The 144,179-nt window shown below is 47.2% G+C and overlaps 1 protein-coding gene across 1 annotated transcript; it reads left to right on the forward strand.

The window, feature by feature from the left end:
• Positions 1 to 4,550: 4,550 nt before the first annotated feature.
• Positions 4,551 to 104,474, forward strand: LOC147737845 (uncharacterized). Its single transcript, XM_086947811.1, has 3 exons — positions 4,551 to 4,724; positions 54,664 to 54,829; positions 101,672 to 104,474. The coding sequence occupies exon 3, from the start codon at positions 102,964 to 102,966 to the stop codon at positions 103,921 to 103,923; it is 960 nt and encodes a 319-aa protein (XP_086803937.1). The 5' UTR covers positions 4,551 to 4,724; positions 54,664 to 54,829; positions 101,672 to 102,963; the 3' UTR covers positions 103,924 to 104,474.
• The last annotated feature ends 39,705 nt before the right edge of the window (positions 104,475 to 144,179 follow it).

Here is a 144,179-nt window from a genome sequence, read left to right on the forward strand (position 1 = left end):
GTAACTCTTACTTGGACTAGATGAGTTCAGACTGCTGTCTCTTCCCGGTCCGTGACCGTCCGGTCCGCAGTGCACCAGGGCTAGTTATGCCACATGATGGACATGAAGGACAGGTTGCCGACGATGCCCACGGTGAAGATGATCAATGAGAGCAGCATCACGGCGTAAGCGCTATACCAGTTCTCCTTCATGGGGTAGTGTGGGTTCTGGACTTGCGGGCGCTTCTGCTCGGTCGCCGTTCGGTTCCCCAGTGTTCCCGCTCTCAGCCCTGTCCATTTCTGAGGCCCCGCCATGCCGGACTCTGGACGGGTCTGTGATTGACGTGAGCAGTGGCTTGGTAGGCCTCAGGTGTCTCATACTGTTGCACGGCCTCACATCTGAAGTCCCAGGTCTTTACAGGTATAAATGCTTGCTTGTGTGAAATGTATTCACTGCTGGAGTCGGCGGTTCCGTCAGCGGCCACCAGAGGGCGCACCTAGCCTGCTGATTAAACCCACTGAGCTGCACATTGGATGAAAGGAAGAAGGGTTTCCTCTTCCGGGTCAGCGGCGGCAGAGACAGCATCAGCAGCGGGTGCTGACATCACTTCCGGCCTCTACTGATGTGTCCAGCCTACTGCAGAGGAGGAAGGAGCCCTGTCTGGTGGGCAGTTACCTTCATCTTCAGACCCCTCTCAGACACCAGATCTGCCCCCTCCTTCAGACCCCAGATCTGCCCCCTCGCACCCCAGATCTGCCCCCCAGATCTGCCCCTCCGCCCAAACCCTCGCCTTCGGAGGAGGAGAGAGCCTAGACATGTCTGCACAGGTCTCTGCTCAGGTAGGAGATTGTAAGCACCTTCTGCTGTGTTTGTAGAAATAGACTGAATAATCCTGGAGGGAATCTCTGCAGGTTTTAAATTGCTAAGTGTGACATTTTCATAATTTTAGTGTAATTGTGAGTGACAATTCAAGAACTATGAGTGACACTTACTCGCGAGCAAAAATCAAGAAATTAAACATAGGGAAACATAAATATTTGAAATTACACCCATTTAACCAACAAGAAAACCTTGCAAGGTTTTAAACCTACTGCAAAGCACCAGAAATTGAAAAACGTGTGTGCCCTTGTAACCACCAGATTATTATTATTATTATTATTGCATTTCTTATATAGCGCCAGAATCGACCCCCGAAGGGGTATCTCCGCGCTTGCCTTGGGAACCCGTCCTGGTTTTTCCCTGTGAGATAGCCCCTACAGGGCATCCCCAAGGTGAAAGCCAGGCATCCCGCCGCGGGGGGCCGTTGTGGAGATTAAGCAAGCTTAATGCCCAGAGTTGCATAGTGTGAACCCATGATTAGGTCAGGCACCGAAGCGAGAATTATCGAGTCCGTGGACATTTGAGCTCAACACCCTGCCGCGTCGGGAATCGAACCCTGGTCCCGGGTCTGACCTCTGCTTCAGGGTCTGCCTGCTCTAACCAGTGAGCCACACTTCTCCACCAGATCATAGTGTTAAACGAATGAGTAACCATGATATTAAACACGTTTTTCAGAAGCAGTTATGTATTAAAGTTCTGTGCACAAACGGTAGACATACACCAAGGTTGGGCAGGAGAACAGGCTGAGGCAGGAAAACGTCGAAGCTGGGCTGCTAGAGCCTGGTCGGAATTATTGGAATGATTGATGTGTTGCCAGACAGACCGACAGAAAAGCCAATTACCAACAGATTGCCATAGCCAAGCTTTGCCGACTAGGCCCATGACTCCTCCCTGGCTGTTAATGGTGCGCAGTTGCAGACCATCACAGTGTGGACTCCAGGGCATATGTATACAGCACGGTATAAAGCCCCTGAAAACAAGCACAGATGGTGCCAATATCTGAGCCAGTACTTGGAGGAGAACATTGGGTCCATCTCCGCTGCACAGGTGCTGTGGGAGGGCAGGAAGGCCTTTTAGAGGTAATTTGATGAATTATTTGGCTGCCTATAAGTGCCACTGTGAGGCATAACAGTGTTGGTTGACTGACCTCACGTTTCACCTGGCTCAGACGAATAACGCACTGGTGACACCTGCTCTTCTCAAGGAGCTGCTTGGGGCCAAGTATGATCTGAACTTCGATTACACAGTGGAAGACCAGATGGATACGCTTCTGTTGACGATATAGTAGGGGACGGTGAGTTGGCCCACTTTGCTACACTCATGCGTGATTATGGGCTGCCACAGTCGCATCACTGACAGTACCAACAGCTCATGCAGAGCCTGCGACACATGCTGGGTGCTCCCCCTTACGATCTAGAGACTGACCCAATGTTGCATTACATCCTGATGTGGAAAGGATTCAAGGACACTATGGTGGGATTGTATGTTACCATTATGGACAGCCTTTTTTCGAGCACCACTGCCCACACTTTATGCTGTTTGTGGGAGCAGAGGCTGTGCCTCTCACTGTCTGAGCAGGACGGACACGACCTTTGGAAAGACCATGGCAGTTTCCTCCAGGAGGTCAGGTTGAAATTCAGTTATTTCAAGTTCCCACACCACTGGAACTGGACGCTGGAGTGGATCTATAAAGCACATACGGCAGACGATTCCAAGTGCTGGAGGTGCTGAAGGTGTGGCACACTCGCCTGTGACATTTTACATTTCCTGCGGACTGTACAGTGCTTTGTGCTACTGGGGCTTTGTTTGGGATACCTTGATGACCAACCTAGGGGTGGAACAGCAATTTATGGCCCGTCTGACCTTGCTTCACTAAAATGTCAGTATTTCAGGATTTAACCCACCAATGTAAGAGTTAGCTGGCTATGGCCTTCATAGTGGGAGTTGGCTTTTTGGGGGCGACCATGGGGCCTGGCACAATTACATTTGTTTTTCCTGTTCCCATGTCCCTTCCCCTCGTGTTCTCCCTCATCCTCCTTCCCTGATAATCTGCGGGATCGTCTGAGCCACATCACTTCTATCTAGAGGGTTAATTTAATTTATTGTATATCCTGTTTTCAATGTCTTCTCACAAGTTCTAGTTTACAGAGTATCTTGGACTCTGCTGAATTGATAAACTTCCATCCCTGTAATAAGCTCATTGTATATGAAAAATCAATAGAGAATTGAGGTATTTAAATAAGATAGAGGGAGTGGAGTCACTTAACATTTGACTTTGACAAATCCAAAGGAAGAGACATTACTGAATTTATAGATATGATCAGCACACATGTAAAGTAATAAAATTAACAACCAAGTCTCACTAAAATAGACATTCAATTTAACATTCTACTGAACTGTGTGCAGTACTCATGGTGAAATATGAGAAACGTTTTGCACCAAAATGTGCGACATAGGGTCTGCTCTGTGCCGAATAGTAATGTGTGAAGTTCTAGTTAATCCCCATAGTTTGGAAGAATGGGCCAGGTTTGTGTGAGACCTCAGTACGACCTCCATATGGTTTAGTGTCACTCGTGATGAGTGACGCTTGAAATCTCTGATATATGCACGTCCAAATTAATGTCGCTGTCGAGGCACTCAAGGTTGCTTGTATGACAATGCTACAAAGAGTTGACACACTCTCTAATCAGCGGTGTATTGATGACGAGCGTACTGTGATATAGGGGCCTATGTGAAGGAGTAGAATATTTTAGAGTCGTGAAATGTCCCTGCCCTGTTCTTCAGGCCAGTAATACCCACTCATTTTTATGATACAATGTAAACTGTGTGAGAAACTTCTGGTTCATACTTGGTTGCCCTATCTTAGGGATTAATTGTTTCAAATATATATTGCTTTATTTTTTGTCAGCGAATCTTTGTTTAGAGAGGATGGTGGTTACTGTAAACAAAACACCAAAGCCTGGAAGAGGCCGCTATCTTAATATTTTAGGAGACAGTTGTGCTCTTAAACCAGAAACTCAAAACCTAATTAGAACTTACAATTAAGTCTTGTTGTATGACTATAGCACCAGGACACCGTTTGGTAACAGCGCACTCTACAAATGTTATAAATAAATAAATAAACATGGTATTTGCCTCTGTTTATTTTGCTATCTAGTACGTTGGGGGTTGGAAAAACTGCAAATAAATTATTTTAAAGAATAAAGAATAAATAAGCTGTCCAGTTTAATTGGAAAACTAACTTATATTCTGATATATTAATTGAAATACAGATATATTAATTGAAATACAGATATATTCTTTGAAATACAGACTGTCTCTTCCAGTTGTCGCCTTTCTGTAAATATTCTTTAGTCCTTTACGTCAGTGTTTGGAAGATGCAATCTGAAGAGAAGCTATAAATACTTTTTTACAGCAGCAAAGTGTGAGACCCTGTACTTGAACTGTCTGACCCTTAAAAACATTCACGTCTGTGACTTCTGAAATCCCAGGTCTTTGCTGGTATAAATGCTTGTTTGTGTGAAATGTATTCACTCCTGGAGCCTGGAGGCAGCGTTTCCGTCAGCGGCCACCAGAGGGCGCTCCACGCCTGCTGATGAAATCCACTAAGCTGCACACTGTATGAAAGGGAGAAGGCTTTCCTCTTCCGGGTCAGCAGCGGCAGAGACAGCACCAGCAGTGGTTCTGACATCACTTCCGGCCTCTACTGATGTGTCCAGCCTGCAGCGGAGGAGGAAGGAGCCCTGTTTGGTGGGCAGATACCTCCATCTACAGACCCCCCTCAGACCCCAGATCTGCCCCCCCTTGCCCCCTCCCTCCCCCTCGAACCCAGGAGGAGGAGAGAGCCTGGACAGTTTTCTGCTCAGGTAGGAGCTGCTAACTCACTTGGCTGCAATTTATGAATCCATGGATCAGATCCCCCCCCCCCCCTGGCATTCATGACCAGGTCAGGCGAGCTCAGCTCTAACTGCTGCTGAGCCTGAGTGGGGAGCAGAGGAGGAGAGGAGGAGAGGACTGTCCAGGGGAGGGGCAAAGGACGAGAAGCCTGTCCAAGGGTGCAGAGGAGGAGAGGCCTGTCCAGGTGTGCAGAGGGGGTGAGGCCTGTCCAGGGGTGCAGAGGAGATGAGGCTTGTCCAGGGGTGCAGAGGAGGAGAGGCCTGTCCAGGTGTGCAGAGGGGGTGAGGCCTGTCCAGGTGTGCAGAGGGGATGAGGCCTGTCCAGGGGTGCGGAGGAGGAGAGGCCTGTCCAGGGGTGCAGAGGAGGAGAGGCCTGTCCAGGTGTGCAGAGGGGGTGAGGCCTGTCCAGGTGTGCAGAGGAGGTGAGGCCTGTCCAGGGGTGCGGAGGAGGAGAGGCCTGTCCAGGGGTGCAGAGGAGGAGAGGCCTGTCCAGGGGTCCGAGGAGGTGAGGCCTGTCCATCCTTCTGGCTTTCTATTAATATGTCATAGAGGGTACCTATCCTAGTTGAGGATTTTGCTATACAATCCAGTAAGGGAATGTTAGCGAGGGAAATATTTGGAGTTTTCAAGTTAAGGATCGTATTGACTTGGATACATTTAAAAATATCTGTATTCGGGATTGAGAAATTGTTTTGAAGATACAGAAACCTAGTAGCTGGAACTGGATAAAGGAAGTCCCCTACAGTTAGAACCCTCAGATTTTCCCATCTCCTAGAAATGTCATCATTGACTTGTACTGGCAACAAGGAAGAATGCCATAATGGTGTATATTTATTACATTTTAAAATATTGAGATGTCTCACAGTTTTCTTCCAGATTCTCCACTCACTATTTATAATCTTAAACTTGACCTTCTTAAAGTATGATGGTTCTACCTATTAGCAAGGGGCCTTTTGCCTTATTACCTAACGCTAGTTCATAGGTTGACTGTATGGGATTCACTTCTATGGTTGACTCTGTTGTTTTTATATTAAATAGCGGTGACATTTGCTGGAGTAAAGTAGCCCACAGGTAGAGCGTTATATTAGGGATTGCTAAGCCCCCTCTGTGTCAGGGAAGGGACAGATAGTTCAGAGCTCTCCTTACTTTCCCATAGTTCCAAATAAACTTACTCATTTGGGATTCAAATGTTTTGATGACTTTGTCTTCCACTATTAATGGGATAGCACGAAACAAATACAACACCCTAGGAAGAATGTTCATTTTGAGAAAGTTACCTCTCCCAATTATTGAGAGGTGCAGACTGTCAACCCTCTTTAGGTCTTTCTTAATGGTTTTGAGGAGGGACTCATAGTTTAATTCAATGATCTTCCCTATCTTGGGGGATATACATATTCCTAGATGCACTGCGTTATCTACCTTCTTAGGGTCTTCGAACCGTATATTTTCAGTACAAATAACCGCTGTTTTATCACGGTTGAGAAAGTACCCAGAGATCTGACCAAAAGCTTGAGTGATTAGCTCTATTTCCGGTATTGCCTCGGTGGGGTTAGGTGTTACTACCGCCACGTCATCGGCGTACGCCAGTTTTATCATGGTTGAGAGAGTACCCAGAGATCTGACCAAAAGCTTGAGTGATTAGCTCTATTTCCGGTATTGCCTCGGTCGGGGTAGGTGTTACTACCGCCACGTCATCGGCGTACGCCAGTATCTCAGTATAATGGGAGCCAACCGTGATTGGTTTAATTACATCACTTGCGATTAGCTTCAAGATCAAGGGATTTATATAAATGGCAAATAAAATCGGGGAACAGGGACATCCCTGCCTTGTTTCTCTAAATATATCAAATAGCCTAGATTCCTGGCCCATCACTAGTACCCTGGCCTTTGGATAATGGTACATTGCCCTAATTGACTTCATAGGACATGGCCCAAAGTTATTTTCATCAAGCACTGCCCATAGGAATTCCCAAGAAACTTGGTCGAAAGCATTCTCGGCATTAAGGAGGATCATCGACATCTGGCCCCCAGTCGCATTCATGATATCACATAGCGTTATGGTCCTACGTGTATGATCCGTGGTAGACTTGCCGGGGATAAAGCCATGTTGCCACGGGGAGACCAGATGTTCGACGATCCTCCTGAGCCGATTAGCCAAGATCCTTGAGTATAGCTTCGAGTCTGAGTTTATTAAAGAAATTGGGCGGTATGATGAAGGTAGTTTAGGGGGCTTTCCCTTTTTTGGGAAAATTACTATATTCGTCTCCTTCCATGAATCCGGAGTGATGCTGCTCCCTTGAATCCCTACAAATAGATCTAACGGATAGGGTGTTATAAAATCTCCCAAAATTTTATACAATTCTAGAGGCAGTTTGTCAGAGCCCGCGGCTTTACCCGAGGCCAGTTTTGATAGGGCGAGTTGTACTTCAATAAGCGTAATATTCTTTTCCAGGTCTTCCCTAGTAATATCGTCTATGACCTTATTTGATCCAGACTCGGTTAGCCATCTAGTCAGGGCCTCTTTGATTGCTTCATAATCGAGCGTATCCTCATTTTGATATGGTTTTTGGTAGTATTTTCTAAAAGTTTCTAATATATCTCCCGGCGATGTATATTCCTGACCCTCTACCTCAATGATGGTGATTGTATTAAGAGAATGCTTCCGGCGGGTACGTAAAGCAAGCTGCTTCCCAACCTTCTCTTCATCTTCGTAGATCTTATTACGATTTGACTGGAAGGTCTCAGCCGCCTTCTGGGTGAGCCTACTATTTAGCTCAGTTTTAAGAATAAGCATTTTTCTTAGAGTCGATCCCCCATCCTCGCCTCGCATTATTAGAGTGGTGTGCTTTTCCTCTATTTTAGCTAACTCTTACATCTGTAGCTTATTAGCCTTATCTGCATCTTTCCTGCGCTTAGCTACAAAACTAATTGTCTCCCCCCTAAGTGCGGCCTTGAAGCAATCCCAGACTGTACCCCTGGATGCACTATATCAGTTACAGTCAAAGAAACCCTGAGTCCATATTTTAATGTATTCGATATAGTCTTTATTTACAAGCAATTTTCTATCAAAAGTCCATACTGACCGAGGCCTGTTAAGATTGGTGATATCGAGTGTAAGGGCTGAAAGATTGTGATCCGAGATGATCTTTGGGAATTTACTAATTAGTGCCTTGTCTGAGCAATCCCTGGTTACCCATATGTAGTCGATCCGGACATATTTGTTGTGAGGATATGAGAAATAAGTATATCCGGGGTCAGAGTGTCGTTTTATGTCCCATATGTCTATTAAATCTAAACTCTCTTTAAGCTGGGAAATGGCTCTAAACACTTTTGGTTTATGTCCAGCGTATGTATATTTGTCTTGGTTTTGTCTTGCCCCATTTTGTCTCAGAGAAATATTAAAATCCCCACAAAATATCAATGTTCTGGGCTAAGAGGCTAACTCCAATTCAAGTTCCCTAAATGTAGAGGGATCGTCCTGATTAGAGGCATATATTGAACAAATTGTAATACCAATTTTGAGCTCAACGATAATCCACCTTCCCAGGGGATCAGCTGCCTTACGTATGGCCTGTCCCAAAAAGGGTCTAGTTAATATGGCAACACCTCGGGTTCTAGATGTGTGTGTTGTAGTTACCAACAAGTTAAATCCAGGGACCTTCAATGAATCTCTTTCTTCCCATGGGATATGCTTCTCTTTTAGAGATAGTACATCAAATGGATTTTGACTAAATATCCCACACAGCCGAACCCTTTTGTCCCTATCATTGAGTCCCGCCACATTCCAAGAACATATTTTCAGCTTATCCATAATATTTTATTTTTTGTGGCTTAGATCTAGTAGACTTGTTATAGATTCTGGTTGTACCATGTGAAAAATGTATGCTTAACCTATAAATTTTGTTTGTACAATTTTGGATGCTTTTTTTACTGTTTTCCCCCCCTTGCTCCGCCCCCCAACCCTCTCCCCCCAAACCCCCCTCCCCATCCCTGAAAGTGAGGCGTGCAGACTCCATTAGAGTCTGTTTGATGAAAGTGCGTCTCCTAACCAGTGCTTAAATTAGATAAAGTTTTTATCCTACGGATTATGCAAATTTGAAACCGTACAACCTATATATTTTTGACCACTCTTTTATTTTTTATTTTTTATTTCCTTCCCTCGCACCTATTCCACTCAGTCTGTCTCACCGTGGTCCCTCCCCCCCAACACATCTACTAGGAAAACTCATCTGGCTTAAGAGCTATGATTATAAATATCAATCAATGTTCAATGTTCAAATAACTTTATTAGATTGTTTGTGATACAATCATAAAAGCACAGTTCACAGAAAATATACAATCGGCACATGTGATTCATTACATTAATAATAAAAGAATAAGTGAACAATATAAGACAAAGAGTCACAAGCGAAATATACAATTAAAAATATAAATAATTAATGTTGCTTAAAAATATGCCTGACAACAGCACATTTATCCCTCCATACTTTTCCTAAATCTTATTGCTAATTTCAGGAAGCTACATACAAATAAAGTGCAGTCACAGTTTAGTAGTTGAAGATAATAAAGTGCTGGTCTGATTTGTGCAAATTTCAGTTGTTTGAGGCAAGGTTTTAAGTAAAGCCTCCGGGGTATGATGTAGTAAGAACAAATAAATAAGAAGTGTGTTAGATCTTGCGGAGCCTTTAAGTCGCAGCCGCAAGCAGGCAACACTTGACCTCAATGGGCCCCACTCGGTACAGCCAGTAATAAATGAAATAAATCAAGGCGGAACCTCGTCAGCAGAAAGCGTTCATAACCCGACAGGGGCCATGACAGATATGGTTCCATTTGTAAGCAGGTTTTTAATAATACGTGTTTCCTAACACTGTCTTTCTGTAACTCAACCTCCTCCCGGGCTAAATACCTAGTTGCCATGAAGGTGTTCTTCACAAAAGTGACATCAGGTTTGGTAATAGAATCTGGGGTTAAGAACAAGTCGGGCTGCCCTATTTCTGTAAAACAATCACGGATATACCTTATCCAGGGAACCTTAAACCTACCATCCCATGTTAAAGCTTCTTTTAGTATATGTTGGGTGAGTGGTATGTCTGTGTTCAGCCAACAATTCAACCTGCACAAAAGGGGGTTTGTGGCTATTCTGTCGCATAAGTAAGGCATGCCTAACTCTTCATGGGCAGAGAAGTTTCCAGTTCCCCTTGGCACCCTCAATATCTGCTTTAAAAAGTTGTTTTCTACAACCTCCAACTCTCTAGTGTGGGTGTACCCCCATAGCTCACTTCTGTAACATGCTACGGCGGTGCTTTTAGCCTGATAGAGTTTAAGCAAGGCAGCCACCGGGCTGTTACCCATTTTTCTCGCAAAGTCAAGTATAGCTGCATTGACTCGAGTTACCTCTCCCTTCTTCTTCTGAATCGTGGGTCCCCACGATAGTTGGTGATCGAAGAGGACACCGAGATAAGAGAAGGTTTTGGCTATTTTTTCCCCATTAACATTAAAAAGATTTGGCTTTCTTGATCCCAGACCTGTCTTCATGACGTAGGATTTGGAATTATTAATGCTTAAGCCTCGGGACTCCATAAAATCAAAGAAGGAGTTTAACAGGGTTTGAAGTCCGAGTGCTGTCCTTGAAATCAGGACAGCATCGTCCGCATAGAGCAGGACTGGCACACCTTTCCGTCCAACATAGGGGTAATCTGCTCCAGTTTTTAAAAGGTATTCCTCTAGCTCATTGATGTACAAGTTAAAGAGGAATGGAGCTAAGATACACCCCTGTCGGACGCCCCGATTTATTCTTATGTCACCCGTTACTTTCATGTCTTGGGTGTAACGGACGTTTGCTCTCGTATCAGAGTGCAAATCGGCTAACAGATTGACCAAGTTCTGCACTACTCCCATTTTTAACATGGCATCCCATAGCTTGCTTCTGTCTACGCAATCAAATGCGAACGATAGGTCCATAAAGGCCATATGGATTGTACCCTGCCGTCTCAAGGGGTGGCAGGAGGGGGGGGGGGGCTAGAGGGTGTGGAAGGGAGGGGGGGAAAGTGGGGTGGGTGGCGGATGTGGGGGGAGAAAATAAAAAACTGAAGAGAGTTTGTACTGTTAAAGTGATTTCGAATGAAAGAGTAAATTTAAAACAAAGGATATGTTCTTATTATGTATATTGTGTATGCATCAGTTATCTGGACAGGTTGATGTTATGGAAATATTTAAAAATTAGGTATGCCTAAACTAAGGATTGGATCCCTCAACATAGGAGGATTAAATGATTGGAAAAAGAGGGGGAAGCTTGAACAATATCTAAATATGATAAACTTAGATTTAATATGTTTACAAGAGACCCACTTACCCTGGAGCAAAAAACATTGGTTGAATTTTAAAAGCTATGAATTGCTGTCATGTACATCCCAGACTTCTATGATAAGAGGTGTGGCCATAATTGGTAAAGTGGGGTTAGGGGGGGCCAAAAGGTGTAAGGCGGATTCATTGGGAAGATGGGCAATTTGTGAAATGAACTTAGGTTTCACTATCTGCACAGTATATGGATCCAACACAGACGAGCCAGAAATCTTTAGTCAAATTGAAAATGAATTAATTGATTGGCATACCCCGATAGTATTATGTGGCGATTTTAACATCTCTGCAAATTTTACGGATGGCAGCGCATACATAGGTATGAAGCCAAGGGTGTTTAGAGCAATCACGTCAATGATGCAGTCACATGGCTTAGATGATGTTTGGGGAAATTTACTGACTGGAGACCCCGGGTTTACTTATTTTTCACATCCTTTTAATAAATACTCGAAATTGGATTATTTAATGATCTCGACTACCCTACTTAGGAGTGCACAAATAAATAAGCTTCCCAAAATTATGTCTGATCATAATCCCCTAGTCTTAAATATGGCCATCAATAAACCATACAAGGTTCCTAGACCCTGGTCATTTGATAAAAAATTATTAGCGGATGCCGACTATATCACTCATATGAAAATATGGTCCCAGTCCTTTTTTGACGCTAATAGGTATAGTGCATCAAGGGGAGTGGTGTGGGATAGCTTCAAGGCGGGAATAAGAGGAGAGACTATAAGCTATACCACCAACATATGGAAAAAGGTTAATAGGGAAAGGGAAGCATTGATGGGAAAACTGAGTGAGGCAGAGACACAACATAGACTAGATATAATTACAGGTGCTCAATCTGTCGAGAGCCTACATAGAGTGAACTCCTTAAAAGCTGAGATCCAGAAACAACTAGCAAGAAAGGCGGCAGCAAATTATCAGGCACAGGGATCACGCCTTTACGAAACTGGTGAGCAAGCAGGTAGAGCTCTTGCCCTGCGAATTAGGCAGGTGGCAAGTAAGAACATTGTGACACAAATTGAATATCAGGGCCAAATACACGACAAACCTGGTGAAATTCTGGAGGGGTTTAGGAAGTTTTATCAAGAATTATATCAGGAGGAAGCAGCTGCAGAGGCACCAAATATATGCTGGTTAGACATGGGTAGTAAGTTAAAACCAGGCCAGATCGAACTACTGGAACAAGATATTACAATGTCAGAGGTATTGGAAGCACTGAAAGATCTTGCAAGCGGAAAGGCGGCGGGCCCAGATGCTATACCAGTAGAGCTTTATAAAAGTCTAAGGGAGGAAACAACACCAATGCTCTTAGATCTATTCAATGGTGTTATGAATACCGGAATAATACCTGAGTCCTGGCAAGAAACTAATATAGTAATCTTCCACAAAAAAGGGAAACCTAAGACTAACCCGGGCTCCTACAGACCAATATCATTGATTAACGGTGATAACAAGCTATATGCCAAAATCATGGCCACTCGCATGGGAGGGATCATTGCGTCCTTGGTTTCCCCCTGGCAGCATGGGTTTATCCCAGGAAGAGGAACCACAAACCATATTAGGAGAGCTATTACACTATTTGACATCGGTGATGCTAGGGGGGAGGAGGTTGCAATGATCCTCCTCGATGCGGAGAAGGCATTTGATCGCGTCAGATGGAGTTTCCTATGGAAGGTTATGGAGGCAAGGGGATTTGGCCCTAGATTTTGTCAAGCCATCCAGGCTATGTACTCATCGCCTATGGCAAGAATTCAATTAATGGGGGAAAGATCAGATAGGATCAACATAACAAGGGGTACAAGACAGGGCTGCCCATGCTCTCCAATCTTGTTCGCACTCTACATAGACCCTTTAATTACACAATTAATGAACAGTGCGCTTATTAAACCAATAATATCAAATGGGTTTCACACCAAACTTCTCGCTTATGCGGATGATCTAGCAGTCATTACAAAAGATCCAGAGCTAGCTATGAGGGAGGTAGTTAATATAACTAGTCAGTTTGGAGATGTGTCGGGCTACCGACTAAATGTGGATAAAACACAGGTACTTTGTTCTAAAAAAATAGCCAAGGTGGATGGAAGGTATGTATAATCTGTAGTTTACCTGGGTATAACAATAAATGCAGAACCAGGTAAAATAATTGACGATAATTACACCCCTCTTTTCAAATCTATGGAAACAGATCTAAAAAGAATGGACTCATTAAAGTTGTCACTTATTGGGAGGGCTAACGTCATAAAAATGACAATGTTTCCTAAGGTGCTTTATAAATTAAGGTCAATCCCATTCAAAATTGATGAGAAAATTATTAAGAAGATTGAGTCCATTTTCATGAAATTTTTATGGCAATATGGTAAAATAAGGCGGTCAAATAGATATATGTCATTACCACAAGATAGAGGTGGGTTGGGATTGCCAGATATTAAGAGCTATCATTTTGCATGCCTCCTTGCAGACACGGCTATCCTACTCCATCCGGGGGGCCCAACCCTCAGGCAGGCGGTGATACCATCAATTCATCAGCTATTGGTGGGAAGTGAAGCTGTAGGGCTTTTATTAAGGAGAACCCAGAGGAGTTATTACAAGGAAATTGGATACAAGACGTTGGAAGGTATATGGTCTATATGGAAAACTGTTAAAAAAGTTCTAGATATACCCACTATCCATTATCGCACGCCACTGTGGAACTCAACACTCTTTCCAAATCTTAGTAGGGGTGGAACGTGGCGTCATTGGGAGAGTCATGGTATTGTGGAGTTGGGGCAAAGAATGATGAGAGATCACTGCAGAACGCTTGAAGAACTCACACACCAATATTCACTACAAGGCTATCAAAAGTTCAAATACCTACAGATTGTAAATAGAATTAAAGCAATTAGGCCACGTATCACTCAGCTTGGGAAATTCGAACTAATTGAGTATTTGAAGTCAGGCGGCCATAGAATTAGAGATATATATAAAATATTTAACGACGCATCAATCGACGATATTGGAAAAATTGAAACCACATGGTCCAAAAAATTGGGAGATCCCGAAGTAGACCTTGATAAAGCGTTAGCTATGGATAAGAGGTTTCTGCGTTCCTCGAATCTCAGGGCCCAACATTTCAAAACTCTATTTAATTTATACTATACGCCCGAAAAATTATTCTCTTGGGGGAAAGCGACAGATAGCAACTGCCCCAGATGTGGTAATGGTACAGCAGATCTTATACACATGTTCTATGGCTGTGAAAAATTAAAAACTATTAAAACCGAAATAACACGGTTTTTAGAGGGGCTACTCGACGTCAAAATTAACCTATCCCCAACCTTGATAATAATCGGTTGTGATGTGAAACTAAATATGAGTACTGAGGCCGAAGCTTTAGTTTTCATTTCCGTAGCAGTCCTTAGGATTTTAATTAGCGCAGCCTGGAAGGATTCAGAAGCCCCAACTTTTCAAATGTGGTTGTGCAGAATGCTGGGTATACATAATATTGAGGAAGCATTATATGATTTAAAGGGAGTGAAGCTAAGGGATATGGGTAAGCGACTTTGGGCCCCAGTGGCCACTTGGAGGACAGCAAAATTACAAATGAATGATTTACTGGCTGTGTAGATATTTAACATGTCAACTGACTCTGTACTGTATAGTATTCTTTTTGCTTTTTCGCTTGACGTAATACTGTAATGCTTCTAACTATGTATTTATGTACGCTTCTATGAATATGTATTTACCGGTATGAACTCTCAATAAAAATATTAAAAAAAAAAAAAAAAAAGGATTGTACCCTGCCGGGCCATAGTGTATTTTCCAATAATCAAATATAGGTTCAGACACTGGGTAATTGTTGAGTGTCTAGGCCTGAAACCATATTGAATTGGGGATATTATGTTGTTATCTTTTGCCCATGTGGTTAACCTATTCAGGATTACTCCCCCACCACTTTTGCTACAGAATTGATTAAAGATATAGGCCTGTAGCACAGTGGGCTGTTACGGTCACCCTTTTTAAACACGGGCACTATGGTCGATATCCCCCATGACTTTGGGCAACCAGAGACCACAGCTGCATTAACTACAGCGGTGAGGACGGGAGCCCATAGCGAGATACAAGGTTTAAAAAGGTCCGGTGGTAGTCCATCTGGACCAGGAGCCTTGTTACTGGTTAACCCCTGAATGCCCTTTTCTACCTCATTGACTGAAAAAAACAAAAGATTCTCCATAGGAGTTGTAGAGCTATATTCCACATGTTGCTCATTGCTTTTAAAAATTGTGCTAAAATGAGTGACCCAGTTCTCCTCGGGAATATTAGTGCCAAGTACAGTACTGTTAGGATCATCAAACAGTGGGTTATTGATGATTTCCCAGAATTTGGCACTGTTACCCAGGATTGTTGAATCAAGCAGGGACTCCCAGGTGCTTGCCTTAATTTCTTTTTTCCTTGTGGCGAGAGTTGTCTTGTAAGTTGCTCGCAAAGCTTTAATTTGGGCTGGCTCTCTAGGTCTGATTTTTAGAGCCCTTTTCAGATCTCTGCTTGCCTTGGAGCAAGAGTGGTCAAACCATTTAGGGTTATTTCCAGTATGTCCCTTAACTGGTACGGTTAACATAGACCCTACTGTTGATACCACTATCCCGAAAACAGCTAAAGTCAGTTCCGGGGGTGATGCAGGGGAAACACAAAGTGCAAGTTCATGTCCACATGAGTTATTAATTGAGGTGTACAAGCTGTCACAGTTTACCATTGTCCATTTCAATCGACGTTTGCCATTTGTACATTTTAAGGCCCCACAATCTTCACAATGCTTTTTCTGTTCAAAGATGCCCCCGCCCAGTCTGATAGAGATGGGGTTATGATCACTGAAAATGTTTGTTAAAATAGTGAAACCGGAGGCAGAATTTGCAAGGTCAGCAGATAGTAGAATGTGGTCTATATAGGAACCATGTCCTCAACCTTTATATGTGGGGACATCAAAAACCTTAGAGTCCGGCGCCATAGACATGGCTACAGTTAAATTGTTTTCATTTATCAAATTGTTAAGATGGCTTCCTCGCCGAGAGTGGTCAAAATGGAAACCTTTCATGCTGTTACATCCCAACAGTCCCATGGGTGTCACTCCTGGGTTCCCGCACAGATGTGCGTTAAAGTCACCTGCAATCAATATGTTACGTGGCAAAGTGCCTGCTCCGTCTCTCAGAAGGTCATATAACTGCAGTATACTACATTCTCCTTGGTTGCTTACTGCATTATAGAAATTAATCAAGGTCAGAGCATGTTTACCCCTCTTCAACACCAGAACTTGGATGTTTCTATTTTCAAGGCTACGGTTAATTATTTGACAAGTAAGTGCCAGGTTAATGAAAATTGCCAAGCCCCCCTTTGCTCTCCCACTACTTGATGGGACCGCTGGCGAGAAAAAGCTTTGGTATCCCTCAATATAAACAGTATTCTCTTCCATCCATGTTTCTTGGAGGCATATCACGGCATGCTTCTTTACAAACGCCAACCAAGTGGGATCGTGTGCTTTATCTGCCAGACCCGCTGTGTTCCAGGAGACTAAGCTCAGACTGCTGGCAGTTGAAGTTTCTGTTATGGTGCCAGGGTCTGCAGTTCTAATATCTGGCATATTTCGAGGTGATTGTTCTAACTGCGTATCTCCCTGTGTTTCCATTACAGGGTAGTTATATTCGGTATGAGGTGGAACGAAACTGAGAGCATCAGTCGGGTCATGTAGTGTACACATCTGATCGTGTGATGGAGATCTATCTATTGAGGGACCTGTATCTGGCTCTACCTGGCTTTTTATATCTAATTCATCGTCAAGGGAGGGAACAATTACTACTTTTATGTCCTTAGTGTTGCCTGATACTAGATTATAATGTGTGGGACATGTAGTCAGTCGATCCCATCCAAGCCACTCTGATCGTAAAAGACATCAAACCTATTTGAGATAGGCACACTGTACTGAGTGTTTAGATATGTTGGGTAGGGATAATCATGTTGGCGCATTCGCTGTGAAGCGTCCCTCCTCTCATAATGAGTTACTGGATAGTTAACATATCTATTATCCCAGGGTACTTCTCTCCTTTGCTGTCTTTGATCAGTTACAGTGTGAAGACCATAATTCCTAGGGGTAGCCCTCGTTTGATGTTGGTTATAATTAGCGTGCGTTATTCCCTGCTCTAATGAGGGTTGTGTATACCCTGTATTTGACCCATGGTCACCTGCAGGATAGAAGTAACTAAGGTCCATTGTACGAATCAAGCTATTTATAGGGCCGTCACTCCAGCTGCTAATATGGCTTGCCACACGGTTGTCCTTTAAACTAACAATAATGCAATCTCCCTCAGTGGACTTAAATCTATGTCCCACCCAGTCAACCCTCCTGGCATAAGATATTTATCCGTTAATGTGAGGGGGATCGGTCTGTGAGAGGTTAGCCAATGGCTCACTTTCTTTTTTAGTTCCCCATAAGTCTCTACCTTATCCTCACCTAGTTTCGGTACACCAATCATTACTATGGTGTATGGGTGAGATTCAGGTGGGAGATTTATGTAGATGGGTTTTTTAGGTTGTGCCAAATTTGATATTTGCACTGGTCGTGCATTTGTGGCTATATTTTGGGTTACTAAGGGCCTTAAGGGCTCAACCTGGTCATTAGGTAAATCAGGAGATAGACCCTCAGCAGCCCATTCACTCTCATCAGTTCCAGTTGTAGAGGCATCTGTGATAATGGGCGGGGTTAAAACCGCTACAGGTGGAGTGTTTACACAGGCGATAGGGTTTGGGGTCTTATGCACTGTTACTCCCAAAGAGGGGGTCAGTAACAGTTTAGACTTACCACTGTTGGGAGTTTTCTTAGCTCGTACGTTTTTATTGTTAGTTTGCTTGGAGGTACTGGTGCTTGCCGATGTAAGGGCGGACTTTGGCTGCGGTGCACTAAGAATTTTTAGAATGCTTGTAGTGTCTTCATTTTGGGACCTCTCAAACTTCACTAGGACTTTCTCTATGCTGATGATTCTTTCGCTTATAGGCAGCAAAAGAGACCTTACTAGATGTTCCAGTTCCGTCAGAACTGATTTATCGTGTGTACATGCCATTTCAGTCTCCCTTATCTGATCTGTGGTAACTTTCGTGTGCTCTGGCTGTGATTCATTAGGAAACAATGGTGTGCCCTGACTAGAGAATGATGCTAATGAATTGGATGTTTTGCTAGTTAATTTGGCCAATCTAAAATTGAACCAAATATCCTTTGCCGAGGGCTTATGTTTACCTAATGGACGATAAGTTTTCCTCACTATCGATTTTGTTTTTTTCCCATACCGCCGTTTCGACATTATAGGGGAGGATGTTTTTTCTGTAGTTGTTTTGTTTACAGGAGTTGAGCTCCCTGCAAGTCCCTCACCTATCCTTAGGGGCGTTGTAGACATAACTCCAGCATAGGGAATATACGAATTTTCCCCAGAGGTACAGATCAACGTGGGGCTGCTTTCCCTGCTATTTAAGCATATAGGTGACTCTGATAATGCATTTTTCCTACTACTTTGGCCACTAGGTAGCCCTGTGAAAGATTGCATTAAGAGCGATTCCTGTGAATTTACTGTGGAATCCAGGGTGTTATTAGTGGTGGGAGTATGCTTTGAGAGGTTAGAAAAACACAGATTTGGTGTTAATGAGAGATGCCTCTCTGTGTTCTGTATTGCGTCTGCTACAGCACCTATAGTCTTTTGTAAGAGTTGGAAGTGGTGTGGTAGGGACAGTCTTATTTCGAGTGGAGGATCTTGTAGCCTCCGGGGTCTTTCTGGCTTTAGTCATCGTGTACAACTTCCTGAGTACAGTTAAACTGTTAAGCACTTTACTTGGGCGGTGTATAGTTGATATAAAGTTCCACACTGGCAAGAAATGTAAGAAATATAAAACGGTCACCTTGAGCTGTGTCCCAGTCTGCTGTAGATGAAAGGGGGTGGCCCGTCCCGTCCCCTTTGGTCCTCTGAGGGCCACAGAGGGCCCGCCCTTCGCCTGGGCTTAGCCCCGGGCACTCCCGCGATACGGTAGTGAGGAGTCTCTTTATGCGCCTCCTGGCGCGTTTCTCAATTGCGCGGCTTCCGGCCGCTCTGCCCTCTGGGAGTCGTGGTCCCGGGTCGGCGAGCTCACCCCCACACTGCGGCCGCAAAAAGGTTGTAAATTGCGGCGGCGGGGGCGAGCAGGCAAACCAGCACAGGAAGAAGAATGCGGGCCAAAGGAACGTGCAGGTACGGCAGTTTAGCTATCTTCCAACAAGGTTAATTATCAATCAAGTTACGAGATATCCTTAAAAATCAAGAAAGAGAAGAGAAAAAAAAAAGCAAGCGAAAAATGTACATCATATCTCATTTGAGACCATCTAGATATTCTTTCGCTTTGATCTCGGAGGCGAAAAATTTGTCCCCCATTTATAACTTTCAGCCGAGCCGGGTATTTCAAATATGCCTGCACCTTCTTTTCTTGCAAGGGTTTAATGAGTTGGCGAAGCCGCCACCTCCTCTCCACAGTTGCGTGGCAGAAGTCCGGGCGTAGAAGTAGGTTATTGACCCCCTGGATCTTTTTGCTTCTGGCCTGGCCTTCTCAGCAATTGCCTGTCTTAAGAGGAAGTTGCCGAAATAGACTAAAATAGCCCTTGGATACCCCCCAGGTTTGACCGGGTGTCTGGAGTAAGAGGGACATGGTGGGCTCGTTGAACTTCTAAGTCCCAGTTCTAGCTAGACAATTCAGGGAGAGAGTCAATTTCCTCAGGGATACCTAGCACGCGTAGAGTATTCCTACGTAATCGATTTTCCATGTCCTCTAGCTTCCACCTCACATCTGATAGTTCAGCCTCATGTGCGTCAATCTGTTCGTGATTTTCAGCCGTCTCAGACTCATTAGAGACAATTCTAGACTCTAAATCTGTCATTCGATCACTAAATGTCCCAACTTTTCTTGAGAGTTTGCGCACCACCCCTTGAGCCTTACTGAGAGCAGCTTGGGCCTTGCGCCCATCATGAGATGTCTCCTCTCTGTGCGCCGCTATAGCTTGAAGTACAGTTTCAATTGTAGGTGAGGTTGAGCTTTGGTATGTTGGGGAGTCCGAATGTTGTGTTATATTTATAAAGCTTGGCGGTGTTAATGATGCTGTGAGGTGATTTGATGGCGTGTAGTCCCAAGCTAGCTCTGCTGTATCCTGATGGCTCTTTCTGCGTTTTAGGACAGTTTTTTGGCCTGCTCTATGCTCTTTTGCACTCATTTTGTCATCACTTAAATCACTCAGAGGACATCCTGTGTCATCAGACCACCCAAGTTCGTCCGAGAATGAGAAAAAATTGCTCGGATCTTTATCTCTGTCCGGGTCGAAATCGATACATTTTTTGTTAATTTTAGCTGCCATAGAACTCATTGGCTCCGTCTGGGGCACTTCTATTTGAATTGTGCTGTCAGGCATTTTGCGATCATCTGTATGCACCTGAGTATCTATAGGGATAATGTCATCGATGGCTATGTGGAGGGGAGTAGTAATTTGTTCAGCCAAGTCCGCAGGAGTTCCACCCCCTTGTACCACAACACCCCCTATCCCATTCATGCTTGCTTCAACCCCAGCTGCTGTATCATTATGTGTAGGGCTTACTGTGTTGGCGTCAGTTGTCCCCGTTATCACAGTTATCCCAGGGAGGTCCTCGTCGCTGCTTTGCTGGTTACTCTGCTCATCCACCGCCTTCGCCCCCTTCAGGGCTGCTGGTGTCTGTTGAGTTCCCGGCTGACTCCTCCTGCCTCGACCCGGAAGGATTTTCGCCGGCGTCTTGCGGAGGAGGTCAATGACAGAGGGGGCAGTCAGACTTCCCTTCCGCGTAGAAGTTACACCCTGCTTCGGTGTCTTAGCTGGAATGTTTTCGGTAGCTCCTGGGGCAGGCTCTGGAACACCGCCCGCTTGCCTCACAGGCTCTGCACCGTCCCGGACTGCCAGTCTTGCCGCCCTTGCTTTAGCAGCCACCGCCGTGGCATTCTTTGGTGCCATGACGCTTCCACTGACAGCCACGGCACCCCTCCGCTTTGGAGCTCCGACAAGGTACGTCTGACCAGCGGTTCTCTGAGACTTGTGGCTGCCGCTGCACAGGTATCGGATCACTACGAGACCAATTAGGGATCCCAGCGTTGCAACTTGACTCCTGATCGGCACTTTTGTGTCGTCTATGACCACGTTCTCCAGAATCTCCATTGCTCTGTTATGGGGTTATTGCATTAGTGTATACTCAAAAGTTCGGTATAACTTCAGCGGCGGGTTTGAAATTACTTCTCTATTTCATTTTAACCATTTATGCTGCAGAATCCGTATATTTTCTTAGACCTCAGCACTGGTCTGTGCGCACTGCAGTCTCACAAGACTTCCCAGTTGGGAAACCCAGTGATCACTCTCCTCCAGTTCTTAGGAATTCCCACCACACAATTCTTGGGGAGAAATTAGACCTAGGTCTACCAAATGCTGATGCAACTTTTCATTTGTGCAATTACTCAAAATGTGTTCCTTCATAAACAAATTATAAAGTCCAGTAAAATCATGCACATTGTGTCCAGTTAACCAACCATCCAGTGTCTTTACTGAGTAGTCTACGAAATCTATCCAGGATTGGGTCTGGGTTTTGTGAGCCCCCCTGAACCTAATTCTATAGTCCTCAGTAGTGAGTCCAAAGCCCTCAATCAGAGTTTCTTCATGAGGTCATAGGACCCTGCATCTGGCCCAGAAAGGGCCAGAAGTCTGTCTCTGCAATTACCAGAGAACAGTTCCCAGAGACCTCTCCACTGGTTTTGGCAAACATACCAATCTTGAGAGAGATCGCTATGCAGTGACTATAAGTCAGTTCGAAGGAAAAGAGAGAGGGATATGAGGGTGGAGGCCTGGGAAGGCCCGATCAGGCGGCTAGGACATGCAATAGCAGAGATTTTTAGAAAGTAATAAACACTCCCTATTTCAAAAATACTAAAGATCCGACACTGGACTCATATGTAGGTGAAGAAGCATGGGGTGGCACACTGTGAATTTATATTCACCTCAAACACTGCTCCTGTGGTGCTTCTAGTGACACAGATACTAAATTGCAGGTTTCTTTTTCACTCTCAGAATTCAGAAGAGGGTTGGCGGCCTGTGTTGCTGGAAAAGCCCCAGGACCTGATGTGGTGCCGATAGATCTTTTTCAGGAAAACCAAGATTTGTGGGCTCTGCTGCTAACAAATGTTTTTAACAGCATAGTTATAGATGGGCCTCCACCTTCCTGTAAACATAGTGTAATTATTCTGATATACAAAAAGGGGACTGGGGAAGCCCAAAGAACTATAGGCCTATCTCCTTATTGGACACAACTGCCAAACTTATGGGTTGGTTCCTTTTATTCAGGCTGGAAGAGTGGACCCAAGAAACATCTTAATGCAGGCTGCAGTATGCCTTCCAGAGGGAAAAAGCCACTACAGACCAATGTCTAAACCTGTCACTATGTATAGACAAATATACCAGATCGAAAGACGGGAAAATCTACATGGCTTTTATAGACGTATCAGCTGCATTTGACTGCGTGAGCCATCAGAAACTTTGGTATTTATTGGCAGAGATGGGGATTGATCCACTTATAATTAACTTTATCCGCCAACTATATGTAAATGCCACTGCATGTGTCCCGTATGGCAAAAATGGGAAATGAACCCGGACCTTTAAGATCACTAGAGGAGTTAAGCTGGGATGTGTCCTCGCCCCGTTTCTTTTTTTTCCAGATATACAAACAGGGTTGAGGCAGCCCTCTCGGACTCATCCCCGGACGTGCCCGTGTTTGACACCAACCCACTACCAATGTTAGCTTACGCCGATGATGCAGTGTTCATTGCAAGAATGGGGGAAGCTCTCCAATGGCTCATAACAACATATGCATCATTCATGGCTTCGCTGGACCTTAAAGTAATTGATACAAAATCTTCTGTCATTATAGCAGGGTCTGGCAAAGCTGATAAATCCCCACACTTCCATATGGATTGCCAGAAAACAGAAGTGGTAGAGTCCTTCCCATACCTGGGAGTCTTATTTGATAAAAATCAAACTTGGGAGAACCTGGTATCGGCAAGAGCACTAGGAATGGAAAGAAGTCTGAAAGCTATTAAGGCCTTCTCCAAAAGTTAGACACTAGCCCCCTTGACCCAATTAAAATATTTCTCAGGCCAAAATGAAGGCAATAGATACATAAGGGGCAGGAGTCTGGGGTATGGCGCCTACCGGCTGTCTCCAAAAACTTGAAGATAATTTTTAAGTCCCTAGTGTTTCTACCTTCCACTTATTCAAATGATATCTTACATATAGAATTGGGGTTACCTTACATGTTACATACCATTAGACTAGCACCAATTTAATACAAAACATATTTAAAGATTGTTTAAAATTAGACCATTACAATAAGATCAGATGGCTGAGTTATGTGGAATCGGAATTAATGGCAATTTGGTTGTGAGAATTATTTAAGGATTAAACGGCATGCAGGAAGATTTCAAAACAGAAATTAATTGAGATTTTTATGCGGAGGACTCATTATCTTCGCAGGGAAAGGAATTACAGAAAAAAGACGGTCCTTGCATATCATCTGATTTCCCCCGGGCCAGAGGGAGGATATTCCTATCTAGATCTAGATAGGAACTATTGAGATTTTGTCTGACTCTCCTCCCCTTGATGTTAGGTTATACGGAGAGAAGATTCAAACACTCAGATTAATGCTGTGTCCCTGCGTCAACCATTCCCCCCAATCCGACCTGCACCTAGTCTTGTTTTGTGGGTTTTATAAAACAGTATGAGAAGACATTATCCTTCAGATTTTAAGGCGCCCCAATTTTAAACCATGCCAGGTGGCACGTTACTTCTTTAAATCTCTGCCTGATCCCGTTGTCTGTTTTTCGGTAGCCACCTGTTTGTGGGCCTGTATGAAAAGGAGAAAGGCGCGAGATTGGTTTTAACTAACAATTATATGCAGAAATGAGTAATTTGATGTTAGCTGACTGGATTCGGTCAATGAGGCACATGATGCACTTTATGAGATAAAATGTCCTGTAAAACTATTTGTTGTTCTTTTTAAATAATTCTACTTGCTCTAGGATTTTAACTTGTTATGAACTGGGGCTGGTTGTTGATCACTGATTTAAATTGTGCTTTTATGATCTGTATTTAAGAGATTGAATAAAGATTTTATTGATTGATTTTTTAAATGTGAGTCTCACCCCTCTGTGCTCCCTCTCCCTGCTGCTTGGAGCTGCTTCAGCAGTGTCCCTGTCATGGCATTGAGGCGCTCATGGTAATCCAAGGCCCCGGAGCAGTGTCTGTCCTCAGCGCATACGCAGCTGTTAATGCAAGTCCGTCTTTAACCCGCGCTCCGATGCGGGAAGCAGTGTCTGTCTTCAGCGCATGCACAGCTGTTAATACAAGGCCCTCTTTAACCCGCGCTCCGTGGCGGGAGGAAGTGTCTGTCCCCAGCGCATGCGCAGCTGTTAACCCATCAAGACCTCTTTAACCCGCGCTCTTAGTTCAGTCCTGGTGTTTTCTGTTTATCTGAATGGAAGACAGTGTGGATGGTCCCAGTTGCGTCCCCTCTTGGTTGGACTCTGTAGGCCGCGCTTCCCTCTTACAGTTTTATGTGCTTCGCTATTCTCAGCGCATGTGCGGCTATAACGAGCATACATCCTGCGCATGCACAGCTACAGATCATCAGAGCGGCTCTTGTCCCGCGCGCGGTTTGTTGTCACGGGTGTGTCCCCTCCAACCAGGCCGACACTGTCCCCCCTTCTGCCCGGGCACTCCCCTCTCGAACCCACAAGAGAGGTAAGGGGAGATAAGGCCTAGAGGCAGCAGTGGAAGCGGTGGAAGAGCATTAACGTATGAGACCTACAAGGGTGTGGTGTCTGTGGGGGCGGGGCCTGTGGCAATGGGGCGGGGTCTGTGAGTTGGGGGCAGGGCCTGTGGGAGTGGTCAGAACAATACACCTACACAGCCTGGAGGCATTGACTGTTTTGTGTTCCTCACTGGAGACTAGTTTGTCCTTACGCTTCAACTGTGGAATGTGTTTTTTGGGAACCCTAATCGCTCCAACTTTAGTTTGTATCGTGTAATTTTTGGCGGATTTATACTCTGTAAATATGTTACCATAATATCTAATCCTATATACTTCGCTCTATTGTGAAGCGCTCTGACACCGCTGGGTAAAGTATGCGCTATAAAAAAATGCCTAAATAAATCCAATGCCCTGCGACCAGGCAGTTGGAGGCTCGTCGTGGCCTTGGGGCTCCCAGTCACACGTCCTCAGGTCTGTAGACTAAAGACTATTGCACCTTGCAACTCAGAATTGGCAATTCCTCAAGCTCCAGCGGGCTGCTTTTGGAGGCTTCAGGCATGATTCTGAATGCCGCCATAGTCGCCGAATCTCAAGTTGCACATTCTTACCTTGCTCCTGGGACACTGCAACCACAAACTTTACCCACTTGCTGCCCGCATCTATAAAATATGTTTTTGACACAAGTGTGTCCACATGAGCATCTTTTAATTTGGCTGATCGAGGTTTTGCAGCAAATATTTTTTTAACCCTTTGCGTGCGTGCGTCGGCCAACGGCCGTCGCAAACACTACCTCAGTAGTGCTGCGCACGTCCGTTTGCCGACACAGCCCCGTCTGCGCATTCGAAGACCCACACCGCAGAGGAATTGCCGCTGCAGTAAACGGGTTAAAGCCATGCTCTTGTATTTACAATCAACAGAAGCTTGTGCAGTGAGGGCTGGTGCTGTTCCTGACATCCCGTTCATTTTGTGGTAGTGCCTGGATCAGTCTTCAGCGCATTCCTTGCTCCCAAATGGTGCTTTTCAGGCCCTAGACTCTTGCTGTGGTTCAGTGGGCTCCTAAATCAAGCTTTTGAACTCTTCATGAGTGCAAATAAGCCCATTCGAACCCGAAACCCACTGCTCGCGCAGAACTTCAGCATGAGCCCCTGCCGCCTATCTCCTTGCACGGAAAGCATCAATCGATCTGGAAGACCAACAACGTAAACCTCCAGCCCGACCTTCTGCGACACCTGGCCTGCTCTTTGTGCCATGTCCACCACCGCCATCAACTCTCTCCTTACTCCCTGCGACACTCTCCAATGCGAACGGGGCTCTTGGCTTAAAACTTGAGAAAGTAAACCTTCAGCTGAACTAATCTGGGGCTCTATCTAATTCGCGCTCTATCGTGATCAGCGTGAACATTTGACTTTAACCTGGTCCAGCATGACCAGATTGCCTCGGTTGGCGCTTTATGTTTTTAGGTGCTATATAGAAGTTTATACTTTAAAATTCATATCTCCGGTTATACTGATTGGATTTTTGCCTTTTGGGTTTCGATTTGTTAGTCAAACTAAGCTCTATTGTTCTAACCTGGTGTTGATTTTTTGTGCTGTTTACGCTGTTTTACTGTTTGAAGTGTTGCACAAATATTTACACATTGCCTGTAAATTAAGCCTGACTGCTCTGTACCAAGCTACCAGGGGGTTGACCACAGTTTAATTTGGGGGTTTGCGTGTGCCTTATCCTGACTAGGATTGTCAAATTCTGAAAAGGAGCATACAGTTATAACTAGATTCTTTCATCAATTATACTCAAGCATGTAATTAAACCTCATTTCCTTTGCAAACTAAACAAAATATTATAAGATCCACCAAATCATAAAATACAGCGCAGAGTCTTGAGATTTCTGTTTTTCAATGTATTCTTTATTTGTACTCAAATGCATCAGCCCAGCCAACGCGTTTCGTCCAACATGGACTTCATCAGGGTTGGAATAGTCTTTTATAGTAGCTCACCAAGGTGCTATTTCTGTAATCAGATGTAGTATAGATATATAGGCAATCACTGTATAAATCATGATTGATTTAATTCCTTCGATCCATATTGAAATAGTTTTATTGAAAAACACCAAGTCGCTTATTCTTATTAAGAGATGCAATATCAATAAGCTTGTAATCACCATTGCATCCAGTCAGATAAAATCATGATAGGATTATTGCCTTTGATAAGTCCTAGCATGTAGTCTCGTCGGGTATGCAAAGCCATCTATCCGATCTGATAGACAGACGGTCTTGCATGCAACGGTGATTGGCTATATATCTATCCTACATCCGATTACAGAAATTGCACCTTGGTGAGCTTCCTTGCACCTGCTTCACTAATGATTGCTGCTCCTGTGTGGGCGTAGGGTAGGCTTCAGTGAGCTCTTACCCCTTATTTTTTTTAAAACTTTATTTTGCATTTAGGTATGAGTAAAGAAGTACACTAGGACAAGTAAAATCCTTTACAAGTACAGGTAGACATAATACACACTGTCAAGGGCTCAATCAATGCCGCAGAGTGATCACATGTTACATAAAGCAAGTCCCTCGGCTGCTAACATATTTTCTGTTACAATCGTTCTTGACTCTGATTCACATAAACAGTGTTTACAATCATGGCATGGGAATACATCAACTGTACGAACGTCAAAAAAGGAGTTTAGCATCCGGTGTAGTTGATTATTGACATGCATCTCGGGACAGTCTAACCCACCCCTGTTGGGACTATGCCCTGTTCTTTCTGGATAGGAGAGGTCTTGCCGCTGCGCCTCTAGGTATGTTCTGAAAGTTCCCCAGATATCTCTGGGCCTGGAGGTGGGGGGACCGTTATTGCGTATAGGTCGCTGTGTGTGGAACAGGACGCCATGCTCTTCAGCCATCCCTTCACTGAGGGTGCTGTTCTGCCACCCCAATGAATGGATACCTTCCTTTTGGCCAGTAGTAAGCTGATGGCAACAAACCTGCAAATTACCGGTGGGAAATGCTTTACATATCCCAACAGGGCAATCTCGGGCAAGGGGGTCATCGGTACCTTAACCAAGCCACTCACTATCTTATGTATTCCTACCCAGTATGAGTGTTTGCCTGGACAGGTCCAGGCGAGGTGGGCGAAGTCTGCATTTGGAGCGTTGCATCTTGCACAATGGTGCGGTCTGGCAGGGTCTATCCTGTGGAGTCTGGAGGGCGTAATGTATATCCTACAAAGAAACTTAAAGTGTATTAGTTTGTGTCGGCTATTAAGGGAGACATTTTTCGTAACTGCACAGCAGGCAGCTCACTGTTCTTCTGTGATCGGATTACCCAAGTCGGTCTCCCAGGCAGTGCGTACTCTGCCTACGATTGCAGCGCATGCCTTATAGAGCTGGGATATTAGATGTACCCCTCTCTCGCTGCTAATCACTGTCGTGAGTGGGGGGAAGGAAGGAGGTTCCAGAGGGTAGTCCGGTAAAATAGCTCGCAGGGCAGAACAGATTCATAGAAGGACTTATCTGTCCATGAATGTAGCACCAGGGAACAAGGACTCGTAACCGGGATCAAAAATATGTCCATCTGGAAATAGAACGCCTATCTTAGCAATGTCAAATTTAGCGCATGTCTTCTGTATGAGCTTTTTGCTAGTTATAGGTATCCATTTAGGGTTCAGGAGTGGGAGATCAGAAGAATAAAGCAATGGTGTGTGTGTTATGCAACGCAATTTCTCACATGCCCTAGTGGTCGATGCTCGTTGGATATCTTTGGGGAAACCCTTCGGTAATATCGCTGCTAAAATGTCCGGGAGGACTAAGTCAGACTCTGGTCGGAGGTGTGGAATTCTGGCATCAGGGTGGTACCATGTCTGTGCAAAACTGCACTGTGCAGCTAAATAGTACAGTTGTAAATCAGGGACCCCAAACCCACCTCTATCGCAGGGGAGTGTCAAAACACACCAGTTTACCCTAGCGTATCCGCCACCCCATACTAAACTTATTAAGTGTGATCGAAGGGTCGAAAATAATTTATTCATGAGAGGCATCGGGATCTTTTGAAATAGATATAAAAATGTAGGAAGCACAACCATCTTAATGAGGGAAACTCGTCCAGCCATGGATAGGGGGAGCTTTAGCCATTTCTCTGTTTGAGTCTCTAATTTGGAAACAGCTGTCCGTAATTGCGGCGGATGATCTGCTCTGTTTCTAAGTGTATATGTATGGCCAGGTATTTAACCGAGTCAGTATTCCATTCCAGGGGGAATTCCAAGTCCCACTTGTCTGTCCTGGCAGTGAGTGGAAAAATTACAGATTTGTTCCAATTGATTCCCATTCCGGAATGTCTGCCAAAGAGCAGAATTTCCCGGATAAGGGGATCCAAATTAGTCTGGGGGTTGCGTACATATAAAATCGTGTCATCTGCATACAATGATACTAACAATGGGCCGGTCGTGAAGTGTAAACACCTATGAAGGTGTTTATCTTGGAAGTGCCGTATTGGTGGGTCTGTGGCTAAAATGAACAACAGAGGCGACAACGGGCAGCCGTGTCTCGTGCCGCGTGAAAGTGAGAAGGGAGCCGTCAATGTACCATTTAGTTGGAGTCGGGCCAGCAGTTGACTGTATAGCAGGGCAGTTGTGACAATGAAACCAAACGGCATCCCCATGCGATCCATGATGGATAAAATAAAAGGCCATTCAAGGGAGTCAAATGCCTTTTCTGTATCAAATAGGATTGCTGCATCAGGGATTTTCGGGTTAATTCTATGCAGAGTGTTAAATAATGTGCGTAGATTGAAGGCTGTCGAGCGATTGGTTATGAAACCAGACTGGGCCGGGGAAATGATAGATTCAATTAAGAGAGGCAGGCGACATGCCAGAGCCTTTGCCATTATCTTGTAGTCTAGGTTTAAGAGTGATAACGGTCGATAGGAACCACATAGCAGGGGGTCCTTGCCAGGTTTGGGGAGAAGAATGATGACTGCCTCACGCAGGGTGGGAGGTAATATCTGCCTCTCCAGGGCTTCTGCATATACTTTAAGGAGATGGGGAATCAATAAATTTTTATAGGCCTTATAAAAATCCGCTGTGAAACCGTCAAGCCCCGGGACCGAGGAACTCTTCAGGGCGGAGATGCCTCATCAATGCTCCCCTCAGAGATAGGCTCAACGAGAAAGTCCTGCATAAACTTCTCGAGATAAACTAAAGCGACCTCGGACAAATAACCTTCTGCTGCGCCCTGTCTTGACCCAATCTAGTGGTGTATAAATGTTTTAAAATAGGACATAAATTTCCCCTGGATATCCAGTGGGTCAGTGATCTGCTGTCCCGACGAAGTTCTCAACTCGGGGATGTATGCCTTACAATATGGACTTCTAATCATCTGTGCTAGGACTCGTCCCGGCCGCTCGCCTTCGCCGTATTTCCTGGCATTGTAGTATTTCCCCATAAAAAAGATCTCCCTCTCACCGGTATCTTTGAATTCTGTGAGCAGGGACAAACTTCACTTGTCTATTTTGGGACCTGTCGCCTGGCGTTGTTCAGAGTCTAACGGCCCTAGGTCCTTTTCCAGGCGGGCTAACTTACTGCACAAATCCCGCACTACACCAGCATTTTTGGATATACACACACCCCTCATGTATGCTTTAAAACCCTCCCATAACATTGCCACAGTGTCTGCTGAACCAGTGTTAATGACGAAGTAGTCCTCTATCGCTTCTCGTTATTCCTGTCTAAAAACTTCATCATCTAATGCGCGGATGGGGAAACGCGGGACCTTCAATATTAATAATACCGGGGAGTGATCCGAATATGTGCGAGGAAGCGTCCCGATCACATGACACCAGGGGATGCCAGCCAATATTCGAGCCTCGTCCATGTGGTATGACTGCCAATGTAGTGAGTATAGTCAGTGCTATGCGTGTTTTGCGTACAACCTATGTCAGTTAAGGAGAATTGATCACAAAGCGAACTCAATGCCTTTCGTGCTCACGGTTTGGGATCTAGTGCTCTCGAAGTGGTGTCAAGTGACTGGTCCTGGACTATATTAAAATCACCCCCCAGTAAAAGGGGAACTGGGCCTAGCTGCGCCAGTTTAGAGAGTAGGGTATATTAAAGTCCAGGGAGTCGCTATTGGGGGCCATACACACAGACCAATGCCACCCTGTGACCCATTAACGTGCCCAGGACAATGATATACCTGCCTTCACTGTCACGTATTTCAGAATGCAAATGGAAGGGGAGTCATTTATGTATAAGAATGGCAGTTCCCCTTGCGAAGTTGCTGAAGTTGGCAAAATATCGATGTGTTCCCCAATTTGCGGCAAAGTGGGCCTGATCACTTGGAGGCAGATGAGTTTCCTGTAAGAAAGCTACATCTACCCTGTGACGTAGTAAATACTGTATTATCTGCCTTTTCTTGTGAGTGTTGTTCAGGCCGCGGACGTTCCATGTCACCAAAACCACCTCTGAGGGTACAGAATTACGCCCTACCTGAGCCATGGTGGTTTCGTAAAAATGAGTGCTTAATGAAATCAACCGTGCGTACTTACCAGTTACATCCAAGTGTGTACCTAAGAACATCTCAATGTAGCTAAACAATGTCCCAGCCTCACCCCCCACCCAGCCTCCCCACCCTACCAGAGAGGCAAAAACATTACTATCCAAAAACAGTGCAGTACTAATAGTTCCTCTGCATCGCTGAAAAACAACCATAAATAGTACTTACTAAATTCACACAACAATTATAAGGTGAACACCATTAGTGGTGGTGGCAGCGGCCCTACAGCTACGTGGCAATAAAAAATGATACTATAAAGTGATTGAATGAAATCCCAACTTAATAAAGTCTCCATGTAAAGGAAGGCCATATTAACAGTTTAGCCGTGCCCAGATCCCGAGAATAGTTCCATGCTGGCGTCTGAACCACTCTGCGGAGGAGGAAGTCTTTTGTCCTCAGCTGGGCGTTTGGTGTTAAGTTTGTAAGTGTGACAGAACTCCTGCACCTCCGTAGGATTGTCAAAGACACAGGCTCTCCCATTGATCTCAACACGTAACCGAGCTGGATAGAGCAGTCCTAGATTTCTGAGTGTTGCCTTAACTCCAGTGTATTTCCGCCTGGCCTCCTGTACCATGATTGTAAAGTCTGGGTATAGGGACAGCTTGGAGCCCTGCCATACCGTTTCGCCCTGTTCTCATGCCAGGCGCAGTGCCGTGTCTCGATCCCAAAAGTTCATGACACGGGCAGTGATGGGTCTGGGCGGGCATCCAGGATTGGGCTTTGGACCTAGTGATCTATGAGCGCGTCCTATCACAAAGCCCATAGTTAACACTTGTCTACAAAACAAGTCTATCAGGATTGTTTCTACCAAGGTGTCCATGCGACCAGTGGCTGTCGATTCCGGAACACCCAAAATGTGCACGTTATTTTGGCGACTGCGCACCTCTAAGTCCTCTTTCTTGATCGCGACGTCTTTGAGGTAACGTTCCATTCGGCCGAGCCTTTTCAAGGATTGCGCCGTTCCATCTCCTAGATCTGATGTATGCGATTCCACCACGTCAAGTTTTCTGTCGTGAACTTGGATCGTCGATCCCAGATCCGCTGTGTGCTTATCTAGGTCATCAAAGCGCACATCTAGGGCTCTGAACCCTGCTCTCATCTCTTGTAGCAGGGAACCTAATTGGTTGGTATCACCCTCTGGTGTTGTGTCTTTCTGGCCACCTTCCGCCATGTTGTCAGGGGCTTCTTGGACTACTTCGGTGACCTTTTCGAAGGGGAGAAGGCGCTGTTTGGGGTCTTTGCTGCCCATACCGCAGTTCCACCCGCCAAGTATTAATTAAGCCCAGGTGCAAGTAACTGGCGAAGAGAGATTAGGCAAGCAGAACTAATCAGCAAGGAATGGGCATCCAACCCGTGTTTGTATTTTCCTGGCAACAGGGGAGGTTTTGGATATTTCACTATTGTCTCCCATAATGGAGCTTGTGGCGCAGCAGTGGTCAAGGCACAGTACTTCCACGAAGCAGGTTGTTTGAAGACAAGGCAATGTGCAGTGGGCAGTTAATGTTTCAAGTTTGCTGCAGCATAAATTGGTGGCTGGGGCGGAGACACTGCTGAGGTTTGGATTCAGTTGTTCGCTCCGGGAGCAGCGCAGACACTCCAGGAAGCGTTACAACAATGGAGCCCTGCGGGAGAAGAGAGGGAGAACAGCGCAGGCCGTGGCCGAGCGAGTGCATATGCGGGGAGGAGATCCCAAAGAGCGCTTTGGAAATGCTGTACCAGGTGTCGACGGGGGAGCGATCACAGGCACCGTCCCTGTGTGCCCCTGCGATCTGCGCAGACATAAGAGTGCCGCGCTCAAACCGCCGTAGGTCAAACGGACCTCCCGGCTGTACCGAGCGCTGCTTTGCCCAGATTGTGGCCGATCAACGATCCGGCCTGTGGCCCGGTGACTCGTAGCACCCCAGCTGCTGGCTCAGTCCCTCCGCAGCCTCACCCGGAGTCTCCTCATATCGTCGATGCCGCCATCTTGAAAGTCGTCTGTCCGCCTAGAGTCGCCGATTTCTGCCGTTCCGGTGGTTTTCTCGCAGCACCGCAGGGAGACTTTTAATCAGGATCCCTTCCGCTGCATTATGGCGTCTTTTCCCTGCCCGGTAGCCTCGCTGGATAGCGGGACATCACGTTGTTGCAACGACTGCTGGCGGAGCTTCAAAGCCGAGCGACCATCTTGGTATCTGGCTTGGCCACGCCCCCAGCTCTTACCTCTTCTTCAGCCCTGCTGCCACTGTGCCTGCTGCGCTAATACTAGATGTGAATAAATTCTCTGTCCTAGGAGCATTTTGCACTTTGACCCCTAACTTTCAGTGCCCTGAGAGTTGGCTGCACTGGGCTGTTTACATTTATGTGCCCTCATGTGACTCCGTCTGCCCTCATATGAACCATACATTAGATAAGACCCTTTCAACTCTGAGATACGGAAGGGCCTCTTTGAAACCTGACATGCAGAGAATAGATATAAGAAAACAAAGCAAGAGAGAAAATGGGGATATAAAAAAGAGTGAATGTTGTAGAAAACAGAACGAGAAACAGCAAAGGAGAAACAAAGGTTATGAAGTGCGTGTGTGATTAGGGTGACCAGGTGACCCGGATTTACCAGGACAACCCCGGTTGTTTCAAATTTCAAGAAATTTGTCTTGTGTCCCTGTTTTCATAGGGGGCTAGCTGAAAGAGGCACATTTTTATGTATTCCATTGGAGGACTGGCTAGTTTCTGTTATCAGAAAGCAATTTAATTAGCAGGTATGAAACGGTGTTTAAAATGGCATTTTATTTATTTCCTTGGCATTTCGATGTTGATAAGCACTGTCATCCCATACCCCTCAGTTGATGTAAAATAGTCGTCCTCCTTTTAGTTTTTGAAATGAACAGTTTTTTTGTTGTTTTCAAAATCTGGTAGTCTTATGTGTGACCAAAATAGCAAAAGAGATAATAAGATAGACTAAGAGAATGTGAAAACTAAGTGAGAAATAGCATGCGAGAATGAAATAGGGTAAGAACCAGAGCAAAAGAGAAACAAATTAACATGAAAGTGACTGCAAAATCAAGGGAATTATAGAATAGAGTGAAAAAGTCAAAGGTTAGCATTTAGAATTTGTGAGATGATGGATATCAGCCAGAGATTGTCAGATATGATGTCCCCCTTATTCAGAGTGCTTCAAGGTGCACACTCTGCAAGTAGGGTGGAGAGTGAGAAAGATGAGAATGGAGAGCAAGAGGAAACCCAAAGGTATCAGAGAACAGAGTGAAAAAGAGGAAAGAAAGAGGGTGATGCTGACAATGGATGAGAAGAAGAGCAAATAAGGCAAAAATAAAGAGAGAGATAAAAGGAGACAAAGATGAGGATGAGAGAAGAACAGAGGGAGAAAAAGAGCAGCAGAGCTAGTAGAAGAGAACAAGATCAAGAGAGCGAAAATACAACAGACAGTGAGACATAACAAGTAAAAGCAAGAAAAAAAAGAGTGAGAAAAAAACAAGATTGAAAGAAAAAAAGGCTGTTGAAATAGAGGAAGAGAGTTAAAAGAAAACAGTGAGATAATACGGGAGAAAGAAAGTGAGAAGCTAGAAAGAGAAAGTAAGAGATAAATTAAGACCATGAAGGTCCACTTGAGTGAGGGAATGAGAGGCTGAAAAGGATAGAAGAGGGACCACATGCGTGAGAGACATGTAAGGAGAGAAAGTAAAGTGGACTGAGAAGAAAGGCAGTAGAAAAGGAATTTGTGATGTTAAAGGTTTTTTTCTCATAAACGGACGTACTTTTCATAAATACTATAACCAGGCGCAGGTAGCAATGTCTTTTGCACGGGGATTTACTAATGAAAATCAAAACAATTACACCACCTGTAGGTGGTGGGAATAAAGAAAAATCAGCAATATTGATCCATTAAAAAATTTCAGGATAAACAGTTTTGAAGTTAACTCACAATAGAATGGTACATCGACTTTCAGTGCCAACTAGTTCTCACAAGGAAATACTGTCTGTAGACTGCTGTTTTAGGGGAAAAGTATGCCACAGAGTGATCGCAGGCACATCTGTGAAGTATAAATAGTCCAGTAATCATGATCAATACAAGACTTTGATTGCCAACGTGCTGCACTCCAAAGAGTAGGCAGTCGAAGCAGTTACAGATGGAGGCTGCATAGATTGAGAGAGAGAGAATTTACTAACTAGCCTATGGCTTAACTGGAAGATCCTATTATAAATTGATATCTTTGAGTGTAGAGGTAAGGGCTGAGGAGCACCTTGGGTGTCAGTGAGTACCCGTAAGTGGATTGGATCACTCATCAGTGAGGCAGTAAAACCAGAGTCTCAGAAAATGCAGACCACTGCCATTGATAACATGTGAGTTTTAAAAAAAAATCTTTATTGAAATTGAAATTCAAGGCATAAGTTGCAGTCACAAGGTTACATTTGAACTTTCATCTCTTAACCGTATACCCATGTAGCTTATGATCATAGTATCTACTGCTCAGTCGTACATATAGCAAGCCGGTTTCAGACAATAATGCGTAGTTTCGCAACCATGCATGCATAAATCAATTCCTAGAGCACATTTTAAAGGCCTTCCGTTTTGTACAGTATACTATATTAACCATCATAACATGAATTCTTAAAACTAAAAAGAGTCATCACAATTAGGTAGCCATTTAACGTTCACACCGACTTTCCAGCCACTCCTCCTGCTCCATGTTACGCAGCTCGGTAAATCTGTATTCAAACGACACACTGTCTGATTCAGTAACTTTAGCAAACCATCACCCAGCTATCTACTCATCCTCCCCTTCAGAGTCTAAGTCTTCTTCTTCCGGTAAGGGTTCACAAATTTCTCCTCTATAAATATTCCGTGCTGTCCATACCTTGTTCCATTTGCGGGGCAGGCTCTGAGCACATACACCGCTCTTTCTGTAACCATCAGCATGTCCATATTTTTACTCCACATATTAGCTGTAGGCAGTTCTGGTGCTCCCCATTTTTGCGCAATGTCTCGTTTAGCTACCATCATGGCCAGGGTAGCCCATATTAGTCCATATCTATCCAGATCATTGGGGTCCCAGATGTTCAATAAGCATTTGCGAGGTTCTGGTAAAACGGAGATCTTAAGCGTTTGCGAGACAGTGCGCATAACCTGTCTCCAGAATTCCTGTATGTGCGGGCAATCCCAGATTGTATGGTACAGTGTTCCCTCCTCCCCGCATCCTCGAAGACAAAAGGGATGTGGTGCCCTGTGTATTTTGTGAAGCAAAGTCCTAGTGTAGTAAATGCGATGTAAGATTTTAAGTTGCACTAATCTGAATTTTGCTGAAATGTCTACTTCTTTCGGGGAGGCTAGTGCTTCGTTCCATTCTGACTCAGTAACCTCACCTATTTCTCCCACCCATTTTTCTTGTAGTTTTATTGTAGGGTCCCCTAGGTTGTTGATCAGTTTTTTATATGTGAGGGAGGTTGCGCTTTGTTGCATATTGTCCGTTAGCAGCCTATCCTCCAGTGGTGAGGACTCTGGTATATCAGTGCCTGCTGGGATCGCCTGAAGCAGTGCGTGTCTTATTTGCACATATCTAAACGTCTCGGTTGGGCCCAGGCCATATTGCTGTTGGAGCTGCGGAAACGCGATCACTGTGCCTTTGTCCCATAAGTCCCCAACTGTGGAGATTCCTATGCAGTCCTACTGCGTAAATCCCTTACTGGACAGTAGGTTCCCTAATGTCTTTGTGTCCCATAGTGGTGTCAGTTTGGTGATTTTCCCCTTCCAACCTAGCCGCGTTTGTGCTATGTGCCACAAGGCCGCTCTGTGTTGCGTCGGTCCCAACAGTCTCTTGACTTGCGATTTGTTATATAATACTGAGAGCATGCAGTCTGTCCCTAGCTGCGACCAGTCCGCTCTATATGCTGGGTCATCTCTTGGAGTATGTATCCATTCGTTTATTATTTTATGATGGGCTGCCCAGTAGTATAGCTGTATGTTAGGTAATGCTATACCTCCCTCATACCAACTCTTTGTCATCTTATCATATGCTATACGTGCCGGGCCATTATTCCAGAGTAGGTTTGAGACCAGTGCTGCGACTTGCTTGAAATATCTCGGTGCAACAAGATATGGGGTGTTTTCCAGCACATTTAGGAATCTGGGAAGTGCCATCATTTTATAAAGAGCTGCACGGCCGAGGAGGGTCAGTGGCTAGGTCGCCCAGTGTTTAACATCTGCACGAAGGCGTTCCATAGGTGGCTTCAAGTTCTTGTCAAAGAAGTCTGTGGCACTATTCGTAATGACAATGCCTAAATATTTAAAGGAGTTTGGCACCAATGCAAGGGGGCAGTCCGCCTGCAGCACCGGTTCCGGACCCTTTAGTATGTAAATAACCGACTTGGACCAGTTCAGGGTATAGCCTGACGACTTCCCATGTGGGTTACAGAGATTCAATAATGCTGGGATCCCGTTTTCAGGCTCAACCATATAAATCAGCATATCATCCGCATACAGGGATATTTTATCTTCCCACCCATCCTCCCATTTGATTCCTTTGAGCAATGGTGTTTTTCTGATTAGGATCGCCAAGGGTTCTAGCACCAGGGCAAAAAGCAAGGGTGACAAAGGGCATCCCTGCCTTGTCCCCCTTCCCAGCGGGAACATCTGCGAGACGTGACCATTAGCTACCACCTGTGCCACCGGTTTCATATAAAGTAGTCGTATCCATGCTATGTACTTCGGTCCAAAGCCCATACGTGTCAATACCGCAAATAGATATTCCCATTCCACTAGATCAAAAGCCATTTTGGCATCAAGGGAGAGAATCACTGCTTTTTCTAAGATAAGGTGTGCTCGTGCCATCACCCCATGAACCCGCCTGAGATTCAGTGCTGTACTCCTGTGAGGCATAAAGCCTGACTGATCAGGGTGGATCAGTGTTTGCAGGTGTTGTACCAGACGGTTGGCCAGTAGTTTTGCCAGAACTTTGGCCTCCACGTTAAGTAGGGAAATGTGGCGGTACGCGGAGCATTCAGACGGAGGCTTACCCGGCTTTGGTATAATCGTTGCGGTGCGCTGGTCCAGCGGTAGTTCTGCCTTTTCCAGGCTTTCCATGTACATTTCCAGTAGTGGTCTACTGAGTGTTTCGGCCATCGATTTATACCATTATATGGGTATTCCATTGGGTCCCAGCGCTTTTCCTGACTGCAGTGCCTGAATTGCCAGTTGAATTTCATCTTCTGTCGGGTTGACCTCTAGCTCTTGCACTGCCTCCTGTGTGAGCCTGGGCATGTCAATGTTTTCAAGCGAGATTGACGCCGCCTGAGCAGTGACGTCATGCTCTGGGGTATATATCTCTTGGAAGTGGCGTGCTAAGGTGCACACTATTTCTTCCGTATGCGTCTGCAACTTTCTGTCATGTGTGTGTAGCCTCTGTATACCTCTATTACTTCCCCCTCTCTTATCTAACCACGCCAGCATTTTCCCAGCTTTGTCGCCTACATCATATATTCTATGTGCTGTGCTTGTGATATAGCCTGGACTTTCGTTTTAAGGTGGGCCTGGTACTGCTGCTGCCGTAATTGTAATAGGTGTGCTGTTTCCGGTGTGGGATCCGCCATGTGGGTATTGTTCGCGTTGTGGAGTGTCAGCTCGAGCTCTGTGAGCTCTCGCCGGGACTCTCTTTTGTGCCCTGTTATTGCTGCTATTGCTTCACCCCGCAGGACTGTTTTGTGTGCTTCCCACAAGACCGAGGGAGAGGACACTGATCCCGCGTTTTCCTCAAAATAGAGTGTGGTCACTAATTTAAGTTCCTTCCTGATCTTAGGGATTTTTAAGTAGTTCGGGTATAGTGGATAAATTCTAGCACGCTTCTTTTCTTTGGTGGTGAGTGACAGAGATATTGGTGAATGATCAGATATGCCTCTGGGCAGGATGTCTATTTTGTCTATTTTCCCCAGTCCAACCCCTGGAACAAGGAATAGTCTATACGTGACAGGCTATAGGCTATTGTGTGCAGCAGAATAATATGTGTATTGTGTCGCTGTGGGGTGTAACTGTCGCCATACGTCTGCAATGCCCATTGCCTCTAGAAATCCAGGGAACGTTGCAGTTCCCCGAGGGCGTTCTCTAATGGGAAATGTGTCCAGTGTTGGGTCTACTATTGGATTGAGGTCCCCTACTATGATCGTGTCGCCCTCCGGGAGGTCCAGAAGGAATTTACCTAGGGCAGGCAAAGCAACAGAGTGGAGTGCCGTGGGGATGTAAACGGAAACCACGTTGAGGGGCTTCCCTTCCCATTGTCCATGTAGTGCTGCGAAACAACCCTGATCAGCCGTCTTGCGGTGTTCTACCATAAAGGGTGATGTCTTTTTCATGGGTATCCCCGCCCCTCGGGAGCCTGTCGTGAATTCGGAATGTACTGCCATCACATATCCGCGTCTATCAAGCGCCTTACATGCTGTCCCCGTGAGGTGTGTCTCTTGAAGTTATACTAGGTCGGGGCCTTGGCATTTAATTGCTTGCAGAACCAATCCCCTCTTTATTTTATCTCCCAATCCTCTGACGTTCCAAGTAAGCAAGCGCAGGGGGGGTACTTCAATTGTTGTAGGCGCGCCCTCAGTGGGTGCAGCGTGTAACTGTTGGGCCATTGGATTGTCTGGGTAGTGTTCTAGCTGCCATGTTACAGGCCTCAGTTTATATGTAGCGTTCTATGTTGAGGCGTAGGAATAGCTCGTTACTCTGTGCGTTCGTGTACCATGTGGCGTGAGTGATGACTATCAATACTAACATTAACTTCAAAACTTCCACTCCATCCCCCCTCCCTGCTCCCCTGCTCCACGGACTTACCCCCGCCCGCTTCCCCAACTTCGCAGAGTGCTTTAACCCATCCCCAACTATCTTACTTGCTCGTGGGGTTGGTGAGTCCCCTACAGGCACCGGCTCTGCCCACCCTACTCCGCTTCACCAAGTCTAGGTTCCAGTGCATTGCATTCGGTCTGTCCCATAGTCATCCAGTCTTCGGACAGGGGCCGGTTGTCCAGAGTCAGGCGGATTCTGGTCAATGTCGGATTCTGCTTCTGATATTCCACCTTGACTCGTCAAATTTTCGGTCTGCATATCCGTGTGTTTGCCATTACGATGGTTTTGCCGACCCCTGTGTGAACGGCGAGGCTGTCCTACCTGTCTCCATCCGTCAAGCCAGTCTTGCGCCACTTCCGGCTTATCAAAGAACCACGTCTTCCCATCGGCTACTATTCGCAATTTGGCAGGGAACAGCATTGAGTATGGCAGTTCTTTCTCTCTCAGTGCCTGTTTCACCTCATTAAATGTTTTCCGGCGTCTGGCCACTTCCGCTGTGTAGTCCGGGAAAAATGCTAGTGTTGAGTTTTGGAGCTTAACGGGTGGCAACACTCTCGCTGCCAGCAAGATCACATCCTTGTCTCTAAAGTTGAAAAGTCTAGCCAAAACAGGCCGCGGTGCTGCACCTGGTTTTGGTGCCCCGCCAGGTACTCTATGTGCCCTTTTCACCGAGAAGAAGTGCGATAGTCCTTTAGGCTGCAATTTAGTTTTGATGAGATCTTCGACGTAGAGATCCACTGCTCTTTTCCCTTCTGTCTCCGGAATACCAAGGATGCGTATATTATTTCTTCGGGAACGCCCTTCTTGGTCGTCCAGCTTGTCTTGCAGTAGCCTGGTGACTTTCTCCATGCGTTCCATAGCTATTTGCAATTCTGAAGTGTCCTCTACGAGAGATTTTGTAAACCACCTCTACCTGTGACAACCTCTCGGTTATTTTTTTAAAGTCTGCTCGCAGTAGAGTAACTTTGGTGGAAAGGGAGCCCACTGTCGTTTGCACATCAGAGAGGGTCTTCATTATGTCTTCCAGCGTCACTTTCTTGGCCCCGTCTGTGTCTTGACTAGAGCCCGTGGAATTGCGCCCATTTACTTGCTCTTGGCCGTGTTGGCTATAGGCAAATTTATCCAGTCTGGCCTGTGTTGACCCACTTCTGGGTCCCTTGCCCGCCATGGCCCGAAGCCTGTAGACACTGGCCCCAGTTCCGGCCAGAACTGTCACCACTGCACTGCAAGTATCGTCATGTCTATTTTGTGGGCCAGGGAGCAGCGGCGCGGCGTGGTCCCAGCGATCTTGTGCGTCTCGTAGCGTTTCCCCCTCTGATCACATTGGCTTTTTTCGGCAGGGGTATCCAGTACACCGAGTCCGTTTTGTGCTCCGAGGAATTGCCCGCAGCTTGTCCGCCACTTAGTCTCTCCCCCCACACTGATCGTGCAGAATGTCTGTTATGCGCACAATGTGAGCCTTATCCGGCCGTTAATCCGCCTGCCCGGCAGGGGTGTTTGTGGCTTGTACTGCCGCTCCTTGCCTGTGCCTACTGTGTGGTGTTGAGGCAATTCGCCGATGAGGTGTTGGGTGGCGACAACCCCGATTTGCCCCCTGCCGTTTTGCCCGCACCTACTTATTCCTGGTCCTTTAGTCTTTAGGGAGTACGCCGCGTATGTAACTGCCGGTTTAGTAATTCTGCTACTCGCGCTTTTCTGATTTGTCCGACTGGAGTCCGACTGGAGTCTCCCCCACCCGGGACACCCTTCTTCGCTCCTCTTTTGGGCCTGGGTTGCTTATTGTTTTGGGGGCTGTAGCGATAGTCGTCTGTCCCCCGGATGCTCTCCTATTGCCACCTGCATTCCCGGCGGGACCCCCGGGGCTCCCGTAAGCACCGCCGATGGCCGACGCTATGTGCTTTCACTTGCGCCGTTGCCGATGGTGCCGCAGGGTCTTCTCCTCTCCCTGCTTGCAAGCACTCCTCCCGCTTCACTCACGCCGGTCAGGTCTCACCTTCGCTGGGGCGCCCTAAGCACTCGAGGCCGGGGCCGAGTCGTCGCCGTCGGCCCAGTTTCACTTTCGATCTTTGCGGCAGATTTACGCCCTCGTTGGTATCCCCAAGACCCCGGCAGGCGTCCCCGATTGTCTCTGCCTCAGCGGCGCCGCGGAAGCCCCTGCTGTATCCTTTTGTTAGGGAGTGTCTTCCGCTCTGGCCCGGTCAGGGGAGGTCTCCTCGAGTTCACGCCGGCCAGACCTCACTTCCGCCGGGATTGGGCCTTCACTCGAGACCGGTGCTTCACCCCAGCCGCAGGCCCAATTTCGCCAGTGTTCGATGAGGCAGTTTCCAGCCCCCGATTTTCTTCTGGGTTGGCTCGGATGGTGCCGCTCTGGTACCGGACCTGGTTTCCGCTCCTTCGGGTGGGGAATGTGACGGATTAGAGTGTCGGATTTTAGAAAAGGCCGTAATGCCTCAGGGAGCTCTCATTTTACTCTGCCGCTATGCTTGGCTGCTAGCCACGCCCCCCCCCCCCCCCCCCCCCCAAAACATGTGAGTTTTAATTGCGATAGTGCCCTGTCCCTCAGGGCCAACTAGCCCTCCTGTTACCTCCAGTAAGCCCCATACAGCTGGATTGCTGAGAGTGTTCAAAGGCCACGCCACCTTTTTACACCATTCTGCAAACGCGACTCCTGGCGCACTGCTGCTCAGGGGATGAAGTTCACTTTAGTCCTGAGTGTAGGAGAGTAGGGTCTGCAATCCTATGATCACCCCAGATTTTTGCTTTTTGCTTCACTGGTTTACGACTTCCCTGGCTGTGGGACTGCTATTCAGACCCACAGCCTAGCTGTTCTCTCACTAAATTGACACGTGTACCTTAGGTGCATTTATCAATTGGTACTGGGCCACCTTATCAGACCCTGTAACTCAGGGCAAAGGTGTACCCAGGGCCTACCAGGGGCTGCAGCATGTATTATGCCACCCCTGGCTGGCCATCTAAATCTGACACAACTGGCTGCACGACAGCTGGGGCAAGGTGGTGTACCCACCCTTTGCTTTAGATATAGTATACCTATATCTAACCCTAAAATGGACACATAGATTCCTATCAGTCACTCCTATGGCAGGCCTTGACAATCCTGAAGGCAGAGTGCTTGGAATCATGTGAGATGGTGCTCTGGCATGAGCTGAGCCCGTTTGCAGCTTGCGGAACCAAGTCCTAATAGCTGTTCCATGATAACGCATACCATATACTCTTAAGTGCATTATAATCCTCGCGGTTATATGCCAACTCTGGTATCGCTTTATCAAAACATGTCGAGTAAGGTGTCATACGAATTGGAATACTAACCCCTCGCCAATTCTGGCGACGGGGTTAGCATTCCACCCTTCTAGAGGGACACGACATGTATGTAACTGTGAACCCCGGTTAAAGTTAACTCGAGCCTCAGCATCACAAAATGGATGCTGCTACCACAGACAAAAGTCTGGCCCCCTGCAGCTGGGAGTCCTTCCAGCGAGGGGAGCTTGGACAAAGGGCTTCCTGTCAGGGGCGGTGCTAGCACCATCCCAGACAGGGTTTTGTGTATCCTGGGTAGGCAGGGCTTTAGAGGAAAGTGACTGCAAGTGGCACCCCGGTGCTCACTATGCATAGGCCGGCTAGAACCAGTTCCAGGGGCACACCAGCCCCTGACCTGGGGAAAGTCCGGCATGGGAGAGGGGTGTAACCACCCCCCTTCCTGGTCCCACCCATGGGCAGGACCTAGTCGCGTGCCAGCCCCTTTTACTAGTATAAAGATAGGAGCGGGCCCCCTTCCAAATTAGATCATCTTTGAATCCTGAAACTACTTTCCACGAAAGGAACAAAAGACTTCTTCTCAAGATTTCTCCCTTGTGACTAAGGAGTAGTCACCCTGCACCCGCAGGCACCATCTAAGAACACTGCGGTTTGCTTCACGTCCTTCCTCCAGAATCCGACCGACCAGCACGACGAGACCCGGCTTCCCTGGCACCTCTGACCTCTACCCACATCTTCAGCTCAGCTGAGATCCGTGGGTGCGACGAGACCTCGAGGGACCGGCCATCTTCAGAACCGCACAACGCTTATCCAGCACGACCGCCGAGGGATCCTCGAGTGAGTGCTTTGGGGTTCGAGAAGCCCTGACCCTGAGCAGCTCCAGCACCGAAGTCCAGCCCCCCAGCATCCACCAGATCTGCGTGGGGCCCTTCTGCTCTTTGCTGCTCACCGCGTTGGCCGGCTACTTGCCTGCTGGCTTGTGGCCCTCTTGACGACGCCCACCGACAACAACACCGCTGGTCTGGTTGCTCCAGACTGGCCCTTGCTCCCCTCTAACAGAGGAGCACCCCGGACCCTCCTGGTCCACTGCAGACGCCATTTTAAGTCCACCGCGTGGGCTTGCATTTGCATTGGTATATGTGATGGTATAACAGCTGGCTTAACACGCCCTCTAGAGTTTAGCCTAAAGACTGCTCTTGTCCATGCTACCAGGATAGCTGGTCTACGGTTGACTTACAACCAATCATCAATAAGGGTTGTTTGGACTGATACAAAGTGCTCACTAGAATAGTGAACATTATATATCAGGCCAACTTCTCACATTGGTGGCAGCGGTGGGATTTGAGCTTGCTGTTGTTTTACCACACGTATCCTAAGAATATCCTTGTGAAAGATCACATAAGTACCAAGGTACATATAACTTAGCTTAGAATACTCTGAGTTCTACTGAACCAGCTGTTGTAGTTCAACAAGGCTTAGCACACCTTGACTACAACTCTTAGCAAGGGATCAGTAGGCAAACAAATAGTGTAGGTAGGTGCATCACTTACACCACACTAGAAAAGCATGTCAGACAAAGGAGGAAACTCTGAGCCTCCCCTTGTGTCAGTTGACCCTCCACAGGTATGCAGCTCTTAGCTTCCAGGAGATGATACAATTGTGTACCTCCAGGAAGCTAAAACAAGGTTCTAACCCTACCATTCCCTTTCTGATTGGTCTCTTAGAGACTTATGATGCCAGAAGAACTGCTAACCCAGATTCTTCTAATCCAGATGGGAACATGCCTCCCTTAGAGGGAACCCTTGGGGACCCTGACCTCAACCTCCAGGCAGCAGATGATGCAGAGGAGGAGGAAGAGGAGTTATCAGGGGATGAGGCAGACAAAGGTCAGGTAGAAGTCAGTAGACTAACCAGGACCAACTTAAGCAGGCATGAGAATGGATTTGGGGGACCCCCAGGGCCACTCTCAGGCAGGCTTAACATTGGGAATGGACGAGCTAGGTCTCTATCCAGAGGCTCTAACAGATCCATTCGAACCAATGGCTCTCAGACCTCTTCTCACAGAGGGATGACATCCCCTCAGAGAAGAAAGCATGAAGCTAAGATGAGGGAAGTCAATCTGAGGATTGAAAGGGAAGAACTTGCCCTGGCCAAAGAGAGACTTGCCTTTGCTAGAGAGCAGAAATTGAGTGGGGTAGATCCCACTGGTGGTAGCATTCTCCCAAGAGAAAAAGACAGGAGTTTAGACACTAGACACCTGATAAGATAGTGCCCCCCTTTAAACAAGGGGATGATATCCACAAATGGATAACTGCTTTGGAGAGGGCCTGCACTGTCCAGTGTGTCCCCCAGAGTCAGTGGGCAGCTGTCCTGTGGCTCTCCTTTGAAGGCAAAGGTAGAGATAAGCTCCTCACTACTAGAGCTGAGGATGCTAACAATTACCAAGTCCTGAAAAATACACTGATAGATGGGTTTGGCCTAACCACTGAGCAGTACAGGTTGCTGTTCAGGGATACCCAGAAAACTCAGTCTCAGGATTGGTCTGATTTTGTGGATTGTGCCACTAAGGCTTTGGAGGGCTGGTTGCTGGGCAGTAAGGTTACTGGTTACACAGGATTGTACAATCTGATCATGAGGGAACAGATTTTAAGCAATTGTCAGAACCAGTTGTTGCATCAGCACCTTGTTGACTCAGATCTGACCTCTCCCCAAGAATTGGGAAAGAAGGCAGACAGATAGGTCAGAACAAGGGTCAAGCAGAACCAGGGCCAGAACCAGGGTGGTCAGAAGAAAGCAGACCAGAAGGGTAATAATACCAAAGGTGAACAAAATGACCAGAAGTCTTCGACAGGTCCCCAATAAACCAAAGAGGGTGGGGGTCAGGCTTCCCAGAAGAAGAAGACTCAAGAAGGCCAGTCTAAAAGGTGGTGCCAATACTGTAAAAGTAAAACTCACTGGTTTAGTGAGTGCACCAAGAAAGGAGGGCAAACTCCTACCACTACAGCCCCTAAGGCAACTGCACCCCCTAGTACAGCCAGTAGTGGTAGTGCACCTCCCAAGGGATTAGTTGGGTTAACCTTGGGTTCTGAGGGGTATGACAACTTAGTTGGCACACTCACTCAGGCTGTCCTTGTCTGTACAGGGGATATGGACATATCCCCTGATGCCAGTCCCAATACTTTGGGCAAATACAGACAGACACCTTTTATCAATGGCAAGATGGCTCAGGCCTATAGGGACACTTGTGCCAGTGTCACAATGGTGACACCTAACTTTGTGGACCCTGGACAGATCATGCTAGGACCAGAGTACCTAGTGACCAATGCCAGCAATGTCACTACCCACCATAGTATGGCAATTGTTGATTTCTCCTGGGGAGGGGTAAGTGGCCAAAAGAAGGTTGTTGTTAGTTCAGACCTCCCAGTTGAATGTTTGTTGGGCAATGATTTGGAGTCATCCCTATGGTCAGAAGTAGAGCAGAGGACTCACATGGAAATGTTAGGCTTGCCAGCACATGTGCTTGCTGTGACTAGGTCACAGGCCAGAAGATGCCCCACTGAACAGGTGCTGGATCCTGGAACAATGGACCAGACACCTTCCAAGAAGAAGAGCAGTAGGGTTAAGGCATTGCCTTCCCCCTTACCCCAGGTTGTGGATCAAGTCTCAGAGGAGGGTGACCTCAAAGAGCTGAGGGAAACTGAGCCTAAAGAACTTGAACCTGATCAGGTTGAGTTTCTGGGTTCAGGGGGACCCTCCAGAGAAGACCTGGGGAAGGCACAGTTAGACTGCCCTTCCCTTGAACCCCTCAGACAGCAGGCTGCTGCTGAGGCTGCAGGGAACGCCACAGGTGCCCACAGGGTATACTGGGAAGATGGACTCCTGTACTCTGAGTCAAGAGACCCCAAACCTGGTGCAACCAGGAGGCTGGTCATCCCCTTGTCTCTGAGAGGTTTCCTTCTCACCTTGGCCCATGAGATTCCCCTTGCAGGACACTTAGGCCAGAATAAGACTTGGGACAGAATTGTCTCACACTTTCACTGACCTCACATGAATGAAGATACCAAGGAGTTTTGTCGCTCCTGTGTCACTTGCCAAGCCAGTGGTAAGTCAGGTGGCACAACAAAGGCCCCCCTTATACCAATGCCTGTGGTGGGGGTGCCCTTTGAAAGAGTGGGGATTGACATTGTTGGTCCAATGGAACCCCAGACAGCATCAGGGCACAAGTTTATACTGGTGGTGGTGGACCATGCCACCAGGTATCCTGAAGCTATTCCCATTAGGACCACTACAGCACCTGTTGTGACAATAGCCCTAGTTGGAGTGTTCTCCAGAGTTGGCTTCCCTAAGGAGGTTGTCTCTGACAGAGGTGCAAACTTCATGTCAGGATATTTGACTGCTATGTGGAAGGAATGTGGTGTCAACTACAAGTTCACCACACCCTATCATCCACAATGCAATGGGCTTGTTGAAAGGTTCAACAGGACCCTAAAAGCGATGATTCATGGACTACCTGAAAAGCTCAGGCGTAGATGGGATGTCCTGATACCCTGTCTTTTGTTTGCTTACAGAGAGGTCCCACAGAAGGGGGTTGGCTTCAACCCTTTTGAACTTCTGTATGGGCATCCTGTGAGAGGACCCCTGTGTTTGGTGAAGGAAGGATGGGAGAGACCTCTCAAAAAGCCTGCAACCAACATAGTGGACTATGTACTTGGTCTCCGCTCCAGGATGGCTGAGTATATGGAAAAGGCTTCTAAAAACCTTGAGGCAAGCCAAGAACTCCAAAAAGCTTGGCATGACCAAAAGGCTGTCCTGACTGTGTACAAGCCTGGACAGAAGGTGTGGGTGTTGGAGCCAGTGGCCCCAGCAGCACTCAAAGACAAATGGTCTGGGCCCCACACAATCCTTGAGCAAAAGGGAGAGGTCACCTACCTGGTGGACCTTGGAACTCCCAGGAGCCCCCACAGGGTGCTCCATGTGAATAGGCTCAAAGCATATGTTGACAGGAAGGGCATGAGCTTGCTCATGGCCACAGATGAGGGACAGGAGGAGGAGAGTGACCCTCTCCCAGACCTGCTCACTCAGAATCCTGATGATGGATCAGTAGATGGTGTTGTCTTTTGTGGCAGCCTCTCTGACCATCAACAGAAGGATTGTAAACAAGTTCTTCAATCCTTCAGACATATGTTCTCTCTGACACCCAGTCAAACCAATTGGTGTACCCATGAGGTTGACACTGGTGACAGCCTGCCAGTCAAGAGTAAAATCTACAGGCAGCCTGATCATGTTAGAGACTGCATCAAGACAGAAGTGCAGAAAATGTTGGAGCTGGGAGTCATTGAGCCCTCAGACAGCCCTTGGGCTAGTCCAGTAGTTCTAGTGCCAAAGCCTCACACCCAGGGTGGTAAGAAAGAGATGAGGTTTTGCGTAGACTACAGAGGCCTCAATGCAGTCACTAAGACTGATGCCCACCCAATACCAAGGGCAGATGAACTTATAGATAGATTGGCTTCTGCCAACTACTTAAGTACATTTGACCTGACAGCTGGGTATTGGCAAATCAGGTTAGCTGAGGATGCCAAGCCCAAGACAGCATTTTCTACCCCTGGTGGGCATTATCAATTTGTGGTAATGCCCTTTGGTTTGAAAAATGCACCTGCCACCTTCCAAAGGCTGGTGAATCAAGTTCTCACTGGGCTGGATGACTTCTGTGCAGCATATCTTGATGATATAGCTGTCTTTAGTTCCACCTGGGAGGATCACCTGGTCCACCTGAGGAAAGTGTTAGAGGCACTGCAAGCAGCAGGTCTCACTATCAAGGCCACAAAGTGCCAGATAGGGCAGACACAGGTTGTATACCTGGGCCACCTTGTAGGTGGAGGCCAGGTTCGGCCACTGGAGAGCAAGATACAGTCCATCAAGGACTGGGCTCCTCCAACCACTCAGACTCAGGTTCAAGCTTTCTTGGGCCTGACTGGTTATTACAGGAAATTTGTCAGAAATAATGGATCAATTGTGACTCCACTTAATGAACTGACAAGTAAAAAGATGCCAAAGAAAGTTCAGTGGACAGCAGGCTGTCAAAAAGCATTCGATGACCTAAAGCAGGCCATGTGCACAGCACCTATCCTAAAGAGTCCAGACTACTCCAAACCATTCATTGTCCAAACAGATGCTTCTGAGTTGGGTGTAGGAGCTGTTCTATCTCAGCTGAATTTTGATGGTCATGACCAGCCCATTGCTTTTATAAGCAGAAGGCTGACCCCCAGAGTGAAAAATTGGTCAGCTATTGAGAGGGAGGCCTTTGCTGTGGTTTGGGCCCTGAAGAAACTGAGGCCATACTTGTTTGGCACTAATTTCAAGATTCAGACCGACCATAAGCCCCTCTTGTGGCTAAATCAGATGAAGGGTGAAAACCCCAAACTGCTTAGGTGGTCCATTTCCCTACAGGGGATGGATTTTACAGTGGAGCATAGACCTGGCACTGATCATGGCAATGCAGATGGGCTCTCCAGGTATTTCCACTTAGAGCAAGAAGACTCACCTGGTCAAGGTTAGTTTATTGTCCCAAAGTTTGGGGGGGTCATGTAGGAGAGTAGGGTCTGCAATCCTATGATCACCCCAGATTTTTGCTTTTTGCTTCACTGGTTTACGACTTCCCTGGCTGTGGGCCTGCTAATCAGACCCACAGCCTAGCTGTTCTCTCACTAAATTGACACGTGTACCTTAGGTGCATTTACCAATTGGTACTGGGCCACCTTATCAGACCCTGTAACTCAGGGCATAGGTGTACCCAGGGCCTACCAGGGGCTGCAGCATGTATTATGCCACCCCTGGCTGGCCATCTAAATCTGACATAACTGGCTGCACGACAGCTGGGGCAAGGTGGTGTACTCACCCTTTGCTTTAGATATAGTATACCTATATCTAACCCTAAAATGGACACATAGATTCCTATCAGTCACTCCTATGGCAGGCCTTGACAATCCTGAAGGCAGAGTGCTTGGAATCATGTGAGATGGTGCTCTGGCATGAGCTGAGCCCGTTTACAGCTTGCGGAACCAAGTCCTAATAGCTGTTCCATGATAACGCATACCATATACTCTTAAGTGCATTATAATCCTTGCGGTTATATGCTTTATCAAAACATGTCGAGTAAGGTGTCATACGAATTGGAATACTAACCCCTCACCAATTCTGGCGACGGGGTTAGCATTCCACCCTTCTAGAGGGACACGACATGTATGTAACTGTGAACCCTTTTAAAGTTAACTCGAGCCTCAGCATCACAAAATGGATGCTGCCACCACAGACACAAGTCTGACCCCCTGCAGCTGGGAGTCCTTCCAGCGAGGGGAGCTTGGACAAAGGGCTTCCTGTCAGGGGCAGTGCTAGCACCATCCCAGACAGGGTTTTGTGTATCCTGGGTAGGCAGGGCTTTAGAGGAAGGTGACTGCAAGAGGCACCCCGGTGCTCACTATGCATAGGCCGGCTAGAACCAGTTCCAGGGGCACACCAGCCCCTGACTTGGGGAAAGTCCGGCATGGAAGAGGGGTGTAACCACCCCCCTTCCTGGTCCCACCCATGGGCAGGACCTAGTCGCGTGCCAGCCCCTTTTACTAGTATAAAGATATGAGCGGGCCCCCTTCCAAATTAGATCATCTTTGAATCCTGAAACTACTTTCCACGAAAGGAACTCAAGACTTCTTCTCAAGATTTCTCCCTTGTGACTAAGGAGTAGTCACCCTGCACCCGCAGGCACCATCTAAGAACACTGCGGTTTGCTTCACGTCCTTCCTCCGGAATCCGACCGACCAGCACGACGAGACCCGGCTTCCCTGGCACCTCTGACCTCTACCCACATCGTCAGCTCAGCTGAGATCCGTGGGTGCGACGAGACCTCGAGGGACCGGCCATCTTCAGAACCGCACGATGCTTATCCAGCATGACCGCCGAGGGATCCTCGAGTGAGTGCTTCGGGGTTCGAGAAGCCCTGACCCTGAGCAGCTCCAGCACCGAAGTCCAGCCCCCCAGCATCCACCAGATCTGCGTGGGGCCCTTCTGCTCTTTGCTGCTCACCGCGTTGTCCGGCTACTTGCCTGCTGGCTTGTGGCCCTCTTGACGACGCCCACCGACAACAACACCGCTGGTCTGGTTGCTCCAGACTGGCCCTTGCTCCCTTCCAACAGAGGAGCACCCCGGACCCTCCTGGTCCACTCCAGACGCCATTTTAAGTCCACCGCGTGGGCTTACATTTCCCAAGACTTGTTGCCCCAATCCTGGGTCCAGCGACGTCGACAGCAGAAACCATCGTGGGACAGCTCGCACCTCCATCCTGGTCGCCGACAACACCTCCTGGTCCGTGAGACTGCAGAGCCCAGCGTCGCCCACTCACCTGGTCGAGGTGACTCCATCCGGTGCCATCCTGGTGCCCATCTAATCACTGGCTAGTGATTCAGAACTTGGTCCCCTCTGCTTACAGGTGTCTTCCATCTTCGATCCAGGCTTGGATCACTTCGAACTTCAACACTGGTCGCCTGCCAGCAACTTCTTCTTTCAGGCTCCATAGACTGCAACGAGGATTCCCGACGTCTTTCCAGACCTATGCACCCGCAGCCCCTGGGCTAGGTAACCTCGGCATTTCGGTGCCCCAGCATAGCCCCACTATCCAAGGGTCCAGATCCTTTTTCGTTTCAGCTCTACCTAGTCGGATTCGTCCGATAACACTAACTTTGTAATTTCTAGCCACCATAGACTTTATCCCGCATCCCGCGTGAGAGTGCACACTCTGCACCCGATCCCCCTAGGCCTCCTGCTAGTAATCTGAAGGTTCAGTAGTCCAGTCCTAGCGATCCTAAAGTCTATTAGAGTAGTACTTACCTGCTAGTAATTTCGCATTCCACTTTCAGAGTATATGGTTTTTCGTCCCCCTCGGGCATTTGTGTAAATTGTGCAACTTTGCGTATTTTCTAAAGAGCTTTGTATTGTGCTTAGCACCCTGTCCTCATAAAGAGTCCAGGGTTGTTGTGTTTTAAATAAATAACTGTTTATTTTCATAACAACTTGTGTGGTGTCCTTTCACTTGGTGTTCAAGGGGTATATGTGATGGTATAACAGCTGGCTTAACACGCCCTCTAGAGTTTAGCCTAAAGACTGCTCTTGTCCATGCTACTAGGATAGCTTGTCTACGGTTGACTTACAACCAATCATCAATAGGGGTTGTTTGGACTGATACAAAGTGCTCACTAGAATAGTGAACATTATATATCAGGCCAACTTCTCACACTGAGGGCCTCAGGACACAACAGGACCTAATTGCCCCATCAGGAATGCGTCACAAGGCGCGTTTGCAAAGTGGTGTAAAAAAGGGAGTGGCCTCGGTCCACCCCTCAGCAATCCCACTGTGTGGTGCTTGCTGGAGGTACCTGGTGGGCTAGTTGGCCCCTAAGGACCCATAAGATGCAAGGGGACTTCATCCCCCAAACCAAAACGTGCCAGAAGTCGTGTTTTCAAGTGGTACAGGGACGGGGCGAGCCTACGGCGAGATCCAGCTTCGGTTTTCTTTTTCGTTTTTTAGGAGGGGGCTGTGTGGCCCGCCATCTCTTAACATTTTTTGAGCCCTGGGGATCTCATCTCCCAGGGCCTGAGATTTAAAAAAAAAACAGGAAGGGGGCCCCGGCGACCCCATCCCCCGGGGCCTGGCCTTGTGTTATTTCTTTTTCTGCAGGGAGGGGGTCCCCATGCATGCGTGGCCTCACTCCCCTGAGCCAACTCTAGCCCCGGGGACCACATCCCCCAGGGCTGCCCTTCCATTAAACAAAAAATAATCAATAAACTAAAGGGGTAGGGGCTTTGTGGCCACCCTCCCGTGCCATTTCTGGCCCCAGGGACCCCATCCCCGGGGGCCGACCCTCAATTTGTGGGGAGCCGTAATGCCCCCACGGTCCCTGCCGGCTCCTCGTCTCCTGCGGGAGCCCTAATTGCTTTTGGGCAAGGGGAGCTGCTAACATGCAGCTCCCCTTGGCCAAAAGCAATTCTGCTTTGCTTCTTGGAAGCGAGAGCAGGTTTCCTGCTCTCGCTTCCAAGAAGCAAAGCAGAGTTTGCTATGGCATGGCGGAAGACATTGCAGCTGGCCCTAGGGGGTGATAGTCCCCAGGCCATCAAGGGCTCTAGAATGGGGGCTGCGCGGCCCCCCTCCCAACGAGTACAAAGCCCCTTGGAGGTGGTGGTCCCCGGGGCCCAGGGTGTCACGAATTCACCCACCTGTACTCTGGTTTGTTCCTTCGTTGATGCCGCTATTACCCAACTCCCTCTGAACTCCACCAGAGAGGCAAGGATAGGATTCACTTGCCGCCCTGATCGAACCCCGGGGGAGGGGGGAATAGGTATGAGAGAAAAGAGAAGACACACTGGATTCTTGTAGACCGACTTGACAATTCAGTTGTGTAGAATGTCTCTCGAGAAAGGCAAAGTGTTACTGGGATTCAGTTTTCAGCTCGTGTATAATCTGATAAATGTACCCGATTAATCTGAACACCCTAAATCACTTCTTTAGGTCAAACATCTGCTTTGGAACTCTTAATTGGGTATACCTGAATTACCCTCGACCTTTTCTCAGAAGGATTCTTGAAACTAAAAGAAAGAATAAACAAAAAAAACACTACAGGTGCACTAATAATCTGTGATTGCTCAAATTATCACAAGAGTTACTGATTTCCTTTACAATATTTTGCTCCATAATTTCACACTAAATATATATAAATAATAATAACAATCGAGCTCTCTGTTCCCTTTCAGTCTTCTAATCAGACTAAAGGTATTTACACAAATGTCCGTTTTACTTTAACATTCTTTACTTACTCAATGTCCTTAAAGTCCTTGGATTGTTTCAGGAAGAGTTTCAAAACGTTCTCTTGATTTATAGAAGGTCAAGAGGTCTGCCACAGCTTTCATTAAGTTTAAATTCTTACTGGTATGTGTTCAAGCATGCTAACGCTTTACCATTCAGAGCGAGGTGTTGCTTGGCAACCCTTTGTTGATTCTCTTTTCTTTTCTCTTTTGCAGGAAATCTGAAACAGTGCCGGGAGAGGATTTGGAGCCGGAAATTCAGAAACAGGAAGGAACGTCTGAAATGTGCTCCGGGCAGCAAGAACACAGCTGTAGACAGGGAAGGAAGCAGGGTGGAGCGCTAAAGAGCTTCGGATGATCTGCCACCAAGGTCCGGAGTCAGGTGAGTGTTTAGGCACCAAGCGAAGCATCGGGAACCAAGTGGGTGGGGTTTAAATAGCTTTGGGTCTCAGGTTTTCTCACGTGTGCATGTGAAGGTGATTTGGGCCTTAGATCTTTCCCAAGTAATTCATGTGTACATGCCAAGACCGTTTACACATGCAGGAAATGCCTCCTGCCCCCCCCAAAGGTCTTCGTATGTGACAGGGTTTTTCCGGATGCAAGGCATGGAAAGATCTGACCAATCTTGGAGTATGTACATGTGTTTCTATTTCCAGGATCTTTCTGACGCTTCATAACCCTTCCAGTCAATTAAATACTGTAATCAACCATGTATACGTTTTGCATCTATAATGCGATTTTCTTCATATGCAATATTGTCTCCAACTAGAACAGGTGGAGGAGGGTTATCTTTTCGTTTGGACGGATGTAATAACTGATATTTTCCTACTTTTCTGGTGTTTCAGCTAGTTAGCTATAAAGTAATTACTCATCACAGTCCCTTCCCAGAATGCCTAACAACAAAACACCACATTCAGACTACCTATCTGAGAAAGGAATAACATAAATAACTAAAGATACTATAGATCATAGCTCAGAGGGTATGTATAGCAACGTCCTCTGACGAATCAGAATCAAATATCAAATCAGGTCAGCAACTTCTTCCGACGATCAACGCACACTTACGCGAGCAACGCACCCTGGTGCGAATCAATATCAAATCAACAATGTCTTCCGACTAATCAATATCAAATCAGCAACGTCTTCCGATGAATCAATATCAAATCAGCAACGTCTTCCGACAAATCAAATATCAAATCAAGTCAGCAACATCTTCCGACGTTCAACGCGCACTTACGCGAGCAATGCACCCTGGTGCGAATCAGCAACACTTTCCGGTGAAACTCAGTACATACCTCTTACGCTATGTTGGGTTGGTCTACCAGCAATTTAGGTATTCCTGCTTAGGAGCCGATTTCCCTTCCGTATCTACAATTACTCACTAGAGGGGAACTAGCACATCCCTCTGTAAGCACTTGGTAAAAAAGGGGCCCGACCTTCCTCCACAGAGAATAAGGACAAATTATATATTCTCCCATGTTGTCATCCCTAATCATGAGCAGCGCACCTACCCATCATCAGTTACTTGTAAGAAGGGAATCACCCATCTTTCTATACGACAGCACCTGGTTAAGAAGAACCCACACCCCCTCTTAGTGACAACAAACAAATGGAATTAATGCAAATTGGGGTCTTTTATTACACAATGATGAAAGGACATAGAAAGAAATGACTTATTAATATACATACACACATATAGAACCTGAAAATAAAGGAATAATTAGATCAAATTAGTCATACATGGAACACCTCACCATATTATTAGACATCTGCAATCTGAAGACAGGTCCATCTCTCTTTCCCTCTTCGGTTGGGTCAGGACTCTCTGTTCCACAAACACTACTGCACGGCTGCACCGTGATGCTTCACCAGACCGCCAAAACCACCAGACAATCATCTCACCCTCACTTGGACCCGCTTTCACTACTATAGAATGTAGCTCTCTCTCGAAGCTTCTAGAAGATCCCGCTTACCGTTCTCATGAGATTCCTGTACCTTTCCGTACCTGGCACACAACAGCAGCTGGCCAAGCGTTTGTTATGGCTCCAGCGCGAAGAGAGCACATTCCTCCGATAAGAACCGATCTTTGCTGGTTCACTACTAGCGAACAACACATTGAAACTAAAACATTGCCTTTCACCTAAAGAGGCTTAGCAGGATGGTGTCAGAAAAGAACATGGCATCGCTCGAGCATAGGCCTTTAGGCCAGAAAAAGAGCAAAAAGCAGCATATAAGGGGACATAAAGCTGTCAAAGTCTATAGGCAAGCCCTACCAACTAGGTGAAATAAAGGTCGGGAATGGACAAACACCATACATGTTCGAATGACAGCAGCATATAATGAGATGGTGGTGGGCAACGGTCATAACTGAGCCAAAAAAGCACCAATACCTCAGTCACTACAACGGATCATGTGGTTTGAGCAAAGATACATGAAAAACTGGGTGGATGACATATTCCAAGGGCAAAGTTAATCTCATTGAAACTGGATTCAAAATGTTATTTATGGGAAAGGGGCCAATGAACCTAGGTTTTAGTTTCTTGGGGCCTTCAATCTGGATATTTCTGGTTGATAACCAGACAAGGTCCCCTACTTTATAGGGTGGTGCTGTTGTTTTGTGTTTATCGACTGATAATTTGACCTTTTTGTTTATTTTTGGCTAAACTACGCTTGGCTTGTTCTTGAAATCCTCGCAATTCTGTTAATCTTTTGGTCACAGCAGGCATAAATCTGGAAGGATGGCAGGAATAGATCGTGGATGTAAGCCAGTTATAAAAAAGAAAGGGGAACAGCCAAAAGCTGCATGATAGCTATTGTTGTATGAACACTCTGCCAATGGTAGGACCTCATCCCAATGAGCCGATATAATGGAGGTTAGGCAACGTGGACTTTGTTCAAGGTATTGATTAACTTTTTCTGTCTGGCCGTCAGTCTGTGGGTAGAAAGCGGAGGATAATGCTATTTCAATTCCTAAATGTTTGCACAACTGACTCCAGAATTTTGAAACAAATTGAGGGCCCCTGTCGGAAATTATTTTACTGGGAAGGCCATGTAGTTTTACAATATGGTTTAAGAACACTTCACTAAATTCTGTAGCTGTTGGTAGTTTTTGTAAGGGAATAAAGTGCCCCATTTTAGACAAAAGATCCAAAGCTACTAAAATTGCAGTGAAGTTATGGGATTTAGGCAAATCTGTGCTGAAGTCCAAACTGATAGTATGCCAGGGAAGAGGAGGTATGGGCAATGGTTGTAGAAGACCTTTAGGGGATGAATGGGAGGACTTTTGTTGTGCGCACACTGGCAGGCTTTTATATATTGTTGGACGTCCTGTCTGATGTTTTTCCACCAGAAATGCCGCTGACATAACTAAAGTTTTATTGACCACTGGATGTCCTGCTGTACTAATATCATGATTCGTAATATCTGTTGTCGCAAGTTTTCTTGAGGGATAAACAGTTTATCCTTTTGGAAGAAGTAACCCTCAATTATGGTGTTTTGTTTCTGAGCTAGCCATTGCTGTTCATTTAACGTCTGAACACTCAATTTAACTTGGCCTAAAAAGGTGACCGCTTGTGTGACTGCAACTATTTTTTCAGAAGGAATTATACTTTATGAATTCTTTGTTTCACTAACATGCTTTTCACAAACTAATCTAGACAAAGCGCCAGACAGGAGTTGCTTTTGTCCAGGGCAGTATGTTATGACAAAATCGAATTCACTAAAAAAAAGTAACCAGCGCATCTGTCTGGGAGTGAGTGTCGTAACTGTGGTGAAAAACTGGAGATATTTATGGTCTGAAAATATGGTAATTGTATGCTTTGCACCCAATAAATGGTGTCTCCATTCAAGAAAGACTGCTTTAATTGGCAACAACTTGCGTTCTGCAATGGTATAATTCTGTTCAGCTGGTAACAGTTTGCGCGAGTAGAAGGCAATTGGCTGTAAATGTCCAGTTGCAGCATAGTTTTGCATTAACATGCCTCCCAATGCAGTTTGGGAAGCTCAGCCTCGACCAAAGAATGATTTATCAGCGTCTGGATGAATCAAAAAAGGTACTGATGTAAAAGCTTGCTTCAATTTAAAAAAAGCTTTTTAAGCGTCTGGGTTCCATTGAACTTTCTCACCCTTTCGAAGTAATAGAGTGATAGGTGCCACTATCTCAGACAATTTAGATATGAAGCTACTATCAGAATTGGCAAAACCTAATACTCGCTGCGTGTCTTTTACAGAAGAGGGAGTGGGCCAATTTAAAATTACTTCAACATTTTTTGGGTCCATGATTATTCTTTCGGGAGAAAGCCAATAACCTAAACATTTGCCCTTATTTGTGTTAAATACACACTTTTCAAGTTCTACATACAATGAATTGTCTCTTAATCTTTGTAGAACTGAGCGAACATGTGTAGTATGCTCTTCCTCAGTCTTAGAGAAGGCCAGTATGTCATCAATATATACGATGACACAGATATCAAGTAAATCATGTAGGACTTCATTGATGAAATACTGAAATGCTGCCGGGGCGTTACAGAGACCAAATGGCGTTACTGTATATTCGAATAGACCATATTTCGTGCGAAAGGTGGTCTTCCATTCGTCTCCCTCCTTAATACGACCATGGTGATACGCACTACGTAAACCCAATTTAGTATAAATACTTGATCCTTTGATTTGATTTAGCAAGACTGAGCTAAGAGGTAATGGATAATGATTTTTAATCGTTGCCTTGTTAACTGCGCGGTAATCTATGCACACCCTCAGATCGCCAGATTTTTTAGCTCCAAAGAAAAGTGGAGAAGAGACTGGTGACGTAGAGTGTCTTATAAAACCAATCTCTAACATTTTGTTTAAGTATGTTCTCAAATATTTGTTTTCAGGCTCAGTTAAGGCGTATATCTTACTACAGGGTAAGACTGTACCAGGGATCAAGTCTATCCTGCAGTCGTACACTCTGTGTGGTGGTAATTTAGTTGCTCGGACAGGATCAAATACATCAGCATAGTCTTGATATTCGGTGGGTAACTGTGGAGAATCTTGTTGTAAGGCAGAACAAAATAATGGAATTATGGGATCTTGAGTTTCCGAATAACAAAGATTTCTGCAATAGGAGGAGTCTAAAGTGACAGTTCTTTTAATCCAATCTATTTTCGGATTATGTAGTTCTAACCAAGGAACTCCCAGTATGACACCAAAAGTGGGTGTATCAATTAGATCAAAAACAGTTTCTTCAGTGTGCCCATTTTCTCCAACTATGGTCAAAGGTTTGATATGAAACTTAATTAATCCAGAGGCTAAAGCTGAGCCGTCTAAAGCTCTGACTGGTCCTGGTTCAGATTTTGCAGCTCGAGTTATTCCTAATTTACTGGCTAATTCCAAATATTAAAAAATTGCAGGTAGCCCCAGAATCAATCAGAAAAGCCAAGCTGTGTCTTTCTTGAATTGTTATAATAAAGGTTACCCTAATTGTAAAGTGCTTCGGAGTACGATTAACAATATTAGTGGCATACTGTGAGATCTGTACTGAAGTTGTTCTCAAAGAAACAATCTCTTTTTTCTCTGAGAAATCCAGTTTTCCGACTCGCTCAATGGTTTGTCTGTTATTGCAATAGCTTTCTTTTTGTTAGTTTTAAACTGGATAATCCTGAGCAAAGTGACCTGCCTTGCCACAATGAAGACACAAATTGCCCTTTCGCCTGCGTTCTTTTTCTTCTGCAGAAAGTGGTCTTTTCAGACCACCAATCTGCATTGGTTCCACATGTGTGTTCTTTTCTTCTGTTACTTTTTTCCCAACTCTAAAATGCCAAGTTCTTAAATCACTTCTGGGTCTTTCACTCTTTCACTCTCCCAATCTGTGATCTAACGTAACCACTAGATCTAAAAATTCTGCGTAGTCCTCAGGCAAATTAACAATGTGTGCCAAAGAATCTTTTAATTCATCTCTAAGACCTGATGGAATAAAGATATTCTTTTCTCCTCCGGCTAGTGTGTTTCTGATAACAATCTTTTGAAATTGGTTACATAGGTTAAAAGATTCTTGGACCCCTGGCGTAGATTTAAAAACTCATAATTGGCATGGTTCCTAGTCTTCCCTATGGTCCCCGCTCACCTGTTGTCCGTGTGAATGATGCGGACGTCTCCCCAAGTATTGTCTGTGTCATGGTTCCTAGTCTTCCCTATGATCCCCGCTCACCTGTTGTCCGTGTGAATGATGCGGACGTCTCCCCACGTATTGTCCATGTGAATGAAACTGACGTTTGAATCGATTCCAGAAAACACACTTCCGGCCGCAATGAGTTAGCGGTTCAGTCAACGACCGGAAGTCCGTACACGTCACCAGCACTTCCGGGGATGGACGCTTATCATCGGCGATTCCCTCAGAGAAAGCGCTTTGTGTACTTTCTCGGCGTGCTTCAGTATCGGAGCACCGTTCCAGACATAAAGAGGTTCGGTGAAACCTCATGAACTACCACACGTTAAAAACTGTTAACGACCTTTCCTTGACCGCGCAGGAGCTCTTTGGTTTTCCTTTTGATGCACAGGAGCACTTGACTTTTGGCACATCCGCGCCGTTGCGCTTTTGAGACTTTTACAGTGGAAGCGCAGAAGCGCATTATATTTCCTTAGTTTGCGCAGGAGCGCTTTACTTTCCTTTGGTTCACCCAGGAGAACCAGACTTTCGGCATAGCAGCGGCGCTTCACTTTGGGACATTTACAGTGACAGCGCAGGAGCGCTTATATTATCCTTTATATTATTTCCATGATGGCAGCAAGGCCAGATAAGGAGGAGGTAAGCTGGGTTCCATATGTGTGTATGACAGATGTCATTGTCACGTCAGAGAATACCGCTGACTTGTGTTCCCTTTCTCTGTCCAGCTGTTATCACAGAACCACCTACCAGAGGAACGCTCCACTACCCTACTCATCAGCCCTCCAGTCCCAGGCCCCTTTTTAGCTATCATCTTCACTCACACCCTTATTCTGGTTTGCTCTGTAATCACATCAGGACAGGGTGTGTGTGGGGACATTAGCTTGTGTCGTCTCTGCGAGGACTCACCACAAGAATAAGGTACTTGTGGGGACACCCGACAGTTATCAGATGTTTGAATAAAAACTTGTTTCGTAAATAAACTGGACAGAGCTGTTTTAAAGGCAGCTAGATTGTGCAATAAAGTATAATTTGTGTCAACCAAAGGCTAGCCCAGGTGGCCGCTACACCTCCTAAATAAGAGATGATGAAAGCGATCTTGGAAGTGTCGGAAACAACCTGCGGTTTACATAAAAAATGTAACTGGCATTGGCTCATAAAAGTAGTAAAATGACTACTACCACCAGTAAATCGTTCCGGGTTTGCCAAGGGAACTGGGGTTCGAGTTACCACGGTGACTTGCAGGTTCTGATCAGTGTTAGGGCCTTATGTACTAGGGGAAAAAAAGACGAGGGACCAAATTTACCGGGAGCAATGATAGGTTCAGTTTCTCCTGGTTGTGGGTCTCTCCAATTAGTAAATTCTGTTTGTGTTCTATCCAGCTCTTGTCTAAGGGCCCGGTTTTCCTACCTTACTTCCTGCATTTCTTTGGTTAGCTTCAATACTAAAAGGGTTATCAGAGGAATCCATGTTGTCCTGTAGTGTAGTTCCTATATTTCCAATAGGCTCTGCGCATTGGAATAATATAGCCTATAGATTTGACGTAGGACTGAGGTCAACTAGGTCTCTATCGAATATACTAAACTTAATTGTGTGTGTGCCAGCTAACTCCGAGATCACTAGAAACTTTCTCGTATACACAAGAAGGGATTCGTTTCTGATAACCGCATAAACATGACAACTTTGTTTCCCAAGAATAAGAATATATCTCTCAGAGTGTCAATCGTGCATGCTTAGTTTCTACAGAGTTGCAGGATAATAGAGAGACAGGCGTTTTCAATAAAAGGTTTATTGAACAGTCTTCTTTCTCATGCAAGAGAAGTGAACTGCTACAATTGTTAGGCAGACTTCAAAGTATAATGAGTACAGCGTAAACAGTAATATGAAATAATACTGTAAGAGCATTATATGATTTCTAAGCCATATAAAAATACATACATAAATACACAGGCTAAAATACCCCCTGGTGCTTCTAAAATACGCTTACCCCAATGTACCTAACCTAAGTCTAGTACGCTGGAAGAAGTAGGTATTGTGTAGCATAGGTTTTAGTTTTCTTTGCCAAGAATCTAGCAACGGTTTCTCTAGGGTCTAATCAGCTCCATACCTTGGTTAGAATGAAGGAGGTCTGGTATCTCAGTCTCGGGACTCGATTTCCCAACACCCCGCTAGGGGAGCTGGAAACACTGGAGCTGGATTCTCGGCAGGAGCAGGGCAGCTTCCTGATCAGTGCGTCAGCTGGAGAGTCGGCATCCTTCGGCACTTGCTGTAGCGAGCTGCGTCAGGCAAGTAGATAGCCGAACTGCTCCGAACCACCGTAGTTTGCCACAGCAAGTGAAGGTATATTTATACCTTGAAGGTGTTTAGGAATGCCATAGTTTGACGTAAAGTCAGGCATATGAACGTCATAATTAACCCCTGGGGAATAGTTTTTCATTGTAAGTAACTGAGTTCTTGGAGAAATCAATATTCAAGCAAGGGGAAGTTCCCTAACTGCTTAAGCCGGTTTTCCAAAAAATCGTTATGACGTTTGGTACGGGTGGAAGTAGCCATGCCTGTATTTGGGTAGCATGGGCTTTGATTTCTATGCCTATATAAGGGCAATGTGAATTGTACCTATATAAGGGCATGAATCGGAAAAATTCACTCAGGGCCTAAAACACCACACAACACCCACTCCACTTTCCCAAGTACGACATTGCTAAGTTCTAAACACATAAAAACGTATCTAAACATGATATGTTAAAAACCCACCCAAAATACATAAAAAATGCATTGGAATTGGTTGTACACAAAAAGAGGAATTTGTGCTGTACGCATTTGAAGCAATGTTTCATTCAAAGCAGATCATTTGATACTTGAAAATGCTATCCGAATAAATCACGAAAATACATTTATGAAATGGCTCTTACATACAGAAGAAAAAGTCGAGACCAATTCATGGCAGAATATATAAACTTGTTGAATGTGGACAAGGTCAAATATTGTCTTACATGGAAGATTTTTCAAAGAATTCTGGTTCTCTATGAATAGTTCTACTTTAAGCAGATTACTTGTTGCCCAAAAATTTAAAAGTACAAATTTGGAAAACAAAAATTTATCATAGAAAAAAGAGTTCCAAAGTTAGAAACTTTGTTTTGAAAAAATTAAAAAATGAAGGTCGAATTCAGAGTCTCTCAGACATTGTGTGCCAAATCAAAAGTCAGTGTAATTGTTTGGGGAAAACATCAAGCCTTCTAAGTCTGTAAAGAATTTGTCTACCATTGTAGGGGAAAGCTGGATTACCTCGTTAAGAAGGTCAATCGCACATAGATGTGAAGCATCGCCGTCAGAGTTTGTAGCATTGGCAATGTTTGAATTTGAATGTGTGCCACTTTCCTCTCATACCTCAGCAGTAGCATGGTGCCTCTGTGAGATCTCAATGAATGCTGTCATCAGGATTGGTAGCCGTTGGGGACAACACAGCGCATGAGCCATTACTGGTCCAAGCAAAGTATCAACATGTGTATTAGGTAGGACCCGGCTCAAAGGAAAGAGACATGCCTGGGGCACACAAGGTGTCCCTTGCATACACCGGTTCAAACCAGTCGCTGGGGCACTCCAGCCCCAGCTCTGGCGCGAAACTAGACAAAGGATAGGGGGTGTAACCACCCCCCTTCCTGGTCCCACCCAGGGGAGGGACCTAGTCGTGAGTGCAGCCCCCTTTAGGAGAATAAAGGTAGGAGCTGGTCCCATTTCAAATCAGATAATCTTGAACTTCTTCAGAAGAAGAAACTCTTGACCTTCGACGTTCTGCTCCTCAGAAGACCGAAGAATCTCCCTTGTGGTCAAGGAGTGACCACCCTGCACAAGCAGGCACCATCAAGCGCGGTTTGCTGTGTCGTCCTTCCTCCAGGAACCAGACTGCATAGCTCGACAAGACCCGGACTTCCAGACCTCTCCGACCTCTACCTACCTCTGCAGCACAGCTGAGATCCGTCGGTGTGACGAGACACGTGGGACCGGCCATCATCAGAAACCTGCACTTCGCTTACCAGCACGACCGCCGAGGGATCCTCGAGAAAGTACTTTAGGGTTTGAGAAGCCCTGACCCTGAGCAGCATTTGCACCAAAGACCAGACCCCCAGCCTCCATGAGATCTGTGTGGGGCCCTTTTGCCTGGTTGCTGCTCTCCTCGTTGTCTGGTCACTTGTCGGCTGGCTTGTGGCCTTCCTGACAACGAACTCCTGAATCTACACCGCTGGTCTGGTTGCTCCAGACTGGCCCTTGCTTCCTTGCAAAGGAGAAGTACCCCGGACCCTCCTGGTCCGCGCTAGTCGCCATCTTTGCTTGCCGCGTGGGCTTGCATTTGCCAAGGCCTGTTGTTCCGCTCTTCGATCCAACACCGCCATCATCAGAAGCCTACGTGGGACAGCTCGTGCCTCCAGCCTGGTCGTCGACAACGCCTCCTGGTCCGTGCAGCTGCAGAGTCAAGCGTCTCCTCTTCACCTGATTGCGACAACATCACCTGGTTCCACTCTGGTTCCACTCCGGTCACGGGCTAGTGACTGTGAACATTGTCCCCTCTGCTTTCAGGTCTTCATCTTCCTTGATCCGCCCTTGGATCCATCCGAACACCTCCACCTGGTCGCCTGCCAGCATCTTTGTCTTCAGGCTCCATTAACATCAACGAGGAAACCCGACACAACTTCAAGCCTATACACCCGCAGCCCGTGGGTTAGGTAACGTGGGTATCTCGGTGCTCCTGTAGGGATAGACTATCCAAGTGTCCAGTTCCACAGTCGTTTTTGTCCTAGCTAGTTGGAAACGTCCGTAATCTGTAACTTTGTAAACTGTAGGCTCCATAGCCTTTGTTCCGCATCTCGCGTGTGAGTTTCCACTCTGCATGTGAGTCCCGTGGGCCTCCTGCTCCTTACTTACGATTAGGGTAGCGTAGTCCTAGCGGTCCTCCAGCCTCTGGACCTACTGACATTCTTCATTTCACTTTGCATTCCATTTTCATAGTATATGGTTTGTCGTGCCCCTAAGGCACTCTTGTAATTTGTGCGACTACTCGTATTCCTCCTAAGTCATTGCCATGTGCTTAGCCCTCTGACCTCATAAAGAGTTCAGAGGTGTATGTTATAAATAAATACACTGTTTATTTTTATAACAACCTGTGTGGTGTCCTTTCATTTGGTATTCAAAGGGTTATATGTGGTAAAACAGCTGGCTTCACATGCCCTAAAGAGTTTAGCCTAAGACTGCTCTCCTACTAGGATAGCTGGTCTATAAGGTTGACTTACAACCAATCACCATAAGGGTTGTTTGGACTGATACAAAGTGCTCACTAGAATTAGTGAGCATTATATATCAGGCCAACTTCTCACAGGGGAGCAGTGGAGTAAAAGACAAAAAAAAGATCCTCTATTGCCTCTATAAAGTTTTTAGTATTGATTAGGTGTTTGGAATTTTGGTGCTGGTTCTTTGATCCCCTAGAAAGATGGGAGAGAAGGGAGGGAAAACAATAAAAATTAAAATCCTGTCTTGGAATGTCAATGGTCTTAGAGTACAAGCGAGGCGGGACACAATTCTACAGTACCTGAAGGATTGTTCAGCCCAGATCATCATTGTGCAGGAAACCCACCTATCAAAGGAGGAGCCCTTGGATCTTTTTCGGGGCCCAAAACTGGATCTCTTAGGTAGCTTGCACATCCCATACGGCTGTAACAAAGGGGGTGGTGATTTTAGTAAAGCGAGGGGCACAGGTGGTTCTTGGGGCACAGATTTCTGACATAGCTGGAAGGTGGCTAATCGTTAAAGCTAAGGGCAGGCCTTTACTCTAGTTGGATATTATGGTCCAAACAAAGATGATGTCTCTCATTTAAGAGATTTGCTAGCAGAATTAATAGAATCTCCGGATCCAATCACTATGGCAGAGGACTTTAATGCTGTTTTAGATCATTCCCTAGATAGAACTTCACGCAGCAGAGCATGCGTCAATCCAAAGATGTCCACATTTATCAAGCAAATTATGGCTCAGCTGGGGCTTTGTGACATCTGGAGACAGAAGGTAGGGAAAATAAAGGCTTTACCTTTTATAATAACAAAATATAGGCCCCAGTTGAGGATTGACTACTTCCTTATCAACAGTAATGTGGTAGATTGGATCCAGAAGGTTGAGCATGTGAGAGTTCATCTGTCGGATCACTCACCTGTGGTCCTACATTTGAAGTCACAGGAGAGAATCCCCCACTCCAGATGGACTCTAGACTGCACAATTCTGCAAGAAGAAGTAGTTATGGCAGCACTCTCTAGGGAGACAATAGAGTTTTTCCATCTCAATCAGGGGTCAGCAGCACACAGAATAATTTGGGATGCTTATAAAGCCTTTCTGAGGGGTAGATTAGGGGCTTTGGCAGCTGAAAAAGACGCAGTTATTACAATACAAAGAGGTGTCAACAGTTGAGGTACAGGTTCTGGCCCTAGAGAAAGATCTGACTGATCCCACGATAGACGAAGAAGCCCGGGAAAGTCTGCTTCAAAAAGTGCAGTAAGCAAAAGGTAAGATGGCAGTAATCCTACAAGAAAGGATGAGGAAGAAATAGGACGCCAGTAAATTGGCTTATTTCGAATATAGTGAACGTTGCAGTAAGCTGCTGGCCTGGAAGGTCAAAAAGGAGCAGGTGAGAAGCAGTATGGACCAGGTTAAATGTGAACAAACTGGCGACCTTATTAGTGATAATAGGGAGATTGAGCATGTTTTTCACAGCTATCACAGCAGGGTATACCAAGAAGATCTAAAACCCACCCAAGATGAGGTCGAAGCTTGGTTGGGACAGGGCTCAAGTAGCACCCTCTCAGCAGAGAAGAGCAGGCAGTTGAATCAGGAGATTGGGGAAGGGGAAATAAGACAAGGTAAGAAAGGAAAAGCCTCTGGTCCCGATGGCTTACCTCTTGAGGTATACAAAGTACTGGCCAGTGTACAAAAACCTATCTTTGTAGAATTCTTTAACGAGTTCTTTTTGAAGGGGGCTAACATGCGAGCCTCATGGGATGAGGCTAACATCTCTCTAATCCTGAAGCCAGGCAAATGCCCAAAAAATTGTGGTTCGTATCGGCAAATATCTTTGCTGAACTGTGATTATAAGATCTTTGCAAAGATATTAGTCAACAGGTTAAATGGACAAAGTTGTCATGTTTATGCGGTTGTCAGAAGCGAATCCCTTCTTGTTCATTCGAGAACGTTTCTAGTGACCTCTGAGTTAGCTAGCACACACAAGTAATTAAGTAAATTTACTCAATAAAGACATACTGACCTCAGTCCTATGTCAAAACTATAGTGTATATTATTCCAATGCGCAGAGCCTATTAGGGATATAGGAACTACACTACAATGACTTCTGTGTGCAGACCTGATAGCTGGCAGCACCCTGGAGTATGTATGTATAAATCAGATTATGTTGGAAGTAACCTGCAATACAGTGGCAGGCAGCACCCTGGCATAGAGTAGGATTTCCCATAGTATTTTATTTCCTGGCACATTAATGGCGATAGTCTTTTAACTGGCAGAAGAACAACACTGACCATACATTTCCTGGCACCTTGTTTAAAATGACGTACACATTAGGAATGGCATTTCGTTCTGCTGGAATAATAACACAAGTTATCTTGTACTCTGCTATGATGTTACATAGCTTGTTGGCTGCAATGCATTCCATGTTTCATTCAAACATGCTTTCTACAGGGCACATACATGATTTGCTGCTGTAGAGAAATAATCAATCAATCAATGCATTTGTATAGCGCGCTACTCACCCGGAGGGTCTCAAGCCGCTTGGGGGAGGGGGGTCCGCTACTGCTCCAACAGCCAGGTCTTGAGTTGCTTCCTGAAGGAGAGGTGGTCTTGGGTCAGGCGGAGGTGGTTGGGGAGGGAGTTCCACGTCTTGGCAGCCAGGTAGGAGAAGGATCTTCCTCCCGTTGTGGCTCTTCGGTTGCGGGGGACGGCGACGAGGGCGTGGCTGGTCGATCGAAGCTGGCGGGTGGGAGTGTAGAAGTTCAGGCGGTCGTTGAGGTATCTTGGGCCTTGGTTGTGGAGAGCTTTGTGTGCGTGGGTGAGGAGTCGGAACGTGATTCTCTTGTTGACGGGGAGCCAGTGCAGGTTTCTTAGGTGTGCGGAGATGTGGCTGTGTCGGGGGATGTCCAGGATGAGTCGTGCTGAGGCGTTCTGAATACGTTGAAGTCTTTTCTGGAGTTTTGCAGTGGTTCAGGCGTAGAGGGAGTTGCCGTAGTCCAGACGGCTGGTGACGAGGGCCTGGGTGACCGTCTTCCTGGTTTCCGTGGGGATCCACCGGAAGATCTTCCGTAGCATGCGTAGGATGTTGAAGCATGACGAGGAGACGGCGTTGACTTGTCTGGTCATGGAGAGGGAGGAGTCCAGGATGAAGCCCAGGTTGCGTGCGTGGTCCGTTGGTTTGGGTGCGCTGCCCAGGGCAGGGGGCCACCAGGAGTCGTCCCAGGCGGAGGGCGACGATCTCAGGATGAGGACTTCCGTCTTATCTGAGTTCAGTTTCAGGCGGCTGTTCATCATCCACTCGGCTACGTCTTTCATCCCTTCGTGTAGGTTGGTTCTGGCGGTGGTGGGGTCGCTGGTGAGGGAGAGGATCAGCTGAGTGTCGTCGGCATAGGAGATTATGTTGAGGTTGTGTTGGCGTGCGATGGCCGCAAGGGGGCTCATGTAGATGTTGAACAGCGTGGGGCTGAGTGATGATCCTTGTGGTACGCCGCAGATGACTTCGGTGGCTTCTGATCTGAACGGGGGAAGGCGGACTCTCTGTGTCCTTCCGGCGAGGAAGGAGATGATCCATTCCAGTGCCTTCTCTTGGATTCCGACGTTGCTGAGGCGCTGCACTAGGGTGCGGTGGCAGACAGTGTCAAACGCCACGGAGAGGTCCAGGAGGATGAGGGCAGCTGTTTCCCCGTTGTCGAGCAGGGCTCGGATGTCGTCAGTGGCTGCGATGAGGGCGGTCTCGGTACTGTGGTTGGCCCGGAAGCCGGACTGCGAGTGGTCGAGGGATCCATTCGTCTCGAGGAAGGCGGCCGTCTGTTGACGGTCTTCTGGATGACTTTGGCAGGAAACGGGAGGAGCGAGATGGGGCGGTAGTTTTTGAGGTCGGTGGGGTCTGCTGATGGTTTCTTCAGGAGGGCACTGAGTTCGGCATGCTTCCAGCTCTCCGGGAAGGTTGCGGTGTCGAAGGAGGCGTTGATGATGTCTCGTAGATGGGGTGCGATGACGGAGTCGGCCTTGTTGAAGACGTGGTGAGGGCAGGGGTCGGTTGGAGATCCGGAGTGGATGGAGTTCATCGTGCGGATGGTGTCTTCAGTGTTGATCGGGGTCCAGGTACGGAGGGTGGTGGTGGGGGGCGTTGGTGCGGTCGTAGGGTGCGTTGGCTGTGTGCTGAAGCTGTTGTGTATGTCTGCGATCTTGCTGTGGAAGAACGACGCGAGTGAGTTGCAGAGGTCTTGCGATGGGGTGATGTCGTTGTTTCCAGCGCTGGGGTTGGAGAGCTCTTTGACAATGTTGAAGAGTTCCTTGCTGTTGTGGGCGTTGTTGTCCAGTCGTTCCTTGAATGCGGTTTTCTTGGTGGTGTGGATCAGTTGGTGGTGTTTTCGAGTGGCGAGCTTGAGGGTGGTCATGTTGTCTGGTGTCGGGTCTCTGCGCCAGGCTTTCTCGAGGGCTCGGCAGCTCATCTTGGAGCTCTTGAGTTCGTCGGTGAACTAGGATGCTTTCTTGCTGCCGGGTCTGCTGGGAGGGGCCCTCAGTGGGGCGAGGTCGTCTGCGCAGTTGCTGATCCACCTCGTGAGGTTGTTGGCGGCATGGTTGGTGTTCGTTGAGCTGGCGGTGGGGTTCTGGCTCAGGGACGTGGCGAGCTGGTCGGCTGTGATCTTGTTCCAGCTTCTGCGTGGAATCTGTTGCTGGTGGTGGTGGATCGTGGTCCTACTGAAGCTGAAGTGGACGCAGCTGTGGTCCGTCCACTGGAGTCCGGTGGCGTGGCTGAAGGAGATGTCCTTGCTGGAGGAGAAGACGGGGTCAAGCGTGTGGCCGGCGTAGTGGGTGGGGGTGGTCACCAGCTGCTTGAGTCCGAGGTTGGCGAGGTTGTCCAGCAGGGTGGTGGTGTTGCGGTCGTTGTTGTTCTCCAGGTGGAAGTTGAGGTCCCCGAGGAGGATGTAGTCAGTGGAGGGGAGGGCGTGCGGGCTGATGAAGTTGGCGATGTCTTCGCTGAATTGTGTGCATGGTCCCGGGGGTCTGTAGATGAGGGTGCCTCTGAGGGTGGTCTTGGGGTCGGTGTGGATCTGGAAGTGCAGGTGTTCGGCGGCTGTGAGGGTGTCGTCGGAGTTGGTCGTGATACGGATGGTGTTCTTGTGGACGATGGCAATGCCTCCTCCCGTCTGGTTGGCGCGGTCCCTCCGGGTGATCTTGTATCCGTCCGGGATGGCGATGGCGATGTCGGGCGCTGAGGAGGCGTTCATCCATGTTTCCGTGAGGAAGGCGACGTCTGGAGATGTCGAGTCGAGGAGGTTCCAGAGTTCCACGGCGTGTCTGTGGACGGAGCGGGTGTTGAGCAGGATGCACTTGAGGTGGTTGCTGCTGGGGGTCGGCTTGGTGGGTGCGGTGCAGGTCCGGATGCAGGAGAACTTGCAGGACTGGCAGGTGAAGGGTCCGTGGGTGCGTCTCGGGGTGGCTCGGTAGCAGCCGGGGGTTCGGCCGGTGTTGAGTGCATTGAGGGTGGCGGCGTCGTCAGTCCGGCGGGTGGGGTGGCCTCTGCGGGGGCCAGGGGTTCTGGCGCTGGGCGCGGTCCAGGCACGGATGGGCGCAGACGGGCTTACCTTTGGCGCACCTTCGGCGCTCAATTGGTGCTTCCGCTGCGCGCGTCTGCTGCGCGGTCGCTCTGGGGGCGTCATAAGTAAGGAGCCGGGAGGGAGGAGCAGCTGGGTGGCGGGTGCGGGGCGGCGAATGAAATCACAGGGGGGCGCGGGCCGCAGGGAGTCAGCGGCAGGAAATTCCAAGAAGCAGCGGGCAGCGGGAAATTCCCAGGAGCAGCGGGAAATTCCCAGGAGCAGCGGGAAATTCCCAGGAGCAGCGGGAAATTCCCAGGAGCAGCGGGCAGCGAGCGAAGGAATCTGCAGGCAGGAGGAGGCAAAGGCAGGCAGGAGCGGCAGTAGTGAGTGGGGCGAACAAGCCCTGTGGAGGGCTGAGCGTGTGTACTGTGGCGGACTCAGAAATATTGAAAAACTTCATGATTTCTCTTCCAGCACTTCATAGTAAAACCTTTCAATTTTTGACTCAATCATTTGGCAGGAACATAACTTAGTACTGTTAAAATAGTTGTCATGGGGAACATTCATGTGGGGTTAGGACTGGCTCGACCAGAGTGCTTGCTGGCTTGGAGGAGTATGGAGATGACCCCCTTGCCTCAAGCCAGCGATGCTTTGCTGCAGGCTCATTTGCCCTGATACCTGGTCAACAGTTTGAGGAGGAGGAGGTGAAGAGCTGTCTAAGTGTGCCCAGAGGCTGGCATTTCAGTACATCCCTGAGAAGTGAGCTTTGAGTCATGTAGTGTTCCTGTTATACCACATGCAATTCACCCTCCAAAGACTGAATCATTCATGGTTGTGAAGGGCGGCTGATTCTGATAGGGTGCTTGATAGTTTTCCAGAAACTCATGGTTCGAGGCATATGATCTACAGAGTAGTACACTGCATTAGATCGCCACCTGGTGTTGGGCTCGGATGAAGTCTTTGTTAGTCCCGATAGGTGACTCCTCCCTTGGGAAATACTGCGCATCGGAATCGGCTCCATCCTCAGATTGTTTTTTTCCGCCACTGGGTACGGATGAAAGTTTCTCCGCTCCGGCCTGCAACTTCGATGCGCAGAACTTCATAAAACATATACTACCTGCCTTCGATATCGACTGCGGCACCTTTCGACAACGAAGTTTCCATTCCGGCCATCCAAGTGGGCCCTTGGGCCTATCGACGCCGTGCGGCCTGCACCATATGGAAAGGACTCCATTCCGAAAATGCCCAAAATGTCAAGCAAAGTTCCCACATAGCGACCACCACGAGGTTTGTAACCTCTGCCTGTCGCCGGACCACAACGAGTCGACCTGCACAGCCTGTGCTTCCTTCCGCTCGAAGAAAACCATCCGAGACCGGAGGGCCCGTCAACACGAGATGAGGAGAACAGCTCCAGCACCGGAAGACATCTTCGGCGAGGTTCCACTCGTTCCCGAAGAAGACTCACTGATCTCCTGATCTCCTGATCGTCTCCGAGGCAGATGACTCCGACGACTCCATTCCATCGGGTCAGCGCGTGAGTACTACTGCCCCGGCCACACATATGCCCAAACAGAAGGCAAAGATCAGCACTCTGCCTGCTGGGCCCAGTCGAGACCAATCATCTACTTCGAAAGTCTCGCCTTCAGGCTCTACTCCGAAGAAATCTTCCACGCCAAGAGTCTTCTGTCGAAAAAATGTCCTCCGCCTTCCGGTGCCTCGTCACCGAGCAAGACTCCGTCGGCAACGAAGCCAAAACACCCTTCCGCTCTGACACCGAAAGAAGTGCTGATACCAAAACCTGTTTCGATCCCGAAACCGAAACCAAAAGACGCACCTGCTCCGAAGCCGCACACGGTGCCGAAAGACACACAGCCTGATTCTAAGGTCTCCAAGCCCTCGAACATGCCTTCCAAGCCAAAAACAACGCCTTCGGCGCAGAAACCTAAGCCGCAGGAGGCTCTAATACCTTCCAAGGCTAAGGACACTAGACAACCTACGCCGGCTCCGAAAAAACGTCCAAGAAGGTTGTGCCTCAAGACGACCTTTTTCAACTAGATCCTCAACAGAAAAAGATCTTCATCGACCCGAAAACCAGTCATGTTGGTGCCACACCGCTTAAGAAGAGACCTGCAGCTACACCACCTACACCTGTGGTTTCTGCCAAAAAGAAGGACTGTGTAACCTCTCCTATGCACTTTTCCTTTCCTGTCTCTCCTCCTTTTCCCGCTCCTCCCTATATTTCACTTCAAACCTCTACTATACAGTCTCCATTGTCACCACATTCGCCACAGAATGATGATGAATATGATTTGGGTGGAGGGGACGGGGAAGGAGACACTGCATACCCTGTAGGCGAGGGCACGTGGAATTTTCCATACACAAAACCTGCGTCTGGGTGGGACTTTCCATACCCTGCAAATTAACCTGATGTCCCTGAGACACCCTCATACCCATCTAAACCTTCTCCTCCTGAGGATACTATTGGTTTTGGACAGCTGATAAACAGAGCTGCTACATACCATGGTGTCTCCATACATTGTGAAACCATTGAGGAAGATTTTCTCTTAGATACTTTTGAGCAGTCTCAGAGATCCGCTCAAATTCTTCCCATGATCAAAGGAGTGGTTAAACATGCTACTGAGGTCTTTAAAGATCCTGTGCGTACCAGAATTTTGAAGCCCAGGATTGAAAAGAAATATAGACCTGCACCCTCAGACAGAGTCTATATTAAAGGACACCTACCACTAGACTCCTTAGTCCAATGCACGTAAAAGGGCCAATTCTCAGACTTCTGGTGAAGCACCCCCGCTGACAAAGAATCCAAAATTATTGATGTGTCAGACTGATGCTCGACGCCGGACTCACGGTTTGATCCCCGGCTCCGGCGGCAGGTCATCCCATCATCATGTGACTCGGGGCAATAGCTCACCTAATCTTCCCTACAGCCCCCAGTTCCGGGATGCCTTCGGGTAGCTGTGCGCTTTACAAATACTGTATTTATTTAACTACGTAAGACTGTCTGTAGCTAACCAAATGATAAAAAGTATCAGCTGCCTGTATTTACTTGGGAACGGTGGAACTGAGTCTGCTGCTGAAGAATCCTGCCATCCTATTGGCCTGTGAAGGAAGAAGCCTGTTCAAATGTATTTATTTTGAAAGTTTTCTATAGTGCAAACATGACCAACTCGGGTATCAGAGCGCTTTACAGTTTATACAACAAGAGGGAAACAAGCAATCAGAAACACAACCAACAAAGCAAAAAATACACAATAATGAAGGGATTCTCGCGACCATAGAAGCTGGGCAACAGATCAGCAACTGTGACCTCAGTGTCCACTGGAATAGCCAGTCTGAAGCAGAGATTTCTTCATCAAGATCCCTTTGACTTCCTTTTTGAAGAGGATAATGGAAGGATTCGCCCTGACTTCAGGGGGGAGGGAGTTCCAAATCCTCGGTGCTATACCTGAGAAGTCTGGATTGTAGGTTTTTGTCTTCTTGAATTTTGTTTGTTTGAGCAATAGTGTGCTGGAGCTTCTGGAGGCTCTCACACCGCATGAGAGCTCCAGTTTCCGAGCGAGGTACAGAGGGGTGTTGAAGTGAAGACTTTGTCTGCCATGCATGCAATTTTTAATTGTATCCGAGCTTCATATGGCAGCCAGTTCAAGGACAAAAGGTCAGGGATGATATGGTTGTATTTCTTGACACCTGTTACAATCCTAGCAGCAGAGTTGAGTGCAGCCCTAAGAGGAGCTGTCTTCACTCTAGGTAGGCCGCAGAGGGTTACACTACCTTAGTCCAGCTTAGATATCACTAAGGCTTGCACTGCCGCCTTGAGTTCATGAGCAGAGAGGTAAAGTTTGAGTTTCCTTAGAATGCTGAGTTGGAAGTTCGCTCCTTTGGTGAGGGAGCTGGTGTGCTTCTGCATGTTCAGACTTTTGTCTAAGATAATTCCCAGAGAGGTTGCAGAATCAACAAGGTGCGGCCTACAATTCAGAGCAGTGAGCTGCTTCAACCATTGTTCAATGACCTGGGATTGCTTGTGTGGTGCGATTAGGAGGAATTATGTTTTGAGAGAGTTTAACTTCAGGGTGGTTGCGTGTCAGCCAGCTTTGAGTTTCCAGTAGGACTGTGTTGAGGGACAGGATGTCCTCAAGGGAGGCAATCTTCAGGTATAGTTGGGTGTCATCCACATACATGTGATAGTGAATGCTGGATGATTTCAGAAATTCTTTCAAAGGCTCCATGAAGAGGTTGAAAAGCGTGGGTGAAAGCGCTGAACCCTGTGGGACCCCAAGAGTGACTGGCGAAGTATGAGAGAGAGACTGGTTGACCTTGAAGCTTTGGGATCTGTTATGAAGGAATGTGGAGAACCAGTTTAGTACAGGCCCAGACAGCCCCATTCTATGTTCCAGGAGGTCAATTAGGTTATCGTGTTTGACGGTGTAAAATGCTGATGGAAGGTCGAGAAGGATCAGTAGGTAGGATTCATTTTGATCCAACATTCTTACCACATCATCGACAATGTGAGTTAAAGCAGATTCTGTATTATGGCCCGGGCGAAAACCAGATCGACACTGGTCCAGAAGTTGGAAGTGATGGATGTGGGTACATAGTTGGCCGAGAACACATTTCTCCAGGAGCTTTGCCAATGTGGGGATATTAGAGATTAGGCAAAAGTTATGAAGGTCGGTGTGATCTGCAGATGGTTTCTTTAGAATTCAGGGTAACTTGACCTGATTTTAGGCAATCTGGGATACATTAAGGAAGTCCAAAGTGTCCAACGTGGGAGCAGGTGGTTCTAACTTTCGAAAAGAGGTTGGATGGGAGGGGGTCATTGTAGTGATTAGACTGTTTCAGAGTAGCCAGCGTATTGCGTATAGTGGCTTCATCCAAGGTTTGGAAAAGACTCCAAGATGCGTTGTTTTTGAGGAGGTAAGGCTGCATGGGGACAATGACAACCAACCCAGTGGGTGGGAGGGTGTTCAGCGGACCGATCGACAGTTGTTCAAGGCCAGAGAGTAGTTCAACTTCGATCTTAGTGGTCTTAACTAGGTCAGCAAATTCATCGCAGTTCGGCAATGGCCCTCAAACCAGGATTGAAATCTCTCAAGAAGATCTGAGTGCCCTGGAAATCTTCATAAGCCGAGATAATATCCATGATCTGTTCAGCAAAGGGAAGGTTGTCTCAAGGCGGGTAGTAGAACGTATGCAGTTTGCATGGGTGATTGTTGCTACCAGCCACCTCGATGCATATGTATTCACAGGACGGCATGAGGTCAGATTGTAGTGCTTTCACTATCTGAAAGAAACACGTTAGTGATAGATTCCTTACCTTACAATTCCCCCAGGCATCGTATAAAAAAGCACAGAGAGGCAACATAAACATTTCAAAATGCACAAATGCACAGTAGATGAATCTATCCGGACTTTTCAAATGATGTTAGGCAAAAAACGTTCAAGCCTCCATTGTATTTTGAGAGTGACGGCGGTTCGAGAGACACGGCGTTACGAATGATGGCGATATGAAGTAACAACTGCTGATACATTCATTAACAACACAAATAATCAGGTGGGGGGAGGGAGGTGGAGTACTGATTCTGTGAAAGTATTGCCTTGTGTCCCCCTTCCTACGTTTTGTCCTGTACGCTTGTTTTTTCTTACAAGTACAAAGTGACCTCGCACCAAGGAACAGGTCTAGAATTCCTCACACTTAGCACTCGTTGGTCCTGAAGAATGCCCACTGACCGCTCCACGGCTATAAGGGCAGAAACATGTTGACCTAGTTTTTCTTTTTGCACTAAATGACTGTGTTAGATTTCATAACCAAATCTTTATACGCACCTACTTTTTATCCCTGTGCTCATTGCAGCCACCCGAATCCAGACCTATTAAAAGTTAAAAATTTGTGCCATCTGGCTGTCCGGGCTTTTATACATCCTAGCACTCACTGATCACTATCCACGATCACTACTGTCACAACCTAAGGTACTACCTCCTGGTGGAGGGTGCATTTTATACAAAAAATAACCCAATGATTATGCACCTACGTTTACTTCAATAAGCGGGGACCATCATATACCGCTACGAGATCGAAATAAAGACACGTGCATGAGGGTTATCATTTGGGAGACACCTAACCATTTACCTGCATACCTGGGTTTTGCAGGACCAGTGATCCTTTCCAATACTGATTATTTGCATAACTAAGGAGACTGAAGGGATCAGTACTCTACCTCCCCCCCCACCTGATTATTTGTGAATAAGCAGCGTACAGCTGTGGGAGATTTCCAATGAAGAATTTCATTGAGTAAGCTTATCACTCACAACAGAGACCCGCGGTATTTCACCATGGCGGGCATTTTCGGATTGAGCTACACTTCCGAAGATTTTGATGAAATACTTTCCAGACCACCACTACTTGTAGAAGGCGACCTTAATCAAACTCTGTCCTCTAACACAGAATGGGATGAACTAAGCGAAGCCAAAAAAGAACAAGTGAGAACCGCCGTACATGGAATAATCATGACGGAATACCTAAGAGTGAACGCAGCACCTAGAGGATTATGGGTGACTAACGCTCCCCGTATATTCCTCAAAGACTTAGCCTTCAGGTAGGATTGGTCGGCCATTTCTTGGAAATGTACCAGGGACTATTTAGTCCTCATCATTAAAACAGCTACAAGACTAACAAATGAACTTACAGTGAAGATTGAGATCATTGAAACCAAACTAAACAATACGGTTAATGTCACCATCTACAAAACCAGACTAGAAGAGATTAATAAAGAGATGAAGGACGCTCAAGAATATTTAACACAAAACAAATTACAGAAATTGGCTAAAGAATTAAAAAGATTCTCTTTGGAAAAAATCCATCCTTATAGTAGCAAGGATTTTAAAACCAATGACAATACCTCTAATTACGATTCGAGTAGTGTCTCTTCAAACGACAGCTCGGGCCAAAGTGGCGACGACTTTTCCAATCAAGGTAGAGGCAATTATCAAAACAGAAGAGGAAACAGAAGAGGACGCAGAAACTGGCGCCCACCTTACTTTCAGAACAATCCACAAGGAATACCCTTCTTACCATTTAATCCACATTTCCAGGGAAGGCCCAACCCATTCTTCCAGATGCCGAATCAGATGAACCAACAATTACAACAACAATCTGACCAACACTATCAACAAGGACGTCCTTTTTTAGGGAATGGCCAGGCCAATTAACGGCCCAGAAAAGGAGGGGTAACTTGGTCAGACCAGACGAGACAACATCAAACAAGGAGCGTGACCAAGGCAAAACCAGGACCGGAGCCAACAACTTAATAGTGAATCTCACCGACAAAATCCTGACAGTAGAACAAGAAAAAGTCCTCAATAAAGGACTAGGCTATGTCCCAACTCCAAAAGCAGACATCTTCAAAACCAAATGCGAACTTTCAAACTTTTGCCGCACCTTGAAACTGAAGGCTTTCTTTAAGGACCAACCGTCACCTGCCCCAGAGGGAGACACTACACTGAGGAATAAATCAACCTTTTGTCCTCTTAATTCACAAGTCCCTATAGAAATTTGCACTTTTGAGCAGGCAATAATGAAAGAACTAGACCAAATCAATCTGCTCACATGCAAACCTTTCCAAAACATCACTAGGAACGAGCAACGAGCATTGACAGAACTAAAAAACAATGGAGAAATAGTGATCAAACAAGCCGATAAAGGCGGAGGCATTGTCTTGCTTACAACCTCCGGCTACGACAAGCAATGTATGGACCTCCTAACGGATGAAAAATTCTATGAGGTACTAACTCTGGACCCTACTGCCCAATTACAAAGGACCATCTCCATGATGGTCGAAGAAGCAGAAGCCAACAATTGGCTGTCTAAAAAAGAAGCAGAATACCTGGAGACTAAGACACCAAAAACACCATATTTCTACTCTCTCCCAAAAACTCATAAAGAGAAAATGCCACCACCCGGGAGACCCATAGTATCGGAGATAAATTCAATTCTGGAACCACTGTCACAATTTGCAGATCAATACCTATGACCTCTTGTCCAACAAACACCAACTTATTTAAAGGACACACGAGACCTACTAGTGAGACTAAAAGACTTTGAGTACTCAGAAGACACTATGCTGCTAGTAGGTTTAGATGTTGAAAGTCTTTATACCAGCCTGCCCCAGCAGAAAACCATGGACACTCTGGAAACCATCATGTTCAGTACTACCTGGCCTCATAAAACTCCGAGACACTTTGTCCTGGTATGTTGCAGACTAGCCCTGACAGAAAACTTTTTTCAGTATAAGGAAAGACAAATTGTACCTTCAACGCCATGGAACATCGATGGGTAGTACCTTCGCCCCCAGCATAGCAGGACTATACGTCAGCACTTTTGAGAGCACTTTTGTATAGACCACGGACAACCCTTTTCAACGATATATACTTTTCTGGAAAAGATATATCGATGATATATTACTTATTTGAGAGGGTGATGAAGCTACACTGAAAGAATTCCATTGTTGGATCAACTCTCGTGATGAGTGTCTAAAATTCACCTATACAGCAAACAGAAACACCTTGGATTTCTTGGACATAACAATTTTTGCAGAGACCAATACTTTACATACACGCACTTTCTTTAAACCAACTACCAAAAAGAGTCTACTTTCATACAATAGCTTTCACCCGCGGCCTTTAAGAGACAACCTTCCGTACAGCCAGTTCCTCCGGTGAAGACGAAACTGTAGCGAGGTAACTGATTACAAGCAACACGCGAATGATCTATGCCACAAACTCACGGCACGCCAATAACCCAAAAAAGTAATCAATCAATGCAAAAAAAGAGCGCGGAATCAACCGAGAGAATTTCTCCTGGAGTCACACCAAAAACCTGTGGAAGATAGACTTACATGCGTCACCACCTACAGCCCGGTGTCTAATCAAGTCAAAAAAATGATCAACAAAAACTGGAAGATCATCACATCCAATACTCTACAGTGGTCCAAACCAAGGTTTGCTAACAAAAGGAGTAGAAATTTGAAGGATCTCCTAGTTCACACTCGACCCCCACCAAAGAAAAGAAAAGAAAACAAAGGCCTATGGGACAACCCACCGGTGACAGGACATTTTCCTTGCGGGACATGTGCTGCATGTGACACTACAAAACCCACCAAAGAACTACAACTATTACCAGATCTGAAGTGGAAACTAAAACGTCACACTAATTGCAACACCAGTCACATCATTTATATGATTACCTGTCCGTGCCAATTAAGGTATATTGGCATGTCATGCCGTAAAGCGAAAATAAGACTTTGTGAACACCGTAGTAACATAAACTGTAAGAAAATGACGACAAAAATGTCTACCCATTATATTGAAACTGGACACTCTGCATCTGACCTCCAATGGGTCATCCTTGAGACACTAGATATAGTGGATGTCAATGCTGCCACCATTCTATTTGAAAAAGAGCAGCGTTGGGTGCATAGATTAAAAACAGACACCCAAGGTCTGAATGTCAATGTTCCATGGCTGAGTTTTAATAAAAGATGAACATCCCATATTGTACTTCGACACTCTCTCACACCTATTAACCGCCTCACAGCGACTAGCAGTAATAACTCTCTGCTACTGCCCCCCTAATGCCCAACGTAATTTGCAATACTTATAAATTGATGGTAATAACAACGTACAATATCAATATGATCTATTGATTATTTTTCATACCCAATAAATTCCGGAAAATCTACAAATAATAGTCTTTTTTCCTTCGGAAAAACTACAATTTCATAGTAATTTTTCGCTTCCCACTGCCTCGACTTAATACATCACCAGCAGCAAACCACTGCTACTGCCCCCTAATGCCCAACGTACTTTGCAATACTTATAAATTGATGGTAATAATAACGTACAATATTAATATGATCTTCTGATTAATTTACATATCCAATGAAAACGACAAATAATAGTCTTTCTTCGTTCAGATGCACATAAAACTACAATTCCATAGTATTTTTCTGCTTCCCACTACCTCGACTCAAAACACCACCGGCAGCGAACTCTAGGAGTTCCGGTTGTGAAGAGGCAGCGACAGCACAAGCTGCAGGAGGAGGGAAGTTAAGGCTGAAGGTATTGCCAGACGCTGGCCTTTTTCTTCGAGAACCGCAAGTATAACCTTCGGTTGTTTACCAACTAAATTTCCTTGTTCCCTACAGCAAGCCACCCCTACCGTGCCCAGCTACAACCAATGCCACAATGCGCTTTAGAATAAGAGGTACATCATGATAGTCGCACTTCACCGCAAAACGGCTCCTCACCTCCGAGTCCGTTGAGCGGTGGGGACTTGATGCCCATTCTGCATAGTTGCAATTTTGTACGATACAAACCGAGCATAGATATCAATCTTGAGCATGGGCAAACTCCACCTGTACACGACTCACCTGTTTGACCCCTAAATTTACTTGAAACGATAATAAAAAGCGAGAGCACCAGTCGCTTCAACTTCAAAACGGGCTGATAAAAAACACGATCGCTCATTTTTTCATTTTTTCATAAACGCACAGAAACACGCCCCTTTCTCCGGCATGCTAGTGGGACACAAAGCATATCATTTGTAAGCGTACTCCCACAGACATAGCAGCATGAAAAGAGTTTATTCACAGAATTAAGAATGTTTTCTGTGTGGCACGTGAGAGAGAGACCACACTGTAGAGTTAAGTACATAACACCAATTCAAGTCAACCGCAGAAACACCATTACTGCACCTATTATGCCGAAGCATGAGAGTGAAAGATGGGAAACCTAATACAACAGTGATTCTGTGAAAGTATTGCCATTTTTTAGTTGTTTTACCAGAATCAGTGATTTTGGCATGGTACAATTGTACATATGTGTTTTCCCTCCTTGTGTCCCCCTTCCTACGTTTTGTCCTGTACACTTGTTTTTTCTTACAGGTACAAAGTGACCTCGCACCAAGGAACAGGTCTAGAATATTTTCCTATTCCTCACACTTAGCACTCGTTGGGCCTGAAGAATGCCCACTGACCGCTCCACGGCTATGAGGGCAGAAACATGTTGACCTATTTTTTCTTTTTGCACTAAATGACTGCGTTAGATTTCATAACCAAATCTTTATACACACCTACTTTTTATCCCTGTGCTCATTGCAGCCACCCGAATCCAGACCTATTAAAAATTTGTGCCATCTGGCTGTCCGGGCTTTTATACATCCTAGCACTCACTGATCACTATCCACGATCACTACTGTCACAACCTAAGGTACTACCTCCTGGTGGAGGGGCATTTTATACAAAAAATAACCCAATGATTATGCACCTACGTGTACTTCAATAAGCGGGGACCCATCATATACCGCTACGAGATCGAAATAAAGACACGTGCATGAGGGTTATCATTTGGGAGACACCTAACCATTTACCTGCATACCTGGGTTTTGCAGGACCAGTGATATTGATTAACCCCAGGTGTATCACCTATCTTAGTGATCACCAGAAAATAGAATTTGGATTACACTACAGAATTTGGAATACTGGAGACTTAATACATCACGGTTTTAAGTGATTACAGACCATTTACTCAAAGCAAGATAGAAACTGGAAGAATACTCACTTTTGTGGAATAAATACACACCAAATTTGAAAGTTTTTTGCAGTAATTATCTGGGCACCTCTTTTACCTCATAAGATTGGAGTAACTGGAAGACTGCCCTGAGGTAGCCCTATTCAGGGCGAAACGCGTTGGCTGCACTCTGGGTGTACTATTCATATGTGGTCCAAGAATCCATTAAACTAAAAGATCATGCCTAACATCATTTGAAGAGTCCGGATTGATTCATCTACTGTGCATTTGTGCATTTTAAAATGTTTATATTGCCTCTCTGTGCTTTATTATGTCTACTATAACTGTGTGGTCTCTTGGCAGAAGACCAGTGAGGTGGGCAACTTTGACCTAGAAGTGAGTTTACGATTTGTGTAGAACTAGTGTCCCTTTCTGCTTTTGTTCTTGTTATTTACCCCCAAGCGTCAGACTGGATCCGGAAAGTTTTCATCAGCAGTACCCCTGCGTGTCCTAAGGTGGCGTCATTCTGCTCCTCATCCGTCGTTGGCGTCGTGTTCACCGGCGTCACAGCAGGTACTTAGACGCCACTCTCGCGCGCTGATGGCAGTTCTTTCGTTTTCCACACCAGCAAGCGCAGATCCAGAGAGAGCAAGTACCGTGACTGAGTTTTTTTTTTTTTTTGATTTTTGGAAAACCTTTATTTACACACAGTAGTACACAGCTATTCAGCCGAACATCCCTGAGGCTTGGCAGCTAATCATCGATCAATATGTATGGTGCACACAGAATAAAATACATAAACAAATGAGGTTTAATTTATATTTTTGAAAAACGAAAGAAAACCAGAAACACTATATAAGTGTTGAAAGGCAAGGCAGTGTATTAATAATGCGACGTCACCGCTTCCAGGGGCGGGTTGGGCCCTAGTTGACATTCGACATACTTTAAATGCAATCATTAGGCTAGAGAGAGGGAGGGAGGGAAAAGGACCTATGGCAATCAATACGTTTGTTGGAACGGTGGGCTATGGAGACATCCGTTCCTCTATGGGTGTTGTGTCGGGTGGGACGCAGATGGGGGGTGAAGCCGCTCCCCCCCTTTGTGCAATGTCTCTCTTCGCCACCATGTTGCCCAGGGTAACCCATTGTGTCTGTGAGCCATCGTAATCAGTGGGACCCCACACATTCAACAAACATCTTCGGGCTTCTGCCAACAAATCAACCCCAGTGACCTCGCCCATGACCTCATGTATGCATTTCCAGTAGGCCGCTACAGCCCCACACTCCCACATAATGTGCATAAATGTTGCGAGAGATCCACATCCCCGCTTGCAGAGATCGTATTCTGAGTAACCCATGTGAATTAACTGAGGTCCTGTAACATATACCCTGTGCAGAATCTTAAGTTGCACAAGGCGCAATCTGGCCGGGATTGCCACCTCCTTTGGGGACGAGACCGCGTACTGCCAGTCCTCATCATCCAATTCTAAACCATCTCGGGTCCATTGGTCTCGCACCCCAAGGAGGAGGTCGGTACGTACATTAATAAGTTTTTTGTATATAAGCGAGATTGCGCTGTCTGGCATATGGCCATCTAGGACCCTGTCCTCCAGAGGGGACGACTCGGGAACCGTCTCACTGAGAGCAGGGCGTGTCTTATTTGTGCATATCGAAAATACTCTATGCCCCCCAGCTGAAACTCCTTCTGCAATACCTCAAAGGACTTGACCCGACCCTTGACCAGCATGTCTCCCACCTTCGAAATTCCAATTAAGTCCCATCCGTCAAAGCCCTTGGTGTGCCACAATTATCCAAGCAGATCGGAGTCAAACAAGGGGGTTGCTAGAGTAAGCCTGTCCTTCCATCCCTGCGCTCTGGTAACTATCCTCCAAATGTGCACCGCTGTTTTAGTGGGGCCAGTCATACGTCCATCCAGAGACCTCGAGTACAGAGCCCTATAATACTTCCCGTCGTTCAGAAGCCACCGATCCATGGCATATCCTGGACTCAGAGCTGGGCCGTAGAGGCCGAGGTTGAGGGCCGTCAACTGGGACGCCCAATAATATCTTCGGATGTCCGGCAACGCCATCCCTCCGTCATACCACGGTAAAGTCAATTTGGCCACCGCGATACGCGGCCTGCCATCCCACAACGGGGTACGCTGAAGGCCCTCGACCTCTCTAAAGTAGCGCGATGGGACAGGGTCGAGAGTATTCTGAAGTGCATACAGGAAACGAGGCAGGGACATCATTTTGAACAATGCCGCACGTCCCAGAAGGGAAAGCGGGAGCTTCCGCCATCCCTCCACATCTCGCCTAAGGCGTTCGAGAGGGGGAAGCAAGTTGTTCGTATAACGTAGTCGAGGGTCAACAGAAATGTAGATCCCAAGATATTTGAACCCCTGCCTTGCAATCTGAATAGCACAGCCCCGAGGAAGAATAGGGGCCTCGCCCTTCAGCACGTAAAGGTGGGATTTAGACCAGTTGATGACAAGTCCCGATTTTCTGCGAAAAGAACGCAGAACATCGCAGACAACAATGAGGGATTTTCGCTGCGATGTGAGGTAGAGGAGAATGTCGTCTGCGTACAGGGACACTCTATCCTTAAAACCCTGGGACCAGCGAATCCCGTTGATGTCCGGTTGCCACCTGATCCACGCGGCCAGTGGTTCCAGAGCCAGTGCGAATAGCAGCGGCGACAGTGGGCATCCCTGTCGGGTGCCCCTGCCCAGAACAAAGGGAACCAATGCGTGTCCGTTCACTGCCACCTTGGCCAGAGGACTTGCATATAGGAGCTTGACCCACCCTATAAACCCTGGACCAAATCCGAACTTTGCAAGCACCGCCCAGAGGTACGACCATTCAAGGGAGTCGAAGGCCATCGTAGCATCTAGGGACGCCAAGATGGCCGGCTCCTGGAGGGTACCAACCCTCGCGAGAACTCCATGGAGTCTCCTGAGATTGAGGGCGGTGTTGCGATGCGGGATAAAGCCGGATTGATCTGGGTGCACCAAGTCGCCAATTGCGCTGACCAGCCGGTTAGCCAGCAATTTGGCCAAACTTTTGGGCTCTGCATTTAATAAAGAGATCGGCCGGTAGGAGCTGCATAAATCTCTAGGCTTCCCTTCCTTATGGATAACTACAATAGTAGCTAGCCTCTGGTCAGGAGGAAGTGTGCCCGTCTCCCGCGCCTCCAGAAACATGTCTCTCAGCGGCGGGGCAACTATGTCTGGCTTGATTTTATGTAGCTCAACGGGAATCCCGTTAGGGCCCGGAGCCTTGCCTGAACGTAGGGAGCGTATTGCCAGTGCAATCTCATCAGCCGTGATGTCCCTGTCCATGTCCTCCCTTTCGGTCTCTGACAGGCTCGGTAACTCTATGTCCCTCAGTAGATCCCGCGAGTCCTCCTCAGGCCTATCAGAGACCGAAGTATAAACCGTCTCGAAGTACTCCGCAAAGCACTGAACAATAGCACCGGGGTCAGTCACGGCAACGCCGTCTTCTCCCAGTACCTCAGGAACCACGCGGTTGGCCCCCTCTTTTTTATCAAGCCAGGCTATCAACTTACCGGCCTTATCGCCAACATCATAGATGCGCCCCTGCTGCTCCCTGCCCATGGCTTTCGCCGCATCCGTGACTGTGGCCCGGAGCTCTGATTGCTTTAGGGAGAGATTATGCAGCAGGTCCGGGGACGGGCCGGCCTCCAACTGGGACTCCAGTTCCGCAATGTCGGACTCAATCTGTAGTGCCTCCGCTTCCCTACGCTTCCGCACCTCCGCTATAAGGGAGAATGCCTCACCCCTCAGAACTGTTTTAAACGCCTCCCATAGGGAGATAGCAGAGGGAACCGAACCTGCATTCTCGGTAAAGTACAACTCAATAGCCCTGGCCATGAGTCCCCGGGTCTTAGGGTCGCAGAAGTACCATGGGTTAACCGGTGCCACCCTCTCGGCCGCTGCGACGTCAAAGTCAAAGGATACCCAGACCGGGGAATGGTCTGAGATACCCCTCGCCATAAGTCGAGCCTCGGATACTGCCGGTGCATGGGCCGCAAGAGCCAGGACGTAGTCGATCCTGGAGAAGCTACCGTGAGCCCCTGAGTGGAAAATGTATTGACGCCGGGCAGGGTGTAAAAGCCTCCAGCAGTCAATAAGTCTCATTGTGTCCATAAAGTCAGGAAGCCAGTTCTGCGCACCACGGAGGTCTCTGGATGGATGCCTATCTAAAGTGCCTGAGCCAACAGAATTAGAATCCCCACCCATAATGAGAAGTCCCTCCGGGAGATTTAAAATGGCGCCCCCAAGATCCGTGAAGGTAGCTGTTTGTAAACCAGGAGGAACGTAAATCGAAAGCAAAACCAGGGTACGCCCCTCCCACCTCCCTGAAACAGCGACATAACGTCCTCTATCGTCCACCACCCTCGGCGCACCAAAATCCCCACCCCCCGGGAGCCCGAAGAGAACCCAGAGTGTGCCACCATTTTGTACCCCTTCCTATTAAGTGCGTAGCATGTATTGCCCACTAAATGGGTCTCCTGCAACAGAATCACGTCAGGAACACATCGTTTAAACATTTGAAGCACAATCCCCCTCTTTATGCGGTCCCCCAGCCCATTAACGTTCCAACTAAGAACATTCAATTTCCTACCCCCCATCATCAAACCCAAGACCTGCGCCACCCCGAATGGGCACAGTCGCATCAAACATGTACGTAGTCAGCCGCCTGCCTTGCCAAGAAAAAGAAAATTGAGAAGAAGAACAGTCCCAAACACCCCCACCTCTCCCCTCCCTGCACCCCAGCATTAGACTAAACAGCGCCCCCAACTCCCAGTGTGTCTGTCGCCCTTATTTAGAAAAACTAGCCTACAAAAAGCCCCCGAGGACAAAGGAGACTACCCTATTCCCCCCAGAACCCCCCACTTTGAAAGTAAATTAAAAACTGAACACAGGATTGTCAAACCGCACAGCCGGGTCGTGACCCATTGTCCAAATGTTCCGCAGCCAGCAATCACTCCTGCGAATCTTGCCCACCATCAGCCCCCTCCGTGTGTTCCTCACGTTCCCGATGTTTTTGCGGCAATGAGTCAAGCCAGTCCCCCACCACCTCAGGCAAATCGAAGAACAGAGTCCGGTCTTCGTGTTCCACCCGCAACTTAGCCGGAAACAACATGGCATATTTCAACCCCATGTCCCGTAACCGTCGCTTCACTCCCATAAAACTCTGCCTCTGTCTTTGTATGGACTGGGTAAAGTCGGGGTAAAAGTTGATGTTAGAGTTCTCGAACTTCAGTGGCCCTCCGCTCCTCGAAGCCTGAAGGATGGCATCCCGGTCCCTGAAGTTAAAAATCCGCGCGATGATGGGCCTCGGCGGGGCCCCTACCTTAGGGCGACACCCCGGCACTCTGTGAGCCCGCTCAACGGAGAAGAACTTACTCAGCCCCTTGGGTGCCAAGTGGTTCTGTACCAAGTCTTCGATGAATAAGTCCGCAGCCGGCTCCTCGGATCGCTCCGGCACTCCGATAATGCGGACATTCTGTCGCCTGGCACGGCTTTCAAAGTCTTCAAGCCTCCTCGCAAAATGGTCGTTGGCCGACTTGACATTCCGGACCTCGAGCTGTAGGTCCGAGACATCAGTCGTCAGGCTTGAGGTCTTAATGTCCAATGACTTGACCCGCTCATTCGTTTTTCCTAGGTCAACACGGATCAAGTTGATTTTGATCGCAATAGTATCGACCTTGTGCGCCATTGCTTCATGTTGTTGGCCCATGGTGGCCTTCACTCCTTCAATGGCGCCCATTATGTCGCGGAGTGTTGGATCTGGAGCTGCGGGCAAACTCTCACGCGTTGATTCTCTCGTCCTGGCTGAGACTCCGGGCGACTCCTTCGGGTGGGCGTAGCGCTCCATGTTGTTGACTTGGGAGTAGGGCGTCTTCTTGGTGGTCCTGGGCTTTGTCTTCTCGGTCTCCGGCCTGCCCGCCATGTTTAATCACCAAGCAAGCGTTTCGGTACACACACCGGGGCTTTGCCAGCCCACCGGTGTTCCAAGCCCACGGGCAGAAACCTTCTCGCCCTGCCTCACCAGAGCCCACCAGCCGTTCTCGATGTCGCCGCAGCCAGTAGCTACTGTTCGGTCACCCCACTCCCGACAGATCTTCGTCGTCTCCCCCAAGTGTCGCCTCTCGAGCCAGCTCCGGCCCAGGTCTTACATAGGCGACGGACCTCAGAGTTCTACACGACGTAGCCGTCCCGTACAAAGTCGGATTTCAATTCTGACAACGGGTCCAGTGTCGGCGTCGGTTCACAAATATTTTCCCACTATTTTGGGACAGGATAGGTGACAGGATATATCCGGAGGTTCGGAGGGTCTTCGGAGCCCCGAGCTCACGCGGCCATCTTGGTTGCGCGCGAAGCTCCTCGATGACTGAGTTTTTTGAAGATTTGTGTCTCTATTTTTCGAGTCTATCGACTCCTAATGCTGGGTAGGGATGCCCGGTTTCAAGAATTGCGGGGCCTGTCCCCGCATGATGTCGGTGACTGACCCCCATGACGTGTGTCTCTTCTGCCTGGAACGCGATCACGACCCCAGTCGTGCTCTGACTGTCGGGCCATGGCAACAAAGACTTTGCGGGAGCGGTCCCTAAAGTTGCTGGAAGCCCAGGAGTTGGCTCCGTGCCGCTCGAGTCCCAGTCAAGGAGGAAGTCAAGGGACCGGTCACGGAGTCACCACCATCGATCTTCAGGATCAAAGTCCTAGGGGTCAGGTAAGTCGAGGCATTCGAAAAAGAAGTCGAAGAAGCATCGTCACCCTTTGACTTACTCTCGCCGGTCGCACAACTCAACTGAAGTTGCAGGTGGTGCCACCCCTGTGACTACTGTGGAGCCCGTGCAGTCAACCCCGTCCTACCCACTTTTTCCGGGTCCAGGAGCGACTCAAGCCCAGGTGCAAGATTTTCTTTGGGCCGTCGGCCCCCGCCGGAGCGCCTTCGGGCGCCGCGGGCCCATCTGGGGTCCTTGCTTTGTGCTACCGGCAGCTCTGGCCCCTGCACCGCCAACGACTTTGTTGCTGGCGTTGCAGGACCCCCTTGGGTCCAGGCCTGGATTCCGGTCGACCTCACAACTCCTCTGCCGGCATCGACCCCACCGGCACTGCCCGTGACGCCGCCCGGTCCCTCGGACGACGTTGGCCCCGGTACGGCGCCAGTTCGGTGTTGTTCGATTCCGATGCCGATGGGGGATTTCTATCCCTATGTCCAGTCTCCATCTTTTTGACCTGTTTATCGGGCTATTCAGGAAGGGGAGGACTGGGAGGGGTCTGAGGGCCCTCTCACACAACAGTGTGAGTTGGATTAGGACTGGGCAGAAGAGTTAGGGAATGCCAGTGGTTTTGATCAATCGCCTGACCTTGGCTTCCTCCCTCCTTCTACTGTGGCTATGGAGGAGGGTGCGACTTAGGTGTGGTTCTACGTAGGGTAGCCAAGGACCTCGAACTTCCTACGATGGCCTTGACAACTAACCTCCTCACTGAAGCGTTCCAGCAAGCTCCTTGGAGCTTCTACTGCCTTTCAATGAAGCACTGACAGGCGTTCTTTTGGGCACTTGGTCCTGGCCCACCACAGGCGGGATAGGACCATCCAATGTGTGGATAGGAACGTGGCCAGGCGCAGCCCCCCGGCTCTGGGCAACTCTGCTTTTCTGTCCACCCACCCCACCCCAGAGAACCTACTTATTCAGGCCTCTACTTCCCAGAGCACGTTCCCTACCGCCCCTCCAGATAGGGAATCCAAGAAGCTGGAGCAGTTTGGCAAGAAACTGTTTTCATGTGCCAGCTTAGGGCTGCGATCGGTGAACACTGCATTCCTCTTGTGCCGTTATTCCCACTCTGTGTGGGATAGGGGTGTGCAGGTGCTGCCTCAGTATCCAGAGGAGACCCGAACAGTGCTCTCCCAGGCTGTTGCTGAAGGGAAGGCTGCAGCAAAGTTCGCCATACGGTGTAGACTTGGCACTGCGGACACGCTAGGCAGAGCGATTTCCACGACAGTGACGCTCCATCGCTCTGCCTTGCTTCGGTCTACTGGCTTTTCGGGGGATGTTCTAATTTCCCTTATGGATTTACCCTTTGATGGCCGTCGCCTTTTTGGCAACAGAGCAGATAGTGCGCTGGAACGCTTTAAGAACTCCCGGGCTACGGCCAAGTCCTTGGACCTTTCCACCAGGCGCCCGGCCACTTCTGCTTTCCGGCCATTTTGTGGCCACGGAAGGGACGCCGACAAGTTAGTTCAGGCACAGGCCTGCACAGAACCTGCCTCAACGCGGCCCGGATGTGGTCCCCGCCGAGGCGGTGCAGGGAGCCAGCGGACGGGTCATTCCACCTCCACCTCCGCAGCATCTGCCTCAAAGTCTTCCTAATACGACCTTTCAAGCCCATTAAACACCAGTGGGCGGCAGGATTCGCCATCACCTCCCCCACTGGCGCAATATCACTTCGGACACGTGGGTGCCACAAATTGTCCGAAGGGGTTACTCCCTCCCCTTCAAGACTACCCCTCCAGCCATGCCACCCCAGTACCACTGCATGTCCAGGGATCATTTGGTGCTTCTCCAGCAGGAAGTCACGGCCCCCTTGGCCAAGGGGGCCATCAAGCGCGTTCCTGCACCAGAAGTAGGTCGTGGTTGCTACTCCCACTAATTTCTGATGCCCAAGAAGGACAAAGGCATGCGTCTATCTATCACGAACTAATGTTTTTTACTGATATATTGTTATCGAAGGTAAGTAACTTGTTCATTAAGTTGCTGCGATGTAAGCAGGCGATGCCTCCACCATGACCGCTTGCTCTATCCAACCGAATTATATCATAGTTAGTAGGTACTACAATGTTTAGAATGGGAGAAGCTGAGTCATTCAGCCACGTTTCAGTCCGCATTACAAGGTCCAAGTCCTGTGCAGGGATGAGTTATGCAATGTCAGCAGCGTGTTTCACTGCCGATCTACAGTTTCAGGAGCCTGGATTTGAGCTTTGTGTTTGTGTCAATTGGTGCAGATAGTGTGGTGGTGACTTACGTGAAGTTGTTCTCATTTAATGCTCTAGAGTCTAGAGTTTAGCCTCGGTTCCCGGAATGGATCAGTGGGGATTGATGCAAGTTGGATATGTTGGAGGAGTGTTCTGGATCATAGAATGGTTGGAGAGAATGGATATCCATATCGGACAGGGAGGATCTACATCTAGATGGCCATTAAGGGTCGTTAGGATGAGGAGCGGAAGCCCAACTATGGGGTAAGTGGGTGATGTGGGCCAGAGTCCGATGATTTATGAGAGAAGATGGTCGCAAGGTACACACTTTCGATGAGAGCAAGCAAACATATGTCAATGTTTACGACATATGGTTTTGACTTTTATATTAGTGTGTTCCTAGGTAGTTACAACTTATTCTTATTCCCTTTCCCGCCCAGACCCTTGATGGTTGTGGCAACTTCTGCTGCTGTTTCCCCTCATTGTATTCCTTTTCCTATTTGATTTGACAGATTGCTGCTACAACTGTTTGCTGCTTTACTTGGATTTATTGGGGCTCAGCTGAGTATTATGAACTACTCTTTATGGGCAGTTCTGTAGCTCTAATTGGGTTTTGAAGCTTTATGCTTTTTTGATTTCACACTCTAAGCCTATTCTATTTTGTGGTGGGCAGACTCTAACACCAAACCTTCACCGCAAGACATGGGCAGTGGGAAAGCTTTAGCCATCTAACGATGAGGGTTAGCATTTAATCTTTGTTTTACCAAAATATGCTGGTTGTGAAATCTATACTTAGCCTGGACAGTTTCCACAGCACAGTGGCATATCTCTTGGTGAGAGGAGTTCCTGAGTCCAACTATCAGACCAACTCACAACCCCATTGTGTAGTGACCCAGATGGAAACTTAAATCAAACTAAACACTGGTAGTAAGTATGGGATGATAAAACTGCGCTGTAAAACAATGATCATTTCTTTTGACCCTTGGGGAGAGAACACCTAGTCTCATAATACACTAACTAAAATATGATGTAGTGAGAAAGTTATGAATCCTGAAACAAGGAGTTCTGCTCCGTGGTGTGGGTACTGCTGCTTCATCAATTTTTTTGTAGATAGTCAAATAATATCCTACTATGCCTTTGTGCCCTTAATTTCCATTATTTTATGGAGGTGGGCGAGCCAGTGAAGGACGCCTGGCTTTTGCTCAGCTCGGAGTGTACTCGGATCCTTGGGCCAAAGCAGGCCCGGCCATTTGTCTGCCTCAGGAGGCCTTCTTTAGGGGTGACAGACCTATATTAAAAATCGTGTTTGACTTTACCACACATGGTGAAGGCAGAGTCAAGATCAAGCACTTTATTCTCTTCTGCAGTCTGCATTGGCCGTCCTCTTGTTAGTAGTTTACCTGGGCTACTCAGGGTGGCATAAATAGTGCTTCAGGCCCTGGTGACTACTTTAACACCCATGCCCTGGGTACCATTGGGACCATGTACTAGGGACTTATAAGGGGGTTAAAGTCATTGCCAATTGAGGATGCCAATTCACATATAGCAATTTCAACCTGCTCCAGTGCACTTTCAGAGTCCTGACCAACAGTATCTGGAGCAAAACGTATGGGTGTGACCATACAAAAAGGGTACTTCCCTCCAGATGATGACGGAGGCAGTTTTGGGGCCTGCGTCCTCTCTATATTAAAGCACGGATATAACTCTGCCTGGAATTCATGTTTTAAACCAGTCTCCCTGGTTTGTTGTCCTTCCATGCCCTTCGGCAGTCCCACCAGCCACGGATTATTTCTGCATGATTGGCCTTCTGCATCTTCCATGCAGTGTTCGAGGAGTGTTGTCTGCTCATTCAGTCTTTTATGCTCATGTAATGGTGCCTGCCACATCTTGCAGGGAGGAAATGCGCCCCTGTGCCTCCATCGCTCGCGAAGATAAGTTACACAAGTATTGACGAAGGAATGAGACCCCTACCCCATAAATATTGTCTGTCAAGTATTTGTGTTTGTCTTTGATCACCTGGAGTACTGCTGCTGTGGAAACTGTCACTTCCTGTGGTAGTATGGGAGGCCCTGTGCTTCTCCCTCTACCGACCCGCCATGTGCCACTTGTTTTGTGTATTAATCTATCTGTCCCTGCCCCCCTGCAACCTTCCCCTTCACAATATTGGCAATCCAATAGCCAGCATGAGTATTTGCTGTTTGGGCACTCACACGTCCTCAGTCTCTGCCCCAGGGCAATTAGTTGCCTCTGTTGCGGTGCAGGGCTTGATCAATGCCACTCCCCCCACTCCTCACCTCTGTGTCTGTCAGCAAGGATTAGGCCGTCGTTATCCAGCGTCATCGCCTGGTTGGTCCTCTTCCCTTTGAGACTCCCACAGTGGGTCAGAATTGGTGTGAGGGGAAGGCTGCTTCGTGTATATAGGAAGCAAAAGATGAGAGAGGTGCCATCTGTTTGTTCTAATCCAAGTGCTCACTCACTTCACGTTGTGTGCACGCTCAGAATGTAGATTTCCTAAGTTTAAAGATTTAGAAAGTCTCAAATATTCTGCATTTCATCCCTTGCTTTATCAGCATCCAAGTTAAACACAGTTACAAAAAGACTGCACTTCCCAAAGCCCATTGGAATACATGACTACGGAAAACTGAACCTGGTGCCCTATCACGGCACACTAGGTCTCGTTGTTAATCCTCCTGTGCATGCAGCAAGTCCTCTTCTCTGATAATGATCATTGAAATCAAGATGCGTAGGTTTTTCTGTTTTCAGTTTCCATGGGTTCAAAATGATGGTGTTTTAAAAAAAAACATCAACAAGAAAAACGAATTGAGGAATACAGGTTACAGGGAGCATGAATGACAAAACTGGTGGCCGTTCGTTTCGAGTCCTGGCGGCGAGCTGGTGGAACTCTCTCCCTCCACAAATCCGGGCCATCGATGAGCTCTTTCAGTTTAGACGGGCTATCAAGACCTTTTTATTTGTTTAGCTCATCTTAGGTCTTTTCTCTTTTTGCTGCCCGCTATTAATGCTGTGTAGTGTTTACCTCCTCAAAGCGCCAGGACGCCCCTTTGCTGGGGCAGCTGTGCGCGGTACAAATAAAAATAACATAACATAACATAACATATATGTGACATATGTAAACCGATCATGGTTGGGCAGCATTGCCATTTACATCAGTCTCAGAGCAAGATCTACTGAGGTAAATGTGGTGATCTGGCTGGACTGTGTCATCAGCCATGTCATATGCCCATGTCACCTGAGTCTAGAATGTACAATGCTTTACCTGCCTGAGACATTCTATGTATCTTCAGTTACTCAGGACCTGCTACAGCTGTGACCAATAAATACTTCACTTGATATATCCAGCCTTTGGTGATCCTTTCATCATTACAGTAAAGTATGATCACAAGGCAAGGAGGACGGTGAGGACTACAAAACATGCCAATCCTAATAGCAGACAGTGCCTCAATAAAATAATAACTTATAAGGAAGTAGGTGTAAGGGGGATGCTGCAGGGAACACATATGGGTAGATCAACAGGGGAACAGAGATCAGATGAACAGGATGATATACATCATACTTAGGTACAATTGTACAGAAGTTGTGCATTCATGAGGTCCCGGACATAGTCCCTTCATTGTGGTCGAATATCGTTTTTGGCTTCTATGCTAAGATATACATATCACAGTTCCCTCCCATCCACTCTCCCCACTCCTCCAGTGAGTAGCATGTGTAGTGTGTTGGCCTCTGGTCCTGCACAGTGCTGGAGAGTATGCAGCTGCCTCTTGGTGTCCAGCACAGAGCCTGCTTTCCAAGACATTTCTATTTGGCGCTTGAAAAGTGGGAAACGACCTTTACATCGCGGTCATTACACCATGATGCCATTACAACGTGGTCGTTACAACGACCGCGCTGTTACCACACAATGCCATTACAAGGCAGGTCATTACAACGACTTGCAGTAGATGGCGCTCTAACAAAAGGAATAGTATAGTTTACTATTCCAACACCTTCCCTACTGTTACGTAGACTGGAGTTGGAGTAGTAAATTATACATTTCTAATGTTAGCGCGCCATCTACTGCAAGCCGATGTAATGACTTGCATAGTAATGGCATTGCGTGGCAACAAAACGGTTGTTGTAACGACCGTGTTGTAATGCCACGCGATGTAATGACTCGTTAACGAGTCATATTCTTGAAAAGTACTTATGCAAGGTCTGTAAACTGGTGTAAGTATTTGCCCCCTCTTTACTTTAGGTCAAAGGCCTAGCAGTCAGGATTCAGGAGTAGGTGACCATGTATGGTCTGCGAGTTCCGCTATAGTGGCTGTAACTTCAAGCCATGCCACCTGTAGTCATGGCTTGAGGTACTCCCACACCATATGTTAGAAGCTGGCATCATGATTCGTTATGATGGATATTGATACCCACCCAATCGCGCACTGTTCACTTGGTGCTGCACACCTTTTTAGTTTTACGTTTTTAAACACAATTTAAACCAACAGTACGTCTTATTTTTTACTTTAGTTTTAAATTTGTGCTCATGTTCACCTCATCATATAAACTATAGTTTTGTTATTCACAATTTTCATAACAACTTGCTTTTGAATACATTATTTCAATGCATATTTCATTTCTTCAAATTTTTCAACATTTTCAATATTGTACATTATTCATATAATCAATGTTCCTTGGTTGAGCCCAATGCATTTCGGCACTATTGGAGTGCCTTCATCAGGGGCAATTCTGCAGAAAATAAAAGTAAAAAACATGGTGTAAGTGTGTTGACTATATTAGTTCTTGGGGGTTCACTTAGTTAAAAATATATTAGCTAGCGTACCTTAATGTTGCTGGTATGTGACGTATGAATGCAATGCTCCGCCTTGAACACAATGCTTCTGGAAAAACAAAATTCAAACTTCTCTTTAATTGACCAGGTATAATGTGTTAAACTTATTTTGAATAGCCAGCCACTCAATAGCCAACGTACCTTCTGCTATTGTGCCAATAATTTCTGAAACAACAAACGGGAAATGCCTTAACACCTTATTGTTATTAACTTATTTTGAATAGCCAGCCACTCAATGGGCAACGTACCTTATGTTAATGTGCCAAAAATCTCTGAAACAAAAAACGGAAAAATGCCTTAGCACCGTATTGTTATAAATTATGAGCTTTAATCAACTCTCGGCAAAAAGCCGACTTTACCTTATCTTCCGTTTCCAACTCGTATCTGAGGAAACCAGAACAAACAATAATAACCGTCAGTTACCCTTCATCTCTAGGTGCTACCAAGTTCATTACTCTGAATAACCGCGTTACGCATACTGCTCATACCTGTTAAAGCCTTCTTCCGTCCTCAACAAAAACCGCAACCTAGTTAGTTGTTTTCACATCAGCGTGTGTCGAGAATAACTGAGTTTAAAATCACTCCGCAAAACTCCGGGACAACTCTGTGATGGTGGAAATAAAAGTCGGACTATCTGTTGGTATCTCTCTGTTCACTACGCTCCTTAGAGTGGTCCTAATTCTGCTGCCATTAATGAAACCCGCTACAACAATTTGTTATTACAGGATTCAGAAACTCGTGCTGCCTTTCCAGATATTAGTTATAATTCCTGGATATTATTTGTAAAAAACTAAGCGTTCCGGATAATATAAAGTTATCAACACTCTAAAGAGATCAAACACTCGTTCTGTTGTGTGGTTAACTGTTTCTACCACTATCATGATTGATCATGAATGTTATACAGCTGGCTGCTTGACTTATTGTATAATCTAGTGCTAGCCTGTGAAACAGAAGGAATCTGCATGTGTTTTTTAAGTGTATAACGTTGTTGTCAGGTTACCTCATGTTATTATATACATACAGTTGATAGCAGGTTTGTCCAAGATATTACATTATGGTCACATTGACATTTGGTTAATGAGTTTAAAAATCAGAAAATCGCTTTGAGTTATGCCTCCCTGACCTCAATTGCTATTCAGTTCATCTACTGACCCTACAGAAAGCACGCTAAATCATATTTATCATTAAGGCCTATTGGTACCATGGTATTAAGATATTTGATCCAAAAAAGTTCACGCTGCAATAGTTTTTGATGGTTGTTAACTCCTTGTTTTAAGGGTACCTGTTCCAAAACTAGGAATCTAAGTTGAGAGATACTGTGTTTCTCTTGTGTCCAATGGTGTACCAATGGTGAAGTTAGGGAGTTGTTGCGAATTCGGCTTTTATGTTCTGATATTCAAACTTTTATTTTCCGTTCCGTCTTCCCGATGTACATCTTTCCGCACGGACACTTAATCCCGTACACAACGTTCTGTGAATTACAGTCACTGGTATGTTTTAACTGGATCAGTTTTCCTGAGGTTGGGTGAGTGCATGAACTTCCTGTTATTACGTTGTTGCAATTAATGCAATTGAGACAGCGTGTTGTTCCTTTGTTTATTGTCGTTGATGATGGCTGTTGTTTGAATTTCAATTTTTCTTTTAAGTTCAATCCTCTGGTGTACGCATGTAATGGAGGCTCTTTAAATAATCCATTAAAGTCTTGCTCCATAGATAATAGTTCCCATCTTTTGTTGATGATGTTTCTGATTCTGTGTGATTGGGTTGTGTATTTTGTTACAAATACCATTCTGTTTTGTTGATTTTTTGTCCGTGGTTTCAACAATTCTGTTCTGTTCATTAATGAGACCTTTTGTATTTGCTCTTGAAGTATGGCCTTTGGGTATCCTCTCTCCTCATATTTTTGGACTTGTCTTTCCAAGGTGTTTTCACACGTTTGTGTATTGGAACATATACTTTTGATCCGAATAAATTGTGATAGCGGTAAATTCCTTATTAGACTCCTTGGGTGAAAGCTGGTGTAACTGAGTGCACTGTTTCGGTCTGTGGACTTTGTGTACAGTTCCATGTCAAATCCATTATCTGTCTTAGTTATCCTGACGTCCAGGAAATCAATTACTTCTTTGCTTATTTTGTATATGAATTGTATTCTTGCCTCAACTTGGTTGAGAGTTCTGATTAGGTGTTCCAATGATTCCTGAGTGTCGTCCCAAATTAAGAAGATATCATCGATGAAGCGGCAATATAACTTCACATGTATCCATTCTCTCAAATTCATCACGTCTGGTGCCTCAAAGTGGGCCATGTAAGTTTTTCTTGTTGAATTTCTGCATGTGGTGCTTCCTGAGGTTCTAGAGTCACCAGGCAGCTCCAGTTTTTGTGCAATGTACCTCGGGGTGTTGGAGTGTATGGCTTTGTGTGTCCTGCAGGCAATTTAAAAATGTATATGTGCCTCGTAAGGGAGCCAGTTTAGTGATTTCAAATAAGGTGTGATGTGGTTATTTCATTCAGATCCAGTAATAAGCCTTGCAGCTGAGTTAAGGGAGGCATTAAGGGGGGTACTTTGACCTAGGAAGACCGCAAAGGGTTACATTTCCATAGTCCAGCCTGGAAAACACTAGGGCTTGAGCAACTGACTTGAAGTCATCAAATGCTGATGACCGGTCAAGGACGCTTAAAAGGCAGGATTAAATTTGATCAAGCATTGTGTAACACATCGTCAGCTATGTGAGTCATGGCTGATTCAGTGCTGCGTCCCAGAAGGAATCCAGATTGGTATTGATTTAAGAGTTGAAATTGCTCTGTGTTTGCATAGCTGGGTATGGGCACATTTCTAGAGGAGCTTTGAAAGAGTTGGGATGCTAGAGATAGGGCGGAAGTTATGTAGATCAGTGTGGTCTGCAGTGGGTTTTTTCAGAACGGCGGTTATCTGTCCAGACTTGAGGTAGTCTGTTATGCTGCCTTGAATTAATGAATCATCTACTATTTTGGTCCAGAGTGGGAGAAGAGAGGTTTTAATCTCAATTAAGAGATTTGAAGGAAGCGGATCGCTGAAGTGCTGTGAAGGTTTAAGTGTTGACAGGATTTTTAGTATGGTTGTTTCATCAAAGGATTTGAATGAACACCATGCAGCAATATTTTTGGGGGTGTGTGTAGGACGCTCAGGCCACACAGGTGAGAGGGGACTGACGTGTGAAAGCATCGGGGGGAGATCCAATGCAGTCTTTAAGTCACTTTCAATTTTGTTCGTCTTTCCCAGGAAGAAGGCGGCAAGTTCTTCGCAGTTAGGCTGCAGATAAGACCCAGAAAGTAGGTTGGGTTTCCTGTTAGATTGCAATTTAACGAGTTCAAACAGTTTTTAGGTCGATTCCTGGCATTGTTTATCAGTTTCCTAAGGAAGTTTGCTTTTGAGCTATGCATGTGTTTGTTGTAAATGATTCTTAGAGATCTCAGGTGCTGGAGGTGTTCGAGCAAGGAAGAGAATCTCCATGACCCTTCACTCAATCTTAGATTGCATCTTTCAGCGTTTAGACTACCACTGTACCAAGATGAGAGTAACATTGTGTGCTTGCTTCACACAGAGAAAGGTAATCCATGGCTAAGGGCACCAAATTTTCAGAGTGGAAAGAGGGGAGGGACCGGGGTACTCAATGCTCACGTGGGGGGAAGCTGAGGGGATATGAGGAGAAGGGGGTATGGTCAGATGAAGGAAGGAAGGAAGGAAGGAAGGGATGGGGCAAATCATGGGGTGGCTGGAGGAAAGTTGGATGACTCCGTTCTACAAAGACAGCCCATTAAACAGCAGCATAATGACAGAAGATGTCAAGAGAGAAGGTACTCTTTCTGTTTTAGGCTTCCCAGCGTTATATGCATGTGATTACTAGGTGGAAAACAAAAAATCCTCAGGAGAGGGCTCATCTGCGAATATAAAAAGGGGAAGTTGAAATACATTAGGTCAAACTAGATTATGCAATTAGGAAGACAGAATCCAGATTAGAGGGATAGGGGGGATAGAATGAACAGTGGCCTAGGATGCACTTAGAAATTCGATAGACCGAGCCAGTCTGGAAATCTAAGCAAAATTAGTAAACAACATCATTCTAAGATGGCCGCCACCGTGGAAATACTTTGAAGCTATAGAACATGATAGTCCTTCTTTCATGTACATAAGAAGGACATGCAAAGTCCTATGTCGATATCTATATTCCTAGAGTCTTAGAGGCGCCGCCATTTTAGATTGGGCAGGGACTTTATATGGGGAGAGGATTGATACATGATGCAGTGCCTACAAGGCCCAGATAGAGCCCCTTTATGCCACAAGGGCCCCAAACACAATCAGCGCACAAAAGGCCCCCATTAACCAGGCCTTGAGACAACAGCCAGGCGAATCCTCCTGAAAAAAGAGTTAGGATTTAGTAGTAAATAGAGCCAGGCACCTCCGTGAGCAATAAGATTTGATGTATGGCACAACTTCCTTTTGCCCACCTTGCTGTCTTGAGTGTTCCTGATCCATCTTTTACTCCAAGAGCTGTTCTTGTTTTAACAAACCTTTGACCATATGCATCTACCTAAAGCTGTAACTAGTATATGTGTGCTATGCGAGTGCCCTTTTTTGCAAAGTTACTCTATGAACACCTTTGCTGAAATAAATAAGTTTGTGGCATGTTCAAAGAAACTTTTATGCAAATATCTCTGTATGGCTAAATGTGTCTTAAATATGTCTTGATAAGTTTCAACAATAGCAATAAATGAGATGCTTTTACAATCAACTAAAAATTGTATATGCACATTCCGGTATTTTCCATATGAGTAATTTAAATCTCTTTACATCCAACAGAAAACAATCCTTGAATGCACAAAATGTTTAGGAATAATGAAGATAATACTGTAAATCTACAAAAGCAAAGTCCGAAACATTGAGTTTCAGTAATCAGGAAAACATAAGAGCCCTCAGAGGCAGCCGAACCTGAACATAAACTGACAGATCTTGGAAGTACCGTCAAGGGCAATTCGGTGGTTCTACGAGTCTCAGCTGTGCAACTCTGTGCCTTAAGATGAAGAAATTACCTCTAGAAAATGAAGGCAACACTGATCAACCACTTCTTGTGTAAACATATCCAATACCAGCTCTGATCATGAGGTGGTTACTGCAGTACTCTGCTTCCTAAAGTGATATCAGACCACCAGTCAGAGCTAGAGGTATATTTTAAACTCTTTCAGGCCATTCCACAGCAATCAGCGAAAAGCACAGTTAAATGAAAGTTAAAGGAAATGGGGGTTCTGCTATATAAAACACAGAGTATATTTACCAAGCCTAAAGCTGCATCAGAGAACACACACAACGGAAATGTCATACAAATGCAATGAATATCTGAAGAGCTTCAGCAAACACACACAGGGGAAAAACCAGATGATTGCAGTGAATGTGGAAGTAGTTTTACGGAATCATCTAAAGTCATGAGTCATCAGCGAACACAAACTGGGGAAAAACCATATCCTTGCAGTGAATGTCTGAAGAGCTTCAGTCTATTATCAGACCTAAAACGGCATCAGAGAACACACACTGGAGAAAAACCATATCCTTGCAGTGAATGTCTGAAGAGCTTCAGTCTATTATCAGACCTAAAACGACATCATAGAACACACACTGGAGAAACACCATATCCTTGCAGTGAATGTCTGAAGAGCTTCAGTCTATTATCAGACCTAAAACGGCATCAGAGAACACACACTGGAGAAAAACCATATCCTTGCAGTGAATGTCTGAAGAGCTTCAGTCTATTATCAGACCTAAAACGACATCATAGAACACACACTGGAGAAACACCATATCCTTGCAGTGTATGTCTGAAGCGCTTTAATCAATTATCACACCTAAAACAGCATCAGAGAACACACACCGGAGAAAAACCATATCCTTGCAGTGAATGTCTGAAGCGCTTTAATCGATTATCACACCTAAAACGTCATCAGAGAACACACACTGGAGTAAAACCATATCATTGCAGTGAATGTCTGAAGAGCTTTAGTCAATTAACAAACTTAAAACAGCATCAGAGAACACACACAGAGTAAAAACCATATCATTGCAGTGAATGTGGAAGTAGTTTTAGTTCCTCTTCAGTATTAATGCATCATCACCAAACATACACAGGTGAAAAACCATATCATTGCAGTGAATGTCAGAAGAGTTTTTATAACTTATGGCAGCTAAAGCAGCATCAGAAAACACACACTGGGGAAAAACCATACCATTGCAGTGAATGTGGAAGTAGTTTTAGTGACTCATCAACATTAAAGGTACATCATCGACAACACACTGGTGAAAAACCATACCACTGCAGTGAATGTGGAAGTAGTTTTAGTTCCTCCTCAGGATTAAAGTATCATCAACAAACACACACAGGGGAAAAACCATATAATTGCAGTGAATGTCTGAAGAGTTTTTATAAATTATCGCACCTAAAGCGGCATCAGAAAACACACACTGGGGCAAAACCATATCCTTGCAGTGAATGTCTGAAGCGCTTTAATCGATTATCACACCTAAAATGTCATCAGAGAACACACACTGGAGTAAAACCATATCATTGCAGTGAATATCTGAAGAGCTTTAGTCAATTAACAAACTTAAAACAGCAATGGAGAACACACACAGAGGAAAAACCATATCATTGCAGTGAATGTGGAAGTAGTTTTAGTTCCTCCTCAGGATTAAAGTATCATCAACAAACACACACAGGGGAAAAACCATATAATTGCAGTGAATGTCTGAAGAGTTTTTATAAATTATCGCACCTAAAGCGGCATCAGAAAACACACACTGGGGAAAAACCATTCCAGTGCAAAGAATGTGGGAAGAGATTTTGTCGCTTATCAGACCTACATAGACATCAGCGAACACACACTGGAGAAAAACCATACCATTGCAGTGAATGTGGAAGTAGCTTTCGTGATACTTCAATATTAAGGATTCATCAGCGAAGACACACAGGAGAAAAACCATATCATGGCAGTGAACGTGCAAAAAGCTCTTGTCAGTCTTCAAACCTAAAAAAAAATCAGCGAGCACTCTATCACCATCAATGAACATGTCTATTCTGTGCTATTGTTTATTTCCCTACAGCTAGGAAAAACATGAAATATCACGAAACCCATTGGGAGACTAGCACAAAGTGGACTAAAAGTAAAGAAACATTGTTGGTTTTTATTCTGTGAGAGAGTTTTAACGAAAGAAATCCAAGAACACCGGACCATGCTACCTGTAAAGGCAACACCATGAACAATGCTTGGACTAACAAGTCTATTTTCAGCTAATTTTAAAACATATAAACCCAACACACTCAAAACAATTTAACAAGCACAAAATGAGGTCTCCTGAGCTGGCTGTGGTTTTTGTCATTTTATGCATCATTAATTGTTCTGTGACAGTGGCCAGAGAACTGTGTAGAAAAGCAAAAGTGAAAGCAGGAGAATGTGAGCTGCAGCTCTCTGGGTTAACCCTCGCAGTGCATGACATTTACCTCTGAAGCTCTGATGTAGAACTAATGAGGACACAAATTCTTCAGCCATTAAAATAATGATTACGTTTTAACTGTGAAACTATGTGACAACAATTACATTGATGTTACTCTTTTGGTCTGTCCTTACAATGTAGCAACTGTTGTACAATTATGTTAAAAATTAGACAGTGCATATATATAGAAATAGGCACTGGATGAATGTGGAAGTATGCCTGTATATCTTCAGTAGGTACCATGGACCAACTATGTGCTGAATATTGATCATCTCCGTCGCAATTGCATTGCAAATGCTTTTTTAGGTCTCGCACCTGCGATACAGTGCGAAAGCCCTGTCGCAGAGCGAGACCTATAGCTGTCGGCTCTGCTTACAAGGAGCCAAAAGGGAGACAAGAGATGGGCATGCGCAGTCTCAGGAATCGGATCAGGTCGCGCGCGCGTTCACCGTCTCCTGTCTCCCTTGAAAGCCTCCAACACACACAGTCACACCCCCCCCTGCTTTCGCACACGCATGCGCACACACACTCACAAGCGCACACACAGAGAGACACGAGCGCACACACACGCACGCACACATAGAGACACACACCACAACCCCCCACCCCACCCCCTGGTGCCGCAATGTGAGATAGGGGATGGGCACGTGCAGGAGAATCCCCCATGTGAGCGCGCACGTTCACCCAAACGCCGTGCACATCTCCTGTCCCACATTGGTAGCAAGTGGATAACACACAGACACACTTGCGCGCATGCACACACACACACCCTCCCCCCCTCTCTCCCCTTACCTCACGGTGCTCTTGTCTCTGCATCACCTGGCACACACGGGGCTCTCCCCTTAGGCATGGGAGCCCCGCAGTGCTATCCACTGGTCTTCACCCGGGCCCCCTCCTGGGACCCAGGACTTCAGCTGCCGCACTTCGCTTTGACACCGGGGCTCCCTTTTCATTACAAATAGCGCGCATGCGCGGGCAGCCCCCGCCCTCTCAGTCACAGCCCGGATACTGAGCTGCTTTCTGTTTAGCTGTCAGTGATCCGGTCCCCAAGGTATGTCGGGGCACTTGGGAGCACGGTAAATGATATATTTCTCATTTACTCCGGCAATAAATAGCCCGGGCCTGTTGTGGAGTGGTGTGGCTCACTGGTTAGAGGCGGCAGACCCGGAAGCAGAGAACGGCCCGGGACCAGGGTTCAATTCCCGACGCGGCAGGGTCGTGGACCAGGGTCAGCGGACTCGATAATTCTCGCCTCGGTGCCTACTATAACCAGGGATCACACTCGGCAACTCTGGGCATTAGCTTGCCTCATCTCTACAACGGCCCCCCACATTCGCCGGGGATGCCTGGTTTCACCTTGGAGATACCCAGTAGGGACCATCTCACAGGGATAGCCAGGACGGGTTCCCCAGCGATCTACAGCGCCACGACGCCTCAGGGCAGCAGTGCGCTTTACAAGAACACATACATTACATTACATTACATTTTCATCGCAGCCAGCCTTGGGGACTCCCCGGTAAACGAGCGCCAGGTAACTGCGCTGTAATTACAGGTTTGTGCAGATTACTTGGTAAGCGACAAAAACAAGTCTCGAAAAGTATTTGCATGAGACAGCGAATCCCTGCCGAAGGTGGAAAGAGTGCTGGTCGAGGATGTTTGTCAAGTTGAGGAATCAGGGCAGAAGGTCAGCTGCACAAGTGCTGTTCACAAGCAGCAGACAGGCCCGGTTCGCTGAGGGCTTCTGAGCAACCCTTTGGGCTGGGGGCGTATTCACAAATTAAGCAATGGGCGCTATACATGTGTTAATTATAAAAACATTTCTCCAGAACCTTGTTCCATTCTCTGACACTTTATTGACTATGGCACGAGCGCACACTAGGAGCTACGCAACCCCCTGCCCACACCCACACGACTCCAATCCTCATTGTAAACAGTGCTCCCGATGTCTCAAGGGGACTCCCCTCCCTCATCCCGGGCCCTCAGTCAGCCCAGGGGGTAAACCCTCAAATAACCATTACTGTCAGCTCAACCTCTCACACCCTCACCCCTCCATCGCCCCCAGGTCCTTCCACCCCTATAGTGCCGTGCTCAGCAGTATGGACATGTAGCGCCCCCTCTCCCCTCCACCCCTGCGCGCTTTCCTCCATCACCCCCAAGTCCCCCGCTCACTCACCATCAGCTCAGGCTCTCACCCTTCTACTCATTGCCCCCCCACCACCTCCAGGTCCTTCCACCCCATTGCGCCTCGCTCAACACAAGGGCCACGTAGCGCCCCCTCCACCCCAGCGTGCACTCCTCCGTCACCCCCAGGTCTCTGCTCACCATCAGCTCAGGGTCTCACTTACTGATAATGTCTATGATGATACTATACTATTCACATAAACGAACCGGTGGTAGATGACCCGGTGCTTCTCTGGGAGGCTTTCAAAGCCACTATAAGGGGGGTCTGTATTACAACTACCATTGGCATACTAAAAGACATCCGACACCAGATAAAACGACGTGAAAAACGCATGAGAGAGCTTGAGACAGAGTTTGAAGCTACACAGGATACCGTTTTGCTAGCTGAGCTGCGACAGATACATTCAGAGCATCAGACATTCATCGAAGATGAAATTAAATATCTTGACCGAAAACACACCGCAAGAACATTTGTAGAGGGGGGTAGGCCAGCAGGATGCTAGCACATAAAATATGTGAAGGCAAGAGTCACTCGGCTGTGCTACGGATCCAATCGGATGATGGCAAAATACACACACAGGCTGAGGGCATATTGCATAGCTTTGTAGACACATATTCCTCAGTATACAAATCGCAACCGACTGCACCAGGGGACGAAATTCTCCAATATCTAGATGATGTAGCAATAGGGTGGCTATCGGACGGACATAGGGAGTACTTAGCGATGCCAATCTCAGTGGAAGAAGTCACTGATGTAATTAAGACCCTTCCCAACGGTAAAGCGCCTGGCCCAGATGGCTACACCAATGAATTCTACAAGCAGTATGTAGATCTTCTTGCTCCACACATAGTGGGCATGTTTGGAGCAGCGTTCGACCAGAAAGAACTGCCTCCCACGCTTCAAGAGGCTGTAATATTAGCTCTCCTCAAACCCTCCAAAGACCCGGAAAAATGCGACTCCTATAGACCGCTATCACTCATAAATACTGACTCCAAAATTCTAGCGAAACTACTAGCAGTTCGCCTAACGCCATTGATGACGAAATTAGTTTTACCGGACCAGGCAGGATTCATCCCCACACGGTCAACGTCACACAACACTCGATCACTATTTGCGTTATCACACTATTTACAACCCACTACAAAAGCGGCAGCGGTTTTACTCGACGCCGCCAAGGCTTTTGATTCCATAGAATGGAAATACCTGATTGCTGTACTGCAGAGGATGGCCTCAGTCACCCCAGTGGGTAACCCCTCAAATAACCATTACTGTCAGCTCAACCTCTCACACCCTCACCCCTCCATCGCCCCCAGGTCCTTCCACCCCTATAGTGCCGTGCTCAGCAGTATGGACATGTAGCGCCCCCTCTCTCCTCCACCCCTGCGTGCTTTCCTCCATCACCCCCAGGTCCCCCGCTCACTCACCATCAGCTCAGGCTCTCACCCTTCTACTCATTGCCCCCCCACCACCTCCAGGTCCTTCCACCCCGTTGCGCCTCGCTCAACACAAGGGCCACGTAGCGCCCCCTCCACCCCAGCGCGCACTCCTCCGTCACCCCCAGGTCTCTGCTCACCATCAGCTCAGGGTCTCACTTACTGATAATGTCTATGATGATACTATAAAAAAAGCGATCAAAGAATATTTTCACATAAACGAACCGGTGGTGGATGACCCGGTGCTTCTCTGGGAGGCTTTCAAAGCCACTATAAGGGGGGTCTGTATTACAACTACCATTGGCATACTAAAAGACATCCGACACCAGATAAAACAACGTGAAAAACGCATGAGAGAGCTTGAGACAGAGTTTGAAGCTACACAGGATACCGTTTTGCTAGCTGAGCTGCGACAGATACATTCAGAGCATCAGACATTCATCGAAGATGAAATTAAATATCTTGACCGAAAACACACCGCAAGAACATTTGTAGAGGGGGGTAGGCCAGCAGGATGCTAGCACATAAAATATGTGAAGGCAAGAGTCACTCGGCTGTGCTACGGATCCAAACGGATGATGGAAAAAATACACACACAGGCTGAGGGCATATTGCATAGCTTTGTAGACACATATTCCTCACTATACAAATCGCAACCGACTGCACCAGGGGACGAAATTCTCCAATATCTAGATGATGTAGCAATAGGGTGGCTATCGGACGGACATAGGGAGTACTTAGCGATGCCAATCTCAGTGGAAGAAGTCACTGATGTAATTAAGACCCTTCCCAACGGTAAAGCGCCTGGCCCAGATGGCTACACCAATGAATTCTACAAGCAGTATGTAGATCTTCTTGCTGCACACATAGTGGGCATGTTTGGAGCAGCGTTCGACCAGAAAGAACTACCTCCCACGCTTCAAGAGGCTCTCCTCAAACCCTCCAAAGACCCGGAAAAATGCGACTCCTATAGACCGCTATCACTCGTAAATACTGACTCCAAAATTCTAGCGAAACTACTAGCAGTTCGCCTAACGCCATTGATGACGAAATTAGTTTTACCGGACCAGGCAGGATTCATCCCCACACGGTCAACGTCACACAACACTCAATCACTATTTGCGTTATCACACTATTTACAACCCACTACAAAAGCGGCAGCGGTTTTACTCGACGCCGCCAAGGCTTTTGAATCCATAGAATGGAGATACCTGATTGCTGTACTGCAGAGGATGGGCTTTCCTAAACGGTTCATCCAATGGGTGACACTGATCTACACCAATCCATGTGCTAGGATACGTGTCAATGGGTATATTTCTAAAGCTTTTGCAATAGAGCGAGGCACCAGACAAGGGTGCCCACTATCACCCTTGCTGTTCGCTCTAGCGCTCGAACCCTTAGCTTGCATAATCAGAGAAAACTACAAAGCATCGGCTCTCCGTTTCAATGCAAGACCTCTTCACATATCTCTATATGTGGACGACATGCTCTTATATGTCCGCGACCCAGAGACACATTTAAACGAACTACTGAGAGAATATATCAAATTTGGGGGCCATTCGGGCCTAGCTATAAACTGGACTAAGTCTTCGATTATCCCACTCACGGACACGACGACCCCGTTTGCGATGGAATTTCCGTTAGAATGGCAAAGCGAACCCATCCGCTACTTAGGGGTGATGTATCACAGAGACCCGGTGGAGGTAATTAGATCAAACTATGGGGCAGCAATTTCCAAAGTGGAGGATAAGGTACAAAGGTGGATCCAATTGCTCTTGTCACTTGCAGATCGCATTGCGATTGTCAAAATGAACATACTGCCTAAACTGCTATATCTTTTTAACAATATCCCCATTGCGCCCCCTGCCGAAGTGTTTCGCCGAATAAAAACACTAGTGTTGAAACTCATATGGGCAGGCAAACAAGCCCGTATCGACCTTCAGACACTTAGTCTTCCCTATGCGTGCGGAGGCTTTGGAGTGCCAGACTTTCTGCTATATTTCTTGTGCGCACAGGCGCAATATGCTGCCTATTGGTACCACGAAATACCATATCTCACCCATACCATTATCGAAAGTGATGACGCAGCACCAATTCCACTGACAGCAATTATATCCCACACTAGACAACCACTGCATGCGCGATACATCAACTCGGTAGACGTGACGGTTAGAGCCTGGCAAAAACTAGCTCAACCAGCGCATAAGACACCACTATATGCACCAGCAATTCCACTGCATCACCATCAAGCAATATCAGTAACCGGGGAAAAAGTAGGTATGACACTGCTGCAGCGGGCGGGGATTGACAAAATGGGAGATCTATTCAACGAGGGCGAATTTCTAGAAATCACAGACCTTACATATATTCAGAACAAATCACCTATGTTTATCTTCACATATCACAGGCTGAAAAGTGCTTTGAAAGAATTGTATCCTACATTCCCTACTGAACCTGATAGCCTGAACACACTGCAAATGGTTATTACAACATCAGACACATCGCACATGGTATCCAGATTATACTCCAAGGCGCAGGAGGAAATACCGCACGACACGGGGAGGGCCAAAACACGTTGGGACAGGGCATTGATAGGACCACTATCAGACCAGGAATGGGCGCAAGCATGTGCACTGACACAGATTCTCACCCCGAATGGCAACCTAGGAATCATTCACTATAAATTCCTCCACCAAACATATTATACACCCGCACGGATGTGCAAATTTGGTGGTCAAATGGAAGATAGATGCAAAAGATGCGGCCTAGACAACGCAGATTTTTCACATTTAGCATGGAACTGCATAAAAGTACAGGAATACTGGGGGGAATTAAGCGGAACCCTCTCTGTTATGATAGGCACTGAACTGGACTGCACAATACAGGTTTGCCTACTGGGGCTAACTCCACACCTCAAATCCACTAGACGAAAGTTCTGTGCGGTTTCGCTATTATTGGCCAAACGACAGGTTGCACAATGCTGGCACAGTAGAAAAGTACCTAAGGTGTCCAGATGGTTGCAAGATACGTCTAGCTGCAGGGATAAGCTTATGACGTATGATGAAGAGTTGCCAGCGATATCCAGATCTAAAGACTTTTGGTGCTATCTAACAGATTATCTGCTCACATTGGACGATAAAGATGGGGGGGGGATCGTAAGGCCTGACTATCTAATTAATATCTATTTGTGAGTCGATAGATGCCTGATATGTTCCGCTGTAACATGAAACTGTTGCCATTTCTGAATCCATAAGGATTGTAAGTCAAAGAAGTATAGAATACAATACGTATTATGATTAGGTCTCTAAGTTTCAGTTTCTGGTTAATTTCTTTAATTCCAGTTGAAAAAAAAGAGAAAAAAAGTGCAAAACGTAAGACCACTAGTGCAATATTGTTATATATGAGGCGACGTCATAGATGGAGTGTGTGACCAACGAAAGCATTCAAATAGAAAAGTATATCTAACTTGCGTCGGTGTTATAGTGGTTTTGAGGCCGGCCCCAGGGTTGTAGGCCAATAATGATGTACTTTTGTAAAAGATCAATAAAGGTTTTGCAAAAAAAAATAAAAAAAAATAATGAAGGTTGCAGAGCTGCAGCTGTGTGATAGCCAGGCCAAGCACACTTCAGAAGAGTGCAGGATCAATAAGGAAGGTCACGGAGCTGCAGCTGTGTGATAGCCAGGCCGAGTATTTCACTTCAGAAGAGTGCAGGATCAATAATGAAGGTCTCAGAGCTGCAGCTGTGTGATAGCCAGGCTGGGCACACTTCAGAAGAGTGCAGGATCAATAATGAAGGTCACGGAGCTGCAGCTGTGTGATAGCCAGGCCGGGCACACTTCAGAAGAGTGCAGGATCAATAATGAAGGTCACGGAGCTGCAGCTGTGTGATAGCCAGGCCGAGCACACTTCAGAAGAGTGCAGGATCAATAATGAAGGTTGCAGAGCTGCAGCTGTGTGATAGCCAGGCAGAATTCTAATCACCATAGATGAATTATTAACAAAGTCTCTGACCCACATGCTGTGTGATTGCCGGGCTGAGCACAGGGCTTCTCTTCAGAAAAGTGACGGATCATTAACAAAAGCCACAGAGCCTCCCAATGTCTGATAGCAAGGCTGAGCACAAAGAGAACAAAATCACCATTGTACATTCGTGGGTGACAGTTGTAAATGGCTGAATGAGCTGCATTTTGAAATGATTGTTCTACAAAGGAAATTAAAAAAAGAGATTGATTGCACCATACAATTATATAGTTGGAACTAATCATGACACTATAGAATGTACATAATAATTACTAGATTTTACATGTTAATAAAATTGTATGTTTTGGGATATGTAATAAAACAAAAAATAATTTGGATTTATAGTATTTGACTGCTGATTGTAAAGAATGAGACTGCTCCCCTACACTATCAAGATACTTTGTGCTGCCTGCAGGGAGTCTACAGAAGGCCCACAAATGATGGAGGGAATGCAGAACAAATCAAAAATTAATCCACAGTCAGGAGATCTGATTTAAATCCATAGTTTTTTGCTCATCATGCCATCCCAGTTTAGAACCAGCCATAAGCAAATCCGTCTTGACCCTGCTCCTCATTGGGAACAGTCCAGCCTGAACTGCCGAACCAGGTCCTCCCTGGACCAGAAACGAGCATCCTGAGAACGGCTTTGGCGTATCCCACTTATCAGCCAGGACAGGTTCAATTCAGTGGCACAGTGAGCCCGGGACTCATGTCTGGCCATACCAGGAGCACTTAGGGCAAGAAAGCAAAAGACACACAAATGATGGACGGAATGAGGAACAAATCAAACATTCACCCCCAGTCAAGAGATCTGGGTTCAATCCATCCTTCTTTAGCTCACCATGCCACCCCAATTTAGAGGCAGCCATATGCATCTCAGTATTGAAGCTGCTCCTCATGGAAACAATCCAGCCCTAACTGCCAAGGCAGGTCCTCCCTGGACCAGAAACAAGCATCCTAGGATCAATTTCGAGGTATCACTCCTCATCAGCCAGGCTAGATTGATTACCGTGGCACTGCGAGGCTAAGACCAATATCTGTGCACACCCGGCATAATTAGGGTGAGTCTGCCACAGATGGCAGATGAAGGTGGTCCAACTTGACAGTGTGTCCCTGGACTGACCATGTTTCTTTGGTTGGGATGGTACTAGCTCTCCTGTGTTGCTGGAAAGAGAAGTGCTACTGGTAATACAGAGATCTGTACTACACTACTTTTAATTCAATTGTTACCCAACCAATGCATTATTTTTTAGGAACGATAACAATATGCCTGTCGCTTGGCATTCCCCTTGTTAATAATCCATATAAATGACACAAAATGTTCAGTACTTGAATGTATTTTGCTACAAGAGGGATATAAATATTCAAAAAATACTTTTTTTAAAGTTTCTTTTTTTAGTGCAGCTTTATATACTGGGTGTTTGTCGATTGTGATACAGCCAGACCAACGATACTGTGATGGATGTGGAATGAAGGAGCCAAGTACAAAGAGTTTCTCGGAAAGCTCTGAGCACCTTGGAAGGGTGAACAGTAATAAAGCTAAGGTTATTTAAGGATTTAGTTTCATATCTAGAATGTTGGTCTACCCATGTCCCGGACTAACAGGGCATTTTAAACATTTTTCATAGTATGTAAGGCTGTTTTTCAAAGCCCTTGTGAGAACATACAGTGCTGAAAATCTAGCAAAATCTATCCATGGCGCCCTGCACTGGTGTTTCTGAGTAGGACTGCTTGAGCTTCTGTTGTATAGAAAATTCTGTGGGTTGCTCTGGGGGATAATAATTCCATAGTCGTATGGGAGCTTAACTTTAAATGTTTATTGACTAGAATGGAACTAAATGCCCTCCTGAACCTGGCCAAGATATGGGTAAGTAGGTAGTCCATACTGAAGTATGTCTTTGTTATTGACGAGATCTGCTGAGATTCCAAGGAGAAAGTTCACGGAATCATTTTGATGTTCTTGTTGTCACTGAGTGTGGATGATTAGAACATGGATTACTGTCATCTCACTGTTTATTCGGCTCAAATATGTGTATGGAATTGTGTTAAAATGGCCTCATTTCGTGTGCATTTTCACACCAATACTTCTGAAGTTAGTGGACCATATCTATAAATTAATACAGTTGAATACAATTACTAGAGTGAGGCTGAGTCATTTGGTAATTTTAGAGGATCAAAACATTTGCCACCAATAATTGGGAAAGTAAAATGATTATATATATATATTTTTTTTTTGTATTCTTTTTTATTAACAAAACGGCAAAGAACATCAGGTGACATTAGCAGATCTTGATAGTTACATGAGTACATTTCTATACATTCAAAATAATAGACAAAGAATATAGGTAAAGGATCAAGGGGACACCTGCGCTTCCACTTCCTCGGAACACATCGGGGGACACACAAATGTCTCAGCTGTAGTGATTCCAAGCCTCCCATACCTTCCCCCACTTCGCCGGACACCCCCTAGCCACATACACCGACCTCTCACTGAACATGCACCAATCCAGGTCCTCCTCCCACCTCTCGGCCCGAGGCGGCTGGCTGGCTCCCCACAACTGGGCAATATTCCGCTCAGCTACCATGCAGGCCAGCGTGACCCATTGCTTCCTATATGCAGTCAGATCCGTGGGTTCCCAAACGTTAAGAATACACCTGCGCGCTTCTGGCCGTATCTCCACCCCCAGGACGTCTTGTAGCCTATCGTGAATCTTCTCCTTCTCCCAATATGTTTGCACATCAGAACAATGCCACAGTATATGCTTGAACGTTCCAAGTTCCCCGCACCCCCTCCTACACTCCCCGCCCTCCAAGTGACCCATACGGACCAGACGAGGCCTGTGACATATGACCTATGGAGAATCTTTATTGTACTAATCAAAGCCTCATCTGTATCCCCACTATCCGTGGAGAGGAAACCACCTACCGCCAATCCTCATCATCCAACTCTATTCCATCCTCACCCCAGCGCGTTCTAAAGAGGACCAGCGGGTCTTCCATATGGCTAATAAGTTTCTTATATATTAATGAAATTGTTTTCTCAGGGAGGTAGCTGTCCAGCACTCGGTCCTCGAGAGGGGAGGCGTCGGGAAGCGACGTATCCTTGGAGATATTCGCAAGTAGGGCATGTCCGATCTGGAGGTAGTAGTAATGTTCACGATCGTGAAGATGGTATTGTTCCTTGTTAAACCGGCCGCCTAGCGTGGCCCTACGAAGCCCAGCACACACCCTGACCCATGCACATCCCTCACACCCCACGTACCCGGCCTAGCCAACCCTTCCGTTTTAGGGCACACACATGCATGAACCCGGACATCCCCGTCCGTGCCCTCCATTTTCACGGCTTAGCCGACCCTTCCCTCTAGGGCACACACGCATGACCCCCGACAATCCCGTCCGTGCCCTCCATTTTCCCCAGCACCACGAGGCCCGCGTGCCCACCTTCGAGCACCTAAGATGGCCGCCCAGCCCCAGCGCGGCCCAGGCCTAGCGGCGCCACCCAGTCTGGAAAACAACGCACTTCATCGAGTGAGAGAGGGAGGAGCAGTATCTCTCACACCTTCGACCTCCCCCTGGGAGATGGGTTTCGATCGCCCCTCCGGCCTCCCTGAGGGCCGGCTCCACGCCTGCTGTGTGTCTGGGACTCCTCCCGAACCGGTCCTGAAAGGATCAAAGGACAACATGGCAGGAAACCCCAACCAGCAACCCCCAGGTGTCAAGACCCCTGCTGGACAGACTCCGGACATCAAAGCGGAGGTGGACAATAACGAGGGGTGCTCTGGGCCTATCTGGCAGATTCGATTCTGGAACAACGAGAGCCCTGCTGACGTGGTCGCGGCTCCCCTGGTAGAGAGGGTCTTCTGCCGAACCCTCTGAGCCTTGCTGAGTGACTCGCGGCTCCCCTGCAACCTTGGAACATCTGAGCCCTGCTGAGTGACTCGCGGCTCCCCTGCAACTTTGGAACACCCGAGCCCTGCTGAGTGACTCGCGTCTCCCCTGAACTCGTAAGAACTCCGACCTTTTGCTTGAGCCCTGCTGAGTGACTCGCGGCTCCTACGACACTCCCGGTCCGGCTGGACCCTAACGATCGCATCGTATCCCACGGCTCGAGGATTGTGAGCTGTGCGCCGGATACGCAACTTCAGGTGACCCTGATCCACAAAGACTGTCCCGCTACCCTTTACCCTACCGAGACTCTTGAGCCCTCGTGCTCCCTTGCATATATTGCAACCTGCCTGATCATAAAGATCCTTCGATATTTAGATACAGCTCTATTCTTAAGAATTTAATAATCTACGGTGTGGTGTCTCTTTGTCGTGTGGTGCTTGTGCAGCGTGTACGATCCTAGATTTGAGGCTCTTCCTCCTGAGGAGTCTCTCGCCAGTGCTCAGCTACGATACTTCGAGGGTAGATCCTAGGGTGACCGGGTCCACTTCCTGGCTCCCCTGAGGTCGCCTTCTAACATGGGTGGCAAGCATCGGGATTAAAATCCATAATCTAGAGATCGTACCGTAACGGCTGACACACTACCGACAGGGACGACGGAAGAAACCACCATGAGTCTCACGGAAAATGATCCGGGTACTGCATTCCAGGTGGAACAATTGGAAGAGTACACGCACAAACAACTAAAAGAATTCTGCAAAGAATTAAGAATCGCTACCACCGGTCTCAACACAAAAGAGGACATGCAAAAGGCACTAAAGGGTTGGGTGGACTCCGGAGCACCCCGCACAGGAGGAGCGACGGAGCCGCACGACGAAGCCGGACTCCCCCAAAGAGAGAGCAGCGGCACCCCGGTACCGAGCTCTGTACCAGATGGGAGCCTATCCCCGGAAGAACTTGCAGATCGGGAAAGAAGTCGCCATCACGAACTGGAACTGGCGAGGTTGAAAATCGAAGGCGAACTAAGACTAGCTGAAAAGAAGCTAGCCGTAGAGCAGTTACGGGTTCAAGGAGAACTCGAGGAGAAGAAGCTCCAACGGGAGCAGGAAGACCGACGACTCCAGCTGGAGCACGAGCAAAGCCTGAAAGAACTGGAACTCAAGGACCGGAGAGAAGAGACCCGACCCCCAACCCCCGGGGCCCGGAGAGGCCGCGCCCCTGACGGAACGAAAGGTCCACATCCCCAAGGATGTGGTCAAAGAATATTACAAGAATGATGACATTCAACAATGGTTCAAGGCCTACGAGGTCACCATGACCTCCCACCGAGTCCCGCAGAAGGATTGGGGGGCCAGGTTGTGGGGCCGATTCTTGAGCGAGGAGAGAGATACCCTGCTCGACCTACCATCCTCCATGCAGACCTCATACAGCCACATGAAGGAGGCCCTCCTCACAAGGTACGGCCTCAACCCAGAGATGTACCGCCAACGGTTCCGGGACTGTGTGAAGATTCCTGGCACCACGTGGGTGGAATATGTGAACTTTTTTAGTTGTGCGTTTGATGGGTGGATCAAGGGCAGCAAGGTCACCACCCTAGACGAACTAGCTGACCTCATGTTGTGGGAACACCTGGCTTCGAACTGCTTTGTAGAGCTACGCCAGCACCTGCTCGACAGCAAGCTCACGGATCCGAGGAAGCTGGCTGTCGAGGCAGATCGCTGGGTGAACACCTGGGTCTCCCGGGGCCCCGTAGGAGAACACTCCCGCTCTAGTCAGGGTCCCCAGCGCCAGCGAGGGGGGGGAACCAGGGGGGACAGAGAGAATCCCAGTCCAGTACGCCCAAGGTCCAACCCCCGAACTTCCCAGCACCCCCGCCAGCTGTATCCGGTCCCCCGGTTAGACGAGCGCACCGGGTGACCATTACCTGTTTCCGTTGCCAGAAGCCTGCCCATTATGCCAATGACCCTGAGTGCCCCATGGCCCCGCGCGTCCCCGCTGCAGCGCCCCCAGCCCGACAGATGGCCAATGTCGCCCTAGGGGAGGAAATCGAGGAAGAAGGAAAATGGGAGCAGGAGCCCGTAGCCATGGCCTTAGTTTCCCTGGGAGATAGAGAGATGGTCCCCGGGAATCCCCTACCCCCCAACACGAAGAAGTATAGGCAGATTGTCACGATCAATGGCCAGCAGGCCGAAGCCATTCGAGACACCGGGGCGAGTATTACCGGTGTCCTCAGCCACTTAGTCCGGGAGGATCAGATCCTCCCCCATGTCTTTTGCCCAGTCCTTTCCGCAGACAACGTTGAGAGCCTATGTCGAGTGGCCCTGGTACCCTTCCAATGGGAAGGAGTAGAAGGCAAGTTGAAGGTCGCAGTACGAACCGCCCAGCCGGTTGACTGCCTCCTGGGGAATGATTTTGAGAGTTCCCCATGGCAACAAGTTGAACGCCGGACACACTTAGGAATGATGGGCCTCCCCGAGTGGGTGTGCGCCACCACCCGATCCATGACAGCCCGACTGCCCCCTCCCGGGGAAGCCGAGGACACCCCACCTGAAGAGAACCGGATCGACCCCGTCGAGGTCCCAGATGTCTCCCCACGAGGAGAATCTGTCCCCACAAGATGTGTTCCGCTACATCTTGGCCCTCCAGAACCAAACGAGGAAGTTCCGAGAGCTAGCCGAAGCCAACCTGGAGGCGAGCCAGGAAGAAATGAAGCGCTGGTACGACCAGAATGCCACTCTGGTCGAGTTCCAGACGGGCCAGGAGGTATGGGTCATGGCCCCAGTAAAACCGTGCGCCCTCCAGGACAAGTGGACAGGTCCCTTCAAAGTCATTGAGAGAAAGAGTCAGGTCACATACTTGGTGGACGTCCAGTCCCCCCGGGACCCCCTTTGGGTCCTGCACGTGAACCGCCTCAAGCCTCACTTCGTGCGGACGGAGTTGAGTTTTCTGTTGGCCACAGATGACGGGGCAGAGGAGGAGTCCGATCCTCTCCCCGACCTCCTGTATACCAAGGAGAAGGATGGCTCCGTAGAAGGAGTGCACCTCTCTCCGGCCCTCACGCCCCAGCAGCGCAAAGACTGCCGCCAGCTCCTGGGGCAGTTCTCTGATTTGTTCTCCCTTGTCCCCAACGTCACCGACTGGTGTATCCACGGCGTGGACACCGGAGACAGCCCGCCGGTGAAGCACAGAGCCTACCGAGTCCCTGATCGAGTCCGGTCCTGCATCCAGGCCGAGGTCTCGAAGATGTTGACCTTGGGGGTGATCGAACCCTCAGACAGCCCCTGGGCCAGCCCAGTGGTGCTGGTCCCGAAAGCAGCCGCCCCCGTGTAGCCCCGGAACTTCGATTCTGCGTGGACTACAGGGGCCTCAATGAAGTCACCCGAGCAGACGCTCACCCCATTTCCCGAGCAGACGAGCTCATTGACCGTCTCGGGGCTGCTCGTTTTCTCAGCACCTTCGATTTGACCTGCGGGTACTGGCAAATTGCGCTCACAGAGGGAGCCAAGGAGCGGTCTGCCTTCTCAACCCCGGATGGGCACTATCGCTTTCGCGTAATGCCCTTCGGGATGAAAAATGCCCCGGCCACTTTTCAGCGACTGGTAAACAGAGTCCTGGCCGGGCTGGAAGAGTTCAGCGCCGCATATCTGGACGATATTGCGGTTTTCAGTACCGAATGGAGTGAGCACCTCCGGAAGGTGTTGACGGCCCTGCGCCAGGCAGGCCTCACAGTGAAAGCGAGTAAATGCCAAATTGGCCAAGGTTCGGTGGTTTACCTGGGGCACCAGGTCGGAAGTGGGCAGGTCGCCCCTCTGCAGTCTAAGATCGACGCCATCTTAGCCTGGGAACCACCCACCACTCAGACCGAGGTCCGGGCCTTCCTGGGCCTCACCGGCTACTACCGGAGATTTATCCGAGAGTACGGCAGCATTGTAGATCCCTCACCGAACCCACCTCCAAGAAGCACCCCAAGCGTGTGCAATGGACCCCCGCCTGCCAGGAGGCGTTTGACGCCCTGAAAAGAGCCATGTGCACCGCTCCGGTGCTCCAAGCCTCCGGCTACTCCCAGGAGTTCGTGGTACAGACCGATGTCTCCGAGCACGGGATCGGAGCGGTACTCTCCCAAGTCAATGCCCAAGGCCTAGACCAGCGTGTGGCTTTCCTCAGCCGACGGCTGACGCCCAGAGAACAGAGGTGGAGCACCATCGAGCGTGAGGCGTTCGCCGTAGTCTGGGCCCTCAAGAAATTACGACCTTACCTGTTCGGTACCCATTTCAGGGTCCAAACAGACCATCGCCCCCTGCGCTGGCTCATGCAGATGCGTGGAGAAAACCCCAAACTACTGCGGTGGTCAATCTCCCTCCAGGGGATGGATTTCACAGTAGAACATCGCCCAGGTGCAGACCACGCCAACGCTGACGGCCTCTATAGGTTCTTCCGCCTCAGCGAAGAGAACCCCCAAGAGGATGGGTAGTTCTCTCCGGCTTTCAGCTGGGGGGACGCGTGTTAGACCCGGCCGCCTAGCGTGGCCCTCCCAAGCCCAGCACACACCCTGACCCGTGCACATCCCTCACATCCCACGTACCCGGCCTAGCCAACCCTTCCCTTTTAGGGCACACACGCACGACCCCGGACATTCCCGTCCGTGCCCTCCATTTTCCCCAGCACCACGAGGCCCGTGTGCCCACCTTCGAGCACCTAAGATGGCCGCCCAGCCCCAGGCGTAGCGGCGCCACCCAGTCTGGAAAACAACACGCTTCATCGAGTGAGAGAGGGAGGAGCAGTATCTCTCACACCTTCGACCTCCACCTGGGAGATGGGTTTCGATCCCCCCTCCGGCCTCCCTGAGGGCCGGCTCCACGCCTGCTGTGTGTCTGGGACTCCTCCCGAACCGGTCCTGAAAGGATCAAAGGACGACATGGCAGGAAACCCCAACCAGCAACCCCCAGGTGTCAAGACCCCTTCTGGACAGACTCCGGACATCAAAGCGGAGGTGGACTATAACCAGGGGTGCTCTGGGCCTATCTGGCAGATTCGATTCTGGAACGACGAGAGCCCTGCTGGCATGGTTGCGGCTCCCCTGGTAGAGAAGGACTTCTGCCGAACCCTCTGAGCCCTGCTGAGTGACTCGCGGCTCCCCTGCAACCTTGGAACATCTGAGCCCTGCTGAGTGACTCGCGGCTCCCCTGCAACTTTGGAACACCTGAGCCCTGCTGAGTGACTCGCGGCTCCCCTGAACTCGTAAGAACTCCGACCTTTTGCTTGAGCCCTGCTGAGTGACTCGCGGCTCCTACAACACTCCCGGTCCGGCTGGACCCTAACGATCGCATCGTATCCCCCAGCTCGAGGATTGTGAGCTGTGCGCCGGATACGCAACTACAGGTGACCCTGATCCACAAAGACTGTCCCGCTACCCTTTACCCTACCGAGACTCTTGAGCCCTCGCGCTCCCTTGTATATATTGCAACCAGCCTGATCATAAAGATCCTTCGATATTTAGATAAAGCTCTATTCTTAAGAATCTACGGTGTGGTGTCTCTTTGTCGTGTGGTGCTTGTGCAGCGTGTACGATCCTAGATTTGAGGCTCTTCCTCCTGAGGAGTCTCTCGCCAGTGCTCGGCTACGATACTTCGAGGGTAGATCCTAGGGTGACCGGGTCCACTTCCTGGCTCCCCTGAGGTCGCCTTCTAACATTCCTGAAGTGAATTGAATGTGAGGACTGTGCCTTTCTCCCAGATATCTTTAATCTATGTAATCCCGATGAGGTCCCACTTGTCGAACCCCCTAGATTTCCATAGGCTCCCCAACTTCTCCAAACTCCACAACGGGGTGGACAGTGTGAGTCTCCCCTCCCTCCTGAGGTGCCTATTCGTCTCGTGCCACACCTGAACGGCGTGTGCTGTTGCTCCCGCGAGGGGAAACCGACGAGGTCCAGCATAGAGCGCTCTAGTGAAATCGCCGCCCAGGACTTGCCAGCGGTCCATATCATACCCTGGGCCCCCGGGGGGGCCCGTATATTGCATGATTCACCCCGGCCAACTGGGAGGCCCAGTAGTATTTCTGTAGGTCCGGCAGGCCTATCCCCCTGTCATACCAGGGGAGAGTGAGTTGGGAGAACGCTATACGTGGCCTGGAGGACCTCTATCTCCCTAAAGTAGGATGCAGGTACCAAATCCATTGAGTTCTGGAGCGCGTATAAAAACCGGAAAGGGCCAACATCCTAAAAAGCATTGCTCTGCCCAGAAGTGAGAGCGGAAGCGCCTTCCAGCGCGCCACATCCCTCCTTAACCTAATCAAGGGGGCGCCAAGATTATTACCATATCGTAGTTCTATTTTTTTTTTTAATAGGTAAACCGTTTTCTGCTCCTGGTTCTCTTTAAAACAGATGCTAGCCGATATGCCTATTACGCTGGTTTGATATACTGCCTAGCACACTAGGTCAATGTCTGGAAGCATAGGACAAGGTCACTTTCAGAACTTGGAATTGAAACATTTAGTTGGTGTTAAATGCTAGAAAGAGCATTGCCCATTCATGGAGCCAGAGTTCCGTCCGCCATGGCATGTTTACTGTGGAAGGCTTTGTGAACCAATGACATTCAAGTAAAAAAATACAACTTCTTATCAACTTGGCTGCCTGTCCTGTATGACATGGTGGGTGTTCATAGAAAACTGGCTTCTCAAGCTAGACAGGGGGCACTGGGGATGTTTCTACTAATTTAAGAGATAGTTTGGTTGATAAACAAGACATCTGTCCCTATCTTTCATTGCAGTGTACAGAATAAGGGGTTTGTCAATTTCTGAAACACCTAGTAGCTGACATCGAGGCGACAGATAAAATTATAACAGAGCAGCAATTTGCCAACAGTTATGTGTTTAGGTACATTTTCACTGTATTAGGGCCCTTAAAATAAAAACACAAGTTTTTTAAGAAAGCTAACGTGAGGGTGTAACTTCCCTCAGATGATCTGGACGTTCTGTAGTCATTAGCCAAAGGAATGAAACCAAGTGAAACTACAGAGTTTTAGGTCAAAAAGTGACTGAATTAGCTAAAGAATGTCCATCACCCATAGATTGAAGGATGCGGCTGGTAACATATCTGTGCAGATTTCATTTAGCGATCGGTGGATTGAATTATTTTAGTTAGTGTGTTTGTGTATCTTTAAATGTTTAATCAAACGTATAATCATTTTTAGACCTAGATGTGTGTAATCCTTTTGACGCACCAGTGCCTTGTTCCCTACCACTGTTTATAAATTGATTAATTTATGTTAAAATACATTTTAGTCATTGATGTTTTCTTCTGTGCTATTGTTGTATCAATTTCATGGAATATTCATTAATTCCGAAATAAATATGGTTTGATTCATTCACTCAAATTCTGTCAGCTCTTCTGTGATTTTTTATTTAGGACAATGAATGGTTAAAATGTATGTCTAGGGTGGAGGTGTTCAAACTGGGGTTGTGCCCCCTTTGGGGGTTCTCTGGTGATCCCAGATGGGGCGCCAGGCTCTGGCCAAAAAAACATTATACTGATAACAGTGCTTTATTTTTAGCTGAAAATACTGAGCAGCAGTAAGCTGCTCTCCAATGGGCCGTCACTAACATGTTTTGTCGTTTATATCCTAGCTGGGAGTATGTGTCAAAAGGGACGGGACTCCAAATGTTCTTCAAAACCTCCACCCCCACTTCAAATAAAAACTCACTGTGGGTACTTGTACCCGTTACTAGAACATTGGAATGTTGGGAGCTCCATTGAAGACAACCGAGTAGCTCCGGGCTTGTAATGGCTGGTATAAGTCCGGAGCTCCAACATTCCAATGTTTGTCTTCATGTTTCTCACTTTTTAATTTAGAACATTCTACCCTCAGTGGTTGGAATGTTCTAATAGCCTTTAGCCTTTCTGCCTCAGGGTATGCCGGTTGTTAAAGGCCCTGAACCTGAGTTTTAGGCCCGAGCCGCAGGCCCTCGGCAGCGGGCTATTAAGCTATAGTAAGGCCTGCCTGACTAGAACAGTAAGTTGGGAAATCATGGATTTGATTGTATTTTTAAAACAGAATGTGAGAAGTTGGCCTGATATATGATGCTCATTAGTTCTATTGATCACCTTGTATCATGCCAAGCAACCCTTATGGTGTTGGTTGTAAGTCAACCTTATAGACCAGCTATCCTAGAGGTAGCATGCACAGAGCAGTCTTAGGCTAAACTCGAGAGGGCATGTGGAGTCAGCTGTTTTACCATATGCAACCCCTTTTAATATCAATTGAAAGGACACCACACAGGATATATATCGAAAATATATATGTCTTTATTTCTAAAACAATCCCCTATAAACCATATACTAAACAAGTGGTGTTAGAACCACGAATCAAACAGTGGTAAGGCCTAGGGCCTTGGGAATCGCTGGGGCTACACTGAGCTAACAATGGTTAGTGAACAGGAGGCCCACGGGATGCGTGTGCAGTGATGAAAATTACACGCGTGCACTCATTGGAAACAATGGGTGCGTAAAAGTCACAAAGTTAAAGATTGGGAGTCTTCCGGATGGTCTAGAACCTAACTACTTGAAACTTAGACACTAGGAGTGTTACACTACACAGGAGCACCAGAGTGCCAGCGTTACCTCATCCACAGGAAGTGGGTGCATAGGTGCCAAAGTGTGTCAGGTTTCTTCGTGGAGTTCTATGGAGCCTTGGAGAAAAGAGGCTGCAGGCGACCAGGCGAGAAGAGTTCCGGTGGATCCTAGGGTGGATCGAAGATGTTGAAGACCTGAAAGCAGAGGAGACAGAGTCTGGGTCACTAGCCAGTGACCAGGAAGGAACCAGGAAGGAACCAGGCGATGTCGGGATGCAATCAGGTGATGTTGAGAAGCTTGTCTCTTCAGCCACATGGACCAGGAGGCGTCGACGACGACCAAAAGTCAGGCACGGACTGTCCCACGAAGGCTCTCGCTGTCGGCGGTGTCGGCTTCAAGATCAGAGCAAATAGGCCTTGGCAAATACAAGCCACGCAGGAAACGAAGTTGGCTTCTAATCAGACCAGCAAGGTCTGAGCGGCTGCTTCTTTTCACAGAAGCAAGGGCCAGTCTGGAGCAACAAGCCCAGTGGTGGAAAATCACAGTTTACTCGCCAAAATGGCCACTAGCCAGCGGGCAAGTGACCGGGTAGGCGCGTTGAGCAGGAAAACGCAAAAGGGCCACACGCAGAACTCGTGGATGGTGCAGGGCTGATCTTTGCTGCAAAAGCTGCTATGGGCTGGGGCTTCTCAAACTCCAAAGCACAGCGTCGAGGAGGCCTCGGGTGTTGCACAGAAAGAGCTTGCCCATCCATGGAGCCAGAGTTCCGTCCGCCATGGCATGTTTACTGTGGAAGGCTTTGTGAACCAATGACATTCAAGTAAAAATATACAACTTCTTATCAACTTGGCTACCTGTCCTGTATGACATGGTGGGCGTTCATAGAGAACTGGCTGGCCATCTTGAAAAGTCCATGACCTGCTAACTGCAGGTCGTGGACTTTTCAAGATGACCAGTCCCACGTCTCTCGTCGCCTCCACTTGTTCTCAGCTTTGCAGGGACTGTGGATCGGGCTGTTGGATATCTGGGAATCTGGTTCTTGTCAGGCTCTGGGCTCCGGCGGGAGGCGGCGGCAAAACAAGTCGCTGATCGCTGGATGGTGCCTGCAGCTGCAGGGTGGTCACTCCTTGACCACAATGGAGATTCTTCAGTCTTCTTCTTTGGAAGTCGAGTGGTGAAGGTCCAGAGTTTCGTATCAGAGTTTCAGTCAGGATAATCTAAAGTCTTGGGACACAGCTCCTACCTATATACCAAATCTAGGGGCTGGATTACCTACTAGGTCCCTCCTATTATTATTAGCGGGTTTATATCGCGCTAGGATCATCTCCCGGAGGAGTATCTCCGCGCCTTTGAGAAACCTTTCAGCTTGTACCTGACCTGGTACAGGCTGACTGTCCTCGAGTAGAACGGGTAGACACTGCCACTGTCAACCCTATCCACCTATGGGTGGAACCAGGAACGGGGGTGGTTACACCCCTTTTCCTTTGTCCAGTTTCGCGCCAGATCTGGGGCTGGAGAGCCCCAGCACCGGTCTGAACTGGCATATGCACAGGACACCTTGTGTGCCCCAGGCAATGTCTAATTCTTTTCAGCCCTCCCCATCCCACTACACAAAATCCTGTCTGGGGTGGTGATAGCACCTCCCAAGGCAGGAAACCCTTTGTCCAAGCCTCCCTCGCTGGAAGGACTCCCAGCAGCAGGAGGTCAGACTTGTGTCTGTGGTGGCAGCATCCATTTTGTAATGCTGAGGCTCTGTTTAACTTTAACCGGGGTTCGTGTTAGGTGCATGTTGGGTCCCTCTATAAGGGTGGAATGCTACCCCCGTCGCCAGAACTGGTGAGGGGGTAGTATTCCAAATCGTATGACACCTTACTCGAAATGTTTTGATAAAGCCAATCCAAAGTTAGCAATAACCACGAGGATTATAATGCACTTAAGAGTATATGGTATGGCTATATCCTTGAACAGCTATAAAGACATGGTTCCGAAAGCTGCAGACAGGCTCAGCTCATGCTAGAGCACCATCTCACATAAAACCAAGCACTCTGCCTCCAGGATTATTAAGGCCTGCCAAATCATGGGGACAGAGAGTCACTTCTGTCGTCTCCCTCAGAGATTCAAGAATAGTCCTGGATTATTTTAAGCGAGGGTAACAGAGTTACTACAAACTTATGATGACGAAGCATTGTCATATGTCGATGCCATCTATCTGACAGATGATGACTTGGATAGGCACTTGAACAGGGTGAACACCATTATATTGGGCTTCGCCTGTGAAGGGTATAAATTAAATTTTAAGAAATCAAATATTGCCCACCTCAATGTCCTTTTGCTAGGATACAAACTTTCAAGTGAAGGCAAAAGACTGGCAGCAAACTTTCTAGAGAAATGAGCGATGCTCCAACCTCCAAAAATGCTGAAAATCTTACAGTTGATTCTAGGTTTCCTGAATTTCGGAAGAACTTACATTCTAAATTACGCAGAAAGGGTAAAACCTCTCTACGCATTAATCAAACCTGATTTTAAAACAGTTAATTGGACAAAAAAACACACTGAAATTTTGCGTTCATTGCAAACAGACATGTTAGCGACAAAACATTTGCAAACACGCGTAAACATACGCAACTTAGTGATCCAAATCATTCCAGGACAATGCGGATTCACGTACTTAACTTTTAACGAAGGTGAAAAAGTACCAATAGCTTACAAATCACATTTGTACACACAAGCAGAAATGAAATTCACTTCTACAGAAAAAATTCTGGCAGCTGTTCAAACTGCTGTAGCGAAAGAGAGAGCCCTCGCACAGGGTAAGCGCATTATGGTCATTACACCTGCACCTGCCTTAGAGGCAGTGACAAAAGCGAGCATTCCTAATGCTAAAGCTTTACATCCAAAATGGATACAATGTGTTAATTCTCTTGCTGCGACAGACGTTGACTATGACTATGTTTTTGAGCCTTTTTTGAAAACACAAGCATTTTTACAATACGAACAAGAATGTCCTCTGCCTACTGAAATTCTGCCTCTAGAACAGTATGAATGTATCATGCATAGTGACGGATCAGCTCAACCTGCTACGGAGGGTAAACAAGCCTATAGTGCAGCCTGCGCGACCGTTAAAGGTCGTTGGCGTGATGGCAAATTCCGACCAATGGTCTCTAAAACTCAATCTCTAAGAGATTGTACAGCTCAGCGAGCTGAACTACAAGCATTCAAGATGGCGCTTGGGAATACGGACCGCGAATTCCCCACACTCATAGTGTGCGATTTGCATTATTGTGTTCAATCTTACAATGAATACTTCCAAAACTGTATTCAAAACGGTTACTAAGATGCAAAGGGTGGCACAATTAAGCAGAAGTTGCTTTGGGAACAAATAGTTCAGTTACAACAAGAACTACAAAACACTCATGTGATACATAGGCTGAGTCATCAACGTGATGGCGTTCACCTTGCAGGGAAATCATTGGCTGATGAAGCCGTGAAGGCAGCTGTGCAAACGGCTTCCGTAGCTGCAATCACTCATTCAAAAACAAAAATAAACGGCAAAATAATGTTGCCTGTCAATGCTTCAAGCAAAGGCATTAAACATTACCAAAAGGGTTTCCACTCAAATACTCATACATAACTGATGCGAACAATGTTCCGTTTGCTCATATCCCTGGAGTGGGGGATAGAGTAATTTCAAAAATGAAACATAGATTAGGTCTAATCTGCAGCAGCACATGAAGGGTTCGCCTCTGCACATGCACGTGTTCCCGCCACAGTGCCATTATTAAAGCAGAGACACTGGTGGCCATGCATGAGGAAACAAACCAGAAGGAAAATGCTACTTACCAGTATGCATCTGTTCTTGGCATGTAGAGCTGCAGATTACCACACTGTGCATTAGATCACCACCTGATGTTGGGCTCGGATGATTGCATGTTGTTGTCGTATTGGAAGAAGTCTTTTGTAGTCACGAGATAGGTGATTCCTTCCTTGGACGATAGTGCGCATCGACTCCATCCTTAGATTGTTTTTCGCCATGATGGGAAATGATGGAGTTAGTAGAAGTAAATAGAAAGATGTCCATGCATGTGCATCTAAGTAAGATGAAAACTGGAACAGATACAGGTCCCGGGGAGGCGGGAGGGCGTGTAGTAATCTGCAGCTCTACATGCCAAGAACAGATGCATACCGTTCGAGGCATATGAGCTGCAGATACTACACTGTGCATTGATTTTGCAGCAGTGTGTCCCTAGAGGTGGTCACCTGTATCTGTTGCAGTAGTTTGAAAGAGTTTTAAGGACAGCTTGGCCTACTGCAGCTTGCTGCTTGGATTGCACATCAACACAGTAGTGTTTAGTGCTGCCTTGCATATGCCTTCTAGGGGGATGTCCCCTAAGAAAGCCAAAGAGGTTCCTATTTTGCGTGTGGAGTGCGCTTTAGGAGGAACTGTTAATGTACATTTTGCTTTTTGATAGCATATTTGTATACATTTGACAATCCACCTTGCAATTCCACTCTTAGAGATGGGGATGCCTTTATGTGGTGGAGAGAAAGATACAAACAATTGTTTTTTTAAATTAAGATTTAGTCCTATCTATATAGTAGAGAAGAGCTCTTTTGACATCTAGTGTGTGTAGAGCTCTTTTTGCTAGAGTCAGGGTTTTAGAAAAACACAGGTAACTCTACAGATTGGTTTAATGAAAAGGAGTAATGACTTTTGGAAGGAATTTAGGATTAGTTCTCAGAACCACTTTGTTACGATGTAGCTGTAAAAAAGGTTCTTGTATTGTGAAAGCTTGTATCTCACTAACTCTCCTAAGAGAGGTAATAGCAATAAGGAAAGCTGTTTCCCATGTGAGGAATTGCAGTCCACATTTGTGTAAAGGTTCAAAAGGTGGTCCCATGAGTCTTGTAAGAAGAACATTTAGGTTCCACACTGGAGAAGGTGGTAACCGGGGGGAATGATTCTTTTTAATCCTTCCATAAATGCTTTAATAGCGGGTACTCTAAAAAGAGACTGATGTTGTCTGTTTTGTAAATATGCTGCAATTGCTGCAAGGTGCAGGCGTATGGATAAATATGCCAAGTTACATCTTTGTAAATGTAAAAGTAAAAGGTAGCAAATGATATCCTGAATAGAAGCATCCAGGGAATCTATTTGGTTATTGTTGCAATAAATGGCAAATCTCTTCCAGTTAGCAGCATAACAAGCTCTTGTAGTAGGTGTCCTGGCCTCTTTAATAATGTTCATACAGTCTGGAGGTAGGTTAAGATAACCAAACTCTAAGACTTCAGGAGCCATATCGCCAGATTCAGTTGATTTGGATCTGGATGTCTGATGTCTCCATGGTTCTGCGTTAGCAGAGATGGTGTTAGGCTTAACTTTTGGTGTGGAGCTAGAGAGAGTCCTAACAGTGCGGTGAACCATATGGCGTGACAATATGGGAGCTACCAGGATTAATTTGAGAGACTGTTGTGTGAGCTTGCGTACTACTAGTGGTATTAGTGGTATTGGCGGAAAAGCATACGCAAATCTGCCCGACCAGTTCATCCATATCGAATTGCCCTTGGACAGCGGGTGTGGAAACCTGGTGGCGAAGGTTGGGCATTTTGCGTTTTCGTGTGTGGCGGACATATCTATGTCTGGATGTCCCCACTTGTGAAAGAATGGTTGAAGAACTTGTGGATGTAGTTCCCATTTGTGAATTTGTTGTGTCTGCCGACTCAACAGATCGGCTATCTGATTGAAGGAAGAGGTGTGGCGCCGCGGCTAGGGCGACTGACGCTGGAATCTGGGGATCACGGTTCGATCCCTGGCACTGGCGGCAGATTAGCCCAGCACCATGTAACTCGGGCAATAGCTTGCTTAATCTTCCCGACGGCCCCCAGCGCCTAGAGACCCTTGCGGGTGATTGTGCGCTTTACAAATGTGGATTTATTATTATTTATTATTGTAAACTCCTGGAAGGTGCTCTGCCAACAGATATATGTTTTGTGGAATGGCCCATCTCCAAATGTTCTGTGCGAGCTGGGACAGTTGTAGAGATTGTGTCCCCCCCTGTTTTTGTATATAACACATGGCTGTCGTGTTGTGGTCTGGATTAAGACTGCTTTGTTTTGTACTTGCAGTTGGAATGTTTTGAGTGCTAGGAATATTGCTAGCAGCTCTAGATGGTTGATATGGAGCAGTCTTTGTTGAGTGGTCCATTGCCCTTGAGTTGTATGATGTAGGAGATGGGCTCCCCATCCTGTGAGAGATGCGTCTGCTGTGAGTACTATTTGTGGAACTGGTTCGAGGAACGGCCGCCCCGTGTCAAGATTTTGGTGTTCCACCACTGCAGAGAGCGATGTGTGCGGCTGTCTACCAACACCAGGTCTGTTAGTTGCCCTTGAGCCTGGTTCCATTGTTGTGCTAGACATTCCTGTAACGGACGCATCTGCAGTCTTGCATATGGTACTATGAAAATGCAAGATGCCATCATGCCTATCAGTCTCATGAACACATTGGATGCAGAGATTGTTGATGTTGGAAGACTGTGACTAAGGACTGAATGTTCTGTATTCTTGCTGGACTGGGATACGCTAGAGCTGTAGACGTGTTTATTGTATCCCTTAGACACTGATGTATATGAGAGGGTTGCAGGTGTGACTTGGTGTAGTTGATTGTGTCAATGTTTGAATTGTTTGATGTGTATGTTGAACACACTGATTGAATGACTTGGCTTTTATGAGCCAATCGCCTAGATAAGGGAAGACATGTATATGTTGTCTCCTTAGATGTGCTGCTACTACTGCTAGGCACTTTGTAAATACTATTGGTGCTGTTGTAACTCCGAATCGAAGGACTTTGAATTGATAATGTTGTAATGTAATGTAATGTAAGATACATTTCTATAGCGCTGCTACCACTCCAAGGAGCATCTTGGCGCTTGGTACCAACCCAGATGGAGTAGGTCGGTTAACTGGTTGTCCTTCTAGTACAAACCTTAGATACTTCCTGTGAGCAGGATGCATAGGAATGTGAAAGTAGGCGTTGTTTAGATCTAGTGTTGTAAGGAAATCGCCTTGTTGCAGCAGTGGGAGCACTTGTTGTAAAGTGATCATGTGAAAATTATCTGATTTTATGTAATGATTGAGGGGCCTGATTTCTAGAATTGGTCTTAGTGTCCCATCTTTCTTGGGTATTAGAAAATACAGCGAGTAAACCCCTGTTCCTTGGTGTTGTAAAGGAACTATTTCTATTGCGTCCCTTTTTCTCAAAAATGTGTTTATTAACAGTTTGCATAAGGGAAAAAGAAGAAAAAAGAAAAGTAGCGACAATCCCGCACAATATCCCACACAGGGGCTAAAATGAATCGGCGCGAGAGACAATAATTAGCAAGGGGGGCGCTTGTTCGCGCCCATATTAGCCAGTCGAACAGTAAAAGTATACTGGGCAAAGTCTCTTGCTGTGAGGACGTTCAAAAAAAGCCAGCAAATCGTTACCGTGGCGGAAGGTGCCATGGAGGCATTGCACAACATATCAAGTCAGATTCCAAGCTGCACTGTTCATCTCTCCGGCCTCAAGCAAGAGCGGCGTCACAAAAATAAAACAAAAAACAACAACCCCCCCCTTCTCTCCACCCCGCAACCGCTTGCCTCTCCCCCCTTCCCCAGTGGTGGTAGCTGAATTGCATTCACACATTCACTCAAATAATCAAATCACACTTGGAACAGGTGAAGAGCTCGCAATGTAGGTGGGCAGACCGCAGATGGCAGACCCACGGAAAGGAAGCGGACCAAGGGACCCCAGCGGAAGATGAAGTTCTTAAAGTCACCCCGGAAAATATCGGCCATGCGCTCCATACTCAATAGTTTCCACAAGCGTGCATGCCACACAGAGAGCGCAGGGGCTTCCTTCTTCTTCCAGGCCGCTGCCAGGGTCAGCTTAGCCGCTCCTATACAAAGCCAGAGAATCGTTTTGTCTACCTTGGTCTGGTGTTCCAAAACTGGGTCACGGAGGCCCAGTAAGACAAAGGCCAGTGAGTCCGGGACTGGGTAACCTAGTATTTCCTTGATATGAGACAGTATCTCTTCCCAGTAGGGGCGAATGACAGGGCAGTCCCACCAGATGTGGCGGAAGTCCCCCAACAAGCCACAACCCCTCCAGCATCTATCAGAAGAGTTCGGGAAAATATTTTTCAATTTGGCCGGATACAAGTACCAGTCCATCATCGTCTTGAGATGGGCCTCTCTCAGCTCCACTGAATGATTGAGTCTAGCTATGTCATGCCAAAGTCGGGACCATTCCTCGTCGGAGATATCACGGCCGAGGTGTTCTTCACATTGACTCATATATCGAGGACGAGGAGAGATGGCAGTAGAGAGCAGGAGACTGTAAATGAATGAGATCACGCCCCGCATGGAGGAGGTCCGAGAGAGAAAGGCCTCAAAGGGTGTAGGTGGCCTGGTTGCTGCGTCTCACACCTCGGGCGACAGCGCCCAGTGGAGCATTTGAGTGTGATGGAATCGATCCGTTTGCTGAACTGCGTAGTCTCGCATGCAGTTGTCGAAAGTGAGTGGGGCGAAGCCGTGGAACACATGCATGAGAGCGAGGCAACCCCCGGTCCTCCAGGTGTCGAAAGAACCCTCTCTCGCCGCCGGGGGGAAGGCCGGATTGAAATGGATAGGGGTAAAGGGGGAAGGAAAGGACGTTCACCTTCCCGTCGTCAGAGACCGAATCCCATACCTTCAAGGTGGTGCTAGTAGGCGTACTGATGTAAGTGTTTCTAGGTCTGTCCCCCTTGGGTTTCCATACTAGGTCCCAAATAGACCTGCCTGCCACACTCCTGTCCATGTGGAGCCAGTGTTTCTCAGACTCAGTCTGAGTCCACTCAACCAGGACTCGGAGCTGCCCCGCCTTGTAGTACAGGTGCATATCTGGCAGACCTACCCCTCCGTTCTTTAAAGGGCGCCGAAGGGTTACGAAGGAGAATCGAGCTCGGCCCCCCTGCCAGATGTAACGCAGGATCATGGTCTTAAGGTGACGAAAGAAGTCCCCGTCCAGAACAATGGGCAGTGCTTGAAAAAGATATAAGAGTTTGGGAAGCATGGACATTTTGACCGCATGGATTCGTCCTAGCCAGGATGTAAACATAGGCTTCCACCGGGCCAGCTCGCTCTGTATCTGCACCAACAAGGGGGGAAAATTGGCGGCATAAAGTTTCTCGACACTGGAGGTCAGCTGAACTCCTAGATATTATATTGAGGAGCGGGACCAGGACAGGGGCGAGAGCGGCCGGAGGTGTTCCACCTCGGCAGGTGGGAGCGTAAGATTAAGAATGTAGAATTTACTGTGGTTGATTTTAAAACTGGCTACCTTCTCGAAGCGTGACAAGACGTCCTGTACATGAGGGAGAGAGTGTGCCGGGTCCGCCAGGGAGAAAAGCACATTGTCCGCGAAGAGGGTGATTTTATGCTGTTCCCCCGAAAAGGGGAGACCTCGTATGTCCAGGTTCTCCCTCACCATCAGTGCCAGGGCTTCTATACTGAGAGCAAAAAGAGCAAAAAGTAGAGGCGACAGGGTGCAACCCTGTCTTGTACCACGAGAGTGCGGAAAGAACGATGACAGATGCCCATTGACAATGACTCTAGATCGGGGACTACTGTAGTTGGCCCTCAGCATCGAGATGAATTTAGAGGAAAAGCCTCAAGCCTCTAGGGTGCGGAACAAGAAGCCCCAGTCCACCCGGTTGAAGGCTTTTTCGGCATCGAGGCCCACTAGGAATGCTGGGATATTGAATCTGTTGGCCTCTTCAATTAGGTGGATCATTCTCCTGGTGTTGTCATGGGTCTGGCGACCTGTGATGAAGCCAGATTGATCTGGGTGGATGAGGGCTGGCATTAAGTCCTGGAGCCTAGCAGCAATGATGGATGAGTACAATTTAGCATCTATGTTAAGTAAGGCTATAGGCCTATATGATGCACATCTTGAGGGGTCCTTCCCCGCCTTAGGGATGACAGATATTACAGTCAGGCCTGACTCCCCCATGTTATTAAACAGTTGCGTCAGGAAGTCACACAACTCCGAGGCAAAGGTCTGATAAAAGGGGGCGGTGAAGCCGTCCAGCCCTGGTGCTTTGTGAGGTTTCAGAGCTTTAATGGCAGTCAGCACTTCTTCCCTAGTGAAGGGAGCCGCAAGCAGTTCATTCCATTCTTTGGAGACCTGGGGGAGTGGGTGTGTTCCTAGATATGCAATTTGGTCCCCGGGGTCCAGAGCGTCCGCCGAGTACAAAGCCGCGTAAAAGTCGCCAAATAGCTCAGCCTTGGACGAGTCTTGGTGCATCAGGGTGCCTGATGGGTCCTGGAGGACTCCTATATATTCTTTCTCACTCTTATCCCTGAGTTGGCGGGCCAGGTGCTTCCCCACTTTGCTCCCCTGAGAATAGGAGAGGTGTCGTAGTTTCAATAGTGTGAACTCTGCCCTGTTATTATAGTGGGCCTTGAGTTTGCCCCTGACTGCTGTCAGTGGTCTCAGTGTTATCCGAGAGGGATTTTGTTTGTTCACCAATTCAAGGGCGGAGAGCTCCCTTTCAAGCGCCTCCCTTTCCTCTCGTCTAAGCTTGTTAAGGGCGGATATTAGAGCTATGCATTTGCCCCTTATTGTTGCCTTAAAGGCGTCCCAAAGGTTAAAAATCGATGTAGCCTCCTCCTGATTGAGTTCAAAAAAGTCGCGAAAAGCCGTGCAGAGATTTTGGCAGGATGATTTGTCCCGGGTCAGGGACATTGGGAAGTACCACTTGCGATGGGGGGTCGCCCCCGGAATCCAACTCAAGCACACCGCCAGAAGACTGTGATCGGAGACGGATAGGGGGAATATTTCACTCTCCCGAAGGTCTCCCCTCAGTAATTGGCTCAGAAAAATGTGGTCCAGCCGCGAGTACGTGTGGTGGACATGGGAGAAAAAAGTGCAGTCTCTGGTCTGGGGTTGGAGAGTGCGCCAGCTATGAGTAAGGCCAAGGCTCTCCATGGTGTTTTGCGTGTCTGAAGGAAAAAAGGCCTGCCTCTGTTCGCTGATGATGAGAACAATCTAGTTCCTTATCCCATACCAGGTTAAAGTCACCCATGACCACCAAGGCGCCTTCTACAAAGTTCTCCACCTCCAGCAACAAGCCCTGAAGGAACCCATTTTGACCTGCATTGGGAGCATACGTGACTAGAAACGTACAGAGCTTGCCAAGGAGCATTCCCTTAACCATAAGCCTCCCTGTCACTACGCACGCCCATAGGTTGGTATTGCAGGTTGTATCGATATAAGAGGGCCAAACCCCTGTGTTTTGTGGAGGCAGAGGATCTGTAAATAAGGGGGAACTGCTTATTCTTGAGGCGGGTTTCATCCTTTCGGGCCAGATGGGTCTCCGGGAGCCACACTACGTCAAGATGATGATCTAGGATGTACTTCCACACTTTCTGCCTTTTCTGGGGGGAGTTAAGACCTTTCACGTTCCACGTTCCCAGTTTAATAGGCATCAGGTATTAGGCCTCCTCCCCAGCTCAATCATAGGAGGAGTATAGGCAGCGCCAGACATGTCTCCCCGAGGCATCCCCCCCTCGTTCCCCCCAAGAGCGCGCGATACCCAGGACATGTCCCTCCCCGAAAGGCACCCCCTCCTAGGTCGGGGCAGTTGCATCTGTAAATCACCCTCTAGAGTCACTATTGCACTGCATTCCTCTACAAACAAACGAACCCCATCGCTACCACCACTGCCCACCCTCCCTTCCCACCCAACCCCCCCGTCCCTCCCAAAAAATGACAAATCTCCCAAACGGGAGAACTAGAGAAGAAAACTAACCAAAAGAGGCCCCATAGGGGGGCAGCTGGATATGACCGTAAGGGTCGGGGGAAGTGAACCCAGAGTTCAGGGTCGGGGTAACCCTCCAGAAGGAGCAAAGGTCTCTCGATGTACCTGAGGTGGAAGAGTCCCTCCGGCCACCTTGGAACTGCATCTGGGGGTCTCAGGCCGCTGAGGAGCTGTCCGCCTCAGTCACCAATGCAACCGAAGCGACAGCTTCACCTCGCTCGTGTTGGCTAACTGCCGGATCCGGGCCCTCCGCCATTGCTGAGCAGCCCACTCTCTGCCAGGCAAGGGAGCGGGATCTTCGTCTTGCTGGGGATGTACCTTCTCTGCGAGGCGAGGGTGCTTCGTCCATGCCCAGGAGGTCCCGAGCCGCCGACAAAAAGATCTGATCTTCACTAATCTGTTTTGCCACCGGAAAATTAGGCGGAAGGGGTGACCCCAAGAGTAGGCCACGTTATGGTCCCGTAGAAACGCTGTTACTGGTCGAAAGTCCCGGCGTTTCTGTAGCGTGGAGGCCGCCAAGTCCTGGAATAGCTGGGGGTGATGCCCCCGGAACTGTAATGGGTTAGTGTCCCTGGCCTGCCTAAGTATGCGCTCATTTAGATGAAAGTCATGTAAGCAGACTAGGGTATCAGGAGGTGGCGACCGCGCACCACGTGGCAACCCAACATGGTGTACTCTGTCCATACGGATCTCCGTAAGGTCGTTCTCCGCCAAAATCTGGAGGAAGAGGGCCTCCACATATCCTCGCAGGTCACCCCCCTCGCCTTCCCAGGGGACCGCTCGAATCCTGATGTTGTTGCGGCAGGACCGATTCTCCAAATCCTCGCAGTGGGCCTGCAGATCCAGGTTCTGCTCTTGAAGCCTGATCATGTCCTGCTGAAGTTGGTGCACATCACCCGCCAGACATCCACTATCCGGACGCCTCGGAGGATTGATGCACGCAACAGGACTTCGCCGACCTGGCAATACTAGTGTACCGGTGTTTCTCAGTAAGCCTGGCTACAACCGCACGCCTTTTAACCTAGAAATCCGGTGACAGATACTTTGTTCTCTGCATTTACCCATATGCAAACTGTACCTACCCTCCCTGTGTCACACCGTGACACCATCCAAATCCACTACACAGATTTTCCGCAAGCCGTGCACCAATCCTGAAACCCTCCTAATTCTTTCAATTTCTCTAAGCAGACTCACGCATATTCAGGCAACAGGCATCCTATTAACACGCCTCGTTTACTCTGCGCGTTACAAACGCTCCAGCCCTGATGAGTCACGGCCGTTTCACGCTGTGACGAAACACGTGTCGGCTTCTTTTTCCATTTATACTTTTCACATGAACGTACTACTTGGATGTACTATACACACCTCCTGTGAATAAATCTTTATAAACATCAACAAGACCCTTGAATTGGTTTTTCCATCACGGTACAAGAATACCATTACAGTTTCCACTTGGAAACAACCCAACACATTCGTGTGCACAGGACTCTGTTCATCACCCGCCAGGCTCCTTCAATGTTGCCACCCGGTCACCAATGCCATCTACATCCAGCCGCACCTCACGCAAGTCGGAGGCCAACTGGGAACGTAGTTCGGAAATGTCCTCCTTGATGGCCGAGAAGAGTTCGATCATGAACGCTTTAGTAGCGTTGTCTCCTTTCGAGGGTGACTTGCTAGGGCCAGGGGGCGAAGCAGGCGAGCCTTTCCCGGGGCCATCCTTCCCAGGCTTATTCGTGCGGTTCCTGGTCGACATGGCGGAGGTTCCGAAGAGCCGGGGGCAGCAGGGTAGGAGTGCTCTCGGCAGGACGGGGTCTCAGTGCTCCGAAATGCAAACCTAGTCTCTAGGAGCGGTCTATAGATCGTTCGAGGCCCCCTCAGCTGCCAATAGTATCAGAACTCGGCCAGGGGCCCAACTGGGCCTGCAATCCTTGCTCTGTCCTGATCGAGTGGCCGGGCTCGTCGTACGAGGGGACCCCGCTGGAGCATGGGCCGGTGGGCGTTTTGAAGAGTCTTGGGTCGTAGTCGGTCTCCGCGGCACGTAGAGCCAATTTCAGTCCCGGAGGGGAGGCCAGCTGAGCCTCCCGAGGCCCCGAACGTCCCCACTCCTCTCCGAAGCCACCCAACCTCGGTGGGCGCTGGCCGATCAGTTCTTCTTCTCTGTAGCGTCCCGGCCTCAGTGGTCGCCAGCCGATTTATTCTTCACCGGAGCTGTCCGGCCAGGCGATCGCCAGCCGAGGGCCGTGCAAGGGTCGCAGCTCTCAGGACAGTCGCTGTAGAGGGTAGGAGTCCAAGGCCCCCTGGGGAGGCGATTCACCGATATCTACGAGGGTCTCTGGCAAGGCTGTGTAGGCCTCATGGGCCACCGCTGCGTCGCAACGTCTATCTCCGTCTCCGCTTGTCGTAGCTGAGCGGAGGAAGGACCAAAGCAAGCTGGGGCACCTCAGGCACCCCCATGACTCAATTATCGGGGTAAAGCTAGCCCCCAAGAAGCTATACAAGGCTAAGAAGGGCTCGTGGCACTGGGGGGACTCGCAGGCACGTCTTACTCCGTCGCCATCTTGGCCACGCCCCTATTGCGTCCTTTTGAAGAAGTGACAGGACTTCTTGTTTGAGCAGAGTAAGGTGTTCTGCCGACATTGGACGCTGTCTGGGTGGTATGTGTGGAGGGGTTGCTGTAAGTTCCAGGCAGTAGCCAGACTGGATAATTTATCTTACCCACTTGTCTGTTGTGATGGAATTCCAGACAGGTAGGAGCTGTGTTAATCTGCCCCCCACAGGAGTTGAATGCTGTTGGGGAGCAGAGGAAAGTCACTGTTTTGTGTTGGAGGAGGTTCGATCATTGTTGTTACTCCGACCTTTTCCTTTGTTGTTGTTTCCTCTATATCCTCCTCTAAAATATCCTTTGTAAGAGGATGTTTGTGTGTTTGTATTGAAGGATGTTGTATTGTCTGCTCCAGACTATTTGGAGCCTCCTCTGTAGAAGGAGCGACGAAAGGAACTTTTAGCTTTGTGTGGACTGTAAAGCTCCCATAGATTTGGCAGTGTATGTATCCTTCTTCATCTTTTCAAGTGCTGTGTCTACCTCTGGTCCGAACAATTGTTTTTGATTAAATGGTTGATTTAAAATGGTAGTTTGCACTTCCTATTTAAATCCTGAAATGCGTAGCCACGCATGTCTTCTAAGTATGACACTAGTGTTGACAGCTCTGGATGCAGTGTTTGCCACATCAAGTGCACACTTGATTGAGGCGTTGGAAATTAGCTTGCCTTCTTGTATAAGGTCGTTTGCCTGCGCCTTATATTGGTGAGGTAGATGTTCCAGTAGTTTCTCTAACTGATCATAAAGAGCCTTATCATATCTTGAAAGGAGGGCTTGTGTGTTAGCTATACGCCATATGTTCGAAGCTTGCACAGCTATTCTTTTGCCTGAAGCATCTATTACTTTAGATTCTTTGTCAGGTGGGGGTGTCTCCCCTGACATTTGTGAATTTGCCCTTTTCCTACCATTTGATACAACTAGTGAATCTAATGGTAGTTGTCCTTTAATGTAGGCTGGATCTGCAGGTGCAGGCCTATATTTTTTCTCAATTCTAGGGTATAAGATCCTAGTACGTATACGGTCTTTAAATATCTCTGGAGCGTGTTTGATGACCCCTTTAATCATAGGAAGAATTTGAACAGACCTTTGTGATTGTTCAAATGTGTCTAAAAGAAAATCTTCCTCTGCCGCATCACAGTGCATAGTGACTCCCTGGTAAATGGCAGCTCTGTTCAGCAGGTGTCCAAAACTAATATTATCTTCTGGGGGAGAAGGTTTTGATGGGTATGACTGTGGGTCAGGAATATCTGGTGCATCCTGTGGGTTCGGGTACTCCCAGTCTGTATCATCTATAGGGTATGGGAAAGGCTCATCTGGGTCTATCCCTCTTCTTAAACTATACTCATCATCATTTTGAGGTGAGTGTGAAGACAGAAGAGGAGAATATGAAGGGGAAATCTGTGGAGAATCGTTAAGAGGAACATGGGATGAAGGAGAAGGAAGTATAGGAGAAGAAGGGTGCATAGGAGATGTGGCAGAGTCCTTCTTCTTGGCAGGTACTACTACTGTGGGTGTTGTATCTGCCTTCCTTTTCTTGTGTGGTATAGTGGATACAGCACCTGTCTTTGGGTCAATGTAGATCTTCTTTTGCAGAGGATCAGGTTAGAAAAGTTCTTCTCCTTGTGTAACCTTTGTCGGCGCCAATATTTTCAGATCCAAACGAGGTTGCTGCTTGTCTTTAGCCTCAGGAGGTGTTACAGTGTCCTTTGGCGTAGAAGGTGTTGTTTTTGGTGTGGTAGGCTGTTTCGAGCGCTTGGGTGCATCGGAATAAGACCTTGTCGGTTTCGATACCGAAAGTGATGGCTTCGGAGTGGAAGCTGGTCTCGTTGGTTTCGAGGCGTCGGATGCTGGCTTTGCACCTTTGTCTTTAGAAGTCAACGGAGTAGAGACTTCTTTTGGTTTCGGTGCCGATGGAGCTGGTGGGATCGGCATGTGCGGCTTGCTCGGTAAGGAGCTGCAGGAAGGCTTACTTCTTTTCTTCGGAGCCGGGCTCGATGGCGGGGCTTTCGAAGTGATTTTTCGGTCTTGACTGGGCCCAGGAGTCGGAGTGTTGACCTTAGCCTTCGGTATGGGTGCTGTGTGTGGTGCAGGAGCAGTAGTACTCACGCGCTGACCCGATGGTATGGAGTCATCGGAGTCGTCTGCCTCCGATACGACGATTTGGAGATCATCGGAATCCTCTTCGAGCACGAGAGGAACCTCCTCATCGAAGATATCCACCGGTTCCGGAGCTGGTCTCTGCATGTCGTGTCGATGGGCCCTCCGATCTCGAATGGTTTTCTTGGATCGAAAGGACGCGCAGGCTGCACTGCTGGGTTCGTCGTGTTCTGGCGATAAGCACAGGTTACAGACCACGTGGTGGTCACTGCATGGAAACTTTGCTCCACACACGGGGCATTTCTTGAATGCCGTCCTTTCCATGAGGTGTAGGCCTCACGGCGTGGATAGGCCCAACGGCCCGCGTCGATGACCGGAATCGAGCTGATGGAGTCAAAAACGATGTTAGTCGATATCAAAGTTAGTTAGGTGACGCTTAAATAAGTTTTTGCTCTTCGTAGTACTTGAAAAGTAGATGTCGAGCCGGGCCGGAAAAATTCATCCAAACCCAGCGGCCGAAAAAAACTATCTAAGGATGGAGCCGATGCCCATGCGCACTATCGTCCAAGGGAGGAGTCACCTATCTCGTGACTACAAAAGACTTCTTCCAAGACGGCAACAACATGCAATCATCCGAGCCCAACACCAGGTGGCGATCTAATGCACAGTGTATTATCTGCAGCTCATATGACTCGAACACTATGTTTTGGAATGTGAAATATGCCAAAAGATGAAAGTCTCTACTTAAAGATCAATCAAACAATACAGCCAAAATGGCTCCAGTCATTTCCAAAACTAACTTAAACAGCGAAGACTTCTCGATCTTATTTACAAACAAAGTCAACTCTTTGGAGAGGGAACTAAAAAAGGCTGCGGATGACATGGAAATGAAGAAGGGCCAGGAAGGTAAGGTGCTGGATGATCTAGAATCAGCTGAACTCAAAAACAATGCCAGATGGTCAGATTTTACACAGGTTAGTGATTTAGACATTTCAAAGATCATGGCGACCTCGAAACCTAACAATCATTACAATAATCCCCTACCGGCGAAATGCTGGTCCTCCATAAATCACCTGCTAATTCCGGCTTGGGCAAAGATTAATGCATCTTTGTCACAAGGTCAAATACCGGCCTGCTTAAAAACAGGACAAGTCATCCCGCTACTAAAAAAAACGTCTGAGAACCCCTTAGATGCAAACAATTTTAGACCGGTAACAAATATGCCCATGTTGGCCAAAATTATGGAAAAATGTGTCCAACAACAATTGAGCCTACACATCTCTGACTTCAAGCTTCTAAACGATTGCCAATCCGGTTTCCGTCCAAACCACAGTACAGAAACTGCGATTCTGCACATAGTAGATGACGCTTTACTGGCTCTTGATCATAATGAAACATGTCTACTAATCTTACTGGACTTGTCATCAGCTTTCGACACGGTGAACCATGCCTATATACTCGATCGACTGAAAAACAGGATGGGATTTGAGGGTACAGTGCTATCCTGGTTCCGCTCCTTTCGGGAGAATAGATCACAAAAATTCACTGTCAACCAGACCCTTTCAAGCGCAACCGACAATACTATAGGAGTCCCACAAGGTTCAACGCTATCTCCATCACTCTTTAATCTATACGTAGAACCTCTTACGGAAATACTTCGAAAAGATAACATTGCTTTCCATATGTATGCTGATGACACTCAGCTATACATTAAGATTGCCTCGACTGATGATATAAAGACAATGAACCTAGCTCTAACAAGAACACTTCAATGGCTAACCAAGAACCACCTAAAACTAAATGCTCAAAAAACTGAATTCCTTCTGATTACCCCTAAAAAAAGCAAAACATCGATGGCAGGATGGTCCAACCTCGTCAGTGCTCTAAAGTGCACTCCGAAGATTGTGGAGTCAACTAAATCTCTGGGTATCATTCTGGACAAAAACCTTAATATGTCTGCACATATCAACACAATGGCAAAAAACGCCATAGTCTACTTGAGTTACTTACGAAAACTAAAACCTTTTTTAAATAAAGCAGACCTCAAGACAGCAATTCAATCATTGGTCATCTCAAGGATTGAATATGGTTGCCCAACCTTAGCTGGACTCCCTAAGATCTCCCGTTGAAAGCATGTCTTAATGCAGCCACAAGACTCATAAGGGGATCCAAAAAAGTCGACCATATTTACCCCCACTTGAAAGCTCTCAACTGGCTTCTTTCGAAGCACAAATTCAGTTCAAGCTGGCATGCATTACCCACAAAGAAATACACAACAAGACTCCAGTCTACCTCGCCCAGAAACTTACGCTGTCGGGAGGGTCACGTTCCTCCAGGAGCAAGGCTTATCTACTACTGAAACCTGCGCGCTTCCATAAGAAAAGAACTTATGACCGAGCATTCTCAGGGGCCGCACCGAGAATTTGGAACGCCCTCCCCCAACTTGAGAAGAATTCCAACCATCGCAAAATTAAAAAAAGAAGTAACATCGTTCTATATGAGGAAATTTCTCCCTTAATTCCTTAAAACTGTTCTTTATTTATTTCATCCTGCCTGGGGGGCACAATTTTCATACTACCAGCTTCACTGTACAACATTGGTCTTTTATACCCGTTTTTATCTCATTGTTTTTAAAAAAAATGTCTAAGACTTTATGGTAATCTATCAGTGAACTTTTTAGCCCCTTGGAATGGCAATTACTGCAAACACCTATGTCTAGTAATATGTAAAGTTAGGATTGTTGTTTAAATGCTATTGTAAATAGCTCTGACACCCTTTGCTGGGTCATGTTCGCGCTATTTAAAACACAAACAATAAATAAAAAAAATAAAAAATTTCAGATAAACCATTAGCTTGCGTTTACCTGGACCACTGCGGTTCCTTACAGAGGGATGGCAACTATAAATATATCATGATCGCAGTGGATTTGTGTTCAAGATTCATTTGGATGTGGCCTCGGCGCTCGGCTGACGCTCCAACTGTTATAAAAGATTTGCGAGTCTTTATCGGCCAATACGCAGTCGGCACGCTACATTCTGACCAGAGTCCTGAGTTTAGCTCTCGAGCTTACAAGGAGGCCATGGCCAATCTGGGCGTTGCATTGCGGTACTCTAGTCCATCCCATCCTGAGAGAAATTCAGTAGTGGAGAGAAAAAACCGGGACATAAAGCAATCTATAACAGCTAGGGTATTAGGATTGGGTGACGGGT

Source organism: Lissotriton vulgaris, chromosome 1_1 (genome assembly GCF_964263255.1).
Source record: "Lissotriton vulgaris chromosome 1_1, aLisVul1.2, whole genome shotgun sequence".
NCBI classification, from domain to species: Eukaryota; Metazoa; Chordata; class Amphibia; order Caudata; family Salamandridae; genus Lissotriton; species Lissotriton vulgaris.

What these genes read in the sequence shown, in the direction of transcription:
- LOC147737845 (XM_086947811.1), top strand. Translation starts at nt 102,964, where the DNA reads ATGCATCATCACCAAACATACACAGGTGAAAAACCATATCATTGCAGT.